The sequence below is a fragment of the Platalea leucorodia genome, assembly GCF_965183815.1.
Source record: "Platalea leucorodia genome assembly, chromosome: 4".
Classification (NCBI taxonomy): domain Eukaryota; kingdom Metazoa; phylum Chordata; class Aves; order Pelecaniformes; family Threskiornithidae; genus Platalea; species Platalea leucorodia.
The window spans coordinates 69,298,791-69,440,392 of record NC_138826.1 but is presented as its reverse complement, the minus strand read 5'-3'; the positions used below and the strand labels follow the sequence as shown (position 1 = coordinate 69,440,392).

General features: G+C 47.7%; 4 protein-coding genes across 11 annotated transcripts; all 4 read right to left on the bottom strand.

Annotated features, from left to right (window-relative positions):
• Window positions 1-31,364: 31,364 nt before the first annotated feature.
• On the bottom strand, window positions 31,365-41,376 carry MCM5 (minichromosome maintenance complex component 5). Its single transcript, XM_082309730.1, has 17 exons — window positions 41,314-41,376; window positions 40,944-41,126; window positions 39,919-40,045; window positions 39,679-39,807; window positions 39,043-39,215; window positions 37,581-37,736; window positions 37,311-37,477; window positions 36,518-36,689; window positions 36,225-36,336; window positions 35,315-35,458; window positions 34,962-35,027; window positions 33,824-34,000; window positions 33,608-33,720; window positions 33,219-33,347; window positions 32,834-32,976; window positions 32,103-32,230; window positions 31,365-31,653 (listed from the first exon to the last, which is right to left on the bottom strand). The coding sequence occupies exons 2-17, from the start codon at window positions 41,108-41,110 to the stop codon at window positions 31,552-31,554; spliced, it is 2,205 nt and encodes a 734-aa protein (XP_082165856.1). The 5' UTR covers window positions 41,111-41,126; window positions 41,314-41,376; the 3' UTR covers window positions 31,365-31,551.
• Window positions 41,377-43,756: 2,380 nt separating this feature from the next.
• Window positions 43,757-50,168, bottom strand: HMOX1 (heme oxygenase 1). 2 transcript variants are annotated; one of them, XM_082310372.1, is made up of 5 exons: window positions 49,946-50,168; window positions 49,512-49,632; window positions 46,639-47,130; window positions 46,009-46,117; window positions 43,757-44,484 (listed from the first exon to the last, which is right to left on the bottom strand). In XM_082310372.1, exons 1-5 carry the CDS (start codon window positions 49,987-49,989, stop codon window positions 44,348-44,350), a joined length of 903 nt encoding a protein of 300 aa, XP_082166498.1. In that variant the 5' UTR covers window positions 49,990-50,168; the 3' UTR covers window positions 43,757-44,347. The 2 variants fall into 2 exon arrangements, with proteins under 2 accessions (XP_082166498.1, XP_082166499.1); XM_082310373.1 differs by having other exon boundaries at window positions 49,512-49,699; window positions 49,946-50,032.
• A 10,957-nt stretch (window positions 50,169-61,125) lies between these two features.
• TOM1 (target of myb1 membrane trafficking protein) lies at window positions 61,126-82,554 on the bottom strand. Its single transcript, XM_082309782.1, has 15 exons — window positions 82,446-82,554; window positions 74,805-74,889; window positions 73,016-73,094; window positions 72,721-72,870; window positions 72,474-72,608; window positions 72,072-72,218; window positions 70,922-71,038; window positions 70,346-70,479; window positions 69,644-69,677; window positions 68,965-69,073; window positions 67,805-67,925; window positions 65,296-65,371; window positions 63,044-63,103; window positions 62,656-62,692; window positions 61,126-62,551 (listed from the first exon to the last, which is right to left on the bottom strand). Exons 1-15 carry the CDS (start codon window positions 82,495-82,497, stop codon window positions 62,403-62,405), a joined length of 1,485 nt encoding a protein of 494 aa, XP_082165908.1. The 5' UTR covers window positions 82,498-82,554; the 3' UTR covers window positions 61,126-62,402.
• Window positions 82,555-82,919: 365 nt separating this feature from the next.
• On the bottom strand, window positions 82,920-98,431 carry HMGXB4 (HMG-box containing 4). 7 transcript variants are annotated; one of them, XM_082309777.1, is made up of 12 exons: window positions 98,230-98,254; window positions 96,527-96,599; window positions 95,918-96,023; window positions 95,207-95,325; window positions 93,758-93,833; window positions 91,653-92,791; window positions 90,333-90,414; window positions 89,757-89,821; window positions 89,358-89,463; window positions 88,629-88,798; window positions 87,196-87,318; window positions 82,920-85,224 (listed from the first exon to the last, which is right to left on the bottom strand). In XM_082309777.1, exons 2-12 carry the CDS (start codon window positions 96,584-96,586, stop codon window positions 85,180-85,182), a joined length of 2,091 nt encoding a protein of 696 aa, XP_082165903.1. In that variant the 5' UTR covers window positions 96,587-96,599; window positions 98,230-98,254; the 3' UTR covers window positions 82,920-85,179. The 7 variants fall into 7 exon arrangements, with proteins under 7 accessions (XP_082165903.1, XP_082165904.1, XP_082165901.1 ...); XM_082309778.1 differs by lacking the exon at window positions 96,527-96,599 and having other exon boundaries at window positions 98,230-98,431; XM_082309775.1 differs by lacking the exon at window positions 98,230-98,254 and having other exon boundaries at window positions 96,527-98,191.
• Window positions 98,432-141,602: the final 43,171 nt, after the last annotated feature.

The window sequence follows — 141,602 nt, the reverse complement described above, 5'->3', positions numbered from 1 at the left end:
ATGGAATAAAGCCTAGCACAGTGTGGCTCAGATTCAGTGACTCCAGTTGCTGCTGTTTTAAATACTAATAATCGCAATTCAACAAAAAAATGTTTTTGAAGTAGGAATTCTCCTCCCATCCCAGCGGCTGATTGCTCTGACGTTATCAGTGCACAATTCTAGTTTAGCTTTACCATTTTAGCCCAAAGCTGAAATACTGCATCATGGGAGCTCAGGGTTTAAGAATAGTATCTTTCCTATTCACATCAGATCATTCAGCATGTAATCTTTTTATCTCCTGCTGCAATTGCTTCTTGTGGTGAGTCCAATCTTCTATTGCAGCATTATTTGAAGTGATTAGTTCTGACAGATTCTTAAATTCTGACTCCCAAAGTTGATTTTTGGAGGTATTGCGCCGCGGTGCTTCACAATATATTTCCCCCCCAGATTATGATCAAAAAATGGAGCGATGATAGTTGTTTGTTTGAAGTTGAATCTTATTTCCCTTTAGGCATCTGAATAAGGCAGTTTCCTGGAGCTTGTTGCCCACAGAGGAAACACAAGATTAAGAGCTTAATCAAACTGAGAAACAACGCCTGGCAGGAGTCAAATACCTCCGAGTCTCCTTCTCAGTAGCAGCTTCTGCTTAGAACTGTCTGTAACCAAATTCCTGGTCAAGAATTTTCCAAAGAAGCTTTGTTTTTTAATGAAACTGAATCCGATCCACTGAAACTGAGGATTTGTTTTAAGAATATGCCTTTGGGATGAAACTGTCCTTGGGGGAGTTTAGTCATTGTTCAGCACCTCGCTGTGTATTTTTTGCCATTGTTGAAACTGAAGAGAGATATCCCCCAGTAGATTTGTATTGGTGCAGGAATAGAAGAACATTTGCAATTGCAAAAACTTTTCAGGATGGAAAAATACATTTACTATCCAAATTTAGTCTGAAATATATCTCCCATTGAAGAGAGCAGGCAGATTCTCATCTTAAATGAATCACAGACTCTTCTACTGGCCTGTAGTGATGTTCCACATCTATGTGGTCTTCTTATCCCAAAGAACTTGCAAATATCTTTACAGCCCATACATATGTGATCCAAAGTCAAGAGCAGGCCTTACTACTTACTTCAAAGGCTTTAGATTAGTCCTTTCTGTATACAGCAGGAATTACTTTAGGAAATTCACATCTGGTATGAAACGTGGCATCTGTTTAACAGCCTGCAGAAAGCTTTAGGGTCAGCAGTGAAAAAGAATATTCCAGCCCAACCTGCAGCTGAAGTTTACCAGGCTGGGATCTGGCCAGAACATGAGCAGTCTGACCACTGCTCTTTGAGAAGGTGCTTTTTGTTTGCAAATGACCATAAATGGTGAGTAGCCTGTCTGATCAGACGTTAGAAGGTCTTTTGATACCTGAATGTCAGTCTCCTATTAAAGAAAGACATTACTACATTTCTGAGAACAGAAAATTGTACAGTTATGCCAAGTAGCAGGAAAAGAAATACTTATTTTGTAAGTAAGAGCTAGTCTAAAACTGGTCACTAACCTGTGCTGTGAGTGGAGGTCCAGGAAAAAGGCAAAACACTCAAATAAAATGCCAGGGGTCATACAAAAAAAAAGGACAAGTTGTTTCTTTAAATGGGAAACAAGAATTGTGATAAATCAATATATATTTCTAATATTTTGAAAGTTATTATGTTCCATCTTTTGGACTGCAAGAGGCGGGAGAAGTCTCTGTTCTCATCCGGAACAGCTGATAGCTCCTTTTGCAAAGGGTAGGACAAAAGGCGGCACTTTATTTTAATCGTCCCTCTGGCTCTAGCTGGTAGTGAAAGCCACCTAATTGGCAGTCCAGAAGAGTGAAATCTTCCACTTATCCACAAAAAAGCTACAGCTGCGATAGCAGTAAGGCAAGCTACTCACCACCAGGAGAGGACCCTGGTGGAAAATACTTAGACCAAGTGAAAAAGGTGCTGTTCATAATCCGTTTGATCCATTCAATTGCATTGAAAACGGTATCGGGGGGCTGTGATGTTGGCATCTGGCCATTGCGTTAAGGATCCTCTCTATTTCACCTCTTTTTATGTAGCTCAATGAAAAATCCAGCAGGCAGGAACCACTTCCAGTTGCTAATGACCACGGCTGGGTTTGAATGAGTGCCTGGCAGAGGAAAGTATTAGCACTCCCTAATTTCAGTCCTTTTTGTAAGGACTCTCTTAAACCTGTAATCTCTTGCATTGTTGAGGGTTTGCTTATTAGTTTTTCCTAAAGACAAAACTTCAGTTTTAATGTGACTATTTTCAGTGAATATCTATAGTGAGGGAAGAAATATTTCAGGGAGACTCAGCAGTTTTAGGCAAAGGGAAGATACTAGTAGTTCAGCATCTAGGCCACCATCAAAGTCCTTGAGAAGTGTTCCCCATCCATTGGACCAGTATGATCTGATGTGTGCAGTTTCAAATCCAGTGGCCACCTGTCTCTGGAAAGGTTGTCCTGCACCCTGTCCCCAGCCAGGTGCTCTTGCTTTTTCCCTTGCCTTGACACTGGTGATCCTCTGTCCCTGGAGTGACCCAGAGCACAGGACTAGATCACAGAAAAAAATAAATCATTTGTTCTCCACTGCTTTTGGTCTCTAAACCACCGTACTGAAGGATCAAATGAGCCCCAGTCCCATCAGGAAGGAGGGAAGGGAAGACAGTAGCTGTTGGTAGAGAGAAAGGTAGAAACATCCCTTACAGCATGGTATCCTCAGGTGGTACTTGAGAAACATCAGACTGTGACCAGGGAAATGACTGCAAACACCCTTCTTTGCTAACCTCCTCCCATTCACCAGTCTCCTGCTGTATGAACTGGAAAATACACACACAGATGGAATAAACAGAACTAATAGATGCATTTCTAATGGATTAATTGTTACTGGACTGTGAATGAAAACCTCCGTGGCGCCACAGCATAAGGTGTCCTTGGAGCCCTTTCAGAAATGAAAGGTGGTCCTTGGATTTTAAAAGCTTGTGAAACTGCTCTAAGGGCATTTCTGTCTGAGAAGTTTAGCTCTAGTGGCTGTACACAATAAGTGGGGGAGAGGCATCTCTCTGTTATTCTAAGGGAAGCGAGACTGTCAAGGAGATGCATGGGCAGGAGGAATGGAAAGCACCAGTCAAGATCTTGAGTCAACAACAAACAGTCAGTCTGGGGCTGACAGAAAAATTGCCCAGTCTGCCATTGAAAAAGGGGCTTAATACTCAGTGATAACAACAGTGGCAGAAATATCCCAGGATGGCAGGGAGGGGACATGACCAAGCCAGGTAGAACAGCTTGAAGCCACGTACTGTAGCCTGAGTGGGGACGGCATGTGTGAAGAAGGACAGCAGAAATCTTCTGTGAGGAGAGGAAGGGGGCCTTGAATATATGTCCTTCATACACATGAAGGTCCTGGATAGAGGTGTTTGGGTGGAATCAAACCCCTGTGCAATGTGCTTTTGCACATTAGACCCCTGATCACTCATCATTCCCCAAAGCGATACATCCCAGAGACCCCCGTGCTCCTTAGCATCCTTGTCCCATCCTCTTCTGAACCAAAACCCAGCCAATCCACCAGCCCTTGGCCTTCCCATGCTAGAGCGCAGTTCAGCTCAGTAGCTTAGCGGTAAACTAACCATTTTTATTTTGTGGTTAAGCTAATTTTCTGCCAATTTAGTAAGTCAAATCAGCAAACCAAGGAGTCCAATGTGTGCCAGAAGTATGCATGACAGGCTACAGGGAGGCATGACTTTACCTCTTCAGCGAAAGGGATTCCCTGGATCCACTGCATCACAGTGCTGGGCTTGTGTGCCTGCAGCTGCTGTCATTACAGAAAGTGCTTTTGTGAATTTAAGATAAGGGATTAGCCCAGGGAATCAGCTAATTTAGTCTGCAGCATTTTTTTTTTTTGGAATTAAAACTTCTCTACCTTTTTCATCAAATCTTTGTTTACAAACACATTGCTCGGATATTTCATTTTAACCTTGACATGTTGTTATCAGCTTTTTTTTTTCTTTTGTGGCATCCCCTGCTTGTAAATACGGACTGCAGTTCTATTTATCCTTCTTCAATTCTACGTTTCCAAGCAATTGCAGCTAAGGTTGGGGTCTACACTGTCTCCTTCTCCTACTGAGGCAATGGTGTTCTGTGATCACCCTAAGCCAAGAAATCTGGCCAAGTGCTGCTTCCTCCTCCTTAAGAGATCAGCATTGTACAACACCAACCTCTGCACAGCCTGGATCCTTATTCCAGCTGGTGCTTGTGAGAGGCTCCTAATAGTACTTTCCCTACCTGCATGTCAGGCACCATGCAAGCAGACAGAACTGCACTTAAATACTTGTAGGATGAGGTGGCAACTGAGTGAAGGTGTTGAGACTCTCCAGAGTACCAGAGCATTGGGTTTTTGTGTTTCCAGCTGCTGTTTTGACAGGAGGTTATTTTCATGGATTAAAAACTAGGGGATTTGCCTGGGGAACCTAGAAGAGATACTTGACCTTGGTGTGGCCATGCTGTGGCCCTCACTGTGGGGTCATTCTTCCTTTCTGAGCATACCTGAGAGCTCTCTGTTTACCTGTTTTGTTGTTTTCACTGGAAAAGCATTCATATAATGAAAAGTGACCTGAAACAGAGAACTAAGGGCAGAGTGTATAGGACATAAGCGAAGCCACAGAGAGCTACTGGAGCAATGGCTCCATCAGGGATTTAAAGATTTTGATGTCATGTTGAACTGAGAAAGACGTTGTGGATTTACTGGCAAAGGAGACTGCATGAGAACAACTTGTCACGCCTGGTGAGGGATGCTCATTTGGCTGTGCAGCAATGCTGATTTACTCTAGCTGAGGATCCACCCTGTTATTACTCTATGCAGAGAAGAAACTAAAGCTTGCAATAGCTCTCTCCAATTAACCCATGAGACATGAGTATCATTTTTCCCCCTCCTTTCCGTAAAAGGCCCTACCTTGCTTGCCCAGAGCTCTCAAACATCCTCCTGTGTAATGCTTGAGGGATCACGTTATGTGATGGGAGACATATCCAGCATATCAGGGAGGACAACGAAGGGGCTGCAGCGGGAAGCAGCAGCCACGGAGGCTGGTGTACTCCCTGTGGCAGTGCGGTACTGCAGAGTCTCTCCCACCCAGGCACCGTGGACCAGAAGACACCTGGGATGTCCAGCTCCATCTGGCACAAGGGGGCTATGGTGAAGAAGACAGACAGAGGGATACCTGGCTGCAGCAAAGCGAGGCAATTACAAGTTTCACATTTTAATCACCGGGTTATGTTTTTCTGACTCCCTCCATCTCTGCTTGCACAAGTTCGAAGCTGCCAGGCTTCCTTTATCCCTAGATATCTTCTGTATCCTTGAGGAATACTTAAAATATGTGGGCTTCCCCCAGCCCTGTGGGCGAGTCCTCTTTCCCATGGATAAGTCTCTTCTGCTTAAATATCACAGAACAACACAGACATGAAGAGAAACAGATCTACAGTCATTTACCATGGAAGCCAGCCCAACATGTAAATAATAGGAGAGAGGACAGGTCCCCACGGGCCTGGAGGTTCCGTTTGGCTCTAACAGCTGCGACATCCCAGGCTGTGTAGCCCCATCAGACTTTCCCATCCTCGGCCAGCATAGAGCGATGGGCGGCCAGAAAAAGGGAAGAGGGGAAAACTGATTGTCAGGTTTTTTAAGATGATGTTTTCTGCAACTCTTTCCTAGGTTTTCTGATCTTTGTGTTTTAGCGTGCTCCTGTCCCGACTTTCCTTTACCACCTGCAGAGGCATCCCCTGTTGTGGCCCTGGGCTCTGGAGAAACCCAGCCGGTGTCTGAACACAGAGGTTTTACCTTGAAGAACACAGCATTAGCCAACGGGGGGCAGATTTGGAGGGTATTGTCAGTGCTTTCAGTGTGTTGTTCACCTGGCACCATACAGAGAGCACAGCACTTCTCATCGCCCGCTCCAGGATGTGTCTGGGGAATAGGGGGCTTGGCTTCTGCAGCCAACATAGGGATAGGGATGCAAACAGAGCCTGGCTTATTGCAAGCGTGGACGAGAGCTCACAGTCTTAAGACTGGCAGGCTAATGGGCAACAAATTTGTCTGCCAGCTTTGCCCCTTCCTGCGAAGCCTCCCTGAGCCTGCAGTTGGGACTTTTCCCTCTCCCCATTCCCATTTGGGCCAGCTCAGACAAAGATGTATTGCTCAGCTCGCTGAGCTTAACCCTCTGTGTGACCATCTTAATAGACTCTGAGTCTGCTTTAAATTAATTTTGTTGCATTCAGTTCCTTACTGAGCTGGGATGAATTAGCGCGGCTTTGCTGTCACCAGCGAATACACTTGTGGTTTATTTTGGTTGTTCCAGTTAACTCTCTCTCTGTTTCCCCTCAGTTCTTCTCCTGGCACCTTCTGTGCTCCAGGTTTTCCTCCCACTTCTTTTCCCCAAGCAGTGCCCTTTGTTGTGACAACCTGTTTGCTGAATTTAAGCATCCCCAGTGAGGACAGTGGCCAGGACCCTTAGCAGCTGTACCCCTGCTCAACCATCCACATCCCTGCCCCTCCGTTCCTTCCCCACACAGCCCTTGTTGCTGAAGCCCATATCTTCTGGTCTCTTACCTCAGCACAACTAGATCTTCTGGAAAATTTTTTGACAAACACTAAATGGAATTACTTGCAAAATTGGGTCAAAATCAGCAAATAATTTTGGCTGGAAAATAAAAAGTGTGAAGAGAAGGAGGAATTTTGAAAATGCCATGCAGTGTCACTTAGACATGTGAAAAATGAGATGTTCCATTTTGGAAAAGCCTAAATTACATCAGAGTTTTTTAGAGTGACTTCAGACTTTCAAACAGCATTCCAACTACTGAATTTCAAAACAGTGGGCTTTGATTGAAGAGATGACTAGCATTTTTGTTTAAAAAAAGAAAAAGAAAAAGTAAGATTTGAAGAAGACTCACAAGAAAACAGTGAAATGTTTTCTCTTGGCCTGAGCAAAAAGGCTTCAGGATGATCTGAAACACCGTTTTTCATGGTTTTATATTTTTTTGTTGACAAAAACATATGTAAAACTTTCTCCTTCAGTTTGACCCAAACAATCCCCTCTACGTCTCCTCCCTAACGCTGTGAAAAGTCAGTATTTACCACACTGAAAGGGCACACAAAGAAGGACCCTCATTCACCCAGTCCCAGTCAGGGCCTTGATTTCTACCATTTTAAACAGAATTTTGGACCAGCCTTTTTCACCTTTGGCTACAGGGTCAGCTCCTCAAGAGACATTGGCTTTTCTAGGCTAACAGTAGCCTTTGCAAATCCACCCAGTAGGCACACTTAGAGTTTAATTATAATGTGAAGGGATTTGAAGTTAACGTAATGCACTTCTTAATACAGCCAAGCCTAGAGATAACAGCTTTCAGCACATGGTGCCTCATTCAGAGAACAAAGCAGCTGACCCACTCCATTGCAGTTTAAAATTAAAATGGAAATGAACTTCCCCATTCATCCATCATGACATTCTCACCTTAAAAAAGCTGAGGCCAGCAAGAAAAAAGAAATATATAATGTATTTTTTAATTCTGTTTCCATTATGCTGTGAGTTAGTTTTCATGGAAATTCTGAGAAAGCGCTTGGGAGAGAGCCCAGAAAAAGGAGGGAAAAAAGGACAAATTTTGTGTGGTTTATAGGAATGTGAAAGAGAAGACTTTGTGATTTGTTTCTGAAACGAGGTGCCATTTTCTTCACCCAGGAGCAGTCCTAGCAACCTCCTGGCATTCCCAGGAGTCAGGTTTCCAAAGGGGACCTGCTGCGCAGAGCATGTGCCTGGCCTGCTTTGCCCAAAGGCATCCTCGCTCAAAACGAGCCCGGCCAAGCCTGGCCAGCATCTCACACAGCCACAGCCACAGCAGCATAGCTGGGTGTCCCACGTCCCCAGCTGGTGCCCCCCTGCCGCAGGGTTTGCAGGCTGTGCTCGGCTCTGCTCTGCTCTGCTGCAGGTATGATTTGTACTAGCCCATCTGCATCCGTTTCTGCTACATCAGAGATTGCAGCATCGGCTCATCTTCAGCACACAAAGATGTCAAAAGAAAATGTGACTTCAAAGGCTAGAAACGTCACCCCACAAAGCCAGGAGACTGACTGCAGGATGTGAGTTTGGCTGAGAGCCGCATTGTCCGATCCTGTGAACGATTTGTGGCACTTTTTCCTCCAGCATCTCTTTGGTGTCTCATCAGCACCGCTTGCTAATTAGCATGCTTATTGTGGGTTGCTTGCTTCTTTTGAAATGTGCTAAGATACACAGTTCTGGAAAAAGCACACTGATAAAATTGCAACACCTGTAATTATCTGCAGTAATAGCTACAGCTTGGGTCCAATGGCAGTGAGCCACGCTATCATATCACATCCTCTGCCTATCAGCAGGCAGACATCCTCTGCCTCCCAAAGCGCCCTATCCACAACCAAGCTGTAGCACCTGGCCCTCTGCAGCAAAGAGTGCTCACCCCAACCAGGCAGCAACGGCATTTCCACCCCACACTCAGAAGCGTGTCTTTTGCTACTGGGCCTATTGAGTACAGCTGCCAAAAATCACCAGGGAATCCATAAACTCCACAGTTAAAATCATTTAACTGCCTTCCTTGTAATTTCCTTTTTATATCTAAATCTGCTGTTCTTGTAGGACTTAGTCAAGACCCACCCCATCTTTCTCACCGGGACACGCTGCTGAAATCAAATGCGAACACTGTGAAACCTGGATCACTGTATGTCTCCTGAAGCACATCGCAAACTTGAGGGCACAGGCAGTGTGAAGAAGAGAAGCCACTGCTGGAGAAACCAAACATTGTGTTTTAATCAGCACCTGCCTCCCTGTCTGCTAAGGAGGACACCAGTTTGCAGGTTCTTCCACTTTCTTCCAACCTACGCATCAGCCCCTGCATCCTCGCTCAGATCACACAGCATCTGCATGATCTGAATCATACAGCCAGGGTTTATTCATTGTCACATGGCTGGAGCAAACCTACGTTTGTCACTTGACATATCTGCAGCTTAACCCAGGACAAAGGAGAGACCGCCACGCTAGGCAGCAGCTGGAAGCTCCTTCTCCTGAGGCTCTCATGGGACATGGGGACCTGAAGAAGCTGATCAGGCCTCCAGGCAACTCTGTACCAAAGAGTGCAGCAGCCACATCAGCACAAAACCAAGTGTCCTCAAAAAAGCTGTATCTCAAGCCCACACAGAAGTGGAGCAGGACAGCTGACCCCAAAGAGCAAAATGCCTTTTTTCCACCTTTGAGATGGGCAGCAATGCTCTCCAATCAGTCTAGAAAAAGGAGCTCCCTCTTTACCTTAAAAGAGTAGCCAGCCTGCCTTCTCACCCCTGGAAGCGTACCCCTTAACCTTCTCTGCTCCTTTAGCTGGATCCCAGCTGCAGTGTTAGCTGGGGTTTAGGCCTTGGGCGAATTCTTGTCATCGTGCCTTGTATCCTCACTGATTTTAAAATATCTATATGCCTCGTTACTCTTTGCTAGGTGCAGCTTTCTGTGACCCCATGGAGCAGTTGTGGCATGGTGATGAATTGCACAGCTCAGGTCACCCGTCATGGTGTGGTGAAAACACAAGATATGGGAGAAGGTGAGCTGGGAGTCTAATACTTGCGATTTGCAGGTGCCCACCCGTGAAACACAATGACCTGGAAAGGGATGGTGAGATTTCTTCATCACCCCTGAGCTAATGTCTGTGCCTATGGGCTCGCCTTGCTCACATCTGAATCACCCTGTGATGATTGCTTGCATTCCCCTTCCTGCTCTGTGCCAGTTTCTCACCTGGTCACAGGAGCAAGTGAGGGTGTTATCCTGAGTGGTTGCACGCCAGTGACCCCGTGCAACACATCTGCTGCTGCAGCATCCTTGCTAAGGTGCAGCCTTCATCTTACAGGCGGACGACCGTGAGGGCTGGAGGCAGAGTGTTTACATCAGAGGATGGCACGGTCTGTCTGCTCACTGGGGCCAGCCACCGTGTCAGAGGGAGGAGAGGTGACGGTGAGGGGCAGAGGCAGGAAGGGAAGCTCCTCGCTGCATGGAGTAGGGCAGAAGGCTCAGAGGGTGATGGACCACACCATACACCTCTCTCTTGGGTTTGAAGCCATGTGGCAGCAGATACTCTGCAGGACCTGGGAGGCCCTGGTCTCGAAGAGGCAAGAGGGGCCAAGGAGGTGGTTGGAGGTCCCTTAGCCCTGCAACCCACGGAGCTGGGGCTGAGCCGGGAATCCAGGCTGGGACCTGCTGCCTGTCTTCAACAACTCCCTGCCACTGCCCTCGGTCCTGCTGGACACCAGTCCAAGCCTCAACACTGGGTCTTTGACCACAGTATAATATTCATCCTTTCAGCCAAAAGTATTTTGGAATACGTATGTTTAAGCACCTGGCTAAAACCAGCTCAAGAAAGGACCACATCATGTCACCTGTCCTCTTAATATAATTATATATGGGCTGTGCATACATGCAATGGCCCAAACTCACTCAGATTCACCAAAATAAACAGAAACAGCAGACATTTGACAGCTGTTTCTGCAGATGGCATAACTAAATTTTATCATTCTTTCATGTTTCACTTCAATAGAGGAATGTTATTTAATTGCACCAGTATTTGCAAGGCAGCTTTAATTCATTTTATAAAATAAGCAGAGTAAAATTCCTTTACCTAAATTATATGTGTACGTTATTTTTGATTTGTCATCTCTATTTCTCCTCAATTGCTTGTTCCCCTCTTTCTTTCTCCCCTCACATTGGCTTCAAATGTATTTTTCCTTTTTTCCCCATATTTCTCCCTGCCTCCCTCCCGCTCTCTCTCCCTCCCTCTTTTTTTGTTTCTTTCTTTCTTTAGTGCCTTGAAATAAAAAAAAAGTAGATTTTTTTTTTTTTTCCCATCTGGCTGTCCTAAGGAAATTAGATATGAGACAATGCTGTCTGGCCATCAGTCTCCCTAGTTTCTACAGTGAAAGTCACAAAGATAACAAATTCTTACAAGTTGCATGAAAATCAATGACCAAGTGAAGATATCCAAGCTAGGAACTTGCTTAGGGAAAGGCCACAGTGTACATTTAACAGTTATTTTTCAAGTTTGGTATGTTGTCAAGCCAAACTGCAAATGGATATCGGCCAGATGATTACGATCTGTGTTGTTTGGGCTCTGAGTGAAAATAGAGACAGGGATAGTGGGTACAAATTTATAGGAACTCCCATTGCATTCTTTCTGCTGTTCATTGGACAACTTGCCTTCTAAATTTCCTAGAAGACATTTTATTAAAGTAAAAATAAACAAACCCCCTACATACATCTGGTTTATGAAAAAAGAAAAAAAGCTAGCGCTGAGAAAGGGAAAATACAGGAATGAAAGAACATAAAGAAAAAGATTTTGGGGACTAAATGCTGGCTCAGAATTGTGAACCAAGAAACTGTTTCCTGCTGTTTCATTCCTGTTTTGTCCAAGGAAAGAGGGTTTCATACACCTTCTTTGTAAATAAAGCAGGGCTGCAGTAAGGAAATACAGGGCTCCGTTATTAGCTTTTTTCTCCTAAATGAAACAGTCCACAGGACGTTTAAAATTGGCTAACCATGCAAGTCAAAAAGGGATAACAGATTTGTGAAGTGAACCAAAATGATCCCGACATTGCGCAGACCTGGTGTATGTGCATTATCTTAACGCTCCACTTCTGCTTATTTTGTACGTGTTTTCGCGTCAGAGCTCTGACAAGGCTGGAGCTGAGTTTCCATTCCCCTGGAAACACTTAACCCTCCCAAGACTGACAGCCTTGTTCAAATGAACAGAGATGAGCCTAAACATCCTCCCATCCTCTTGACCTTTCCCTGTGCCCCCTGTCTCCCCCCACCCTGTGTTACAACTTCTAAGCTCTCCTGTCCTCCAGTGGCTTCTAAACCGCAGTACTGATGGCTCCAGAGCATTAATCTAGGGTCTAAGAAATTCCAAATTGTACTTTGAACTGTGAGAAGTTAATGGATGAGAAACTTTTGGCTCATTGTCTTTCCCTTCTGATTTTGAACTTCCATGGTATGTTGGTCGTCTGTCAGATTTGTCTCTCTTAAGACAAAAAGTCTGCTTTTTTTTTTTTTTTCCCCTTTTTTTTTTCCAGTTGAAGTTAAGATGGTCATCCAGCTCATGGTTTCTGGGGTCTGGGCTTTAGAAAAGCAGCATCCCAGATCACAGATAAAGATTGTGATAAAGATGGAATAGTACTGGCATCTGATTTAGTACACTTGCTCTGAGATTTCTGCTCTTGTCTTGTTGTCTTCCCTAGAATCATAGAATCGTTAAGGTTGGAAAAGACCTTTGAGATCATCGAGTCCAACCGTTAACCTGTCACTGCCAAGTCCACCACTAAACCATGTCCTCAAGCACCACGGCTACCCGTCTTTTAAATACCTCCAGGGATGGAGACTCAACCACTTCCCTGGGCAGCCTGTTCCAACGCCTGACTACCCTTCTGGTGAAGAAGTTTTTCCTAATATCCAAGCTAAACTTACCCTGGCACAGCTTGAGGCCATTTCCTCTCGTCCTATCACTAGTAACTAGGGAGAAGAGACCGACCCCCACCTCGCTACAACCTCCTTTCACGTAGTAGTAGAGAGCAATAAGGTCTCCACTCAGCCCCCCTCTTCTCCAGACTAAACAACCCCAGCTCCCTCAGCCGCTCCTCATAAGACTTGTGCTCTAGACCCTTCACCAACTTCGTTGCCCTTCTTTGGACATGCTCCAGCACCTCAATGTCCTTCTTGTAGTGAGGGGCCCAAAACTGAACACAGGACTCGAGGTGCGGCCTCACCAGTGCCGAGTAGAGGGGCACTGTCACCTCCCTGGTCCTGCTGGCCACACTATTTCCGATACAAGCCAGGATGCCATTGGCCTTCTTGGCCACCTGAGCACACTGCTGGCTCATGTTCAGGCGGCTGTCAGCCAACACCCCCAGGTCCTTTTCAGCCAGGCAGCTCTCCAGCCACTCCTCCCCAAGCCTGTAGCGTTGCATGGGGTTGTTGTGACCGAAGTGCCAAAGAGCTTTCTTGACTCCCAACCTGGGGCTCTTTACCGTCATTGTGATGAAGAGGATTTCTGATGCCAAGAAAGAAACTCACATGGATCGAGAGCATCATGACTCAGTCCAAAAAGGAGTCACAGATTGGTTTGATTTCCAGGTTGTCTCAATAACCTTACCCAAATTTCCAGCTCCAAAATGCTGACATTCTCATTTCTCAGATTTCAGATGTACTTTGCCTGATCAATGCACTGGACACTGTCCGGTGACTTAAGTGTTAAGGAAGTTTACTTTATCGAATTATATTTTCATTCTGTCTCTACCATTCCTCATCCCACACCCCCTCAGGATTTTATAACCTCCATGCTCTATTTTGGCTAGTGATGTCAGAGGCAGAGCAGTTGCCATGGAGAAGAAGGGGACAGACTCCACTGAGATGGACACAAACATAGCCTAAATCTACAGCAAACTTATGATTCATCAGCCAAATTGCATGTTATCATTAATGGTTTGCAAAAGGGGTCATTGATAATTATTCATTTTAATGTATGTGGTGATGGAGAAGTTTATTAGAAACTTCGTGAAAGCCTGGCTAATGTTTACATCAGAAGAAGCCACAACACATGTTATTAATGAATAAGTGGAACAATATCAGGCACCATCTCAAGAACGGTTACAAGAACATGGCTATAGAAACCAAGCTAGGGAGCTGGAGCTTTTCACTGAGAGCAAACACAATTACTCATTGCATACTAGGATCAATGTTGCAATGATGCACAGATAATGCAAGGAGCTCCTTAAATGGTGAGTAGAGAGCAAATCCAATGGCACTAGGTTGTATAAAGGGCATCTCCATGAGGATACACTGATGCATTTCAAAATATTTCTGCTTTTCTTTCTGTTGTTTTGTTAATTTCTAATGTTTGCTTTACCTTTTTAATTTTTCTTGTTATGTGAAACATTTCATTCCTGCATAACCCTCTTTTCTCAACAGCTGTTTAAACTTCTTCCTTTTCCGTCACTCTAGGAACATTTTCATAAGGTGAAAGCTCCACAGTAGCCTTTGCTTGTGTGAAGGGGTAGGCTTAGTAGCAGGCAAGGCTGTAGGAACATCATTTGGCTCCAGAACACTGCGACATCCCATGTATTCACTGGCCAAATAAGTGTTTAAGGTCACTGGAAAGTCCTATGTGCTACCTGGATTTGGGAAAAGCAGTTCAGAAACACCAAGAAACCCTTTTTTGGTCATAGAATTCAGCACTGAGATGCTCTGCAAAAATGTTCTATGAAAATAACTTTGCACGTTATTTCTTAGGAATAGGAAATATTCTCATCTTATAAATAATAATAACAGAGTTCAGAGTTATTTGTTTTCTCTGTTTCCTTTGTGGTTGGGAGGCTTTTTTACTCATCACCAGGCTGCTGGGAGTATTTGTCTCTCTAGCAATAGTCTAAGCTGAAACACCAAATTCAGCTCACAATCCGACACATGCAGAACAGCATCCAGTTCACTCTCCTCTAATTTTACAATGTTTTGAAAACTGTCAAGTATAAAAATGTAGTTAAAATGACAGCAGTAAGAACTCTCTGAATCTTGGCAAAATATGCTCATTATTGCACAGTGGAACTTCTTGCAGAGGTGTTGTGGTAGCTGTAACTGTGTTCTCCAGTGATTATTAAACATAGTCATCAAGAAGCATGTCCCAGCTCAGGAATTCCTGTAACCATTGATTTTAGGAAGGGTTCTCCTGAGGCAAGACCACTCAAGATTTACCCTGCATGCTGTACTCTTCCTTATGTATGCAAGACTGTCTGCTGGAAGAGGCAAAGGAAAGCTGGATCTTGGGTTTGCACCACCATGGCTGTTTTTATCTTACGTTCGCCTTAGCTCCACTGACACAAATCACATGAACCTACTTCAGAAATCGTGACTCTCGTTTCTGTCACCACATTGGATGCGCAGAGGGAGAAGTATGGCTCTGCTAACAGGTGTCCTTTTCACCTTGCAGCTCATTGCTGTGAATGCAACCGCTCTTTAACAGCTTATGTAGTTGCAATTGCTGTCATGCCTTCAGGATCCAGGATCCCAGAGAGCACTCTTCTATGAACATGGCCGTACTGAGACCAGGAGCAGCGCTGTTCCTAGAGCCAGAACAAATGCAACGCACCAGCAAAAAGGGCTGAGGACTGCTGTCTGGAGGCTGCTATAACACCAGCACTAATCTTCAGAATATTTTTTAAACAGTTTGACTCCATTTAATAGTCAAACAATAGTAATAGCATCTTTTTAAATATTTGAGATTTACAGGGTCAGTTGTGATGGTAACCATCCGTCTGCTAAATCCGGGTTTTCTGCAGTACCCTTTTCCCTAAAGGTCCCGACTCCTCTCAACTGGACTTGTTCTCTGCCATGAAACAGGGAGTCCTGCTCAGGCAAGAAAGAGGTGTAGTATCCTTCAGAAACACATCCCACCCTTCTAGGGTAAGGAAAGAAAAAAAAAAAAAAAAGAAATAATGAAAGACTCCCAATTGTGCTGCTGTGCAAAGGAATATCTTGTTCTTTTTGAGATCCATGTGGGAAGCTTAAAATTAATTACTTTAGTTTATGGATTTTTAACTCTGAAGTCAAACAACCCCATGTATAACAGATCTGTGGAATGGGGGATCCTGTCACAGATCTGCAGTTCATAGAGAAGAAGAAATACATCTCTTATTTCCCTATTTATTTCCTTTCCTGACCCCCCATCTCCCAGCTAAGGGAGCACTCCTGCAGAGTGCTTTTCATTAAGCAAAGCCCATTTGTTTGATGGCTGGAACTCGGAGAAGCAGGAGTAAACATTCCCCATGAAGCACCAATGTAAATTTATTTAAGGATAGGAGTTTGTAATGACCAAACCACATCTTGTACTCAAAAGCCACTTATATAACCAGACTGAGAGTGCCCAGAGACTGTCTGGGAGCTGTTTTTATACGAAGAAATGTTTTGTTCTGTTATCATCTGGGCTGTCCCAGGAAGACTCTGCTGAGAGGATGTTGTTACCAAAGGGTGTCCCAAGTGGGTACCCATGGAATGACCCTCTGTGAGAGAACTGGGACACAGCATGGCAAAACACTGTTGTGGAAAGCCACCTGACTTTTCCTTTCATGTGTTTAGAGATGATCTGTTTTCTTCCTTCCAAGACGGATAGCCATCTTCACCAATTTTCATTCCTGGCTTTGGTGAAAAATGTATTACTGAAAATTAAAAAGGGATTTTTTTTCTTCTTAAATCCCAACATTTTTCTTTTCTCTATGACAAAGCAAACATTAGGAATGTGAAGGTTTAAAAAAAACCCCACAAACCTAAATTTTTTATTTCACTGAAATTTTTCATTTGCTGACCAAGTTTGCCTACCAACAATGCAAAGACCCTTGCCTGTGCCCCCCTCCATCCCATTTCTGCTGAAATCAACCCTCCTCAGGGTTAGATGTCACTGGCTGAAGGCTCTCAGGGCAATGGTTCCCAAGACGATAGATTCACGGTTGCCTTAAAACGAATCATCTGAAAGTGGCCACTACTGCGTGTCACAGCCTACGCACTCACCACAAATTGGCTCTGGCAAATCAAGTCTGACTGACCTTTTTCCGAGTCATTTATTTTAGTATACCTGGCATTGCTTGTTCCACTCTGCTGTACTCCAGGTCTGTCCTGATGGCATCAGTACTTAGAGAGAACACTTCCCCCCTCATCCGTTCTGATTTCAGGTTTTCCTGGGTGTTAACTTAATCAACACGCTTGCGTCTCTTTCTGCTGTGTTCTGCACATTCCCCTGGACATGGGGGCTATGCTGCCACCGCTTCTGCACAGGAATAGTGCTTTTGGGCTTGGGGCTGGGTGCAAACCTGTCCCAAGAGGAGATGCTAGCCCTCCTCTCTTTAGGGATGAGAGCTCTGTTGAGGAAACAGTTGCTGGAAAACTGATTTTACCATTGCATCTCTCACTGGCTGTTAGCAAATGGTCACACTTGAAGCCCAGATCAATGCAGGGCCAAACTAGAGGCCCTCAGGGACGCACACAAGAAGCAGAAGTGCATCCCCAGCTCTCCTGGGGCCCAAGAAAGGCTCTGCCCTGGTTGCAAGGAGCTGGGCTGTATCTAGTCCTACTACCTCCGGGATATCTCAGCATGCCTTGCTGGAGGACACATAACTTTTAAGTGTAGAACAAATGTCCAGGAGGAGCCCATATCTCCTGGTTACCAATGTCCTTCTGTTTAAGGACTACAGGTCCCTTTGATGTAGAGGAGGCCAGGAAGAAAGCATGCTGTTCAATGGCAGGGTGTGCTTATCTTGGTGCATGCTGGCACTTTTTCCAACTTGGCCAAGTGTGTGGCTGGCCAACAGCTGGCATCTGTTTACTGTGAGCATGCAGCAACACTTTTTGTAGTGGTTGCAAGCTGTGTTTGGCCCCAACCAAACCCTGCTCACTGCTGCTCTGTCACTGCTCATGTCTCCTGGGTTTTCTTCCCCAGCCAGGGCACCAAGCCCCATCAGCTACCTCCTGCTGTGCCAAGGCTGTCTGTGACCCATAGCTCCAAAGCTGGCTGCTGGCACTGGCCCTGTGTCCTGGTGTCAGTCCTAGGACCTACCAGCATAGGTGTAGGTAGCCCAGCAGCACATGCCAGTGACCCCTGCCTTGGTCTGCTGCACCTGCCTCAGCCCCCATTGAGAACCTGCACTGGCTGTAAAGTCCCCAGTCCCTCCCTAGGCACCTCCTTTCTGACCCCCTGTCTCCAGCCTCACTGGCGTCTCCTCTGCTTCCCCCTACAACAACCCCACTCTTGTCCCCTTAGCTACTGTCTTTTCCTCTGGCATCTCTGCAATGTCCCTTCCCTGATCTTCCTCCTTGATGTGGGTTCCCCATGACCTTTCTCGTATTTCCTTCTGCACAATCTGTGGCAACCACTAGCACCAAACACCTAATCTCTCCTCCCTCATCTGCCCTTCCTCCTTCTTTCTGGCACTGTCAGCAATGCCACCCTCCCCACTGTCCCACAGGTGCCAAAATCCAGTGTGACCTTCAGCTCCCTCTTCCCTCTCCTCCTTCCCTGACTTTATAATTAATTCCTGCAGTTTCAGTTCAGCAGTCCAGGGGTGGCAGGAGCCTGTGGACTGATCCATCCCTGGGACTGGGGCTGGTTCTGCACATCTGTGCACACGCTATAAACAAAAGTTTGTGCCAGCTGCTGAGACCAGAAAGCAGGGATTCATTCAGCCAGGAGCCCCTTTTTAAAAAGAAATAAAGTATGGTGAGAAATTGCAGCCATTTTCCTATTTTGAGACGTGGGAAATTGCAAGTCTCCCTGGTTATTTATGCTGGTAGCGTTTTCAGCTGGCAGTTCTCAGGGGTTTTTGGGAACAAGGAACTACAGTTTCCTTCGGCTGAGAGGCATGGTGATTTACAACTTACAGATGAGCGCACGCATGCACACACACACACAAACTCTTGCACATATCAAAAGCAGCAAAACCCAAGCAATGCACCAAAACTGTGGGTAACCACATTGTCACACAACACTTCCTACCTGCAGAAACCTTACTTACAGGTCCTGTGAGAAACTGTCAGAGGTAATGGCATGTAGCCATCTTTACTGTCCTGGAAAAATGCACGTCACCAGGCTCTGTCCTGCAAGGCAGACTCTGCCACTGCTGATCAGGTCCCGTCCAGACAGAGTGAATCAACTCTGAGTAATAAAGTATTAGCAAAGCAACCACCACGGATCCACTGGGACTTCTCTAGGAAACATTTCTGTTTCATTCCCACTGAACCACCTTTACTTATCCCTACTAATACAAACTACAGCTCCAGGGAAAATACTAACATAACGTGAAACCAGGCTTCACTCCTTATCTGAATGCCCTACACAGATCCCACTCCCTGAAAGCCTCCACCGCTGGGGCAGGGTAACCAGCTCAGGCTGGGGTACACACCATTTGCTTTCAATGCTCTGTCCCTCATACGATGACTGTGATCCCCTTATACCACATATGCAGTCAGAAGACAGACCTGTCCCATGTAAAATAACAAAACACAGTGGGCAGGATCACAGGCAGGGCAATACTTTAATTTTGGTAAATTATGCTTGCCAGGCTTTTCCTCTTTTCTTCTGCAGATTGAGAAGAGGTTTCTGTCCCTCTAAGTCTATAAAGTATGGGTCTCAGAAACATATTTAGCCCTCATGGCAGAAAATAAACCTCCTGAATGGGGATTGCTGTAGGCTTGAGCACAAGCGAGAGCTCTTTCGGTAAACTGGAACAATCCCAAATGTACTGATGATTATGGATTTTATACACTTTTTTTATCTTGTAGTTGTGAAATTAGTCTCCAGGAACACTGCCATGGACATCAAACGAGCTCAGATCAAAGGCTCCATTCAACTAAATATTTGAAGTGACCTCACGTACTTTCCATTTCTTCTTGCACCCTTCCCCAGATTCCATCTTCATCTGCCTGGGAAGTACCATACCTTTCCATCCATTGGCATGGCTCTGTAGAAACAGTAGATAAGAAGCAGAAATTAGGCAGAGTGGCACAGGGCACTCCCATGAGGGATGAAGCTCATAGCCCTGTGGTCCCAAATAGCGTGGGGAGAGCACTGATGCAAAGAGGAACCTGGCACTGGGCACAGGACCTGTCCTCTCCCTCGGGTCTGCTGCAGATGACAAGGCCAAGAGAAGAAAAGGCAGATGTGGGGACCGGAGGCTGGGGAGCTGGGGCTGAGCAGAGTGCGTCCTTATGAAACAGTCGGCATTTCTCTGCTTGCCTCCTTGGAGCCAGCTGCGTGTTTTGTCTGAAGCCAGTCTCTCATTTGAGCTGCTTGAGAACAAGCAATGAGGAGGCCCTATTGTAAACGCCACACAAAAACACAAAGGAAAGAGTCCAGAGTAAAAAATATTTCCATAATAAAACTGTCAAGGGGAAATGAGAGACTAGGAACCTTTGCAACGCCAAGTAATTAAGTTAAGAACAGTGACGCCCTCTCCAAAGCACTGGAGATAAACCATCTCCTTAAACTCTAATTGGAGAGGAGCAGTTTGGGCTGAGATGTACATGCAGACCAGGGGAGTAGGTGACCCAGGGAAGAGAGCCCAGGAGCTGCAGGGGTTGAGTACGTGGCTTGAGCTCCTGCCAAGGAGCACAGAAATCCCCACTCCCCTGCAGGCTTCCCGATGCTCCTTCTACAGTCTCTCCAAATTAGGTCACTCCCACACAGCCTACAAGTAACAGCAGCCAACACTGGACCACCCAGGGCAGGAGGCTAACGAAGATGAAGCAGAACCACAGATGATATGATGCAAGGGTGGATTGGGCAATAGAAACATACACTCCAGTGGACAAGGGAAAACAAAAGGTCTTCACAGATGACAGTGGAACATGATCTCTGAGCTGTGGCCCAGCCTAGGGTGGGAATTCCTCACGGAACAGTGTTCTGTGCATGTACCCAGCCCGGGCTGGCCCATGGGGGTTCATCACTGGCCTCGCTGCACCCGCAGCACGGTGGGTCCTCAGCTGGGATGTTTTCCTGCCAACAGAGGAGGGTTGACTCTGTCAAAAGCATTGGTTGGCTCTGCTGTCCCCACGCTCAGCTATCAGTAAGGGTTCACCAGCAAGGAATGAAATGTGGTGTCAGGGTCCCAGATTATTTCTCAGTTAAATACTGAGAATCCCCCTCCTCCTGTGAACCATTTGGGATTTAATCTTCTCAGGACTGGACCAGTGGCTGTTTTCCTTCTGCATCTCACAGCCCTTTTCCTACCCACACTGCTTTTACCAGAGGGCTGGCTGCCTGAGACAGTGAAGAATAACAGCAACAGATCACTGAAATCCAGTTTTCCTCTCTCCTTCTGCTCTTCCCAGCTTCCCAGTCCACAGGGAGCCCTACCAAGTAGAAGCCAAATGAGAATCGGGCCTTTCTAGGGGAAATGGTGATGAACTCCAGATCTGGATGGTCTTACAGGCTCTCACAGGAGTTCAGTTCACCTTTGGGTTTGCAAAGAGAGTCTATCCAACAGGCACAGGAATACCCTCAGGCTGGTTATTCCTCTTCCTCACTATAATTAGGAGAAGACACCTACCTGACGGAGAAAAATCACGTCTGGTTCAGCTCACAGAGCTGAATGAAGCAGACTGTGGCTCCTGAAAGCCACTCATGCACCTCATGGCTCAGAAGCAATGCATGGATTATTATGGTACTAGGAAGAGGATCCATGTTTTTGAACAAATCACCTGCTGTTTTTAGCCCAGACACTGTGGCATATAAGTGCACCAAATGAAATAACAGATAAAACACAGACGTGGAAACCAAGACAACCAAGAACTGATGGACTTCAAATGACACAAATAACCCCAACAGATCAATACCAGACCAGGCAACCCAGAAAAACCTGCAGCCTCAAATAGTCCTCTGTCAGATTGAGAGCAGAAGCTACTTCCATTTCAGAAGTGATGGAGTCACTCACACGCCAGATATAAAATACAAACACCAGACACTTGGCGTTGTGCAGCTACCTGACAAAGGCATTAAGTTAGTTGGACTCGCTTGAAGCACAGTCTTTTTATATTATCAAAACACCAAGTTCCATGTAAGTATTCAGGCTGCCATGGCAACATGGTACATTCGTTCCCGAGTGTCATTTCCCATCACAATTGCTTTTTTTTTTCAGAAAAAATATTTAACTTACACTTAAACAGAAACCCATTTACCTTCTGCAGAGAAGCACTGCAATCACTTTTTCCCTCGCTAACATATTACAGTCCTCACCTCTGCTATTTGTCAATGTATTTGGCTGAAACACACTGAAGCAGGGACTCCCTTCATTCCAGACAGTGCGGCCCGGATCCACACTCTTCCTCAAATCTTGTTGCAATCAACAAGATCACCACCAACAATCATAACAGCTCTTTAATTGGGGTCATTCCCACCTTCCCCTTGACTGGAAGCACAGAAAGGGCACAGCACCACCATCACTTGGCTGCTCTAGCTGGATCACAAACACAGCAAGTGGCTTCAGGAGGCAGCAGCATGCTGCATCCAGTGGAAAGAGCAGACAGGTTGTGGAGGAGGCCCTGGAGGGGTGGTCGGGCGAGCGTTGAGCAGAAGCTGGTGGCTCTGAGGAAATGCATGGGATGAGGCCACGCATGTGCCACAGGAACGGGCACAGGGTGAGGAGCACAAGACAGGATGAGAACAGGCAAGGGATGGCGAGAGGAGGATAGCATGGAGGTGAGCATGGCACACCGCTGCTGCTAATGCAGGGACTGAAAGTGAAACCTGGGAAATCAGTACTGGGAAGACTATCCTGCCACAAATCAGTATAAATGGCATGAGCAGGAAAATTAGCTTTCATTTCATTAAAGTTGCTGAGGAGACATAATTGAAGCAGCAGCAAATATAGATCAGCCAGGCAAAACTCTTCAGAGGGGATTTATTCACCGTGTCACTGGCCTTTTGTGGAGCAGAGGTGTTCCTCACAGAGGGCTGTGATTCAGCCCATGTGGAAAGGAAGGCTTGAGATGGAAGAAAGGTGGGAAAATAAAAAAGAGCTAACAACAGAAGGAGGGGGACATTATGGAGGTGAAAAGTCATGGCACACGTTTCTCTGCCTCTTAAAGAGCAGGGGAGATTTCAGGAGGATTAAAAAATACTGTGGATGTGGCATGTGTAGGATGAAGGAAATCCCCACGAGCAGAGCCTGGGATTGAAGCAGCTGGATTTCATCCATCCTTCTTTGTGGTTAACTCTTGTGCATCTTGGGCTAAGACATGTTGTTTTCCTGTGCCCCTGCTCCCTCCTCTGCAGGAGGGATGACCAGACTTCTCTACCACCAAAGGGTTTGAATGGATAGATATGTTACCGATTGCTAGGTGCCAAGTCACTGCTGGGACTAGGAACCAGTTTAGGACTGAGGAGTGAGATTGTACAGGCATGCTTTACACAAGATCTCCTCTCCCGCTTCTCAGCAGCCCTCGTTATCCCTGTATTTTCCCTGCCTCCACCAGCACCCATTGGTCTTCTCACATACACTGTCCAGGCAGCGTTCAACTGCACCAACAGCCCTTTGCTCTGCTGTCACCTCACATGAGGGAGCCCACAAAATTGGCCAGAAAAATCAGAGAAGCCGGCTCATTTAGAGCAATTTGGGCTGTACAGATTTCACCTGCCTCTTGCTGCTCCCCGTGAGACCCAGAACAGAACCATTTACATCCTTTCTTATTTAATAAGCAGGTGGTTTACACGCTTAAAACAAATTACCACTTCAATAGGCTATTGCACTGCCTATGAGCCAGCATATTTCCCAGCCTGGAGATGCGCACAGTAGGTGCTGCTGAAAAGCAAAGCTAACGAGTAGATACAGTGTTGGTACCAGCTATTGCTTGACCAGAGAGCAGGACTGATTCATCAGGCTAGCTTGCTATGTCTCTACTTTGCAGCCTGTGTCTCAGTGCCCCAGTTCCAGACTGATGGTGACTCTGATTCCTGTGTACGGTTCACTGGAGATTAGGCTTTGATTTCTTTCCATTTCAGCAATTCATAGCTGACTGCATAAGCAGAGTCAGATACAAACCCACTGCCTGGATCACCACCTGCCTGTTCCAAATCTGGGTCACTGTGGCATTTAAAAACACAAACAGCCAACATAGCCCTGCCAGGCAGAAGCAAAGAAGGAAAGCGAACATCAGAAGTGCTCTTGATGTCAAAAGAGAAACATACAGACACAGGAGGCAGCAGGCTTTGCCTTTCTCCTGCATTTAGTAGTTTTTGATGTTTCCTTCCCAAGGATGTTGAATTTTAACTGCCTCTTCCATGTTGACGGAGGAGACCAAAAATGGCCTATGCTGATTGTATTCCTGGCAGGGAACTCCTGGAGGGCTGCATCCTCGGCATCCTGGACACTTTCTTCTGTCCAAGTGATCACAAAAGCAGCCCAAGGAGTGGCTCCCATGTTGATAATATTTCTCTGGTGATTTCCAGGGATTGCCCACGTCCCCAGAATTCTCTTGCCTGGGCACTAACTACAGGCAGTTTCCCTCACTGGTCCTGGATGTCTCACAGCTTTGGCAACCCCACCTCATGTCTAGCAGCATTTGCTGAGGTTATGAGACTCCAAGGTAGCGCACTACCTGCGCTATCCCATGGGTGATGCAGAATGTCCTTGGGACACAGGTGAACCAGGTGGAGAAGGTGAAGGAGGCCCTATAGCTCCTGATATACTCCAGCACACAGCAGAGGCAGAAGAAGCCCTCAGGATCTCTTTCCTGCCTGCCGATCCCAGTGTGAGGGGAGCGAGTCCTCTCCCATGCTTGAGCATCTGAGAATTGCCTGGGAGTCTCCTACTCCTAAAGGCAGGATGTTCAGCAGCTGCTGGATGGCCCAGAAAACAAACAAGCAACTTCTGCAAAACTTATCTGGACATCAGCCATATTAACCATGAGTGCTGCTCTCCCCTGTGGATACAACAGCTGCCCACTGGAATAAACAGGAAACTATTTTATCCTCTGAGGAGCAAGAAAGGTGAAGGGGTCATGACTAAATTGTGTCTCTGGGCTTGGGGCATACAGCATGAGCCACAAATGAATAGGTCTGTCTTCTGTTTTTTCTCATAGAGCAGGGACTCAAATGCTGGGCTTCTCTTTCTGAGCTGGTTCTCTGACCTAATGTTACCCTTTTCTCCAGTGCAAGAGACAAAGGAGCAGAAGTCCTGGTTTCTCCACTGAGGTTTTAGAAAGCGGTCAAATAGCATGGCATGGGGAGGCACTGCAGCAATACGCCTGCCAGGTCATGTAAAATACACGTGTGGATCTGTCTTGTTTGATTCTGCATGAGCACATGTGGTTGTTTTGTGCAGTCCCAGCCATGAATACATGTGCTTCTGCACTTTGCCTTCCTACCAGTTGGTGATGCTCATCAGGGAAAACTTTGAGCCCCTTTGGCATTAACTTTTATTGGCCATTTTAGAGTCCTTACTTTTTCACCCTCTTGGAAAGCGAACCAATTTTACATCAAATGAAGGCAGCCAGTGAGAATTTGCTTTTGCCCATGGAGTGCTTTGATTGCTGCGTCCCTTGGCTGGACCTCTAGGGCCTGTGTCCCACAGGAGGTCAGGTGAGCTGGGCCAAAGGGAGCCTTCTGACCTCAACACCTCAAGCTGCACTTCAACTCAAGACTGGGGAAGCTTCATGCTCTTTCCACATGATGTATCTATTACTCTAAGTTGCATCTGCACCTGAATAGGGTACAGTAAAGTGACGTTGGTGCAGTGTGGCGGTAGTGATGTTGCTGTGGAAACCATGATATTTTAATTGCCTGACTCAGAAGAGAGAATCCAGATAAATCAGACACTGTAGTTCCCCCATTGCAGCAACTCTGCTGCCAAAAGAACTGGACTGAGCATCAGGTACATAGGGTTCTGCCGCAGACCAGTTTATGAGAGCCATGTGGCACCAGGAGAGCTGTTCCCCTCTTTGTGTCCTTTGGTTGTCCCCAACGCAGGCCCTCACACTTCATCTGCTGGACCGATATGGATGGTGAACGTCCCAGGTTGGTGATAGTCTCTGCACTCCTGCTCAGACCACCAAACACCTCCTCATTACAAAGCACAAATAGAAGATAGCTAATATTGTTGAATGAGCACCTTATTCTGGTGTGAGGGTCTAGGATGGTGATATTACCTGCATGCTAGATGACCTGTCAACCGTCACTCTAAAAACCTTATAAATATTTCAAGCAACGTGCGTTTAACTCCATAGTCCTAGTGATATACTGAACTTCATCTTTATGATCAGTCATGACAGAGTCCACCTGCCCACAGGTGCAGTTTGAGACCTGACAGATTCCATCAAGTGAAGGATTTCCAGAAAGGAAAGATGCCTGCATATCTATTTATAGATGCTTATTTATACCGCAGAGGTGCTGGATGCTGATGAGCACACAGCATGTGGCCAGCTGTGGATAGACTTGCTTTCCACTCAGCAAGCATTTCATGGGTACTTTGATCAAGGCAGGCAGGATAATGCTCCTGCTTTCATTCTGAGGGCACAAAAGTGTGTGGTGCAAAGGACACATAAACCAGTATTGTCTGGCTTTTCTGGCCAGAGGTCTGTGTGCTTTCTGGCTAAATTGCCCACACAGGAGTCTGAGAAAATGAAAAAAAGGTATTAAAACAAAAAGGGGTGGTGAGATGAGGTAAAGATCAAGAACAAGGAGAGGTGGAGCAGCTTGGCCGGATGAAAGCTAGAGGGCAGGGAGGAGAGGAATGGCCAAGAAGTAGCAGATGGTCCAGGGGACATTCTCTGACCCTTGGTGTCCCATTCCTAGCAGGCAGCCCTGAGACCTGATCCAGTATGTTATACCCTGGTGTCCTGCCTGCCTCTGAAGCTGGCAGGCCTGAAAACAGAAGTGGGAGGCTTGTGCTGGGTGCTCTGCAAGGCGGCCAGGGAGTGACCGCGACGGGCAGGAAGGGGAATAGGAGGGGATGACTACGCAGAGGAGAAGAGAGAGCAGGCATGAGGCATGCAGTGGGGTGGAGGAGGAGAAAATGGACTGATTGGCATTGCTGGGACAGACTTGGAGCAGAGGTGCGCAGGAAGGAGCAAAGGATGTTGCAAAGGGATGGGCAAAATGGGACGAAGAGCAGTAGCGGGCATTTGTACATCACAGCTGTGGGAGAATGCATGGTTTGGGATTTTGAAGGAACCTAGCCCAGAGTTAGGGGATACAGGCCATTAGTCAAACCCCTAAAGGACTTGAAACTCAATGTGAGACATGCCCCCAGCAGACCACATCACAGGGACTCAGAGCCATGACACGTGTGCTGTTCCACACGGTGATGTCATGGCAGCACAGCATGGCAGCATGGCATGGCTGCACTGCAGTCTCACTCCCAGATACTTCTCCATTTGTGTCTTGGTCTCTTCTGGCACTGTCCAGAGCAAAGCACAGGGATTTCCCTGCCTCCAGCAGATCAGTTCTCAGGCTGGCAAGGGCTGGAGAGGCCCTAGCTCATGTTAATATTATTTATGTCAGCAGGTAAACTCTGCCACCAAGATCAGGCTACTGTTGTGCCAGGCACTACATAAAATCATGGTAAGAAGTGGTCTGTGCTCCAAAAAGGTTATTATCCAAGACAGACAAGGAGATGAAGTTGCTTGCTCAACTGGCCCAGTAAGTCAGTAGCAGAAAGGGGTAACCAGCCCCGGCTTCCTTTGTCTGAGGTCAGTGCAGTGCCGGGTGGACCAGCTCAGATCATTTCTCACATTGCCCATATCAGCATATTCTGTTTGCCAGTGATTATCTCACATCCTTGAGCAATAGCCCCCAGGACTCTGCAGTTTGTTTTTGTTTTATTTTATGGAGGAAGTGACACTCACAACACGCTCAGAGGTTATGTTGCTGCATTGCAACAGCTCCCATCCTACACGGAGATGGAAGAGATCTGAGCGGTGCAGATGTGATGACTCAGCTTTGCTGGATTTTACAGTAGTGGAGCTCCGCTGACATTTCCACAGAGATATTCTGATGAACTTGGTGTAAGAGGAAAAACAATCAAACCTAGTGAAGCTGTCCCAAAGTTAGCCACCTAAAGCAAGCCTTCACCAAAGCCCTTCTCCTCGGATACAGCAAGTGCAGCACACAGGGAGGAAGGACATGCACATCTCCCCAGTTGGAGATGCCTATGATGCAAAAATACCTACTTGATCTAGTTGCCCTGACCTCCTTTTGTAGTCAACAGAGAGAAAACAAATGCAATTAGGGCACAGCTTCTCTGGTTTCTTTTAAACATTTACGTTGGATAAAACAACTTGCTGTCTGGAAGCGCTCACTCCCCTGCACTGACACAGAGAGCGCCTTGCTCAGACATAGCTATTTGATGCCTGCTCAGATGAATCCCAACCCGTCCCTCCCATGGAGAACCAAAAAGTCTGGCAAGAACCCAGTGCACTGGATCTCTTTGGAGTGAGAAACTCCCTTCCGCTCCTACAGATTAACACATCTCATGCAGAATTACATGTAATCTGCAAGTTCTTCAGGGGCTAATACATTGTGGCAAGAGGTGGGTAGCTCCTACACAAGCCCAAGCTTTGAATCAAAGGCACCTGAGCATCCTTGGTGGCTGCCTGGTTTGGGGTGGTTACACTCACCCAACTGTACTTCCCAAGGAGACAAGCCAAGGGTGGGGAAGAGGCCTCCTGTGTCAGTGGCACAGGAAGGGAAAATGTCAGCTCTGTAGGCTAGGTAAAGGAATGCTGCGGTGCTCAGATGTGAAGTGGCTATGTCTGTATGGTTTTACTCTCCCTGTTGGCCTTGGATTTGAGAACAGTATTTTTGGTCATCTAAGGACACCCAGACAGGGCCTCTATCACAAGTCTCAGCAGGCCAAAACCTCAGGGATGACCAAGAAGAGATACCTTCACCAGGAGGATGACCACTCCTTTATCAAACAGCTATCATTTGAGGAAAAATCTGGTCATCTTCACCAGGAGGACCACCAATCCCTTATCAAGTAGACACCACCAAGCACTACCACTCTACCCAAATAAGAACTGCTTTTCCTCCCAAAATTTCCATCTGCAGTGCAATGATCAAAACAAGCCATTACTAATCAATGATCTCGAGTTCCAAGATAATGCCAGAGTTGCGCACATCCCAGCTCCGCTTCTTGTGATAGATCTGCATACATTAGTTGCTAAACAATGTTGTTTCAAGCCGTACGTACACTTACATAACCTCGTACCATATAATCAACACATTTCATAGCACGAAGAGATCAATCATTCTGATCCCCGTCACAGAAGTATACCTCTGCTCCCTATCATGTCATGAAAACAACAAAAAACCAACAAAAAGGATTTCCAACCTCCGCACCTGCCAAAGCCCAGCATAGCTCAATGTACCTTGAGATGTTGGCTCTTTTAAAACCCATGAGCACTACATGACCACCATTGGCAGTCAGCAGCCGAAATCCAGCCATGCGCTACTGCTCCAGCACAGAGCAAAGATCAGGGGGAAAAGCTGGGGGGAGGTCTGCAGATAGAGGGAGGGAGGAAGAGAGGAAGGGAGGAAGGAAGGAAACAACAAGCGTGATGGAAATGGAGCCCTTTGCACTGTGTTCCCCTCCCTAGTCCCCTTCCCAGGACACTCCTCACCCAGCCCTTCTCCGTCACTGGGTGCACTTTCTAAGCCTGGGAACAGGGCTTTGCAGCCTCCTCCAGAGGCAGCATTAACAGCAGGCTGTAGGCACTGGTCCCATACTCACCTCTCTGCTTTGCTCTTGCTGCACCTCTGGAAGAAGGACCATAGGTAAGACAGGTACTGCCAGCATCTCCAAAGCAAGGACAGAGGTACCGGGGAAAGGTGGCAGGGGCTGAGAGACCTGTAGGACCCATTACTACAGCACTGCATGGGCTATGGCATATGGCAGGGAAACAGCCACGACACCACGCTGCTGCTTTGGGGCCATATTGACCCTGCTTTAATGGGCCGCCGCCTGATGCTAAAATATCAAGTGCTTGACCAGGGGCATGAGAGCTTGTGAGGGGGTGGGATGCTTTCAGACACTGGCAGTTTTAGGAACTTCAGTCTCCAGGTGAAGATCTTGCCCTGTTATTCTCACTTCCATTTATTCTTCCTCCATGAAGCTGATCCTCTCCATGGAGCAGCAGCTCAGGGAAGCTGCCTCCCCAGCCAGGGAACAGTGTAGGGAGAGAAGGCATCTCTTTTCTTTAAAGGGAAAACAAGGGTGCCTGCTTTTGCCCCAGCATTGCTTGCTCCAAGAAGCCCTGTGAGGTGCCTGGCACCTGCAAAAATATGAGGCAATAAAATCACTGGCACGAGCTTTCCGGAGACCAGTCCTTGCAGGGAGCCTTTGGGCCAGCCTCCTCTCCCCTCCAGCCCTCCACAAAGGTCAGGCCCATCTGAAAAACTGGAGGACAAAGAGCAGGGGGCTGTTTCTCCAAAGTGCAACCCGTCTTGCCAGGGCCACCTCATCCCCTGCAGATGGACCCCTGTCCCCATAACCGGCTCCAGCCATGTCCAGAGTGCATCATGCACTTCTCAAAACACCCAAACAGAAGCAAACAGGGATACTGTTCAGCCCCCATGGGTCACAGGGGAGCTCAGACCTTGTGTGACGGCTGCTAGGCTGAGTGCACTCTGCACCCCACCACCCCATCCTAAAGGGATCCCTTGGTTTCCCCTCGGAGGAGGAGGCAGCACTGTGTGCAGCACCACAGCCCAGCATCAAGGCTCTGGTACCCTCTGCTGGCCCTAAACATTTCTTTTGCTAATGAAGCCTCTCCTGGGGTGTATTTTTCAGCCTGAAGGTCACTTGCAGACATGGCAGCAGCCTCTCTGGCACCCGCAGCAGCTTCACGCACCTGCAGTGCCCGATGCTGAACTGTCTTCAGAGTCCCCCACCAGTGCTCTCACATCCAAGCTGGTCCCAAGCTGCTGAGGGCAGTGACCGACCCGCACCTTGAGTCTTCGTGAAGACACTTAAGAGAACCACTACTACTTTGCTAGAAGTGACAAAAACCTGCAGGGTTTGACAAGAGCAAGGTTGCACAGCAAACACAGAAGTGTGAGTGGCTGCCCAAGTCCACCCTGGTGCAGAGAGCCCAGGAGAGGCTCCTGGCAAGTGGGACAACCCTCCCTACTGCCTTCGGCACATGTGGAGGACTGTGGCAGAGGCTACTCGGAGGAGGGCACACAGCTCTTGGGCATCACACCCCATCCCCACTGGGGCAAGCAGGGGGCTCTGCCCATGCCTCCAGCAAGGTTTTCACACAGCCCTTTACGCTGCAGGGTAAACTGTTTGCCTGCTGCAGCCCTTGGAGAGGGGCAGGAGGGATAAGCAAAGAGCAGCTTTGAAGCAGGGAACAGCAGATCATTTTCTTTGCTGCTGCTGGCAGATGGGGATTCAGCTGCAGCCTGCACGCGGTGACCGGGTAAAGTGCCTCCTGCACCTCTGAGCCCAACAGGGCAGCCTGTGCCAACAGGATTTATGCCTTAATAGACAGATCAAACCCTGAGCGAGAAATAAGTTTCTGCCTTCAGGGCTGCTGGTGCTGCCCACAGGGCTGGTGTCCTGCCTCGAGGCAAGGCCTCAGGGTGGGCGCTGGGCAACACAGGGTGAGCAGGAAGGATGCCTTTCCAAGCGAAATCCTGCAACGCCACCAAAGGGGGAAGGGGATACATCCCCTCTGTCCATCCGGGCAGCCAAAGACCCTGGGCTACCAATATCAGTTTTTATTTTAATACAAACTAAAAGGTTTCGGAGTTCAAAGAAATAGCAATGATGTGACACAGTGACAGAGCACCCAAGGGGAACCCTAACCACCCCAAACTCCGGTTCAAGAGGGAGGCCCTGGGCTGTTTGGATCCCCAAGGAAAAGCTTCTTCCAGGAGCAGGCGCCGACCCCACGGGGCACTCTGCCTGCACGCGGGCAGGTGTCAGGCAGCAGTGGTTCCCTCCCCACGCCTGGGAAGGAGAGGTCACTTGATGCGGTAGAGGACTTTGCGTTGCATGCGGTGCTGGATCTCCCCCCGCCGCATCATCAGCTGCAGCACCTTGTAGATGGCGTGTTCTGGGTATTTCTGGAAAAGGGGAGAGCATGGGGAAATGAGCCAGCAGGGAAAAGCTCACTGGAGCCCATCAGGAAGCTGCAACCACCACTAAAGCCTGGCTGTGCCTCTCTGGAGGGAGGGAGCCCAGTGACATGAGGCACTGATGCTTATTTCCCCTTTCACTATTTCAGGTCTGACTACAGCCAGTCTCACAAATTAAACGGTTCTGGTTTCAGGGGTGGGATCTCAACCTACCCGAACAGCCCCAAACCTCAGTGCTTTTGCACAAAAATGAGTTCTCGCCTCAGTCCCCTTAAACTCTGCAATCACATTGCACACCACTCCCTACAAACAACTTCAAAAGCAAATATGACCAAGTGGCTCTCCAGCCACCTCTTGGGGAATGGGTTTCACCCCCAGAGCGGCAGCCTGGGATCCCTAGTTTCACAGCCCAGCCCTCCATGGGGTCCCTGGCCCACCTGCCGCATGAAGTCCTGGACGATGCTGTGCTCTGACACTTGAGAGCCGATGGCGAAGCGGCGTTTGAGCTGCTTCTCAATGCGGGACAGCATCTCTTGGTCCTCCTGTGTCGTGAAGCCTTCCGCCCCTGGAGGGAGAGGCTCTGTGAGCTCTCTGTGCCGCCCAGAAGTCACTCTCAAAGCCGGAGTGCCCATCTCCCACGTCTCCCACCACACCTGCATGTCTCAGAGACTTTAGGGAACCCATGAGCAAATCCACCATCAAAGGTTGTGGAGCTCCAAAGACACAGCTGAACGTGGACCTGACTGCTGGAGCTTCCTTCAAACCCTTTGCGCCACGCTGCCTCACAAGGAAACATTGTCTCCACCACCACAGGGAAGAGGTTAGAGGACAAACAGCTTGAGGAACCACTTCCAGCACTGGACTCTATCCTTGGGACCACAAGGGGCCAGACCATCCCTCCTCGCCCAGCACAGGTGGAGACTCTCGGCATCATTTGTCATTGCCCTCCCTGTGAGCCACAGCCCCACAGCCATGATGGCACCTTACTGCCACAGGCATTGCTTTGCCCTTGCTCAGAAAGCAGGTCCAGCACCTGCCTGGGGGGTGCCTGGTAGCACCCCCTGCCCCTGCCAGCCTGGTCGTGGGAGGGGAGCTCGTCTCTCCTTGCCCTGAGCAGCCAGGCCCAGCATGTCCCTCCTGCCCCCAGCACAGAGCATCTCCCCCTCACCTGACAGGCTGCCCGACATGGCCGCATCAAGCGTGGACACCTGGAAGAGCCGCAAGGCCTCCTCAACATCCGCCTCGGTGGCGAAGGGCTGAAGCTTCATCTTCCCCAGGGACTCAGCAATGCGCACGATGGCCTCCAGCTGCCTGCAGCCAAAGGAGATGTTCCCTGCTTTCTACTGCAACTCTGAGGGGTCTTCTCCTTCCCCCCGACCCCTGACACCCCCACCTACCCCACTCCAGGCACCTCCTGCTCCTCCTCACACCAGCTCCAGTGTTGCCCTGTTCACAGAGGGCTCCCCCAAACTCCAGCACCCCACTAACCCCCTTCCTGGGCTACCCCAGGTGACTCCCAGCGATGCAACCTCAAGGAGGGCGGGATAGCTCACCGGACAGTGATGGGGATGCTGGAGCGGCGGTCACTCTCCTGCTCATGCTGACGAGTGCCGCTCCGCATCAGGATATAGCGGTTCTTCAGCTTCTCCGCCGCTGCTGCTGACAGCCGAGGGCCACATTTCCTGCAAGGGGGGACAGGAGCTGGTGGCAGCACCGCCGGGGAGGGTCCCCTGGGCAGGCGGATCCCCAGGCACCCCTCGCTTCCTTGGGCCACGCGACGGCACCGTTGCGAGCTGCTCTCGCTTCCCTTTCTTCAAGGCAGGGGTTAAAAAAAGGTCACCCAGATAGAGCATTTTCAAATATCGGCTGTGAGGTTCACTTCTCACCATCACCTCCCACTGTGCAGCCTGCGCGCTGCCAGAAAGTCACGCCTCTCACTCACGTCCGACAGAAGGAGATGAGCTTCTTCAGCTTGTTCAGCTCGATCTCGCCCTCCACGGCCTGGGTCTGTGTCAAGGCGCTCACGTGCAAGGACATCACGTGCTTGGCCAGCGTCTAGGAGAGCAGAAGGCAGTCAGGCAGCAGGAACTTCCCTGTCTCCCCCTCCTGAAAAATGGGGCACCACGAGTCCCAGTTGCACCTATGCGCCCTGACCCACCATGTCTCGCTCCTCGTTGTGCTCATCCTTGACGATGAAGATCATGTCAAATCGGGACAGGATGGTGGGCATAAAATCAATGTTCTCCTCGCCCTTGGTCTCGTCCCAGCGCCCGAAGACAGAGTTGGCAGCTGCCAGTACTGAGCAGCGGGAGTTGAGTGTAGTTGTGATTCCTGCCTGCAGGGGGAAGGAGAAATGGATGGGGTCAAGACCACGTCCATGTCACAGCAGGGCTAGAAGGCTATTAACTCGTAGTGAAAGGTCCAAAGCAGTTTGCAACGGCTCATCCTTAATCACTCGCATTTATATAAAACCCCTTAAGTAGCACCCAATTGCTCTGTAATGGTTCCACATTGGAGAGAGGTGGTCAGCACAGGAGCTACATGGGGCTGGACCCACATGTCCTTCTGGAGGAGGACTGGCTTCAGCTGAGATTTGAGCACTGAGTAACTTCATTTAAAACCTCCTGTCAAGGGCAAGGACACACAAGACCATACCACCAAGTTTGCAACCTGGGACAGAAACTGGGTGGCTGGGGCCAAGTCCCTCTGGGCAGCCCCGGGGGCAAAGTACAGGTTTGCAGGTAGTAGGGCAAGAGCGACCAACAAGGAAAAGTTGCGGTGGGCATTCTGTTACCAGGGACTGAACAGCTAAGGTGTGTGCCAGAGTGACCAGGAGGGAGCAGAGGTGTTATAAAAAAAGGCTGAGCAGTGGAAATGAAGAGAAACTCTGATTTGAGAGAAGAGCTGGCACCAGGATGTCAGGCAGTTTCTGTAGATCTTCTGAGGGTGTGGAGAGCAGTGGGAAGGAAGAAAAAGAAAGTGACATCAGGCTGTGACACAGGGATATCAGCAGAACTACTAAATCTAGAGGAGCAGAGGACAGGCAGAGCAGAGGGAGCTTGTTTCAGTCCTGCTGAACTTCAGGCTGCCTGAGAGAAGACAACCCAAAGCCTACAGGCAGGGCTGACTGATCTCAGATCAGAGAAACCAGCAACCATCAAAACCACTGCCTGGATAAGCCACTGTAAAATGGGCAATTCTGGCAAAGGATGTGTGACTGCTGGTTGCTGGGCTCTCGGGGAAACCCCGCAGCAAGTCAGGCTCCCGCCCTGGGGCAACACGCACCCGCATCTCACCTTAGCAATGGAGATGGTCTGCTGCTCCATGGCCTCATGGATGGCCACACGGTCATCCTCCCGCATCTTCTCATCCGAGGTGGGAGAAATGAGGTGGAGTGGAAAAAAAAAAAAAAAGTCATCATCAGTCACTTCCACTGGCCCTCAGCTATACACCCACCGATGCTGACCCCTGAGGTAAAGCTCTGCGAGGACCTCTGCTCAAGAGTGCAGGAGGTAATCAGAATTTCCCTGCAGCCCCATCCCCTGACCTTCCCCAGAAGAAAGAGAGGCGGCCTCAGGAGAGTAGTTCCCTCCCAGGAGCAGCCCAAGGGCTCTCTTCCCCGCTCCCGTGCGGGCAGCCCCGCGGGTACCTTGTCGAACTCATCGATGCACACCACTCCCCCGTCTGCCAGCACCATGGCTCCTCCCTCCATGAAGAAACTCCTGGAGGAAGGGTCGCGGATCACCGAGGCTGTCAAGCCAGCAGCACTGCTGCCTTTCCCCGAGGTGTATACCTGGCGGCGTGCGGGACAACGAAGGGACAGCATGTCAGCCGCTGTGGGACCCAAGAGCCCACCGCTCTGGCTGGAGGACAAAGCACCCCTGGCACTGCAAAATCCAGGGCTGCTAGAGGAAACACAAAGGCCTCCAGGAAAAGCCCTCAACACATGCCAAAAGCAGACATGCTGGGTACAGAGCAAGACTATTGCCTAGTCCCAGGCCTCAGACTAAGCAGCTGCGACACACTGGAGGGCTTGCAGACACACAAATATAGGTATTAAGTACAGAACAGGGAGTGATTCATTGTTTGCTGCATTAGCTTTGTTTTTCCCCCCCGAGGGAACAACGCAGTCAGAGGCTGAGTTTAATAGAGACTACAAGAAAACACAGCTGAAAATATAATTTCATGCCTGGGCTCAGCCTGGAGGTCCGTGCCTGAGGTGCAGTCAACTTCATTTGTCCTGACCAGCCAGCCTCACCGCTGATCAAGTCTCAACAATAAACAACAGCACCAGTCACGGCTTTGGATGCCTGCAAATAGCCCGGCTCATATCATAATGAAAGGCATTACTTGCTTCCCCTTCCCTCCCTCAACCTCTGTGCTGCACTCCATCTCTTCCCGACTAGCACCAGAAATGGTGGTTTGCACCTCTGCCAGCCAGTCTAGCTGTGGATGCACAGGCAGGTATCTGCTGTGACCACGGTCTCATCTTCGGTGCTATGCAGGGACCAGAAGGAAGAAACAAGCTGCACTACAAGCGGGCACCTCAAACCACCTACCCCGATGGGCGAACACTTCTCAACGAATTTCAGCAGCTGGGATTTGGCTGTGCCAGGGTCACCCAGCATCAGTAAGTTGATGTCTCCTCTGCGGGTCAGTCCATCTGGGAGCCTGGAGCGACAGGGTGGGAAGAAGAGAGGGAGGAGAGATGGTGAGCCTTCATTTTGATAGCCAAGCATTGCTGACAAGTGGCAGGTGGTGGGTAGCACTGCCAGAAGACTGTACAAGGGCTTTGTGTCGTGAATGACACCCCTGCCACCACCCTCTCTCCACCAGGCTGACTTTTCCCCACCTCTTGCGAGAGCCGCCAAATAAGAGGCAGGCAATGGCCTTCTTGATGTCAGTGCTGCCATAGATGGAGGGCGCAATGCTCTTGGCGATTGTCTCGTAGATGTTGGGCATGGCAGCAAGGCGACGAAGTTCCTCTTCTTCTTGAGGGGTCACTGAGCCAGCAAAGCTGTGTCCTGTACAAGGATGAGGAGAATGAAGCAACAGTGAACAAATAGATGTTTTAAAATAAATGACACTACTCCCCCCACACCCGCTACCACCAAAATCCCTTCTTGAAAATCACACCAAGTGCCACCAGGTGGGAAGGGTAGAGAGGGCAGGCATTTGCTATGCCAGCAAGGCAGGCTGCGTCCTTAGAGGCTGGCAGGAAAAAGCAAGGATCTTGGGCAAAGCAGTTCTGGAGGAATCAGAGGGAGAATTACAGTCAGGACCATGTTTTAAAAATATAGTTCAATTTTAACTGTCAACTTGAGCCCAGATCATCAGGAATGGCTTAGCATATTCCCACTAAGATCAATAAGATAAAAGAACTTAAATATCCTGGAGGACTCAGGCTGAAGCCTCTTTATTTAATATCCCTGAGGAAAAAGTCAAACAGGACATGTGAGTATAAAGCATCCAGGGCAAGTCAAACCCCTGGGCTGGCTTGAATCTTCTGCTATATAAGCAGCAGAGAAGGACCCAGGCTGTGATTTCATACAGTCCTTGCTAAGGGACTGCGTTGCTCAGGGCGGTGGCTCTCCCAACACCAGGCTACCAACACAGACCAGACAGGCACCAAAAGCAGCCCTCACCTGAGCCCTCCACATCCACCTGGATGCCCACCACGCGGATGTAAGCACTTCGGATGCCCACGCCCACGTTGTCACGGCTTCTGTTCTTGCTCTGGGCAGACTTCTTGATGGAGTAGATGCCCATGATAGTGACTCTGTTCCCTGGGACAACTTTGTCACACAGGTACCTAAGAGGAGGAAGGGGAAAGCAGAGGATGGTAGCGGGGGAAAGGACGGCACCAGCAACACCCGCTAGCCCGGCAGGGTGATGGGGGGAGACCGCGCTGGTACCTGTCGCAGTACAGCTGCAAGTGCCGGGGCATCTCCCCGTGCGGCACAGCGTCTGGGGACTCCTGCAGCTTCAGGACCTGGAAGTCCACGCACTTGCACTTATCTGGCATGATGAAATAGGGGTCCAGCGGGCACTTTGGGCGGCCAGCTTGTTCTCTGTGCAAAGAGATCAATCAGGGAAAGCTGCTGGCACTCAGGAGCCACCTCTGTAGAGCAGACAGCAGTGACAGAGCCCAGAGCAGCCACCCCTCCGAGCACTGCCCAGCAGGCAAGAAGAGCAGTCACACAGGGCTAAACCAAAGGCTCATGAACCCCTCGGTCTTGTCTTCAACAGCTGCCAAAAGCAGGCATGAGAACAAGCCAAAGACAGGGTGATACTTGCCTGAATACTCTCCCTGCCTCCCCCCTCTCCCCCGCTAGCTAAAAGCAGGGAGGAAGGTAATTCATTAATTACGGAGAAGGTAACAGTATAGACTGGGCGACATGGCAGGGCATTTTTCTTTATAACCTTGCGAACAAAGCAAATGTTAAGTGGTTCCCTGTGAGAAAGCAATTAGCGATGTGACAAGGCTGCCATCAACTTCCCAGTCTCTTGAGACGCATCTGCCTTGCTAGACTACAAGCTCTCTGAGACAAGAAGCACCTCCATGTCCTGCTGCCACCTCTGTACATCTCTACTGATGCCTGACTCCATGCAGGCAGGGACAGGGCTTTTGGGGAGGGTAACAGGAGAGTGCAGATGCACTCATGCAGTCAAGGATCAGGAGCAAGGCACTGTACAGACCACATGCAAGAACAATCCTTATCCTAAAGACCTCTCAAGCTGCATTACAAATAAGGTGCGGAAAATAAATACTGCCAGGCATGAGCTCGAAGACACAACCCACCACGATCGGTTGGCACAAGAGCTGCCACAATGGCAGCCTAATGCTCACTGTTCGCATGGGCATCAAGACCTGTAAAGCAGGATTTGAGGGTTAGTAGCAAAGCATCCTTACAGAAGGTAAAGTAAAACAGCCCCCTGAGGAAGGGGAACGTGGAAGCAAGAAGTTTGTTTGAAAAAGATAAGAACTCAATAGGAAGTTAGGACAGCAGCTTAATGCAGCATTATGGAACAGCTGGAAGCAGGAATGAACCTTTAGGTACCACAGGCAAAATGCCCTACAGATAAAAAGAACTCCCTGGACATGGCCGCTCAACACTGCTTGCAGCATTCGTCATGCAGCATCATGACCACTGTGACTGCAGATGGATGGAGCTAAAACCTGGTGGCCACGGGTGCACGCAGGCACAAGGGCAACTCAAAGGGAAGAGGCAGAGAGCAGCACGGATGATTCTGTCTTGTGTGACAGGGAGCTGACTCTATGCAGCACATATGGGATGGAGGGGGAGCAGGAGGAGGGGACGCAGCCTTTTTTTCCCCCCACCAGCCTGCTGTATGCATCCCCATGTCAGTCCTTACGTGTTGCATTTTCTGGGGAGAGCGTAACCCTCCAGGCCTGGGCGCACTGCAATGTTGCTGATGGTGTTGCGGCAGCTGCGGCACTGGATGGCTATTCTGGTGGCTTTGGCTCTCACAGGGGTTGCTGCAATTACGATCCCAGGGATCTTCACAAGGTGGGACATCTGGTCGGACTGAAAGGGAAAAGGTGAAGGGAAGGTGAGAAAGCAGTCACTGGAGGATGGATAGGAAACTAAAGACGTTAAACACATTTCTTTCTTAGCTGCACTTCCCACATTCATGGGACTAAGGTACCAGAACAAAAAAGCCTGCGCTTCTTGACAATGTCACTCTCTTGCTCTAGAGCAGTAGGGGAAGGTTGCAGGACTTAAGCCATGCTGATTTCAAAACAAAAGAGAAAAGGACAAAACACTCCATGCAGAACATCAGTAATAGCAATAGCGTCCACACAGCAGCAATCAGTAATAACAGTCCTTTCCAGTCAGATTTAAGTTGCAGAGTATCCCTGCTTGTAAATTAGTGTACACCCCATGCCCTGAACTACGTGATCAAGCACCGAAAGCTTCCCTGCGATCACACCCCCACGCAAGCAAGCCCTGCCACTCACTGCTCAGCATAGCAGCTGATTCACCTCACCTTCAGGCTGCGGATGTTGGCCGCGTTGGCATCCGATCTCAACATGACCTGGATGTCTTGGAGAGTTTCCTCCCCTGAAGGACGAGGACGGGTGACCTCATCTGCGACTTCTTTTGCTGCTTCTTCCAACTACAAAGGAAACAACTAGGCTATTATGGGTATATTACAGTGTATTGTCAGGGCTGCTCTCACACCATGACAATGTCAGCGCGCCAGGTTGCCAACCTCCTCCATCCTTACCAGCTGCAGGTGCTCCGCTGGTTGCTTGTACAGATAGTCAGCGAGATCTTCATCAAAGCTGGCCAGGTCTTCCATCTCCACCTCCACCCAGTACTGACTCAGGTTATAGTGCCGTTTAAGCTCATCCCTGCAAGGCAGCAAGTGGTAAAGGTTTGCAGGGCAGAAAGCACCAGTCACGCACAGTGACCCTATGACAAGCAGGGAGCAGAGAAGGCAGGTTCTGCAGGAAGTCCTTGGTTTGGAAAGCAAATGGGGAAAATCAGGAGAGTGCCAAAAGAAGCCTAGGGGGACCTGGGCAAATCTTGCACCCAAAATGACTTTGAAATGTGACATAAGACCAGGGACACCAGTGCTTGCAGTGACAATGTAAAGTACACTGCTATGCTTTACCAGTTACACGACCAGAGAAGCAATTAGAAAACTTCTACATAGGATAACCTATTGTACCTACACTATGATTAAAAAAAGAAAGTAATAGCATAGCAGGCAATATTCTCCTTAAAAAAGGCAGGGTGCATGAAATTCAGTGATTAAAGGTGAAAGATTTTCCCAGCCCTTACATGATACGTGCCCATATTCTCTCACAGTTGTGTCTCCAAGCTGCATAGGTAAAGGGACAGCCAAGGGACCTTCATAGCCTCAGAAGGCACACGTGGACTCTGCTGCACTGATTTTAATGGATAGAGACAAAACTCCAGACCAGAAAGCACTACAACTTGAAGACAGACCTTGAATTTCAGAACTAGGCACAAGTTTGGCAGTGCAGATACCTCTATTGCTACCTCTGCCACTAGCTGGCAGCCTAAAAATTTGGGAGAACACCAGACCTCAGTTTTCCTATAAAGTTAAATAGGAACAATAACGTTTTTTATACTAAGAGCTCTTTACGGTTTATGGGAAGAAAAAAGCTGACACATGCTATTGTATTCCTGGGCTGTGCATAGGAGGAGGGAGGTTAACAGCAGATCGGATGGGCAAAGAGGAGTGGGTAAGGCATAGAAAGAGAAGAGGGGTCACAGCAGCACCTGTATTTGAAGGTGAAGCCCGTCCGGTCCGTGCCCACCCGGTACTGCCGCAGAAACTCCTTGAACCGCTTCTGCAGGTGCGACTTCCGAACCTGCCCCTCGTCCACCGACGCATCGCCCCCAAAACTGTCGCTGTAGTAAATGCCGGGGTCGTCGAAGCCGGACATGGCGACTGCTGCTCCCCTGGGGGTGGGGGGCAGAGCGCAGGGTCAGCCCCAGCCGCCACCTCCCCCCCCGCACCCAGCGCCCCACGGGATCCTGCCGCCCCCGGCTGCGCCGCACCCCAGGCACTGCCCCCTCCTCCTCTCCCACCCTCGGTGCCCCACGGGACCCCACGGGACCCCCCTGCGCGCCCCGCTCCGCTCCGCACCTCGCTGCCCGCGGGAAGCCGCCACCAACTCTTTCGCGGCAAAAGCGGCGCGCGGCGGAAACCAAACTGCTGCACGGGGCCCGCCGCCGAGCGCTCCGATTGGCCCGCCCCCAGCGCGCCGCCGCGGATTGGGCCCCGGCCGTCCTCCCGCCCCGCCCCAAGAGGAAGCGCGCGGCACAGCCTCTGCCGCTGATTGGCCGGGACGTTCCGCCCCCTGACGGCCGGGCGCAGTTTGGCGCGAAATCTGGGAGAGAAGGGCGGGGGGAGGCGAAATGGCGGTCGGGCGGGGCCATTGTGGCGGTGCGCGGAGGGGGGAGCGAGTGAAACCATTGCGGGAGGGCGGGGGGGGGGGGGAGTGCGTCCGTTGCCTTCAGGCGGCGGGAAACGTGGCAGCTGCAGGCTGGGGGGAAAGGCAGAGGCGTTAATTACTGAGAATAAAATAAATTACTGCTGTGGGCTCCTTGGGGGCAGCTGGAGTTTGTTGTTGCAGGGTTTGGTGGGGTGGTTGGGCCTGGGCCTGGGCAGCCGTGGTGCAGCAGGCTCATGGCCATGGAGGGCAGGGCAGGGGAGGGCAGGGCAGGCGGTCTGGCCGGGGCCCCACAGGGATGGCAGTGGCTGTGCTGCAAGCCTGATGGCCTGCAAGCAGGCTGCTGCCTCAGGATGTGTGTTCTCCAGGATGCTTTTCTCCTGACCAGTAGTGAATTTTGGGGGAAGGCTGGCAGGTTGTTGAGTTTTGGCCCTTCGAAAATGTGGTAGTGCGCATCTTAAATGAAAACAAAGCTGGGAAGCACGGTGTGTTGCAAGGGAGGTTTTCAGTGCAGCGGGTGGAAAATAAAGACCGTCTTGTTGCTGCAGAGAAACCAGATCTATTCATAAAGATCATAGTTGAGTACAAGCAAAGCTTTAGTCGTCCCCTCCGAAGACTTCCTTAGGCTCCGTCTGGCGTCCTTCAGTGTGGGACAGCACAACGGCTGTGAGATGCTCAAAGCACCGTGCCTTTTCTGCCGTGAGCAGGGAGGGGATGATGTCAGTCTGAATCCAGACTTCCTAACTTTGAGGTCACAGTTACAATCTCTTTGGGCAACGGAGAGGGGCTGAGTGTGGTAGAGTGCATTTCTGAGCTCATGGGCATTTGTTTGCACGTTTGGGATGTTTAGGTATTCAGCATGGTTGAATGAACATAATGATTTAGTTGGGGTGGGTTGGAGGGACTGAATAGGTGGAACTTATAAATTTGAATGAATGAATAAGTTCTTGTATTTGAATAGCTATCAAGCCTCATATCCCTGCTTTTCAAACATCTGACTATCTTTTTTAAGAATTAACTATTTTTTCTACCAGGGGTTGGCAAATGGGTCCAAACAGAGAAGTATTAAAGGGGATTTTGGAAGGGATATGGGGTAGATAAGAGCCTGAGAATAATGACAGTCCCTCTTTTCCACTGTTTATTCTCAGCAGGACCTGCCTTCTGATTTGTGCTCTTTGAGCAGATTCAGTGCTGGTCGTTAAAACAGATCAGTAGGAAAGCATGTCTTTGGGATTAAGGTCACAGCCAGAACAGGCAGCATCATGGAGACAGGTTCATCACAGAGGCTTTCTGTTAGAAAGAGAGGAAGGGACTCTGAGGTGATAGATAGTGGCCTTGTTGGTATCTGCTGTGCCATACCTGAACTGCAGCCTCTCCTGCAGTGGCTCTTGTGTTAGAACACCCTCTGAAGCAGATAGGGCCTATGGCCATAACAGTGGCTGGCCACAAATCCAGACCTCCAGATCTGCTTCAGCAAAAGGTGGGGAGAGAAACTGCGTGCATGGGATGGTCCAGCAGCGCCGTGTGTTTGGACTGCCTTTAGCAATGCCTCGTGAGTACCGAGTCCTGGGAGTAAGTTGGGTTGTGTTGTTACCTAGGTGAGGGCATGCAGTTGCATGCGTGATGTCTCCCAGTTAGCTGCCTCGTAGGATCAAAACCTAGTGTGAGTTTTGTTTCTGGGGGGTGAAAACATACGTGGTTTTCTGATTCATACTGAAGTTCTCGCAAAGGCAGTCTGGTAATGGAACCCTTAGCTGGTAGCGGTCAGGGAGAGCTGTCCTGGTTTAGACCAGCTGAGGGTCCCATCACTTTTTGCTTTTAATAGAATAGCAACCAGCTCTTACGTACGGCTTCCACCCCTTAAAGATACTTTGTATGCTCACAGAATTTCATGCCATTTCTAGAAATAGAGACCAGCGTGTAGGAGCTGAAGAAACCTGCCCCAGCTTGTAATGGGTTATTGTTAACACTGAGTGGGAGCAGAGTCTGGCTCTGATGATAGCTCCCACTTTCGTCTATTGTAATGTCTCTGGAGGAAGCAGCTCCAAAAGACATAAAACTGGGAGGAAGAAAGACACCTCATTTCTCCCCAGGTAAGGCTTTAATAATAGGAAACACCAGGGCTAAAGACTTTACATTGACGTTTATTATGTATATAAATTATACAACCAGACAAGAGAATGACACTGTATCTTCAACAACCGTCTTCTGCTTTTTAAAAAACAAAAATGATTATTGGAAAAAGGATTAACAAAGACCTACTAGTGTCATATAAAACAGTCTATAACCCACAGGAGCCGTGTTGCCCCACAGAAAAAGTGATCACAGTATTATTTAGCAGTATAAAAATTGAGCAAACAGAACTCCAGGGAGCTTCATATTTCTGAGGAGAGACAGATGTCAAAGCTGCATTTCTGATCCTGTAGGATTTTTGCAGGCACTCTGTAAAGCAATGACAATTCTTGGCCATTGTTTTTAGCCTTTTCTACCCTTAGTTTCTGGTGATAAAGTTAGTCTCTGAGAAGAGCTCACACCAAGCATGGGAGAGACTTTGCCTGAGCCCCCTTACAGCACACTGTGATTTCTGAGGAGAAAAGTTTCCTAATATTAGTGGCAGAGCCAAGATCACAGTACCCAGTCAGCAGGAATTTCTCTCACAAGGACTGGGGAAGGTGGATTAGTTCAGGGTTAGGGAAGGCACGAAGAGAAGGTGAAGGTCCTGCTCTTTCACATGGCAAATAAGCCCACAGCAACTGTCGTGGCTAGGAAGCTGAGCGCCAGGAGCCACCGCACCAGGGGAGTGGTGGGTATTATGTCTGTGTGTCTCCTGTTTGTCCTCTCGCTTTCTTTCCCAGTGGCTGGACCTAGATCAAATAGGGAAAAAAGAAAAAAAAAAAAAAAAAAAGGTGGGTGAGAAGAGGCTGAGGCAAGAAGCTGCTGGTATGCCATGCTTGCTCGCCCCAGTGCCGGAGCAGACCCTGCTGGAGTTGTCAAGGGGAGAAGGAGGAAGCCCAGAGCCCAGCTGGGCTGGGGGAAACAGCGGCAGCAGGTTCTGCTCTCCTGGGGTGGGTGAAGAAGGGAAGCAGCAGACTTGACCTGGGAGTCACAAAGGCTCACAACCCCTCTGCCTGTACTTGAGTAGTGGCTTCTTCCCTTGTTTCCTTACAGGCTTATTAAATGCACTGCCCAGGTCCATCAAACCCCTGATGTGTGCAGAAGACAGGCAAATACTTAAGCCAGAATTTTAAAAGTAATTTTATCTCCTATGTCTCATTGATTTAATTGGTTAGGCATCGAATGACCTTAAACAGGTAGTCCTTAGCACTCTAGACAAATAATTTTCCCAGTACAACTTCAGGATGGATTCCTCATCCAACACCAAACTTTTCTGAAAATCCTACTTTTATGAGTGTATTGGGAAAGGAGTGGCAGAGTTTCAGAGACCTTTTACTGCCTTTCCCAAAGAATTTGCTTTAAGCTTCATTGTCTAGAGATGTGCAAGACGAGGTTTGCTTTTCATTCTTTGCTGGGGGTTTGTGATTGAACTGTGGTTCAATCCAGTATGCACCGAAAAATCTCCCTTTTAGTTTCAGAATGGGTAGGTCATAAGGGCTTTTTTTATTTGAATCACACATTATCAGGGAAACCAGCGTCCTCTGTAAACATCTGAGCCCGCTCCTCACTCAATCACAAGCCTGACTCCCTGAAAAGGGCTTGCTTTGCTTGCAGCCGCTGCTGGGGCTTTGCCCAGTTCGGGACCGGGCTTTGCCAGTAGATGGAGCTTTTTCAGTTTTGCAAAACTGATGGGCAGCCTCCACATCCCCACTTCCCAGCTGATTACATTTCACCATCCAGAACAATGCTCACTATAAACCCAGCACACTTTCAAGAATTATTTTCAGTAAATACTTCTGGAAAGCAGGAAAATGACTAGAGGGAGATTTAGTCCAAAAGGACGGCCTGTTGGATAGGGCTGTGTGTCTGGAAGAAACTTCTGTCAGCATCGTGGCATCACAGCTGACCTGGGCCCAAAATTGCAGCCTTTGCTTCTATGAACTCCAGGACGGTTTTCCTTGTTGTCGAAACTCATGTGGCTAATGAACACTTATTAAAACCTAAGAGAAGGACAGGGGAGTCTCTTCTTGTAAAGCTCCCTCATTGACACTGTTTCTGGAGAGCCCACATGTGTCATCCTTGCTCTGTCATGTCTAGAAGAAGCTTTGCACACACCAGTGCCTCTCCTTGCACTACCTACTGATGGCTGGAGAAGAGATTGGGCAAGCCCCTCATGCTCATTTCTCAGTGGTTTTTACAAATAAGAACAGAGGAAGGGAGAAGAAAAAACCACAAGCAGCAATGTTAAACACCTGCCCTTAGAAGTGTCTTACCATGCTCATATGATTTGTCAACATTCCTTTTGCGAAGCTCTGCCTTCGACTGCGTGGGGTGACCATTCTCCTGGCCCTTAGACACCAGCTCCTGCAGTGCCTCAAACACCTGAGAAGAGGGAACACTGTCTTATTATGTGGCCTCCTCTTCTTCTTTCACTTGACCCCTTGCCCCTGCCCCAGGCACTTTAGGAACTAGAGGAAGACATGATCCTTCAGTCCTAAGTCTCCTGGCACTTTTTGCACAGAACATAATCTGCCTGTGGGGTCAAAAGCATGTCTTTCAAACTCCTTGTTCACTTTACTCCGTGTTCTCCCTGAAGCTTCCACCTCAGGAGAAGGCTATTACCCATCTTCTGATGGGAAGGAAAGCAAGGTACCTGTGCGTCTAGTCAGCATTCACAGAGGACCTGTGGAGCTGTACTATGAGAAAAGCTTTTCAAAGACGAGCCTTCTACTAGGCTCTCGGGTTGGACAAGTGTAGCCATCCAACTCTGATTAGCTTGCCCTAATTGACAACTTCCCGTAAGTTCCACAGCAGAAATACTGGCTTTGCCTTTCCCCTGTAGCTATTATCTTGTTTCAGAGGGAGTGTGGGCAGGCAGGGCTGGCTGGTTATTACTCACTCACCTGTATATTTAGCAGGAATGCTTTCTTGGCCTCCTCCAAGACTCTTTTCTTAGTGGCAAGATCCATCTCGAGGGCATTCATGCGGGAGCGATAGAGCTGCTTGAACTTGGTGGCGTTGGAGACTCCATCGAAGGTGAAGAAAGCCAGCCCTTCTCCAGTGCTGGGCAGCTGGAGGGCTTTTTGGGCAATTTTCTTCAGCACCTGCCCCCCAGACAGGTCTCCCAAATACCGAGTGTAGGCATGGGCCACCAGGAGCTCTGGGTGGTTCTTGCCTACGTAGTGGAGCCTATCAACATATTTCTGAGTAGCCTCAGGACATGGGATCTCTTCCCTCCAGTTGCTGCCATAGAAGTACTGCAGGTCTTCCTCCAGGGCAGCTTTCCGGTGCAGCTCCACCGGAAAATACACAGGGGCATAAACTGGGTTGTCCTTATTACGTTCAATCTCTTCCTCCAGCGCAGAGTAGATGAAGTACAAGGATGCCGTAACCAGCTGAAAGAGAAGGAAGAGGGTGAGCTACAGGTGCATCTGTCTGTCTTCTTCAGGTTTTGGGGACAAATCCTGCTAACGAAAAAGTTATTCATGGGAACACCCAGTATGAGTCATGCACATCTGTGATGTTGCAGGTTTCCCATATGGAAAACAGAGTTGCAAGGTGCAGTGAGATACCGTTTAGCCCTTCCCCTTCTGATGAGGCAGCATCAGGTAAGACCTAGGCCCTTTCCACCAGATGCTGGTCTTATCTGCCCTTAAAAGCCTCTGCCTTCACCTTCAAGTTAAAGGTCTTGCAGCTTGATGTAATGGAAACTGGAGCCCTATTAAATCATGCCTGGTCTATTCTCCTCATTCCCTCGGTCAACAGAGAAGGTATTCCCAAAGGTATATTTTCTGGTGCATTGTTCAACTCTGAATACTTCAAGATGTGGCTTCCCTTTGTGGGGCCTTGTGAGACGATGACACACCCTGTTTATTTTTCAACATATTCATCCTGTTGGCATCCCACCATCCTGGGAAGTGAGGCACCACCACTCTCCTCATTCAGCCTTGCAAGTGGGGTTGCCTCCTTGGTTGCCCCGAGGAGACAAGATAAAAAGGGGCTGGAAGCACAGCCTGCCTCTGAAAGATGCCTTTGTGAAAGAGCGCTGCGAGGCTGTGTGTTCTCCTCTCCATTTTGAAACCATTGTTATTGTTGTTTTTCCCAGCTTACGCGATACTTTCTTCTATCTGCCAGCTTTTCCATGTGGCGTAAGACAATCTAGCTGTGTTCCTTCCTTCCCCGGGCATTCTGTCTTCAGAGGCTGTATACATATTTACACCTATACCACCCCTTCCTTACACTGGAATCCCTTAGCAGCAGCAAGGGGTAAAACACGAAGGTATTGCCATACAGGTGAGTCAGGCTTGGGAGAAATCCATTTAATCTTTCCACAAAGCAATCAGTTCTGCAGCAAAAGAGTTGCTGTTTCAACTTTTCCCCACTGTGCCAGCAAATCGGACTTTGATAGCACATGGGCAGTGGCTTCGTTGTGGAAACAAATATTCTGATTCTGGGGAGTCACGTGTCAGGGCAGATATATAGGTTTGCCAAGAGAGTAAACAAAAATAGAGGGTTTTAAACAATAACCTGTTATCCAGCTTACTGGAAAAGAAACAAAATATGGGAACATTGCCTAACAAATTAAGAAAACATAACGTGACTGGTTGGTTTCAGAGGCAGGTAGTGGTTTAACGGGAAATGTGGGTTTTGAAAACTGTTGTTATTTTTTAAAACCCACATCACATCTTACTCTCCCTGACAGCATGTAAATATCTTCTAAGAAATTGAGCTGTATTCCTGAAGGCCTGACTTTTTACGCTATTGCCAGCCTGTCTCAAAGTTCACTGCCTAACCAATGCCACATTTCTAACAGCAGGAAGTCAGGACCTGAGAATAAATTTATGCTTGACTAAGTATCCTGAATGCGACCTGTCAGAAATAAGTAGTCTTTTTCCTACTCTTGTGGATTTATTTGCCAAGAAACAATTCAACAACAAAGTAATTAAACCACAGGTTGGATTGCTAGCTGTTATTTGCAAGCCCATGCGTCACATCCTATAGCCTCCCAGGAATTTCTGGCCCAGGTGCGTGCTTTGTTTTTGCTCATGGCTTTGTTATATGGCTCAGATCCCAGGAATCATGTATCTAGCCAGGTTAGGTGCAGACTAATATTTGCAAATGTTTCTTTTTCATCTTAAGAAAAGTGACAGGCTCCTACCTGTCAGCAGGAGACATGGGTTGCTCAAACTCAGTTTGCCTTTGAGTTATTATTGTTCACAATCTCAGCTCTGGTATTACCCAAGTGACAACTGAAACATTGCAAAGTTCTGTGCCAGAGATGATCCCACATCCCCACTTTCTCACTATTCCATCATTATTTCTAGCTGTAGCTGCTTAAAGTGCTGTAAATTTAGTATTCTCCCTCTTTTTGGCATTTCAGCCACTCAAGTACCAGCACATAGTCGTATCTCCATGAACTATAATTGCCAATAATTAACATGCAGGCATTTATGAAGAAAGAGAAAAGCAATTGCATTAATCCCATCAATTAATCCCATTGTCTTTTTATCCTGTTTCAGCTTGGCTGCCCATCCTGATATGCACAGTCCTGCCCTGCCTTCTGCAAGAGGAGCTGGTAAGATCCTAGGGTGCTGGAGTTTGATGAAGAGCATGTTTTGCACGGGAGGTGCTGATACCAGACAGCTGTAATGCAAAGCACCTCCTTCCTTGTGCCATTCCCAGCCTCCCCCGTTTAGTCCCCGCGCAGCCCCTCTGATCTAACAGTATATTTCCTGGTGAGGAAATCCCATCCCCAAGCAAAGCTGCTACAAAGTACCTTAAACTCGTGGAGTGACACCTGCCCCTTCTGGAAATTACTCATGAACGGTGTGTTCTCCGCCTGCTCGTGCACCTCCTTGGTAGCTTCCTTCATCAGTTCCGACAGGTCCTTGGACAGGCTGGGGAAGAGCAGCAAAACAGATGTCAGTGCTGTTGCTCTCCTCTGGCAAAATGGATCTCAGCTCTCTAGGAAAAAAGGGGGAGACTGGGATGGCAGGGAAAGGAGCAGAGCATTCCTGTGAGCCACGGATGGGAACTGGGGAGCACTAGCATCCCAAATGCTGTCCCGAGGGAGGAAGACTGACAGAGGTGATAGCAGGAGCATGCCATTCCCTGCAGAGCAGAAACAGGAACAGCATGCCTAAAAGCAAGGGGAGGAACACAATACTCTTCTGGCAAAAAAATTCCCTCTCATTCCCGTCCCGCTCTCACCTTTCAGAGCTGTGTGTCTGGGAAGTTTCCATGTTTCTCCACATCGTTTCACTCCTCCACTTCCCTGTTGTTTTCTCTTGCTCGTGCTTTCCTCCTTCCCTTCTGCTCCCAGGACAGTGAAGCTCTGAGCTGGGCAGCCCGACTCTCGCATCCAGCTTTATACTGCCAGGCCACGTGAGCAGCCAAACCGCTGACCTCAGTGTGAGTACAAACTTCTTGCAACACAACTGCACTTCCCGTCCCAGCCTGGCTGTCACCCTCTCGTCGCCTGCAGCCCCAGGGACCAGAAGGAAGTCACCTGACGCCTCTTGATAACTAAGCAGAAACAAGCGGATATCCAGCAACTTCTCCTTCAAGGGTGCCTGGCTCCGTAACCCTTTCAGCGCAGTGCCCGTGGCAGGCAGAGAGAGCCCAGGTGCTGCAAGAGGTGCCTATTGTGCTGGGGCAGCGGGGTTGGACAAAGAGGGGTGGATTTACAGGGCTAGTGTCTGGGGCAGGGTGGGCAGCCTCCTCTCCCTACACCCCAGTCTGTGTCCCAGCTGTACCCTGCCTGGGGAGCTGACAACGCTCATCCTCATCTGCCCTAGCACGACTCAGGTATAAACGTCCTATTTCCCATGACTGTGCACATCTTCAGAGAGTTTTTCAGGTAACACGGTACTTGTGGGCCATGGGATGGGGAGCTCAGCACTACAGGTTAGGAGCTTACGCCCTTCACAGCAGGGAGCACAGCAGGGACACTGGGGGCACCCGGGACTATCCGGCTGCTGTGGCACATGCATGCACCAGCTCTCGTCTGCACAGTGCTGGCCACTGGTGAATAAGCCCTGTCACTTTGCAGAGGGCCAGCACAGGTGTGGCTGCACTTATGCACAGAGAAATCCTTTCCATGCTACCTTGTGCATGGAAAAAATACTGTCTGATTTGTGTGGCAACTGGTCCCTGCTGTTACTACAGCTGTGTGCAGGGCAATTTAGGAGAGTAGCACTCCATGTCCGAGATACCCAAAAGGCTGGGGTAGCTGGTGGACTGACAAGATGTCATACAAGACTTGCGGGAAACTGAGGAAGTCTGCAGAGACTTTCAAAGGCAAATAATTTCTCTTTTTTGGGAAAAGAGAGTTGGACAAGGTGCTTCTGCCAGTAGCTGGCTGCTCTGCTCTTTTCTCCGGTGAAGTGGTCAGCGGGGCAGCCAACAGATGGAGCGGGGGCCCTTCTTTTCTAACTGTAGCTGTGCTGGAAGCAGGGCTAGCCAGGGTGGATGATGCATTGGCCAGCTGTACTTTGGAAAAGCACAAATTTTGCTTTCAACCCAAAGAGCAGGGCACTTAAAGCCAGCATTCCCCTGCTGCTGTGGGGGTGAGAAAGCCCCATGCTGCAGTGTGCAGGGTGGTAGGGAGGCAGAGCCTGGGGAGGAGGGGGAAGGATTGTGGCGTGTTCCGTCTGTCCCATCCAGCAAGCCCACTCCCTGGCTTTGCTGGTGGGTGCTGCTGTCCAAGCCTCATACCTCGTGTGTCTCCCTGTTGCTGCACCCACATCTGGCCACAGCTGGGTTTGGTGCTGTAGGTTAGAAAGCTGTCCAGGAGGAAATATTCTTCCATGCTTGTTTTTTGACTGGGGCAGACATCTGGCCTGCGGTGCAGGCTCAGGAAGGATTACTCAGCGTTTCCACCCTGACTCAGCCAGACTTTTCCTGTCTTGCTTTTGTCTTTTAAAGCAACAGTGCATGCTAGCAGAAGCTGTCACGTTCCACTCATACTCCCATGCCTTTGCAGACAACTTGCTGCTGGCTTGCTTGTTTTTCTGTAAGGTAAAATAAATGTATCTCGGGATGTGTGAATGTGAATCTTTGAAGCAAGCATGATAAAGCCCCAAACGTCCCCTGAGAGTGGGCTGCTGTGCGGAGTCCATGGGAGCACAGGGCTGCGTGGCCAGTCCCTCCTGAAAACATTGATGCCGTTTTGCCACAGGGATGGCCCTGAAATGAGCGTTTCCCTCTGGCATCGCTCCTTAAAGCTCACATTTTCTGTCCTTTTCAGTGAGTCTTATTCTGACATGGGAAGCTGGAGCACAGATTGAACCTGTAGCTCTGGTGGAGGGAAGTAGGAAACATATGAGAATATGAAAATGAATAATATTATTAATTTTATGAAATAATATGAAAAAAAATCCAACCCTCAAGCCCTGCCCCTCCTTTCACCTCTGTTCTGCAGCTCTGGTAATGCATCCAGTTCCTCCCCAAGGACTTTCTGGTTGCTTTCAGGCCAGTGCTTTTGTCCACTGCTGCCTGCCTTCTTCCGAGAGGCTACATGCTTGGAGGCACTATAAAGGATGTATCCAAAATGTCCTCCTCCTTCCTCTTCATCCAGGGTTGAAGCAGATGTGGATGTGAGACTGGGGGGAAGAGAGAGAGGGAGTCTACTCATGTCGCTGCCATTCCAGGTAGGATACTTCTTCCCAGGAGGCTCATAACCACACTGCCCCAGGACATGGAGCCAATACACCTCCTTCTGGATCTCAGGGCTTTACCTTCTCCTGGGCTGTTCACAAGAGATGAAGTTCCTACTGCAGCTCACCTCTGCTGTGAGCTTTTCCATAGGTGCAGGCAAGCAAGCTGTGCCCCATAACTGAGTTATGCTGTCTGATCTCTAGCTGATCAGGGTTACATGGGATGGAGGAGCTGTGAGACCAGGCCCAGCTTTCCGGAAAGGCCCAAATGCCCTGCAGCAAGATGGAAGAACTGAAAGTGGGGTGTCATCATCTTCACAGTTGCTGGGCTGGGGTGTTTCTGGCCCCATCCAGTGCTCTGCAGAGGACTTGTATTGCTTCTGCTGTGCTGTTGCTATGCGGTGTGGGGAAGGTTAATGACACCGAGTGTGACAATGTGCTGGCAGAGATTTGCGAGGGACTGTCTCTTCCTTGGAAAGAACTTGGGAATTCAACATTTGAGAGTGATGCATGGGGAAGGAGGTGTGTGCTTTTAGTGGATGCAACAAACTGCCCCCCGGAGCAACTCACTCTGGGCATAGTGGGTCACAGGAAAGCAGAGGGCAGCCCACATCCAGGTCGCTAGAAGATTTTGCTTGGACCTCATCAAAGTGTCAGACCTGTGGTCTCCACTGTGCCTGCCAGAAGTCCTGTCATCTCCTACTCTTCCAGCGAGCAGTGGCTGGGTGGTGCCAGAGCTACCTGCCTGTGAGGGTGATGTGCATGGGCACCAGTGAAACCGCCCAGGAGATTTCTGACAAAGATGAATCAAGTAGCCTCAGGCAAGATATTTGTAATAGTTCCTGCTGGGCTTAAAGTCCTCCATCTGGACAGAGAAAATGCTTAATCAAGAGATTAAGAACAACAGAAGAGAACAACAACAGAAGGTTACTGAGGGGCTGGTGTTTTCATCAGGGACAGGGAAGTGGAGAATTTTCTCCTCATAGACATAACTGCATGTTCTGCCAATAGATTTATGGTCAGAAATGTCTAGTTACACAGGCAGTCAGAGAGTGCCAAGTCAGCTCTCCTGAACGCGTGTGGGAAGTGCTGTTCCACGCTGGGCTCCGGCAGGCAGCTCCCAGCGGCCCGGCTTGGCTCGGCTAGGCAGGGGAGGCACCACCCGCTGAAAACCAGCCTTCCCTGCTCGGAGGGGTTAATGGGCACCCTTGGACTGTGACACAGCAAAATGCACCGTGACACAGCAGAACGCAGTCACCTGGTTTGCACCCGGAAAGCTGACTCAGTAACCAGGACTTGCTGTGTAACGGCAGGGGAAAAAAAAAAAAAAGAAGTTGCGATAACCGCTTAAAATGACTTGCTGAAGAAGGGAGTCAGTGCTGGAGTATACAGGGATACTCTGTGGGTTAATTTGTGTTTACCGAAGGGAGATTGCCTGGCCCAGCCCAGCCCTGGCAGAACTGACTGTGCTTGCTGCCGTCAGCATCGAACAATCCAAGTCTCGATCAAAGACACAGGTGGAAAAAGGGAGGTCAGGAGTGCAACATGCTTGAAATCCCCATGGGGAGCGCAGGCGCTGCAGCTGTCCTCCAGACTGGCATTGCTGGTACCTCTGGGAGGGTCCTATAGATGGACACGGCTGTGCGGGGCAAACCCGCACACAGGAGCCCCGGAGACTGATGTGGTGGGAGAGGGAGGTGTAGGCAGGTTTCTCGGGCACAAATGAATCAGCATGACAAACATAGGAAGCAGAGATTACAGTACATATTTTTATAGATATACGTGCTGCAGTGCATGGGTGTCTCCAGCACATGGCTACGAACAAGGAGAGAGCTCTGGGCTGGCTGGGAACAGAGCAGGGAGGAGGAGGGAGAAGAGAGCAAGCACCCTGCAAGGCATGCGCCTGCTTTGTGACCGGAGACCCAGGGTCAGGCAGCGACCTGAAGTGCGAAGCAGGTCTCCAGGTTACAGGTACACTGGGCTGAAATTTTGGGGGAGGGTGCACAGAGCCCACCACAGTCCTCAGAGTCTCGGTGCTGGTGGGGATAGACCCTGTGCTCTGCTGGGGATTTGCTTTGGGAGCAAAAGGGAGGTGTGGAAGGGAGCAGGGCAGAGTTAGCAAATAAAAATCCCATTTGTGCAAATGTTTCAGACCGTGCGGCCTCCTTTGTTTCAGTGCTACAATTGTGTAAAATAAAGTGTTCCCTGACTGCGAGATGGGACAATGTGAAAATCTGGATTTGAAAATCAGACGTATGCAACAAGGAGGACCTTGTGCCACAGCTCACACCCCTTTCTCAGGGAGGGGAGGAGATGGAGCTGGAAACCAAGTTCTGCAAAGAGCTGAGACCCAGACACCCCCCCCCGCCAAGATTTCCAAATCACCCCTGCATGGTTCCCTGCCCCTGGGGTACGGGAGATGCGTGTCCTCCTCCTGTGCGGGGCCGCACAGCCGATGGGTCGTGGGCAGCCGGGGCTGTTTCTGGAGAGTTCTCCGATTGTCCCGAGAAGCGGGACCGGGGCCAAGAGCAGCAGCTGCAATCTCAGGGCGGCGCGCAGGAAACCACCCCTTAATAAACAGCCTCAAGTGGATCTTGCTGCACCGTGACTCAGCAAAAGAGCCCCTCCACCACAGCTCGAAACGTTTACTCAGCAATACTGGGCAGCCCAGCATGACCCTGACTCAGCAGGATGCCCACGCTGGGGAAAGGGTGAGTCAGCATTAGCAGGAGGCAGGCTGCAGGGCTTTGGGGCTCACACAAGAGTGGGGAGTCCCGGAGAGACACGTGGCATCACTGGCAGCAGCAAAATGCTCCCCCTCCAGCTGTGCTTCCCGGTGCTCTGCAGCTGCACGGGGCAGGGGGAGCGGGAAAGGTCAGAAAAGCTGGCATCCCACGCCAAGAAGGCTGCCTACCTGGCTAACCCGGGGACATGGAGGATGCTGTGGCCATCCGCTCTGGGACCGGGATGGTCCCCGCTCCATACGGGGGGAATTGAGGCATGGGAACGCTGCTCTCTGGGGTGCTGAATGGGCACCTGGCTTCGCCTGTGCTGGTGGAAAACACCAAACCCAGGAGATATGGGGTGTGGGAAGGAGTTTATTTTAGAAGCTGGCATGCAGGGCGTGCCAAATTTAAGCAACTTACCCAAGGCCATAGAGGGTGGCTGTGGCATAGCCTTTGTCCCCCACTTCCCCCTCACTTTTTCTTCACTCGTTACAAAAGATCGCTGCAGGGCAGGCAGGCAAGTCTGAATTTACCTGACCAAGCTGCTGTTTGGAAGAGCTTTGTTTTGAAAATATGATGCTACATGCTAATGAGAAAGAATAAGAAAAGAGGGGTTATCACGGGCAGATATTTCTTCAAAGCCCTTCATTTAGGGGCAGGGTGGGCGTTGGTGAGCCTGGTGCACCGAGATGCTAGTCTAAAAGAGCAAGAACATCCCCCTTTTTGAGGAGGTCTTCCCTAGCATCCTGGACACTGGGGAGCTGGGACTGTTGGCTCTGTGTGGCCGAGACCCCCTTTCCCTGCACAGTGCCTAGCACAGCAGCACCTCAGGACCATGGCTGCAGCTCTTAAGCTAAATAATCATTAATAAGAGCACCTGAGCAACGTAGGATTTGAATTAAAGTGTTCAGCTGCCAGGTGCGGTCTGGCAAAGGTGAGAGGGACCAAAGGTGCTTGGCACGGAGTGAGCCGCCCCGTTATCGCTCTGCTGGAGCTGGTGCTTGATGGTGTGAATCGCTGCACAAAACACGTCCGTGCCTGGAGGCAGTGGGGACAGGCAGAAGGGCACTGCTGGCAGCAGATCACCCACACCCTGGCTTTTTTTTCTTTTTTTTTTTTCCTATTTGGACTGAAATTGTACAAAGAAGCTCAAAGAAATTGGCACCTATCTCCCCCTGAGACTGGCCTGGTATTTAAGGCCTTTTTTTTTTTTTTTTGGTCAAGGAGCTAAAAATACCACTGAAATGCCTCACAGCAATTTTTCTAAACACATATTTTCCTCCTGCTCTGTGCTGGAGAAAGAGCCTGCCCTAAAGCTGAAGGAAAGCCATGTCCTTGCCTCACCCCGCTGTCAAATTCACCCTGTGCCCGATCTGCCAAGATTGGCCAGGAAAACACAGCACCTGAAGACTGGCACATGCGGCTTTTCAGTGCTGGGAGGGAATTACTGATCCCCCCCCCCCTCCCGAGAAAAGCCCTGCTGCAGAGCCTGTCTCCCCGGAGGTCTCCTCACCAGGGCTGAGCCCCCAGCCTCGCTGTTGCAGAGCAAAACACCCCTGTGCCCCCTGGCCAGGGGCTCCCCTCAAGGACCAAGGTCCAGCCCTGCAGAAACGCTGCTGGAGACAGCACTGCAGTGAACTTCTCCGACCCACGGGGAGTGATCCTGTCCCCCCCTCATCTGTCTCCATCCCTCTGACCGCTGGTGACCCTGCTGGGAGGGGGAAGCGAATCTGCCTGCTTGCGCAGCCCGAACCTGCTGCGAATCCCACGCACCCTCACACGCACAAGATTTTGCAAGGACGATGGCAGATAGGGAAGAAGAAGCTTTTGCTTGTGAGCCCGTGCCCTTGAGTCCCTGTTCCCTCACTCATGTTTCGCCAGTTACTGACACAAAGCAACAGGGACACTTGTTCACCCAACACTTGGCAGAGCTGCCAGGTGCCGTACGGGATGCTCCGGGTGCCCTAAAAGCCAGGGGAGAGCAGGAAAGTCAATGAAAGAGAAATCTCCTCAGGGCTACCAACCACCTTGGCATCACCCTGGTGCAAGGAATCACCTCTGTCTGTGTGGTTTGTGAAATATCTTCAGGAGAAACAGAAAAAAACCCAGACTGGCTGCCAGCACAACTCCTTGTGTTGCACTGGTGACCACTGGCCACCTCCATTTCCTTGCCCCTGAGCATTGGGGCACCTACTTTTCCTCTAAAGTGTTTGCACATCTTCCTATCCTTCTTCCTTTTTTTTGCCTCTTTCCTCTCTTCTTGTGCTTCCATTTGCTTATGCCCCCCCCCCGATAAAAATGAGTTACCTACAGAAATGTTTTCCTTCCTCACAACCCCCCTCTCTGCTGCCCACCGGGTCCCCACTGTACGTCCCTTCCCAGCATCTCCATCTGCCCTAAGCAGCACCACTAACAGTGATCTAAAGGGAAGGGGAAGTGGCTTTATTCTCATTTTGTGAAGGAAGGGGGGATTTTGTTATCCAAAATAAGTTTTGAGGAAGTTTTGACATGGCAGAGCAACATGAAAGTCCTGTGGGATGGAGAACAGCCTTCCCAGTGTACTAGCATGGGACACTTCTGTGGTGATGTGTGAGATGATGTTGGGGGAAATTAGGAGATATTTTTGTTAACCGCTCATTAAAAAAAAATTCATATACTATTTGGAGGTTAGTAGTAGGTAAAAGAGAAGCACGTATTTTTTTGCCTCTATGAATGTGATGCTAGTATGCCAAGACCCACACAACCCAACCATAATGGAAATTCTCATTAACTTTTAGCATATATTTGATTTTTAGAGATGTGGAGCAACTCTGACCCAGTACAAGGAAGTTATGCCTTTCTTCAGCTTACATAGAAACAACTGTTCTGGGTCATGCAAAATAGCTGTCCAGGTCAGGATCCTGTTTCCAGTGTGGTTATTAATGGATGCTTAGACAAAGTGCAAGCGCTCCTTCCTGGCCCCCGTGCAGTTGCAACGCCTGAATGCGTGCTCTGGAGCGGTTGCTGCGTGAGTCCGCACTGGGCTAATGGTTGCAGCGTAATACTTAGAATAAGGGAAAACTTTGGTTTGTTTTGTTTCCAGTGGTTGCATAGCCTGCTAAGCAGCTCACTGCGAAGGGAGAGGTTGTCCTCTGCAGTTCGTGGAGCTCAGGCTGAGTGTGCGAGGGACCACAGCCATCTGGTGGTCAGAAGCAACCAGGCAGCGTTATTTCTTTTTAAAATAGCAACATAAGAAAACACTTTTAAAAAGGGAAAGGCATTTAAAGGTATTCTTTATAGTGGTGTAATTTTATTTTTTCACAATCATAAAGCAGTTTTTGCCAACGCAAAACACCTGGCCTCTACTTAAAATGATCCCTTGCAGACCCGGCAGGGCTTTTTTCCAAGTTCTTCCTCAAAAGAAATCTTGCAAAATTATTCAAGCTATTACTGGTATAATCTATAACAAGTACGACAGTACTAATTTGGGCATGGAAAGATTCCATGCCCTCGTCCCCATTCTTCATATTTTCAGTTGCTTGAGAAAAAGAGACGTCATCCCTGTAGGATAAGTCTCTGCGCTGGGTGGCCTGCAGTGAAGAACACCGTGACTGCGACTGGCTGCACGGTGGGGAGGGGACAAGCTCGCCCGCAGGGCCACGAGCAGCACTCTGAATTTTCACCTGTTGGTCATCGCTTCAAACTGACCCCGCTTGGCAGCCACCAAAAACTCTTCCCACCTCTTCACCCCATAACGAAAAGGCGAGGCAATTCCCCTGTGCTGAAGTCCTCCTTGGGGATGGTCCCCTCTCGGCTTTGCCAGCTCCTGTGCCAGCTCTTCAGGGAGGGAGAAAACAAGGTGAGGGTGGAGAAAGGGTCCTTACCCCAAGGTGGGCTCAGGGCTTCCCGGGGCAGCAAGAAGGAGCTTGAACTCCCCGTGCTTGCGGTATACATTCGGGGATGGCTTCGTTTCTCTTTCAGGGAAAGCCACAGGCAATGCGCCGAGGGAGCTGGAGGCACAGAGAGCTTTAAGCACTCGCTGAAGCATGAACCAGTGTTCAAAACATCACCGGTGTGAACAGGCTGGTGTCCTTCGCAAATGCTGAGTGGGGACCAGAAGACCTCCCTTCCTGGCAGAGCCAGGCAGCCTGAGTCCAGGCACTGGCAAGAGGGTTTAGCCCCTTGCTCCGGAGACCCTTCTGGCCCCACCATGGCAAAATCTGCCGGCCGGAGCTCCATCGTGCTGCTGCTCTTGCTTCCACTCCTGCAGGTGCTCCAGGAGGGGAAGCTCAGCATTTGGCCCTTTTGCCTTTCCTCCTTGTTCTCTTTTTCTGTTGAGACTCACAGGAGGGAAGCTGCAGGGGCTCTCAGACCCTCACATCTCAGCTCAGAGTCCTGTCTTGCAGGAGGGAGCTGCCCTTGCAGGTCTGCAGCACTGGGGGGATGCTGTGCTGGCCTGTAGCTCATGGGCCCTCATGGTCTCTTGACTTCGAGCGTCCTCCTGCGGGCCACGCTCCCCGCACAGAGCCTTTGGTGCAAGCTCTGCGTGCTCTGGCTGGGGTGGGGGGAAGGCTGCTCTCCAGGGAGCTGAGTTCGGCTCTGGGCTTGCTGCAGGGGTGACAGCAGAGGCCAGAGCCAGCGCTGCGTGGATAAATCGAGCCTTTCCACCCAGGTTTCACTTCCAGCATCTGCTGGGACAAGGATGCTTTGGAGATTTAAAAAAAACAAAAAAAAAAAGAGGATATTTCAGGAAGCTGTGAGTGTGGTAAAAATGGACTTGTGATATAGGTCTGCAGCTGTGCCACTCCCCAGCATTTACCCGTGTTTGCCGCATGAAACCCTCACGCAGCTGGTAAGGCAGAAACCCGTGGCTCTTAAGCTGCGCTCTTCAGAGACAAAAAGTGCTTTGCACGCTTTGTTCAATCTGAGCCCTTCTTAGGTGAGGAGCATGGGGTCCTGTGGCACAATGAATTCCTGCTGCAGGACGGGCTCAGAGATGAAGCCACAACCCTTTAGCTTCAGGCAACCTCCAGCAGAGCCACTCGTGGACTCATCAGCAAGATGGGGCAGGACGAGTGGCTTTTAGGCTCACTAGGCTGGGCTTTCCCCTCCCCACCACCTCCAAAAGATAGCATGCACATCCTGGTTTGAGGACTGCTGCTCAAGGAGGGTTATATTAAATATATACTACTACCTGGTTCAGAAAGGAGGGGGGTCTCCGCTGGTTCCTCCCAGAGGCATTGGGAATGCAATGGAATTGGAAATGGTGATTCATTTTTTCCAAGGGACAAACTGTCCAAGGATAGTATATGCTGTCTGTCTTGGCAAGCTGAAGAAGACACAAAGCCTCCTCCCACCCCACAAGTGCTTACAGAGGAGGAAACCCAGCACCCTGCTTTTGCAGCCCCGCTGCCACCAGCTGCAGACCAGCTTTGCTCACAGCTCTTACCCTCAAGCCTCTGCCTGAGCTTGGTATGGCTGAGACCGCGGTGCAGGCATGGGGAGAGGGAGGTACTGAGGTTTGGACAACTTCAGCTAAGTTAACTCCTTACTACAAGTGTGGGGCTCAGAAGACACTTTTTTCTGTTCAACCTCCTTTTAAGAATCCTTCCCCCAGCTCCCACTCAGCTGGATGCCAGGGGATGGCATGGAGACAAATGAGGACGCCCTGTGGATACCAGAAAGCCCTTTCGTAGCAACTGTATTTCTTGCATGTCTTTAAGTGATTTATGGGCTGCAAGGTGGGTATTCAGATCTGGTCACAAGGCAGAGAGGGAAGGGAGAGGAGGTAGCTTGCCCTCTTGCTATTTTGAGATGGGCTGTAGTCACCTCCCCAGGAGACTGTGCTAAAAAGCAGTGAGCACCTGCCTTGGCTTGGAGCACCCTCAGCCCCTGTGCCATGCCTCATCTCAGCACCACGCTGCCCTTGCCTTTTTGCAGAGAGCAAATGTGGCTGCATGGTTGCACCCCTCTTCTCCCCCACAGGGTCCTCCCCTACCCGCGCCAGGACTGACAGCGCACGCATATCTTCACGGGAGGCTCGAGACTTTGCTCCTTTAATGTGCAATACAAAAGGCAATTCTCCCACGCTCAACAAGAAATCCCACGAGCGGGAGCCCCGGGCTTGGCACCCTCCTCCCTGGCTGCCTTTTAAAATTGGGCAGCGTGTGCGGTTTGCTCAGAAAGGTTTTTCTCCCCATGTGCAAAGTTGCTCCTGGCTGCCACAGGGCTGCTTTGCTGGCGTGAGATGACTGATGTCTCGCTTCACCTCTGTGCTCACCAGCTGAACAAACTACCCCAGCAACAGCATGTTCTCGCTGGTATAGCCATGCCTACGTAAGGGCCTCCTGCTTTAGGGAACACAGCTCTTGGCCCCCAGCATGCACAGCTACCCTGAGGGAGTCTATAGCGTTGGCCTGATCAGAGGCCCAGAGAGACTCCCCACGCCACGGCACGATGTGGTGGAAGGCATCAGTGGAAATGAGAGAGGGAGGAGGGATCACATCAGGAAAAGAGGGCAGAAAAGTATAATAATGGGAGAATTAAATTAACTGCAAAGAGTTTGCTGAAGGCACATCCTACTCCATAGCAGACAGCCCCTTCAGCCTGGGGTACCGCTTGCAGCTTCAGCCCTGCATGCAGCCAAGGGCTTTGGTAACTGGCTGTCATGCAACAGAAACATTCGGGTAGGGTTCTGGATAAACTGATGGGGAGGGGGAGGAAAGGAAGAGGAAGAGAAGGGGTTGTGAGTGGGAAGGTGTTGCATACCACAAACACTTGTGCAAGAGAGACTAGAGCAACAGGGCCCCTCTACCATTAGTGTTCCTCCTCTGCCACCTGTAACGCTTTGCATCCCCCTGCTTTCCAGTCTAACAGTAGCAGGCAGAGGGCTGGAGATCCATTTTAGGGATGGGGCAAGGAACGAGGCAGGCAGGAATGATTTCAGCAGCAGACTGCAGCCTCTCCTGTTTCTTGGGCAAGATCTCTGACTGCCTCACTGGAGAGGAGGATGGGGGAGCTTCTTCTACTTTGCCCATGCTGTACCAAAAAAAAAAAAAGCCCACTGAACTCCCACGTTCTCTAGCAGCTTTGAAAACCCCCTTCACAAGTCTATTGTGTGACATCCCTAAACACAACAAAGATTATCTGAAATCTGAAAGCAGCTTAAAAATAAAAACAACTCAAAGGGAAAACAGGAAGAGAGTGGAGGAAGGGGACAGAGTCCTTCCCCTCCTGGCCCCTGGTCAGAGGCAAGCAAAACAGCACGCACAGCCTCTTGCTCCACAGCACACCAGTCCATAGCATTCACAAGGCAAACATAGCATCATCTTCCTTTGCTTGCTTCCGATGATGGCTGGCAGCAGGAGGGGAGACGGATGTCCCTGCTGAGGAGCTGGACAAAGTGGGTAGCCGGTCTGCAACTTTTGCTCGCTCTTCCAGAAACTTGTCAAACTCTGGGGCAAGAGAAGAGCAGAGCATTAGCAAAGAGGGAGGTTTGTGGAAGAGCCAAGGTGCTGCCAGGAAAAGCTGGAGAAAGGGGTTGGCTGGCAAGTCTTACCTTCGCTGGTGACACCTTTTGCATCCTCTGACTCTCCCTAGGGAAGGAGGAGAAGGACACGGTTGGAAGCGAGGTAGATAAAGGCACCTCCACAGATGTGATTCTTTGTCTGCACGGAGGGAAGCAGGATAGTGCTCCCGCCACTTCTGCAGTACAGACATGTTAGAGCGGCCCTGAGCCTCAGCTCATTAGCTATGCCTCCCAGACGGCTAATTATACTTGTGTGGTATCACAAACCCTGTGTCCTTGGCTTTTTCTCCCCTGCTCACTCTGAGCAGCCTGTGCCACACATTCAGCAGTGCCAGCACTATTGTACACTGCCTAAAATCCAGCCCCACAGATAACTCTGGCAGGACTTCTGGCTCCAGGAAAGCAGCCCCTCACTTACCACATCAGTGGAGAGCCACTTTTCTATGTCTTCCATGAAATTGGCTTGGGGGACCGGCACCTGGAATAGAAGGAAAGAGAGCGATGAGGCCAAGAAAAGAGAGGATGTTCCAGGAAACTGACTCTGCAAAAAGAAAGCCCAGCCCAAAAGCTAAGCCACTTGCTCCACCGTTCAGTCAGCTCAGGCCCTTCCAAATCCAGCCAGTGCCACTGCAAAGCTCTCTCAATGCCACCGCTCACCTGCTTTCTCTGCCCCATCCACACCCAGACACGCATAGTTTCCAGCATACATGACATTAAAAGCATCTGGGGTTTGGTGGTTGGCTTTGGGGTATTAGGACTGGACCAGGCTTTCCGTTTTGGTGAGGACTCACTAGGTGGAAGTTGGCTGCTTGTGTTAGGCAGCCAGAGAACGAGAAACGTACTTTTCTCCCCACCTCCTCCCTTCTACAAACCAGTGATGGTCTGATGACAAAGTCTGCGATGCTGAAGATATCGGACATGCCAAGTTTGGCACCACATTAAGGGGGAAAGACATCGCCAAGAAGTGATCCCCTGGTAGGATCATGGAGCACAGCAGGATCTGACATCACACCAAACTACAGAAACAGACCCATCAAAGAGAAAGTCCTCTACAATTAAAGTAAATTTTACTTCCATTAGGGACGAGGCTAGCTCAGAAGACTTCATGTTCCTGGCCAATTTAAGCAGCAAAGAGACACTTTCCTAGTGGACAGAGATAACCTTGATGGAAATCAAGTCCAATTCAAAACCCCAGATGCTTTTCTCCAGACACAAGCTCCTGAACAAAGCTGAGCAAGGAGCAGCCCTTGCTAGAGGCTCCACAAGCACAAGTGCGAGAGAATATTTGTGGGAACTTATTTATTAGCCTCCTAATATGTATAGCTCCCTTGCTCTCAGGAAAACAGCGAGAACAAGAAAAAGAGCAATGCCTTCTTACCAAGGACAGGCAGATTTCCCCAAACTAAGGGGGCAAGTGGAGATAGTTACCACGGCTGGCAGATGGATGAATGAGGATGGAAGAGGGTGTGTGAGATTAGGGAAGTTTCGAAGCAAACTGGCTTTGTCTACCCAGAGAGGAACTCTTTGGGGTAGAATTGCATACAAGCCAACTGGACAGCATGTGGGGAAACATCCTAGAGCAGACATCAGTCTGGGCAGTGCCTGTTTCAGGAAGACAGGCTAACAACCTTCAGACCTGGGAGTGTGTCAAAGCCTCAATGTGCCTGAGGGGATGTAATTGCAGGAATTCCTGCTCCCAAAAGACCAAATTCAACAGCCTGCAGGCTCAAACACTTTAGCTAGAGGAGGAGACCTTGAACAGGGTAAAAGCTGGAATGTGTTTTCCTCTAAATGGGGCAGCTCATGCTAAGTAGGAGAGGCTGCAGGGGGAATGAATGGTGGCAGCCTTCCTCATGATGCCACCGGCTAGTGCCTCTGCCCCAGACACCCACCCCAAAACGGGCCATCCTCTAGCTCAAAGAGTGGCACATGCTCTCTTGGTCTCAGAGCTCCTAGGATTTTTTTCTACAGACATGTTTACTTGAGGAAGGACTGACACTCTGCCTGCTTCCTTCCCAACCCTGGTCTCCACTACTGGCCCAGATCAGGGTTGGTCCATTTCAGTTTGCAGTCTCTGCTGATGTCTGCTGTGCATCCTCACGTGCTGTGCCAGCACCACCTCTAGTTCAGCAGCCCCAGCCTCCTTCCTCCCTGCTGGTGCTACACGATCTCACCATTCCTTGGCGCATCATCCACTTAGTCAGTTGGGCTCCATCACTAGAGGTACCAGACTCCCCCTGGTTGAGAGAGAGTCTGCACTGAAAGCTGCTATCGCAGAGGGTGAGGCAGAGGGGAGGCAGTGGGTTTAGGGTGGGGGAAAGAACACACTAGTACTGGTGGCCTACTTCTCTGATTGCAGAGAGAAGGCAACTGGACTTGCAAACCTGCTGAAGAGGAATAAAACATACATTTCCAGGTGGAAACTTCCCTGCAGATATAAGGAGGCCATCCTGTTACTGACTGAGTCAACCCCGGACTTTCCATAGTTCCCCACCTCCGGGGTTTAAAGAATGAGGTATATAGCCCAGGTAGGAAATGCAGGTTGGGAGTTATCATCAGTCACGTTAAACACTTGATTTTTTTCCAAACAGACAGCACATTTATTGCGTTGGTGAGCAAGGAGGACACTCTCATTCCTGGTGATGCACTAAAAGCTCTGTGGCCACTTACCGTTCCTGTGTTCTGCTGCCGGGCATCCAGGGCACCAGCGAGTCCTTTGGAGGCTTGGGGATCTTCGTACTTTACCCTGAAAGTATGAAGTTAGATAACACACAGGCTGATGATATGCCTGAGAGCGAAGAGCAGGAACTTCTAAACATATATTCAGTGCTTCCGACTGCACAACTTTTCACCTCTTGTCATTCTGCTCCCAAGAGCTTTTAGAAAGGTGTGCAAAACCCCTACTAAAGCTGTAGGCCACCACAAAACAGACTAATCTACTCACTGCAACATCACTGTGGGATACCACAGGACAGCCCGGGCACATGACAGGAGGATGATAAGGCATCATATGAAAACAACCATACAACAGACTAAAACACAGACTTACAGAGCTAGGTGCATCAACCATGACACTCATCTTCTCTGGGGTTGACTACAGAAGAGAGATAACTAACACACACTGACCAGAAGATTACAGCTACTTTAGAAAGGATTTGAGCAACAAAGCCCTACATATTCACCTACTTTCACAGACACAAACACAGCTCAAAAACATCTCTTTAACAGATACCACTCAAGAACTGATGGTGGCAGAGACTCACTGGTCTATGCTACATAGGAGGTGAGACTGGATGATCAGAAGAGCCTAGTGTTGCTTCAAGGTCTCCAAATGCACCATTAGAGCAACCTCTTTCCACACACAGACACGTTTCACCCATAATCTCCCTCATCCCATTTCTGTGTCCCCTCTAGGCTGCTACCACACATGCTAATGCCACACGTCACCATTTGATCCATGCAGAGTGGGGAAAACAGTCCATCCATGCTGGAAGAATTAAGCCTCTCACAGAAATTCTCTGCAAGTCTCCTCTCCAGCTGCTCCCAGTCCCCTTTTCGCAGATCCAGCAGACCATCAAGCGGAGCTGTTTTTGTTGGGGGCCAGGGGCTTGGGCCACCGGCGCTCAAACTTCTCGAAGAAGTGCTCATCAGTGAAGGGGCCGCTGTGGACAATGGCATCAAGGATGAAATACAACGCTGCTATCATGCCACTGATGAGGAAGAATGGTAGGAAAGGCTTGAGGTGTTTCAAGCACTGCTTCGCCGAGACACACATGAAGCATGGGGGGGTCAAGAACAAACCCCAGCGGCCCTGCCTGTGTCTCCTGCCAGCACGTCCCGTCCGGGAACAACAGGGCAATGGGTCTGTTCAGACGGAGGGAGATACTGAGAGCAGAGGCTGATGAGTGAAATGTGAAGCCTGAGCCAGTGAGAGTAGAGGCTACCTGGCAGGAGTGCAAGTGCAGGCAGATGGAGGGCAGTGAGGAATAAATAGAAGATGTCTCGTTACTTGTGCAGAGATCACAAGCCTCAGTCTGTTAAGGACTGCGCCACAGCGAAGAGGATACGTTTCCACCCCTGCCTAGATCTCCCCCAGCTTCCAGCACTGAGCACATGCCAGTGGCTCGGATTTCAGCCCTAGATTGGGTGCTGTCAGCAGGACTGTTTTTGTCCTGGACTGCCTCTGGTGTCAGGCATCACACTCCACAGTAAAAGTGGTGGGGAAACCCAGGGGCAAAACACATTGAGTTGTGTGTAGGCCATGGGTTTCCCCACCACTTTTACCAGAAGCAGTCTGAGTCAGAGGAATGAAAGGAGATATCTGTAAGAGACCTTGCTACTGCCCAGCTGCAGAACAAGGCACTCCAGTGGATAGAGATCAGGAGCCAGGTCTTTGAGGGCTGGGGGCAGCCATTTGCCTGTGGGCACTACTGCTTGGTAACTGGAGAGCAGTGGATGACTCTGACAGGCAAAACAGCGTGAGATCAGCCGCATCTCTCAAGCCAAAGGGATCTGGTCAGCACAGTTCTTGTTGGCTCCTCCCAGAAAAAGGATTCAGGAATCCACTCTTTGCAGTAGAGAAGAGACCTCTTCAGTTCAGCCGGTACTATGGAGACCCTACTCTTAGTGCTTTACACCAGGAGGCCTCAAACACACTATGGAGGAAGAAACATCAGTCCCACTTACCAACAGGGAAGCTGAGGCACAGAGCAGTGCCCTGCCTTGCAAGCCACAACTGACTGCATACTTCCTGCACTCCAGTTCAATACTCTGTCCACTAGGCTGCATCGATGCTCAGCAGTTCCCAAATTCAACATCACCCTAGTCAGGGCACATGAGTTCAGAGACAGACAAGAAAACTCAGCCAGTCCCACTCCACACATTCATCTCCAGACACCGAGTCCCTCCAGCACATGCAGCACTGTGGTCCCCACGCACAGAGACCACCTCCTTCTCCCCATGCCCAGGAGGACACTGTGAAGGTGAGACGATGGCAGCAAGAAGAAGGACTGGGAACACAGAAGTCATCCTACAAACGCTGTGCGTCAGAACAGTGCATTTGTATTGCATCCTACTGTCTCGCTGGAACTGCTACTGGTTGGGGTCACAGCCCCAGTTGCCCTGAGCCCTCCCCCCTTGTAAGAAGGCAGGACAAGACAGCGTGGGCTGCTACACTCACTCTCTGCGCTGCTCAGCCAGCGAGCTGCCACGGGTCAGGGCAAACATGTCAAACTCTTCTTCCAGCTTGCCAGAGGTATCAAGGGAGTGCAGCCCCGCACTCACACTGCTCGAGCCCAGGTCTGTGGGAGAGAGAGCAGGGTGAGCAGGCAGCACAGAGAAGTAAACAGAGGCTCATGGGCTTGGAGGTGCTAGCTGGAAAGATAGCATCAGAACAGACTAAACTGCTCTAGGCCCACTCATCTATCCTGCCCCTCAGCTGCAGCACAGTCTATGTGTGTGTGCAGTGTTGTGGGTGAAGTAACACAAGCGGTTTATTCGCCTGCTCAGCAGATATTTTTAGCTCAGTCTTGGGCAGCAGCAGCAGCATCAATTTACTGCACTGATGCTGTAGGCTAGATGTTCCTGACCATTTAAGACAAAGCAGAGGGAATTGCTCCATAACCTGTGGAAAAGGATAACCTGTGCTTCTGGGCAAGCACCTCTGAGACAGATGAGTGAATTATCATGACTCAGGTGTCATCTGAAAAACCCTGACTTGAAAAATATCTCCACTGGATTGTCTGTAAAAACAGTCTTGCCAATTTTCTGTAGCTGCACCCAAGCTGTACTGAATGTGCTCACAGCCAGCAAGAGCTTCAGGCAGTGCTATGTAGGCTGTTGGTACATCCTGAACACCCCTCAGGACCTCTCAAGCTTTCTGAGTAGGCAACCTGTCAAATCCTGGGTCCTGAGCCCAAGATGCTCATGCCTGCCTTTGCAGCACAGATCAGCTGCTTTTCTTCTCCCAGACCTCAGTGGGCAGCCTGACACTACACAGCAAGAGAGGCAACTGCACTGCTGCTAGGCATTGGAGAGGGAGCAACTTTCTCCCCTGCCCTGCTGGAAGGCCCAGTTCTTAGCCACAGCCTACTGCTGAGGTCCTTCTTAAGTCACATCCACCTCCTGCACAACGTGAGGTATGGACGCTGAGACATATGCTTGTGTGCCTTGGGGCGTATACAAGTTTCTTCATGAGTTTATTAGTTGACAATACACCCTATTTCTCTAGATTACTTTATGAATGTGACTAAATAATTTTAGGAGGTGTTTCAAGGGCATGAAAGGATTCCCAGAGCAGCACAGGAGAAGGACTGAGGTGAAAACTGCATGGCAACATACTCATTCCAGCCAGCTGAGAGGAAAGGTTGTTGGTGACTTCAGGCTGTCTCACTGCGGAAGGAGTACTGGGTCCCAGGTCAATCAAGCTGTTCTCTGCCTCATTTGGTGCCTTTGGAGAAAAAAAAAGGAAGATGGTGGAGAGTTTCTGAAGCCTGGACGCCCTGACCCTTCAGCCCTAGCTCATTAACACTGGAGAGGGAAGCCCTTCTGTACCCATCGAAAGATATCAGTTGTGAAGCCTCTCCTTGTGAGAAGGGGGACAGTGATCAGAGAACTGGCTGGGAATAGCGTCCCAGGGCAGAATACGTCTTGGCAGCCAGCCTCCCAGCTCTGCTGGATGCCATAAGTATGGTAGGTGCTAGTTCAGAGGACAGGGCAATGCTCAGAGGACAAAGGGAGGCTCATATGTGAATTGGTCCTCTCAATGTTCAGTACTGGCAAACTGTAACTGCTGCTGGTCTGCTCTTGCTTTTTGGGTGAGAAGGCAGCAGGGAGGGAGAGGCTAGCAGGGGAACTGGAGTGTCCTGCACACCAGTGTGGCCTGGTGCAGCTGGGCTGGGAGAGCAAAGTCTACAGCTTGTAACTGGAGCTGGCTGAACCTCTCTCCAACTCAGCAGGACACAGCAGGGCCTGCAGGATGCAAACCAAGCTGCACAGAGCGGGAGTTGCTCCAAGTTACCTTAACGGGCTGTCCTGTCCGAAGACGCTCAAACCTGCAAGAATGATGACAGGATGCATTTCAGTAGTATGTGCTTATTCACCCACAACCCATGAGATTTTTTATAAGGCTTGCCACAGTCTGCCCTTTCCTACATACTAGAAAAGGAGGACGATGCCTCAGGGTCCAATTCCCCCTCAAGACCAAAGACACCATAACAAGGCCCACAGAGTTGATGTCTCTTGAGAGGTGGTGTGAGGAAGCTTCTTGTGATCCTCCAGAGCTACTTCTAACCAAAATGGTTCAAACCCAGCTCTCCATACAGACACAGGGACTAAATTCTCCAGACTTTATCCTAGCTCGAGAGATTGGTTTGATGAAACAGAATAAAGAAAATAGGGGTGCTGACCCCATGTGGGCAAGTCCTTTCTGTCCCTGTCTGCCTCAGAGCTAGAAAACCATCTCTTTCCAGTTTCCTCCTTCTTCTGGGTTATGCCACAGAGACATCTTGATATTCCATCAGTAACTTACGCAGCAGCTTTGAAGGGACAGGAATAAATCAGCAAAAGCTGAGAACTGTTTTTGTTCTCAAAGATGGATGATACAGGCTGATACATCTTGAGCATTATACTCATGGGCAGATCAAAACGGTGGGAGAGAAGGCCTTCAAGGAGAAGTAAACTCTTGTGGAAGAGGAGGGCAGAGAAGGGAGGAGAGAGGTACCTTTCATGGCGCAGAAACACATTGTTGAGATTGTCGTTGATGAGGAGTAGCTCCTCGGTGAGTTGCTCATGGAGGACACGGGGAATCAGCTCCAGCACGCGCTGCTGCATGGCTCTGCATGTCCGATTCAGCTCCTGCTCACAGCAAGGGGAGGTTACCACAAAGGTCAGGCTAATGCTGAGCACTCATAGATTTGGAAAACAGACCCCAGAGGCTACTGGGGTCTATTAGCAAGTGTTGATGGGCAACAGACACTGGTGTGAGAGGTAAACTGAGTTTGAGCTTTACAGACAATAATTGTATGCCTCTTGTGTAACACATCATCCAGAAAGAAAGGCCCTCAGGGTCTACCAGTCCCTGTGTGAGATGATTCCACCTCAATAGTGCAGCTTCCCTTGGCTGTTGAAACTCCACCTTCCCTGTGTCTCCCTTACCCCATCACTCCCTGATAAGCCTGACACTAAGCCGTCCAGTGCAATTGTTCCCCATGCCTGGCATGCATAATATCTCAGTCCATCAAGTCATCGCTAAATTGAGCTGTGTGTGCCAGCCCCCTGCCCTGCCACTGTTCCTTACTTGCAGCAGCTCCAGGTCAGAAGGCTCAGCCTGGGACGGCACCAGCTCCGTCAACATCTCCGACATGACCTTCATGTTCCCATTTACCACTTCCAGCTCACTGCGCAGCTTCCCGATCTGCAAAAGGGAGGGAAAGTGACTGCTTGGCCTGGGAAGACTGGGGAGACAGCTGAGGTAGCTCTGAATGACAGTGCACCGCATGTGTGTGCATGTTCACAGAGGCAAAGGGAACGACCACTGAGGAGTTCATTTGTCACTGCTCAGTTTGGCTCTTGGGACCTTCCAGCAGAAAGAAGCTCCATTACTTACCATCAAGTTCATTTGCTGGGAACAGATGCCAGGCCCTCACCTGGGATCTTTGGCCACTAGCCTAGCCTTGGTTTTTAATAGCCAGCACAGGCTGCTGTTATGATTCAAATCTCTCCCCTGCTAGCAGCTCCTGTGTCGCAGCCACTCAAATCTTACATTTCCAAAGCAGTATAAGAGGGGAAAAAAGTGAATTCCCATTCAAAAGGCAAGCCTGAGCTAAGTGTACAGTTGAAGCTTTATCCCTCTGGTTTCATAAGCTGCTAATGAGCCTCTTGAGAACAGTTTCTAGCTTCTGTTCTGCAAGGGGATGCAACCTACTGACAGCTGGAGGTTTGGTGCTGAACATGGTGTCATATGAAGTCAGGGTGAGGAAGGAGAAAAAAGGATGAGGAAACAAGAGAGAAAGCCCTGGCCTTTGGAAACCACATAGCCAGACAGGGTTGGTTCATATAAAATCAGCAGTGAGGCAAGATAAACAAAGATGATAAGGAGGCATCTACTGACGAAGCTTTTGCTGTACTGCACTACAAAGACCTCGCTCAAACTGAGCGAGACCTCTGTGTCTCAGTTCGCCACTTCCCTATAACCAGGAGATCTTCCCTCTACCTGAAAGCTGCTCTGCCTTAGGAAAACATAACCACTCCATGTTTGTGGTATCCCAGTTCATCACTGTGACCACAATGGAGCTCTGGGGAGCTCTCGAGGGACTGTGCTTTGGAGGAACAGCTCCTTGAGGACAGAAACTGGGGAAGGAGGAGGACAGCAGTCCCAGAAGTGTTTGTGAAACATCCCCCACATGCAGGGAGAGTCAGCAGCACCACAGGGCTCATGTCCAGCTTACCTGCTCTGGTGTGGGTGTGATGGGCGCATCGCTGGATATGCCTCTCCCGGTGGGCAGGGTGACAGGGTGGAGAATGGATTCTATCTGCTGAGGGGAGTTGACCGCAGGTGGGTTCTGTCCGGACTGGGAGTCGGAGCCATACACAGTCTACAGACAGAGGTGGGAAAAGTGACAGAGAGAAGGAGATGTTAGATACTCACAGTTGACAGGGCAGTGCAATTACAAGAGGAATGTTGATGGCAACTCCCCATCTACTTTCAATAGCTCTTTCAGCAATGAGGCTGTCCCGGAGCTTCTGAGTCCCCAAAAGCCCTCTAAATGCAAGCCAGAGTTCCTGAAGTCCCCTCATAGCTCCAGAATGGCAGCTGCCCAACACCCTTCTCTTCAGCAATGTTCCTATACCCTCTGTGGTGTGTGGATGGGTGACAGCATGTCCAGATCAGTCATGGGGAACTCCAGGCCCTTCCGTCTCAGGTCTTCATAGACAGCGACGACACCAGTCAAGTCTGGTGAGCTGCGGAAGGCATCCGCCCAGGACTGGGAAGAAGGAGACAGCACAGCACATCATCATTTACAGTAGCCTTCTGTACAAACACCTAAAGACAAACACTCTCTGAACTGGCACAGATGCTCACATTTCTTGGCTCACCTGGATGAGGGTCAGCACCTTGTCATGCACTATGGCAGGTGGATTGTTCTTCGGCAGGATTGTTCTCACCAGGACACCTTCTACAAAGTCCTGGCTGGACACAAGGACATGGAAGCGATGTCCGCAGTTTTTGACACATGTCTCCAGGACCTTCAAAGGCAAGGAAGCATTAACTATAGCCTTCTCTGCTTACGTGTGTTTGCCTTGTTGGCTTTAGGTACCTGTGTCTTTTCAGCCAGGGACTCAGATTTACAGCAGGATATTACAAAACTGAGAAAGAGCCCTGACCACTCACCGTCAAAGCCAGCATAACTTCATGGAAGTTCTTATTCCCTACAATTCTCTTCTTAATGGCTCGGAAGGCATCTTTAGGCCTGCAGGAGAAATCAGATGAAGATGATCATCAGAAGGTTGAGACCCACCTACAGAGAGGCAAAGCAAAACAGCCACTGGCTCTGGATGCCTCATACTCAGCAGCTGACCTTCCCCACCATGTTTTCAGGGCCTCTTGAAGCAATGACTGGTAAAGCAGCTTCTGCCTGTGGTTCTGCAAGAGGAGCAGGGTCCTGATAATGAGTGCTGTTACTGAAATTGGAGGCCTCTGTGCTGATGTCTGCAACAACTCAAGGTGTACAGGACACAACAGAGAGCAGAGTAAAAGCAATGCTAGAAATGCACTACTTGGGGGTAGAGCAAAATCCCATGGCAGAGAGACTGAAGAGGAGGAGATCACAAAAAAGCTTGGCACGGGTTAGAAACAGGAAGGAGAGAGTGAGCTGCAGCAATCCCTGTGTTGCTCAGAGAGAAGCTGTTTAACATTTCCTTGGAGGAAAGGAGGCTAAAAAGCAGCAGGGGAGATGCAGTGGCAAAATCTTGCTGATATTGCAGGTGGGCAAGAGAGCAGCAGCGTTAACAGGGTCTCCTTAACCATTCTCAGAGGGGAGAAACACTGTGGTCTCAGCCCACTGTGGTCTTGTGAGAGGGCACAAATGAACCAACATGCTCTGGCAGAGCATAGGAAGAGAGGCTGGGCTGGGAGAGCAGCAGTGCTGGAGGAGAAGAGTGGGGTGGAGACACTGAGGCAATGAGGAGGGCAGGAGTGTATTGGCCCATGGGGCAGCATGGCTGCAATGGATGGGCATTAGCAGGACAATGGGAGAGCCCGCCATGCCAGGAGGGTACAGCTGTGTTATCAGGCACCCAGAACTGAAACACCAAGTGGCCACAGCTCCCGACTGAGAACTGTGGGCAGACAGGCATATTTGCGTGGTGGGGATAACATGGAAAAGAAATGGTGACAGATCTGTGAGCAGAGATGTTTGACTTCTTTGTTTTCCTACAACTGTGAAGCTGAAACCTGGGCTTGCTAATCCTCTGTCAGCATCACTGTGGGGTAGGACAGCAGGAGTGAAACCTACATTTTTTGTTCCATGTAGCACCTTCTTTTTTACATGCTGCTCTTGACATCTCCACTGTGAGAAGGAGCAGTCCCCCTTGAATTCACTGGCAAATCCCCAGGTCCAGAGTTAACAAGTCTGGCAGATTTCTGAACGTCTCCCTTCAGGGAGAGGGAGACACGGGCTCTGCCACCTGCTTTGTGCATGTCTGAGTGCCTGTACATGAAAATACCTGAGAAATGAACCCCAGCAGGACTTGCACAGTTGGAGGACTGAATAGCAGCCTGAGATTTTCCTCTCTCCTCAGTCACCAGCCTGCAGATTTTTACATTCCCAGAGGAGAGAAAGAGAGGGGTAGGAAGGAGGAATAAACCAAAGTTGAAGAATTGCAAATATGCCTTTGGGAGATGGGAGGCAGCCTGGCTTGAATCGAGGTTTCTCTGGGGACCCTGAAGGCCTGTTTGAATGGCTCCCAGCACACATGAAGATTACGGGGAAGCATCTAACAGATGCTCTAACAGCTTTGCTGTGTCTCTAGGTCTCCTAGCAGAGTCTTGTCTAAGGGACTGTTGGGAAGCCTCGCTTATTACCTCCACCAGTGCATGCTACCACTGCAAGCTAGGGATGTAGTGTTACAGGGTGTGCTGGGACCTGCTGCTGGATGTGTACCCTTGCCAGCTCGCTTACCCTTCTTCAGTCTCGTTAATGATGTCGCAGATCTCCATGTTGAGAGCCCAGTCCTCGCTCCGCAGGGACCCATCGGTAGCTCTCTCTGGAAAACACAAACCAAGACACGGCAAGGCTAAGAGCAGCCCTGGCACTCTCATGGGCTGCTGTACAGCTGTCAGGACACCCCAGAGTCCAGCCATCTTCTCCCTGGCTTCCACCACAACACACAAGGAGGTGGATCCAGCTGCAAAGTACAGGCCATCAAGTGCTCCCCGCTAGGTGTCACCACCGCAAAGCACATGGCTGGCCGGCGCTGGGACAGGTGGCTGCTCAACTGTGCCCATGCCACCCATCCTACCAACACACAGACACATACTGTGTGATCTCTGGTGTCCTGCACGTGAAGGGAGGGGACTCAGCATGACTTCAGCTCCACAGCTGGAGAAAAAGGGGCTTATTTGCTTTGTTGCTGCAGGGCCAGAAACTGTGAGTTTGGTCTGCTCACACTGACACAGATCTAATGTCAATGACACCATTCTCAGTTTGCACCAAATTAAGGAGGCAAAAGAATCACCCCCCCTTCTTTTTACATGGACAGTACAAAAACAAACAAGCAAATATAAACAGCCAAAGCAGGGCTCTCTCTTGTTTAACATTTACATCTCTCCCCTGAACTTCTGGCTCTGGGGAGTATGGACAGAAGTGGACTGCAGGCTGAAGTCGAAGCAATATTGTTTCAGCTTTGACTGTGTTCCCTTTAATTAGGAATTCCTCAGTCAGCCTTGATGTTATTCAAGGAAGAGATTTGGGAAACGAGCAGCTATTACTGAGAGCACCAGTGTCTCCACCCTATAATCAGCCACATCTCAGTCCTAGCTGTGTGGACTGACTGATGCCTTCAGGGACACCACCAGCAGCGGCTGGGGGAAAGAGAACTGCCAGCGGGGCAGGCAGGACCCAGGCACTCTCCAGACCATGGGGAAACACAGAGATGCAGCAAATGGCAAGCAGAGGACAAGAACCATCCTTCCCAGCTCTCCCATCCTATAAAACACCTGACTTAGCACTGGGGCAAGAGAATTAAAACTAGCCAGACTGGTTTAGCACCTACCAGGTGCTCTTCACGGGATCTCAGACCCAACAAGGTTACTTAGAGGAGTGCCTGCATTTTCAAAACTGATGTCCCTGAAAAATCTCGAGTTGGTCCTTGCTCCTGTGGGTCCTCTACCCCTTTGGAGAGGCCCTGCCTCTGCAGAGCTGCCTTTTTCTGCTTTTGACCCAGCAGCTAATGATCCCTCTGTGGGAATGAAATGAAATGCCTATTCATGCAGTAATGGGATAGGGCCATAACACAGGAAAAAGAAGATTTTTTAACTCCTGCCTGGGTAAGCACATCCATCATGTTTTGGGCTGTCCCGTTTTTAAGGGTCAGGCAGACAGCTATTCACAGCACTGTGCAATGCAGCCACTTATACACGTGTCCCTCCCACAGATTACACAACATAGGGTGAAGCCACCTATCTGCATCTTATTGCAATCCAGCCACCACCTTTTCTGTTGACTGCAGAATGTTCTGATTACACCGTGATTATGCTGATTACTTTGTGGCCACAGCCAGATGGAAGAGGGCAAACAAGGGAAGGAGAGTGGCAGAACGTTCTTGAAGCTCTTCTACGTTTCTAGAAGGTCTGGCTACTCCTGTAATATCCTGAACGCCCCTTGATTCAGGTGAACTTCTCTCACTTTAAGTATTAACCTTATACAGGAGTCCTGGTCTCCTGCAGATCTAAGCTTCCTCAGTGAGGCACAGGAGGTAGCATTGCATTGGGTGACATGGTGGAGAATATATCCAGGGCAGTGGGCTACAGGGGAGCACATCTGGTGCACCAGGGCATATACCAACGGATGGGTGAAGCTGTGGTAATACACGGGGGGGAAATGTTTTCCGTCAGGGCTCGTTTTGGATCAGGACTCAGAAGCATAGCAGAGCTCCAGGTTCCCTCCTGCTCTGGGACACCACATGGCCAGCCTTGCCAGCAGGCAGACTGCAGCTCAGGTTGGTCTGATGGATTTGGCACATGCGGTCACAAAGCCACCCTTCACTTGCGCTCTCCTCCGTCATGCTGAGGAGCAGCTCCTGCTCATGACACACCTTGGTTTGAACCCCAGCCTAGCCAGAAGTTTCTCCGTACTGTTTGCTGCCTCTGACAATGAAGCACACAAATCAATCACACAGGGGTTGCTCTGCTGAAAGGAAGTCCGCATCCATCCTTCTCACCCCTGAAGAAAAACACTGCACACAGAAGGAAAAAAACACAACTCGGGAACAGGGCTGAGCCTGCTGGGAAGCTCTGAGCTACAGAAGAAACCAAGGATGAAATGAAAACTGCCTTTAACCATCAAGTCTTTGCTGTTCAAAAGTGTTCCCAAACCTCCTCATCCTCATTGCCACTGTATGCAAACATGAACTGAGTCTGCAAACACCCTTCCCTTGCTTCCCTGTGCTTGGTGGCATGCTATAATCTGCTCCTCACCACCACCCCTTTTCCTCCAAATGCACCAAACCTGCCAAGGTCGGGCAGCAGGTTTGCTTTCCAGAAAGGAATGCAAACAAACCATGCGTGCTCCTTCACCTGGCTGGGACTTCCTCAGAAGTGACACACACCGCCCCGCTGTTACCCCACAACGCTGTGGTCATCCTGCTACTGTCACCCCTGTTCACACGCTGGTCAACAAAGAGCTGCAGGAAAGCAGCAAACCTGCCATAAATGCAACATAGGCTCAAAAAATACAAAGCTGGAAGAGCAGCATTAAGGCATATGGAAAACAGGAACATGACCATGAGGCATTTCCAAGGACAAAGCGCTTGAATTTACCGAGTACAGATTAAGGTCTGGCCTAGTTGGCCTTGGGAGAGCTGGAGCTAATGCCCTTTTAATCCTCCTTGCTTGCTTCCAAGCACTAAGGGACTGTCCAAGGCTAGTAAGTTATGTTGGAGTTTTCTCTGAAATCCTGAACTTTACCCTTTTACTAAAGCCTGCAGGAGGGAAAAAAACAAAGTCTATTCATTAGTCACATGAAGGATCAGGGTGGCTGGCCCCGTTTCATGAGCCATAATTAGCACGAGCTGTCTGCCCCTCATGAAATCTGAGCCCAGGATGGCTGGGGACAGCGACAAGTCCCTAAAAACAGCGAGCACAGGAGGCAGGGCACGGCCGCCTGCCCAGCGCCCTGCCTGGCAGGGCTCATCAGGCAGCTTCTACTTCTGCGTGCTAATGAGCTGAGCCTGACCTGCCATGGAGAATTCCCCCCGGCGGAGGTTATCAACAAGTGTATGAATGCCATCTCCCTCCAAGCCCCAAACCAACTGGCTGTTGAACATACAGGAGGCCCTTCATGGGGCTGCTTCAAAGCCACGCTGTTTTGGCAGCCAGTCCGGCTTCCTGGGAGTGTCAGCACTGGAGTTTGCCTGATTCTAGTCTGCTGCCTCACAAATTGCTTGGATCGACCCAGAACCGCTGAGGACTGTGGTACGGGTTGAACCAGAGCATTGACTCTTTTTCTGCCTGGCGTTTGATGTGCTCCTGATGACTGCAGCTAGGTTATCAAAGTTATCTGGAACTGTCAGATAAGAAAGAACTCTGAGCTCGGCATAACTGACACAACGGAGCTGTACATTGCTTTGTGCCATGAGTAAATTCACAGCTTTGCTTCTTTTCAAGTTTATTGTCTCTGCCCTCGTGGCTGGGGAGAGCCCACTGCGGGGCTGGCGATGCCACCCAGCCGTCCCCGCAGCAGCACACTGGCAGTACAGTCAATCGCGCGGGGAAGAACGGGAGCCGGGGAAAGAAGATACTGCGCAGGCTCCTGTCGCCTTTGCTCCCCGTCACAGACCTGAAGCACCCATAACCAGCCAGGCGCCGTTCAGAAACCCTTTGCCCGTGACATGCTCTGCCATAGCTCTCCAGAGACTGTGCGCCCCTCCTCCAGGTCAGTCCCTTAACCAGCGTTCCCTACAGTGCTCAGTCTTGCTGGCTTTAAGTTCCTCAGCAAAGCCATCAAGCACCTTCTCACCCATTTCAATAGGTGTTTGAGGGCACGAGCATTTCGTTGCACGGGACAGCGTAGGTTCAGCAGAAAGCAACGCAACAGTCCTTTCTCCCAACCTCCCTTCAATTCATAAACCCCCTGGCCCAAATCAGCATCCTGTACAAAGTCTCCTTGCTAAGCTTCATGCTTTCGCTTCCCTTGAGGAAACTTCAGCACCAGCGCAGTCAGGACTCCACCATTCAGCAGTATCGCTCCTCTGAAGATGGAAGGGACAACGCGCCTTCTAGAGAGAACAGAGATATGGCTCCAAACCTAATTCAAGGATGGCGATGGACACAGATGTGTGCTGACATAGTGCTGTGGGTATTTGGGTCTCTGAACTTCTCCTGCTCCTTTTCTGTGAATCAGCTCAAATGCTTAGGGATCGAACGACTCTTCAACTGCTGCCTTTGCCCCTTCTCCTCCAGCCAGAGCAGGCACAGAAGACAAGGCAATGCCTTTTTGAGAAGCACTGCCTCGCAGGCACCCATCTGGCTCCGACAGAAGAGTGTTACTGACAACATCTGATAACCGCTGCCCACCAGCTCCCAACTCACAGAGAGGTGCAGGGACACCTGCAAGGTTGGATCCAAGTGGCTGTGGGGATTTTTCTGGCATATTATGTTGTATCTGCCCCTCTTCCTCACCCATGAACCTCTCCTACCTGTTCCCTCTTTACAGTCTCAACTTTTCCTGGTTCTCACACTTAAACCAACCCCCAACCATAAAAAATCCTCTTCATCTGTGTGCTACACCGTTACTTTTCCCTCGCCTGCCCTCACTCACTGAAATAACCCATCCCTGCCTCTTTCAGTATTGCTATAATTACTAGTTATTCCGGACTTCCAGGGTCAGGAGAGAGCACTGGTGGTTTCCTCTCCATTCTCTCACTCAGAGCACCTCCCTGAACTTAGATTTTCCATTTTGAAGGTTCTCTTAGCTCCTAGATGGAGGCACAGTGGATTTCCCTTTTGAGGGGGGAATCCAAACCACGATGCTTCAGCACTCTTTGGAAATTTTCCCACTGGTCAGAAGTACTGTGTTCAAAAAAAAAACAAACCCCAAAACAAATACCAAAAAAACCAACCAAACAAATCTATATTCATCTTACTTGGAAAGAGACATCATGGTCCAAAACCAGGACTGAGGCAACTTTCATGACTAAATCTCAGGACTGGGAGTAAGAAGCTCAAAAACCTACTCCTCTGCAACTGACTCATTCTGTGACAGATCACTGAGATTATCTGAGCATTGGTTTCCTTGTCAGCAAAATAAATGGGACTTACTAGATGAACGTTAATGAAGGAATTTGAGAACGTCGCTGCAGTGTGCCACAGAGGATTTTTTTTTTCATTCCATGGCCTTCATCTAAAGCTATTTTAGACTTCATAAGCTGTATCAGGCGTACAAAACTTTGCCCAAGTAATTTACAAGGATACAGTATTAGCTTTCTGCAGACAGCCCAAAGCAGCAGTGCTATGCAGGTTTGGTGATCAGGCTCATGGGTTCAACATGCAGCTGCCACGGACCTACCAAACAAGTTTGGGTAAAAGTCGTGTTCGCGTCTCAAATTAAACAGGGAAGATAGCATTTATCCATGTCCCCAGGATGTTGATAGACAAGTTCAAAAGGAGAAAACATTCATATTTTCAGCCACTAGCCCTTTCAAGTCCTCCACACTGAGTTCCTTTCTCATATGCTGCAATTCCTCCACCCCTTTGGACTCCCATAACCCCAATCAACCCTAGTCATTAAGATCTCTCTCTACCGTCACACCTCTCGTACTAAGGACTCTAAACTCCTGTTTGACAACACTCTTGAAATATTTCATCCTCTTCTTTGCTGTCGGTTTGTTGCTTGAAAATCTCTTCTTTAACCCAAGCAAAGCCCAGAGGGAACCCACTTACAATCGGGCTACTATACTGATCAGAAGATCCGGAGGGCAAGAAGTGATCTGTGACATCTAAAGATAACTTCAGGTTGCCTCTACCCAAACACAGAAACTTATCTGATGCACTCACTGAGGGAATCAAAGAGCATTCATTCTGGAAAGGGCAGGAGACGGCTTCTCCTGGAAGGTGTGACGAAACATGTGACATTGATCTGGGGAGACGTCAAAGATCGTCTGGAGGTTTTTGTTACAGAAAACCTTCCCTGGTGATCCTTCCCCCACCGTGCTGTAGTGCCTCTCACCTGTCTCGCCCAACACTAGAGACTGGCACATTGCGGTGCCCCCCACCCACATCATTTGGACACTGCTTTGGGCAGCCCCTAAAATAAGTGTCGCTTATAAAAGCATTACCTAAAGCAGCTGCTTGCTCCTTTCCCAGCCACAGCGGCCTATTCACCTGTGCAAGCACACCGAAAACTACTGAATCAGGGACCAGATGTTCACAGAACAAAGGTCTGCACAAGTGGCAAAAAGCAAGACTGAGCAAGTGTGTAAACTTACAAACGGCTGTTGCACATGCTGGAGAGTTTAAACAGGCAACATCAACCTTCAAGCGCACCTTGAAGGCACTTAGATAATACAAAATAGGGTGAAAAAAAATCTTTATTCTAAGTATTTTAAGAACTGCATCTCTATTTTGAGACCAGTGTAGCTTTGACGGTCTTGTTCTAACTGTAGCATCTCTTTGCTCCACTTTCTCAGACTACGTCCTTCTCCTTTGTTTGTCTAGTTGACCTGAGCACAGGGACTAAGACTGCGTGTCTGCAGGCCTGCAAGGTCACAGTGTGGACGCTACGCTCCCGCTGTTGATTTCACTGCCGGAGCTGGTACTCAGCCCTGTGAGAAGGCCCGTGGCGCAGGGGAGGTGCTCTCCACAGAGCCAGGGCCTGGCCCTGCCAGCCCCTGCTTGTCCCAGACCTCTGTGCTGGGAAGTTCAGGGTGGGCAGCCACCCGCAGGGTGCCCAGGGTGCTCGTCCTTCAGGTGGGGAACGGCGATCCGCCTAGGTGAGCCGCGACGCCCCAGGGCCAGGCCAGCCTGCAGCCCCCGTCCCCCGGCAGCCTCCAGCTCAGCGACGGCCGCACCCGTCACGGCGGGGAGAGCGCGGCCCCTTCCCGCCCAGCATGGGATAGGCCGCTGCCGCTGGAGCCCAGCCAATCGGCAACTCCCGCTGTGCCCCCCGCCAGGACCCCGCCCCTCCCGCGAAGCCCCCAGAGCGGCGCGGGCGGGAATGGCCCCGAGCCAATCGCGGACCTCGGCTCTCCCGGGGGGCGTGGCTCGGACCAGCGGCCTGCGGCCCCTTTAAGTGGGGAAACTTCGCCTCCCCACCTCAAGACCCCCTCGCTCCCGGATTGGCTGGCGAGGTCGCCGACGGAGCCGCCTCGGGCTGCCCGTCCGCTATTGGTCGGTAAGGCCCGTCAGTCAGAGCGGATCTCTCTCCTGATTGGTCGACGCCCTCTCCGTCCCGCCGCGAAGGCGGGGGCCGCCGCTTCCCGGAGGAAGGGGTCCGGCGGGCGGGCGGGCGAGCGCCCCCGGGGGTGCGGGGGAGGGCGAGCGAGCGGGCGAGCGAGCGGGCGGGCGGGCGGGGAGGGGCGCGGGGGCGCGCGGCCGCGGGGCTCACCGATGCGCTGCCCCACGGGGGAGCTGAAGGGGTTCCCCAGGAGAAAGTCCATCGCCGCCGCGCCGCGATCAGCTGACGCCGCCGCTCACGTGACCCGCGCGCCAGGCCGGGGCGGGCCCCCGCCCGGGTCCCGCTGTGACGCCAGCGGCCGCCGCCCGGGCGGGGCAACCGGCGCGGCCCGGCCCGGCCCCGCGGTGGGGCCGAGGCACGGGGGGGGCCTGGCCGGGGCGGCTCCCTGCAGAAAGGGCCCCGCACGGCCAGCGGCCTTCCTGCGACGCTTTGGCTGAACGGCGCTACCGGGAACGGCGTAGGCGGCCTGCGGCCTGCCCGCCCCCAGCGAGTTTGGAATTGGACGCGTTTTGCTGAGGAACAGCGAATGCTGGTAGTAACGGAGAACGCGGTGCATGCCAGAAATGAACGACGATACACCACATGTTAAAAAAAAAATTGTATTGTAAGTACAGTATAAAAAAGTTTCTTTGTATAATTGCAATGTAATCGGGATCAAACAGCAAGGAGATAACAAAAATATAAAAACTGCTAAGTCTTGCCAAAGTTTTCCCTCTAGTACCAAATAACCACAAGATACAGATTATACAAAGTGTACAAATTTTAAATAAAAATACAATACACCAGGGCTGTGTGTGTTTTTCAAACTCTCCAAGAGTTTTCCGTTGCACAGACGACAAAGCTACAGCTGATCCCCTCCTGTTCCTCCCTTCACCACCATGCTCCCAGTTGCAAGGGGCTGGAAAGAGCCAGTGATTCTGTGCCAACAGCAAACGCTTTAGCGTGGGCCAGGATCCGAAGCAGATCGGGCTGTTTCCCTCCTGGGCCCTTCCCAATTCCAGGCTCGCTGGGATTAGTCATGTACTGTTAAAACATGTCTGGTCTGAGGCTTGGGTTGAGAACTCGTATGGTGGTCTGAGAGCCTTCTGCCTCCTCCACTGACTGACTGAGAAAACCTCACGCTGCACTGAGAAAAGCTGCGTAAGAGACAGACTACCTTGTACAGGCACAGCTGGGGAAGGCATAGTGAAGAGGAATGGGGAGAAAAACCCTCCTGCACACCAGCGGATTTAATTTAAATAAGATTTGGGGCCACAATGAGGGACAGCTCACTTTCAACTGCCCTGAAAAACAGATGCTGGACTTCCGATTGGAAGCAAAAAAGTGCTCGTTACAAGGCTGGAAAGGCTAGAGCCAAATTATACTTCAGTTGTTCTACCTGCCTTCACAAGATAGCCTGTTTCTACAAACACTTAAAATCTTCCTGGCGTTTCCCCATACAATGCCAATGCTTACTACTGCACGTAGAGCTGATACCTGCAGGAAACAGGGTGAGGCAAACCCGATTTGTATTTTCCACAGATTGTTGGTGGAGGGAGGGGATTTTGCTTTTAAATTATGTATATATATATATATACACACACACAGAGAAATGTACAGGATAAATTAAAATCTGTTACAGATATTGGTAAAAGTTAAATACATATGATATGAACACCACATACACATACATACAGACACACAAAAGCCTATATGAGAATCAAGTGCTCTCCTGCGGCTCCTCTTCTAGAGGAGCGGAAAACCAAACACCAAGTATGTGGCCGGAAGGAAGGGGAATTGGTTCCATCAACCCACATGTGCCTTACTCAGTCGCATCTGCTTCAAACTGGTCATTAGTCACTGCCTCACAGCAGCACCATGGCTCTTTCAATACTGCTGGTGAAAGGGATGGGGGATCAGCGACCTCAGAAACCAAAGCTGTCTGTTCACAAAACAGTTGCAAGATGGGCAGAAGCAATCCAAGTTTTTCCCATCTGCTTTGATGCTCCTCTCCATCAAAGCAGGCTGACCAGGCCCTGGAAAAATCAGCAAGAGGTTCATTCCTTCAAGCCAATGCAGTTGGTTGATATATCGTGCTAGTGACGATTTGGGTGCAAGTCCACAAGAAAAGATTAATTCATTGTCATCTTCCACTTTACTTCAAGTGCCAGCTACCAGACCAGCCCGCTGATGCTGACAACTTTCAGTTATTACTGACTGAACAGGGGGGGTTGGAAGAAGTGACCAAGAGGCAAAGACCTCTGTATCTTTGATCAGCTATCAAGCTTTCCCCTCAAGCAGTAGATTTTAAACTGAAAAACAGTTAGAAATAGGGCTGGTGAAGAGTTCAGTTCTCTTCCTTGGTCCAAAATATATTATCATCTCTACCTGCCCATAGAATATCAGAATACTTTAGGTTGGAAAGGATATCAGGAGGCCATCTGGGCCATCTCCCTGCTTAAAGGAAGTCCAACTAGAGCAGGCTGCTCATTCAGTTTTTGAATATCATCAAGGATGGAGAGTCAACAACCTCTCTGGGCCAGCTGTTTCAATGACCCCTCTCAGGGTGACGTTTTTCTCTTTATATCGAGAAGTCCATTGTCTGGCTGCCTCCCCCACTAAAGGATCTGAATTTAAGGCGAGTATCTCAAAAGCTTTCTGAATTCTTCATACAAAATATTTTTAGATTGGAGGACATTTCACCCACCAACACAGAAGTGTTTTCTCAGCTTAACTTCACAACTTTTCATAAAATAAAAGTCAAATAGTTACAATCCTATGTATATACTATACAGATATAAAACTTTAAAACCCTACACACGGAGCCCTTTGGGAGTGCCCGCGTAGTGCATATGTACACAAGTCAGTTACGCAGAGGTTGAGTACATCCCAGGATCCTTTCCCGTCAAAGTCCAGGCATGATGTAGGCGATGTTGTCTAGTGTGTTTGACTGGGAAAAGAAATTCAATATTTTTTAGTGTCAGGTAATGACTCGAAATCCTTAAAAAATTACACGGACAAGGGTACTAAGCATGTTCACTTGTCTTACAAGTTACCACATGATGAGACAACCAAATCTGCCTAGTCGTCACCACCACCGCTAGGCTTATTTTCATATTTTTGGAAATGTAAGTTAACTAAACATAAAGGTAGCCTCAGTATTTGTAAGCATCTGGAAAAAATGAAAATGCTTCAGGCTTTCCTCAAGTGACCTCCTCCTTACAAACCCCATACTCTATCTCTGAATTTGAAACAAACCACATCGACCATATCACATCAAGCACAGGGAAGACTACAGATGAAGGACCTGAGCAAAGAGATCAAAGTTGTAGCATATAAAAAAAAATTACTTGACTTTACACTCAACAAGTCCTTTATGAAATTCTGTAGTGTTAAACTAAAGAGAAAAACCCTCAAACACACCCACTAATAGAGCGTCAGATGGGAAAAAGAAGTGCCCTCCAGTTTTCCTTGCAAATCGTAATAGAATTCTGAGAATAAGAGTCCTTCTTGTGCACATCAGAAAGCAAGACCCAGCAGTATATTATCTGCATGTTCTTCGAATGCAGTATTTCAGTAAGCTCAAGCCTATGCCTGGGTGGCTGAAGAAGGCCTTAGGAATACCACCTTTTAATCGCCGAATACAGAGGGGCTGGATCTGCACCAGTTGTGATTCTAGAATTTAACAATGCCACCTACTGACTGAAAAGTTAAATTGCATTCTACATGCAACACGACCACTGACAATTTTATCCATGTCTTAAAACACCACTGTCATTATGTATCTGATGGTAAAAATCAGAATAAATTATTTATTTTCAAGCATGAATACCAGTTTTCAGAAGTGAAGGGTAAGTACCTTAATCCTCCATTGCTCCTTATAACAATAAGTTGATCAAGTTTCCAATATATGCACCATTAGTCATGTGGTGTCATTGCTCTGAATGCACTTGGCAAGCAAGAAGGAAAAAAAGCATAGGATGTTTTTCCATGGCTTAGGATGGGAACACCCCACTGACTCAGCTTTTGTGCAGACAGCCAGTTTGTGGGAGCTCTCAGCCTAAGCTGTCAACTTTGTTGTTGTTGTTAATAGTCCTTTCTCAGAATGAATCAATGTTTGGGCTGCCCTGTTGTAACATTCCAATTCATATCCCATTTTTGTTGTTCTCTCTACCAGATTTGTTTTTAATCTCTTAATTTTTGCGGACTATGTATTTATTTTTCGTTTCTGCTCCTCTCCTTCTCTGCTTTATTCATGTCTCCTGTTGTAGGCATGACTCCTGATTCATTTTATGCTGCTGCCACCTTAATCTATGTCCACACCAAGCTACATATATGACACAAGCTGTTGCTAAATCAGGGCTCAATGTTAAGTGTAGTTTAAAGTGGAAAAGAACCTGTAGTTATGCAGTTCCTTAAAACACAGACTATTTTTCTTTCCTTGGAGAAGGTTACAGCCACATGTAAAAGGCCCTACTCAATCACATTAGGAATCCTGTGATCACAAGTTATTTCTTATGCTACTAAAGTTAAAACAGACTGTGTGATACAGAGAAGCTAGAATGTGCTTTTTATTTTTATGGAAAATTAGAACTTTCAAAAATACTGGTATGTGTACAGGTGCTTTTATTGGATTCAGATGGATTGATTCAGTCACTAAAACAGGATCTATGCACACTGCAGTCAATGCTACAAATATTACGTCAGTTGCCACTGGGAGAAAAAAAGTTGCACAGTACTGTACAACAGTAACATCCTAAAGAATTTCAAGAAATATTCCTCTATAAAAGTGTATGACCAAGACAATTTTCTTATTGCACTGGAATTATAATCACATCATAAGACTGATTCATCAAAAAACTCTAGCTGGACTCTACTGAAATTAACAGTGCTAGAATGGAAATAACGACAAGGAACTCACCAAAACGTGCTTAGGGCATCCGTTCAACTCAGGCAGTTGTGTGGTCAGACATGCTAACGGGCCCAAAGCACAGATGATTGAATCCAGAAGTACTGACAAACTTCCTGAAACAGCCACCATTCCCTGGAAGTAAGGAAACAAAAAAACGGATAGGGATGAGTAGTGGAAATTACGGTTCTTTCACAACTGTACTGATTCTCATGCAGATACAGTATCTTCACTCTTGAGCTCCTCTAGTCCACTGTCATTATTTACACAGTAACAGAACTATGCTGTGCGCTTCACAGAGAGACTGTTGGCTCAAAAAAATTAAGAATTCGATAGGCAACATACTGGTGTAGGAAAAAAGTAAGGAACAACAGAAAAGTCAGAAAGTTGTCAGCTGCATAAAACAATTCCATGATTTTTTGTAATGTAATTTCTTTGCCATTTCATACCATCTATTTTGTAAGTACATGAGTCCTAAAGACAACAGTTGTTTTATTATTGAAGTCTAAAGAAATGCCAAGTCTAACAAATGCTTTAGTCATTGATATACTTTCAGGAATGGGAATTTGTTTGTCTGCCTTTCTGTAAAGGAGGAGATTTCACTCTGGTTGTTCCTCTGAAGAACAACCTCAATCGGCCACACCAGAAACAAAACGCAAGAACATTTATTTTGCTGCTTATAAAACAAGCAAACATAGAGGGATGAGATGATCATCACATTAGCCATAAAATTCAATCATACTATTTGAGCCAAATGTGTTCTCCTTACAGGCTGGGCTGAGTTCTGAATGTGCGTGTGTGTGTGCGTGTGCATTCATAGAATCACTATCATTTAACAGTAGGAAACCATTAAAATGGTTTAAATGATAGATGTAGTGCTTAGGGACATGGTTTAGTAGTGCACTTCGCAGTGTCAGGTTAACAGTTGGACTCGATGATCTTAAAGGTCCTTTCCAACCTAAATAATTCTATGATTCTAAAATACAACATCTTCTACATTACCAGGTAAGCTGAAACAATAGTAGCCCCTATCCAAAGCACTGGCAACATGATACTGCCAGAAAACAACAGGACGTGCAAAAAACATCTTGGTAAAGGCCTTCTCTGCAGAGACTGGCAAAGATAGCAAGGAAGTACCAGATCCAAGGTGAACATATAGTGAGAAGAGACTGAAGAGTTTTTTGAACTAAGAATTGCCTTCAAGGACCTAGAGCTGCAAAGGACCTGTCTTTCTTTGATGCCTACTGTTTACTGAGAAACAAGGTTTTTTATTTCACTGAAAACAAACAGCAATGCATCAAAGAAACATGACACGCCATCTCTAATTTCTCTTCCTAACAGAAAACCATTGGCTAAACTTTTAAGTAAAAAAAAAAAAAAAATCCCCCCCAATCCTGTGTGTAGATCACATGACATCACTGTGACATCGCTGGTTACAGACTCACCTCTGTTTCCTGCAGTCTGTGTCCAATGAGGCTCAGAGATTCACCCAGCAACTGTAAGTGTGCAGCTACATCAATAGGCTCTGTCTCGGGGACTTTGGCTGGTGAGGAAGATACCACCACAGTGCTGGTGGGGGATTTTTTATGAGGGGAAATCACTCCTGTTGGAGAAGCTGGAAACACACAAATTAAAATTCCATATCCTCTTCTTTCATTCTTCTACTTACAAGCCTATTTACGTAGTAAAGTTCAAATCTCAAAGGCATGAGATGTTTAAAGAGTTCTGTGGACCTTGCCCTGTGGTCTATGGAGTCAAAACTTTCCTTCTACATATACAAAGTATCTACCTCAGCTGAATGCAATTTGGGAGATTTTGTTTGGGAGATTTGATAAAGAAAGATGCCAAGCCAAGAACAACCCTTTTTCCTCTAGCAGCAAACTAATCTCACTACAACTTCCCTGCTGCCTCTTATTTTACATTTCAATCCCTAAACTGCTAGAAACAATACCATTCTGCAAATTAGACAAGGAAATCTTTGTTAAAAGTGCTGACATCATTCTCACTCTCACAGAAACATTGTTTTTGAGTAATATGATGAGTTAACTGTCATGACTTGTGAGAAAGCAGGTAGGGGTGTGAAGCAGGAAAGGACCTCTGCTCCTTATTCCACAGGCAACACTATCTTCCCTGTCCAAGAAAGAAGACCAGAGCAAATAAAGTGCAACAATTACCTTTTATTTTTGGTGCACCATCTGAAGATGATGCCTTTCTCTTCACAGTGGTGGCCTCTGCTTTATTCTGCTTGTGTTGGAGATACTGAGCTTTCTGTTTCCAGATCTGCAGTTACCATGGTATGAAAAGAGAGATTCATAACATTAGGTAATTCTGTTACCTGATGACAGGACCTGGAGGCAGAATGATGTTATGTAGCTAACTGGTGAAGCAATATCATGAGAAGAAAATGGATGCTTTTATGATTGCAAGGGCAAGGTTTCCATACTTTCCATCTTTACATACTTTGGGGACATAGGTAGCATTTTCAACGTATGGTGGCAATGCTGCCAGCATGTTCTGACCTAAGCACCTAGTCTACAGAAACCATTTTACAAAATCATCTCACACACACTCACCAGTTTATCCTTCTCAGGTAGCTGCTTCCACACTTCTGCCAGTTTTTTACTTAGCTCTCCAAAATCTGGCAGAAGGAAAGAAGAAAAATGTTTAAAACAAATCTTTAAAACAAACGAAATCATAAAATCATACAGAGAACATATGAAATTTACTGGTCCATGCATACACATTTAGGAAGCAACCCATTCCACAACTGGAACTCTCCACACTGTCCTGAAAATGATTGCCAGTGTGCATTCCCATTACTGTTCAAAATGAAAAAAGAAGCTGATACCAAGAATATGAAGTTGCACGTGTATATACAGGAAAGTGACACAATGAAGATAACTTTTTAAGTAAAGAAAGAGCGAGCTACCAATTTCTTTATCCAGATTCACAGTTTGATTAAACTGCAACAAAATCAAATCATGAAATCCACTCCTGTCCCCTTTGCCACCTCCTATCGAAAGAAAATTGCCAGATTCTTTGCATTCTGTCAAAATTCAGAGGTCGGTATGAAACAGAGATGACATGTTCTGCTAATTAATCCGACCGATGTATAAGCAAGAGAAGAGAAGGCTAGATTATTCTCTCACCTATTCCAGGGTGCTCAGACACAATAGTTGTACGATATTCCTTACAGAACACTTGATAGGCAGACATGTTTTTCTTCTTTGGCTAGTCAGAAGAAGAAAAGAAAACAAAGATTTTTAATTATAATGAGACCTACTCAAATTTCATAATAATTTGGCATTTACTGAAGACTTAAAGAAAGATGCGGTGCTTAGATCAGGAACCTGATCACACCTTAGATCAGTGGTTTGCATGGTCTGGCTGAATTTAGTGTTTATGAAAGCATAGGAATCAGCCAGAAGCAGTCTTAGTATGAGGCTCATCTTGCAACAACTCTATCAATGCATTTAATTCATAAGTTACAACAACCTGCTATTCTAAATCCAGGATCAACATACAGCTCTGTTAATCTCAGTTTTAAAACTTGAAATAATTAAAAAAATATCTCTGTCATACTAGTCACAGTACCTATCATAGATCTGTCAAAACAATTCAGTCTTCATCATAATGTTTTGTTCCATTCCTTGCATCCTTACAAAACACTTCAAATTGGCAGGAAAATAGACAAGGTAAGTACATTGACAGCAGTGGCATAAGCAGTTGCCAAGCTATGACCAGAGAAAGCTTACCAAATAGAACAGAATAATGGCTGAACAAATCTGGGCTATGGCTGCCCATTTCCTGACACAAAGCAACTCTTGTCTTATCTGAACATATAGAAACTGTTTTTTGCCATTTATATACTTACACTGCTACAGTTGTATCACCTGTAAACTCATTCGTATGCTAGCTACCATTTCTCCTGCTCATATTTTTATACACTAACCATGGAAAACTGAACTTATGAGTACAAGACAAAACTAAGAATGTGGTAGTCTGTAAGAATTAGAATTTCATTTGACAGGATTTCATTTCATACAGGAGTAAATGGGTAAACATTTTCACTTATCAGGTTAGAGCTCAACTCATTTTACAGGCACTGTGATGATGGACTAGATCACTAGTCTAAAAGTCTGCCTGGCAATAGCTAGAACCGGTTACCTTAGAAAACGATGCAGTTGTGCTTAGTACATAACCTGTACCAAGCAAATTAAGTACAACCTTTTCAAAGAACCTCTATTGGCTAAAGACTGCCTGTGCCACAAAACCAGAATGATATATATTCCTTTTGCTACACACAGAAATCACAGTGGCTGACACATTTTTCCAAACATGCTTCAGTGAAACCATCGATCCTGATATTAGTTATCCTTCTGTTTCAATTTAACATGCCTTTGTAATGGAGTGCCTAATTCACCATTACCCATCACCCAATTTCTATTTTTCCTCCAATTTTTCCTTACTTTTTCTCTTTCTCTTTCTCTTTCCTTTTCTTTTTCTCTTTCTCTTTCCTTTTCCTTTTCTCTTTCCTTTTCTTTTTCTCTTTCTCTTTCTTTTTCCTTTTCTCTTTCCTTTTCTTTTTCTCTTTCTCTTTCTTTTTCCTTTTCTCTTTCCTTTTCTTTTTCTCTTTCTCTTTCCTTTTCTCTTTCCTTTTCCTTTTCCCATTTCTCAGCTTTGTCTTTCTCCTTGTCTTCCTTTTTCCTCCTCTTCTCACCTTGACCATCTGAGTGAAAAACAGCAGGAGGAGGTGGAGGAAGAACATAGGGGGTACTGGGAGGAGGTGGTGGTGACACTGTTACTTCTGCTACTGCCACAGGAGCATGCCCAGAACTCTTTTTAGACTTAGAGTGCTTCTTCTCTCTGTGTTTCTCCTTGTCTTTTTTTTTCTTACTTTTTTTTGACTTCTTCTTCTTCTTGATTTCCCGGTAGGAGTCATCTATCACTAGCTCTCCAGCCTCCAACTCCCCACCAGAAGAGGAACCAGATTCTGGCGGTGCCTCCATACCTGAAATCTCATACTCGCTCCCATGGCCCTCTGAAAAATGGGAGGTGTCAGCACCAAAACTCTCAGAAGCTGGATGTGGGTCTGGAGGTGGTTTGTGCTTCTTCCGGGATGACTTCAGGAAGCTCTGCAGTTCATGACCCAGCAGGAATGAGCCTTGCTCATCTCGAGCTGATTTCTTTGAAGATTTCTTTGCAGCTGCTGGTGCTGAAGAGTAGGAGACAGAATCATCATCTGCTGCACTACTTTTCTCTTTTGGTGAAAGGATGAGCTTCATCTTCAAGCCATCAGGTTCACGAAGAGTAAGTGTCTCTGTGTTCACATAGAGAGGTTTCATTTTTTTAGATTTGTGGAAGCTGCCATCGTCCACTGAGTGCTCTCCACTGCTCCCACTCAGCTTCTTCTTGTGGTGCTCCTTTTTGCTTTCAGAATGGCCAGAGGAAGAATAAGATGATTTTTCAGAGGTCTTCTTTGAGGACTTTGAGCTTGTGGCCAAAGGTGAGGTGATAGCCTTGAGCAAATCCATGGTTGTATCAGCTGAGGATGGGCTAGAAACTGCTTTTTTCTTCTTCTTTGATGGTAGATCCAAAGGCGAAACACCTGAAAAAGATCAAGAGAAATGTACGTCAAGATGATTCCCTTAAAGACAGCATTACAGTAGCCCAAAGAAGTGAAGTGGGAATCCTGCAAGACTTGTGATTACAGCTAACAGATTTGCATCCTGGCTTAAACAGAAGATCTCTGAAGCTCATAGCCAGATCAGCGCAGCCTTACTGATGCAATTCAGGAGCTGTAATACCTGAGCTGGTCAAATAATTTAAGGCAGGAAGACAAAGTAGGAAAGTTCTTGAAGTTTCGTCAAACTGTATTCTATTGTGAAATAACATATTTTGATGAAAATGTATCTTATTGAGCCTGAAATTACATCTCAAGTGCAAGGGTTTTGTGCCATTTTTAGCCAAGGTGAGACCAATGAATTGAAAATACAAGCTTTTTCATTCTGAAAACAGATTTTGACAAAATTTCAGCTTGGCTTTCTTTTTTCATTGGGCCAAAAATAATTCTTAAACCTGTTAAGCTTTTATGAACAGAATTGTCATTTCCTGGCCAGCTTATTAATTGTGAGAATAATGTTTCCGTATTTAAACTGAACCCAAAAGCATTTCTTTTTCACCCTGATGCATTCTATTTTTATAAATTCAGATAAAGTAATACTATCTACAAGTAAAATTACAGACTGTAATGCAACAGGGAAAAAAGAAACGAAAATGCCAAAAGGGAAGGCATGGGTTAGAAAACTACAACTTGTCAATGAAAAGGGGGGTGGAAGATCTCTACCCCCAACAATGGCAACTTGTTAAGCTAGACTCTGAAAATATCATTCCCTAATCTTTTGCTGTCTGGTGCTGATCAGTGTCAGGTTTCTGATTACTTCTCCTAAGACAGGTTGATATACCTTCCCCCCATAAAGTGCTAACCACAAAGCTTGATGACATTGGTTTAACAGTATCCTTTCCTCAAAGTCATGATCTGTTAGCCTCTTCTCCTGCCTGATTACTATCTTACCTCTGTAGCAGAACTCATCCGAGGAGTGCTTTCTCTTCTTTTTATGAGGTTCTGTCCCCGGAAAAATCTCACTGTCCTAGAATAAGAAGAAAAAATTTGCTGACAAAAAAGAGGGAACCAATATGATATTCACATGGACTACTGACATAGGTAATAATTTGTAGGACATATCAAGAGTTATTTGTACTACTGTAACATCAAGGAACCCTAGGTATGAACCAGGATCATTATTCTAGGTGCTAAAACAAGCAAAGGAAACATACTCTGTCCCCAAGAGCCCCCAGTGTAGGTTTAAGGTAAGAGACAAAAAGCATGGTACGGATAGGTGGAAGAATACAAAAAATGGTATTAGTCAGGATTGGTTTCAGCACATCAGCCACCTAACTGGCATCAAACTTTCTGTAGGCATTGCAGCACAACAGGGCTATAAGGAAACTGAAAGACAGATCTCTCTAGGGAGCTCCCCCCAAGTGAGAGGAGCAATACACAAGAAAACTTGAAAAAGCACATTTTGAAGTTTTAAGAAATGAGCAATGAAAGCCAGCACTTGGAGATCAGCTGATGAGTTGATAAAAGACAGACATCTACCTCTTAATAAAGCTAAGAAATAACTAAGCATGCATAGGCTGTCAAGCCTTGAAAATGAAGGTGAGCAGTTCACGTTTAATATGCTGAAAAAGACAAAAGAAGTGAAAAGAGGTACAGAGAGTTGACAATTAAAATAACAGGCCAAAAAAATTGACCTTAATATGTCATGTCACCCAATTATTATTTGTCTCTTGACCAAGTTATGGTCTGATAATGAAGCTCCTCTACAGAATTCCATCTGCATGGCAGAAGAACATTTTCATTTTAAAGTAGAACTTCTTTTCCAGATTAAAAAAAATTAAAAATAATCATAAGATAGTCACCTTTGAGCTAACAGCAGAAATTTTAGCTCAAAGAAGAAAGTTTTGAAGAAACTTAAGTCATCACTATATGATTTCAGAATTAAGGCCCCAAAGAGGTGAATAGGGCAAGTTCATACCTCTCAAGAGCTATCGTTTCAGGCTGTCTGCAGAATCAGGAAGACAACAGTGCATCAGTTAACATTATATTCAACCTCTGCTGACTATTTATACAAGCATGAATTCTAAAAACCTTTTTTTTTTTCATGTAAAAAGTTATTCGTGCTATCTTATGACTTGCAAGGTTCTACATCAAGACTAGGACAGCATCCTACTACTCTATTTTCTGAGGCTAGAAAAATCAGAATCAGTTGTAATTGGGATTGACCCCCTCCTTTTCCCCAGGAAAGTTACTGAACAATACAGGACACAATTAGCTGCTCTCGCTGTCTTCTACATGCATTTCTATATAAAAAAGAACAAGAAACCCATCCATTCCATTCCATCACTAGTTTTACACATATCCTTACACCTTCAGCCTTTTCTCTGAGGGCTTCCTGACCTGAGTTGCTACCTCGTCTTCCTCTTGCAGCAGATCCTTGTAAGAGCGCTTTTTCTCTCGCTGTATCCTGCCAGTTGCCAGCCCCACGTCATCAACACTTCGGTCACTCTCTAGGAACTCTAAGATTTACGTGAAATGGGAAAAAGGAAGAAATGAAATACCCCATTAAGGAATGATAGACATGCAGACTATGCACAAATTAAGATAACAGCGGACATTGGCACAGAGTGATACACAAAACCCAAAAAGCACAGGGGTCTAAAAGATAACAATCTGTACTCTCTGACCACAGGGATGGGGCTCAGCGCTCTAATGCTATAACACAATCACTCAAGATTTCATTTCTAACCCTCGTCTATTTCCTCCTAAAGACAACTGGACCTAGAAATGTTACCATGACTAAACATATCCCTATCCCTGGTCTCCCATTCCATTGACCTGCCAGGGAGAAGAAAGGCTGCAGTGGCAGAGTTTCCCATCAAGGTGTTTGCATTAGGAAATACCACCCATTTCTCTCAAGTTCTAATCCCAGTACTTTACACCTGGAAGTCAAGGGTGTGGGATCCTCCAGCAACTCGGCCAGGTTAAATTTAAGGGCTCCACAGCACATTAGCTTCCTTTCCCACTCTGACTGCATGGCCTGGCAAGGGCTGCAGAGGGTACCCTTTTTTTTTTTTGGCAACTCCCTCTGAGATTATGAAGCAGTCATACCTTCTTTCTTCTTGGAGTCATCATAAGCCATGGTGGTCCTGCAGGAGCCTGAGAATGTGTTGCCACGTCTGGGCTCCTTCCCCCGTTCCCATCTACAGGAAAAGGTCTGAGAAACAGAGAATGAAAATAACCCTCCCATAAAGAAGAATCATGATGTAAAATGGGGAACTTCCTCTGAACCAACTGAAGATTCTCTGGAAGACAGTGGGAAAGGAAAGGAGTCTGCCTTCCGTTTGGTTCATGCTGACCCTTCAGGCTTGACAGATTTTTTTTTTTTTTTAAATTAAATTGGAGGTTGTTCTATTATTTTAAAGATATAAAAGACCACCTCTTCCTTGTAAAATCTCCAAATCACTGAAGTAATTTATTTACAAAAATAGAAAGAGGGTGAGAAGACAGCCTAGTGTGATTTTCATGACACACAGAACTGCACTCAAACTTATGTCAAAGCCATTTTTTGTCAGGAGCCACTGTAGCGAAGAGTGGGATGTTTAAAGAGAGATTCCAAACCCTTGAATCTCAGACGAAGTGAAGGAAAAGAAGGAACCACGCAGGAATCGTTGTAATACGAAAGAATTACTTCAAATCTTTTTAACTAAAGGATCGTACATTTTGTAGTGAAGGTGTGCATCCTTCTGATGTGTTTCCCAACACTACCACTGCAGCCATTCTGAATGCCAGCCTGGGAGAGGGAACGGAAGAAAGCACTCCTTTTTGCTCGGGCTTCCGCAGCACCCCAACCCCTGTCAGCCCCCAGGTTTCAGGCCTCCTCTGAGTCATTCTGTTCCACAGTTGCTGGCATATAGCAGGACAGTGCCCTTATGGAACAGCTGTGCTCTGGTTCTCTCAGAGTAAACAGCTTTTGTTCTTCAGTCAGCGACCAGCTTAACATGAAAAGATTGACCTTCTGCTCATAAGCGATTAAACCAATGGCACCTAACTGATTTTGTGTGTTTGTGTGTATGCGCACGTGAAAGGATCCAACCACAAAGACCATGCAGCTTGTTCATTCTAGCTGTCACGGTAAACTTGCCACACTGAAGCTACATTTTAATACCTTGAGTGCAGGGAACTTATGCTTGTACATCCCTGCACATACCTCAATTTTATAAATAACTGGCTGAGGCTGAGAATGTACAACATATTCATTCTATAGTGGTGACTTAAGTGAAACAACAAAGTCCCAACTAAATCAAGCTTGCAGGTACACAGGAGATGTTTCTGTTTAAATTCACAAAAATACATGTTATTTCTTCAGGTTTTGGGAAACCATATGCCACAAAATGTTTTAAGTCAGTATTCTGACCACTATACATTGTTGGTAGCAAGCACAGCAATTTGTAGGCAGAATTTATGTCTACACACAAGAGTACTGCATATATACACACACTACAGCACTGCACTTTGCAATAAAAAAAGAGTATCTTGCCACTTGTGGGCTCACAATCTTGACCCAGATCTTGTCTACGTTTCAAGATGTTCAGGTGTCATATGGACTGCAGTGGGAACACACATGAGAGTAAAGCATTGTGCTCAAGAGGACAACGGCCTAATCTAGATACTCTTCAGCAAAACAAAATTGAAGACAGTCATTCATGAATGGATGACTTGGAGAAACAAAGATTTGTTTATAACTACATGCGTACCTTTTACTCTCTTCTTAAATCTTACCTGCTTGGCAGGTATAGAGGTTGGCAGATAATGCCTAAAGGGGCTTAAAACCCAGACCTCTAACCCTGCAAACACAAAACGTATCCTTAAGTTGTCTCGTCCTATAAATCCTAATTAGGTTCCCCTGCTTCAAGTTCTTCGGTTTCAGCAGTAATCGCACAGGTTCAGTGGAGACGCTCTCTCTTCACGCCTCCCGTTCCTTCACGCACACGCTTGCGGGACCGAGGCCACGCGTTGCTCCTCTGCAGCGCCCCGGTCTCCGCAGGGACCTCCGCGCTTCGCGCCCTCGCGGGACCCTGCGCGCCCCACCGGCGACAGGCCGCCGCGGGTGGAACCGCAGGGGCGGCGGCGGCTCGGGCCGGGCTCCCTCGCCCCATTTCCCGCCGGCGCCCCAGCGGCCTGGGGGAGCGCGGGGGCAGGCGGGCCCCGCCGGGAATCCCCAGCGCGGCGGAGGGGGCAAGCGTCGGCACCGGCCCCTCCGCAGAGACGGGGCCGGGCCCGTCCCGGGGCACCCCGCGGCCCAGCCCCGCGCATGCGCCCCGCGCCGTCAGGACCCGGGCCCCGCCGCCGCCCGCGCCCCTCCCGCCACCTCCGTTTGAAGCGGGCTCGGCCGCCCCGCTCCCGCCCGCGCGCCCTCTCACCCGAGCGGGCTCCGGCCTCACTCCAGACCGCGGCTCCACCCCTGCAGCGGGCCGGAGCGTGCCCCGGCAGCGGGGCCGCCCAGCGCCGACGGGGGCTGCCGGCCCGCCGGTGCCGAGCCGCAGGGTGGGGAGGCGCCGCGGCCGCCTCACTCCGCGCCGCCGCTTCCCGCCGCGCCGCCGCCGCCCGCGGCCGCCATCTTGGAGAGGGAGACAAGGGACACCCGCCCGGCGCCGGGGCCAGGGGCAGCCAGCCGAGCGCCGAGCACCTCCAGCATGGCACCCGCGGGGCGGGGGAGAGGGCGGGGTGCGGAATGCCGAGCGCATCGATGGCCCGGGCGGGGAGCGCCGTTCCCCGGGCTCTGAGAGCGGCCGGGGTTGCCGCCGCCCCGCACCGGGCGGCGCGGCCTTGGGGCGGCAGCCGCCACGCGTTTGGCCTTCCTCGCCGCTCCTGCCGCGGGCGGGGTTCGGTATACCGTGCGCCGGGGCCTGCCCAACGGCTTGGCCCCAGGGCCTGGCCCTGGGGCCTCCTCCCCCTCGCCCGCCCGGTGCCCGGCTGGTGGAAGCGCACGGGCCCAGGGCTGGGGCCGGAGTGGGGGGCTCGCACGGGGGGCTGGGCCACCCGCCGTGCCCCCAGACTCCCCAGTGCGGTTCCCCGGGTGCCATGTGCCCCCTCAGAGGTAGCGCCTGGCGCGGGAGCCACAAGCAGGCCGCACGCAGGGCGCCTGCGCTCTGCCCCGGCTCCGTCCCCGAGCACCCCGCGTGCAACGCGCGCCCACCTTCCCCTGTCTTCGGCGCAATGTCCTCTTTGTGAGAGCGTGTGTTGTGCTGTCGTGGCCCAGCTTGCCCTCTCCGATCATCCCTTTCAGAAGTCTCTGAGCTGACTGGGCTTGCAGCGTGGGGTAGTTGTTGGCTGCTAGTGCCTGCCACGGCGGGTCAATGGGAGAGGGTGAATTCCCGTTATTAAGCAGTTACGGAGCTAGCGCTTTCATGAGGTGAATCATGCATGCACATGAACAGGCATATCTCCTGTAAGCCTATCTGATTGCTTGGGGAATTGCATGGATGTGCTGCACAGTTGGAGGGTCAGGACCAGCTGGAGCCAAGATAAGCATGTCTGAAGAGCACACTCAGGCTACTGCCCGAGAAGGCATCATGCAACCCTCACACCCTTCCAATCAACTATCCAAAGGTGGCAGGCAAGAGAAAGGCAAATTACCCCTAGCATCTTCTAAAGGGCTCATTCATTACTACAAAGGATTCAAGATAGAGGTAAAAAACTCAAGAAACGGCCTGGTCAGAAAAGACAGGTCTTTTTCCCACCAGGTTAGCCTTTCTTCACTCTGACTGCTCAGGAGGTCCCTGTTCAACAAACCTAATGTAACTCTTACCTTAAATCCCATCATCTCCACTGATGCAGGAGTCTTCTTTTTATTTAGATGCCGGCAGCCACTCACATGACTCTTTGTCAGAGGCTGCTCACAGTCACATGCTGTCTGCAGACTACAATTCCCAGCCATGCCTGAGGTTAAACCTGACCCATCACAGACATGCTGGTTCCCCAGCACTTGCAGATTCACCTTCTGGTTCTGATGATGCTTTTGTGTCCCAACAAGTACATAATGATGACAATAATTATGTGCGGTACAGTAGGGCCTAGAGGAATTAGAAGAGGATAGAGGCCCATGCCTGTTATGCTGTGTGAAAGTATAGTTTGATCCAAAGTGAGGGCTACAGCCTCTATGCACAGATCAATGTCTGCAAGGGCAGCAGCTGTAATGCATAAGACTCAAACCCACCAGCCCTTAGGCTGAGCACAAGGCCTGCGCAGATGTTCTCACACATGTACACATGTGTGCCTGCTGCTGGTGAAACTCCCTAAAATCAGTCCTTGCCCTCCAACCCGTAACACAGGGAGGAGTTACCCAGGTGGACAAGCACCTCTGCAAATTTATGACCAGGACCTTGCCAGAGTTGAACTCACCGAGACCTGCTCTTTACCTCCGATTATTGATGATGTTTCTAGGGGTCCCAGTGATGGATCCGTACCCCACTTGGCAATGCACCGTACAACAAAAACACGGCTCCTATCACCAGGATTTTACAGTCTTCAGCTTTCTTGCTCATGTTACGGACTGTACAGAAACACCAGTTAACTCCTGGGAACACCTGACCTATGGGTCAAGTGGAGGCAGAATGGGAGCAAGTCAGAATAAGCCATTAGCATGGTTGGGAGAGGCTAGATGCAGCCTAAAGGAACAGGGATACAGATTGCTTTGAAAATTGAAAGCCTAAATTAGCCTGGTATTTGATGATGGCAGGCATTTGATAATGATAGGTAGTAAATGCGTAGGGATGGTATGCTTAATATTCTGCACCCTAGAATGAGAAAGGATTCTAGCTCCCCTGCAGTTTAATGTTTTTAGTGCTGGATGGTTCATAGGTATTCGATTGTGTCAGTGATTGTGTGTGGAGGAGAGAGAATGAATTTGCAGGTGAATTTGCAAAAATGAGCATATAGCAGGATACTTGCACATAAAGCCACTGAAGCACCAATCATTCAGACTTCCCCTGGTGAGATCTATCCATGCTCCTTTCCTCCCACAGAACAATCACAATAATAATAATAATAGTAACAGTAAAAACAACAACATGTAGTCCCTCCTACTGCACTTTTCATCAGTGCAGAAATGCTCAGAAAAACTCATTTCAATCATTCCCATTCTTCAGAGCTAATAAAGGGAACCAGCCAGCACAATCCACTGGCATTTATTGGGTGCTTTCAAACAGCTTGGCCTTTCCCTTCTAGAAGATCCAGGGATCCCTTTAGAATGTACACCTAGATTATACAGGTCGGGTGGGGAAAATGTCAGGATGCTGATAGCAAATTTAAGAGAGTCACAACCCCTTCAAATCCTTAACACCTGACAGAATTGTTTCTTTGTACTCTTCAACACAAGAGGTTGCAGTGAGGGAATCAGAAAATCAAACAGTCCCTGTAGTTTTTAAGACCTGAAGTGCAGCTTCAGTCAGTCTCAGACTATTGTGAGAATTATTCCTTTTTTTCAGAGCATCTTGCATTCTTTTGCCTACATGCCAGGGAGACAAACTGCAAAAAGGTACATGGTAGGTTCCCTCAAGTGTCTTCTTAGCAGTGAGATACATATTGTATGAAATGCTCTTGCCAGTGCTGAACGTTTTGGCACATGTGTATCCTTTCTTATGCTTAATGCAAGATTAGTTGTGTACTAAGAGTTACTGCCCATGATGCCACCCAATATGGTCTTGCTTTCCCCAGATTATATCCACCATCTATCCTTGTCTGCTGTCTTCCCCTGCCTGCACTAAGGTGCAAGTTTCTAGATTCAGTAGCCCTCTTTTTGTTTCGTTGTTTTTTGTGCTTAGTTTAGTGGGCTCTCAAGTGCAATGAGTGTAAGGGGAATGAATAGTAACATGAGCACAAGCCCACAGCCAAGTTATGTATAGAATTAAATACAGCACTCAGAGCTGTATGAACAATTATCAGTTCTCCCTGTCGTAGTTTGCAACTCACAAGTCTTTCTTCACTCCTGCCCCATTTTTCCGTATTTTTTTCCTAGATTATCATAGAATAGTTTGGGCTGGAAGGGACATTTACAAGATGATTTGGCATTAACTGGAATGGGACCTTGTTTAAAACCTCTGGTCCCCACCTATCCATGAAAAGCCTGCTTTGTTTTGCATAGGCAGTGCTACTCTTCTCTGTGCACACTACAACACTTCTATGCTACTAGCTACCAAACTGCCCTTAAAAAGGAAGTGTGGCTTGTTACATTTGGATAGGTTCTATGAAAGATAAAAACATTTTAAGAAGCTTATGGATATGAATATGGAGGAAGTGACTACAATGTTACAGCGGACTTTAGGTGAGATGGACCTTGCATGCCAATTACCTCAGCCGTGTAATTTCCTTAGTCTTATTTATAAACGAGGCTAGTGAGTTCTGTTTGAATACAAGGACGTGCTTCCTTAGAGAAGCAAAACTTCAGAAGATTTGTTATGTGCATTGTTTTGGTGTTGGGGATTTACTTAAATTACTTCACATTTGTGTTCGTTTTTCTTCAGGATGCATTCATTTTATTGCCTCTTCATCTGGGAATATAGTCATTAACAAAGCCACAAGGGTGCGTGCGTTCATTTGTAGCATCAATAGAACAGCCTGAATGCTCCCCAGAGCCACAGCATCTGTCACGGTTGGGACACACCTTTTCCCCCTGCTCCTAGCACTGCACCGTCTGTATCTGCATGCTGAGAGAGGTAAGGCGAGGTGGGAGGACAGCGTCTTCGTCCATCTGGTTGGGAAATAATACCGTGTGTTACAGCAGGATTAGTGGGGTCTGGAAAGGAAGAGCGTGCTCCTGGCTGTGGTTAGGCAAAGGGAAAGGGATGGTACCGGGGTGGTATGCATAGAGGAAAGGCTAAATGCAGAGAATCAGTCAGCCTCGGATTTACCTCTTTTCACTGCTTTTGATCTCCTCCTCCTCACCACCTGCCAGGGAGGTAGAAGTGGTTTAATCTGAGTTTCACAGAACCATACAAGGCCTATGCTCAGCTCTCCCTCCATGCCTGTTCCGTGGGGACCTTGCTGGTCTCTGCTGACTATAATTTCTCACAACCCTGGTTCCATAAAACATCAGTCATTCATAGAATCGTAGAATCATGGAATGTCCTGAGTTGGAAGGGACCCACAAGGATCATCCAGTCCAACTCCTGACCCTGCACAGGACATCCCCAAAATTCACACCATATGTCTGAGGGCATTGTCCAAATGCTTCCTGAATATTGTCAGGCTTGGCGCCATGACTACCTCCCTGGGGAGCCTGTTCCAGTGCTCCACTACCCTCTGAGTGAAAAACCTTTTCCTAATGTCCAACCTGTACCTCCCCAGGCACGTCTTCCTGCCGTTCCCTTGGGTCCTATCATTGGTCGTCAGGGAGAAGAGATCAGCGCCTGCCCCTCCTCCTTCCCTTGTGAGGAAGCTGTAAACCGCAATGAGGTCTCCCCTCAGTCTCCTCTTCTCCAGGCTGAACAGACCAAGTGACTTCAGCTGCTCCTCATACGGCTTCCCCTCTAAACCCTTCACCGTCTTTGTGGCTCTCCTCTGGACACTCTCTAGTGGCTTCGTATCCTTTCTGTACTGTGGCACCCAAAACTGCACACAGTACTCAAGATGAGGCCACACCAGCGCAGAGTAGAGTGGGACAATCACCTCCCTCGACCGGCTGGCAATACAGTGCTTGATGCACCCCAGGACATGGTTGGCCCTCCTGGCTGCCAGGGCACACTGTTGGCTCATGGTCAACTTGCCGTTGACCAGAACCCTCAGATCCCTCTCCGCGAGGCTGCTCTCCAGCCTCTCATTCCCCAGTCTGTATGTACATCCAGGGTTGCCAATGTCCCAGGTGCAAAATCTGGCACATTCAGCCCTATCTGTATTCTTGTTTTATGTTTTCCTTTTTTTCCTTGGATCTGGTGATTTATTTAATTTCCTTCTCTCACACCTTGACTCTTGCTATTACAGCCCTCTTCTGTACAGGTCAGACTGACCTGCTCCTCTCTTTTTAGACAAAGTGGCATGATCCTTCATCTGTACGAAAAACCCTGTAACTCTGGGCTGCTTCATTCCTGTGGTTTTATGTTTATGACAGAACCACAGCTTCAGCATCTGTCCTGCACTGGGTAGCAGAAATTACTATATTGCTAAAATTTCTATTCAGATAATGTAGATGGGTCATGGCTGTTTCTGTGGACCAAGCCTGTATATTGCTTCTGCTTCTGGCTACAGGTGTTGTAGATGGAGAGCAGAACTTTTGGGAAGAGCAGAAGACTTCACTGTTCCCTGAACAGCTGCAAAGTGGCAGTGGAGTTTGCAGAGGCTGGGAACAAGACAGTGCTGTCTGCAAAACTCTTGAGATGCCAGCTGGGCTAATGCCAACATCATGACTGTGGTGTGCTGTGATCTATAGAGCTGCTGCAAAAATATGGGCAAGAGGTGACATGTGGAAAGGGCTCCAGGCTCCCAAAGTTTGGAGGCATGGCAAAAGCAATAAAAAGATGGACTGCTGTTGGGACCGGGTGAGGAATAACAAAAGGTGCCTTGTACACCTGCATGCATTGCAGAGTCGTATGCATTGGGGGAAACTGGTGGTGTTGCAGGACATTTTATATGTTGCAGCCATTTAGACAGCAGGTAATTTGCAATGCTTTCAGGGTCACTGGGTCATCAAGTGCTGTTCCCTGCTATCGCAGGCCCACTGTCATTCAATCTCTATTGTAAAGTGATCGATCTTTATCTTAAAAGCGATCAAGTCTCATCCCCCCACAATGCTCACTGTGAGGCTGTTCCAGAATCCCCTTCATCTGATGGTTAGAAACCGTCTCCTGATTACCAGCCGAAATGTATTCATGGTTAGCTTGCATCCATTTGTTCCTGTGCCAACGTTTTCTTTTAGCTAATATAATTATTGTCTCCTGTTGCTGTTTTTGCTCTGATGTATTTATAGAGAGCCGTCATACCTCCTCTCAGTTCTCATTTTGCTGGGCTAAACAAGGCATGGTCTCCTAATTCCCTCCTAGCTGTTGGCCTCCTCCTTCCTCCTCCCATGCTGGCAGCTTCGCTCTGCGCTTGCTCACACTGAATTCTTCCCTGAAGCTGGGTGACTGGTCATGGACACAGTTTGCTCAGAGGTCTCGCCAAGGTCTTATACAGTGACTCTAATACTACACTCTCTCTAGAGGAAATACTTATACTTTTTTTTGTGGGGATAGAAGAGTTGAGTACTTTCTTAAAACCTTTGGATACAACTTTCTGATAGGATGTTAAAAAAACAGCAAGAGTCAGTCTGCATTATAATTTCACCTGTAGTCACAGTGGGAGATGGCAAACAAAGAACATATACAGGTTATTCCTAGCCTTTTGGGGACCAGGACAGAGCCTGCTCAGCTCTAGGTTTACTCTGTGACTGTAGCACATGTAATGTGGAGGAGGGACTGTTGTCCCAGATAGGTAGCACTCTGTGATATCGCCTTGCAGGGTGGGCCACCACCATCACGCTGGAGGCTTTGGGGTGCTGATCATATGAGGCCTGGAACTGACCTTCCTTTTGCTTCATTTCTCCAACATACCCTAGCTACTGCAGAGCTGTACAATCTTTCTTCTCTTCTTTCTCTCTTTACCTCCCTACACCACTTTTTCTCCTGATAGTCAAGGTGCCAGTGGATGCTCAACATGCAGTTATGACTGTTTTGCTGCTTAAACACAGATACTCCTTTTACCACTCTCCACGAACTGGTCAGCTGCGTGCTTGACCGACGTCTGTCTGAGATGATACGGGATTTATATTTAGGTGGGTACCAGTTTTAACTGTCTAAAGTAAAAATGAACTGTTTGCTATATTGTGCCAGGCAGATCGCAAGTGTTGTAGCATTTGCAAATGGATTACAAGATTAAATTACAGAAGGAGGAACATGGAGATGGTTATAACATTTATGAGAGAGAGGATATTTATTCTGGTCATTTGGCTTATGTGTGCAGGGACACACATCATGGTGGAAAGACCTTGGAGTGCTGAGGATTTCTGGGAATCTGGGAATTTTCTGCAATGCTACAGGCTTGGGGAAGAGTGGCTGGAGAGCTGCTTGGTGGAAAAGGTCCTGGGGGTGCTGGTTGACAGCTGGCTGAACATGAGCCAGCAGTGTGCTCAGGTGGCCAAGAAGGCCAATGGCATCCTGGCTTGTATCAGGAATAGTGTGGCCAGCAGGACCAGGGAGGTGATAGTGCCCCTGTACTTGGCACTGGTGAGGCCACACCTCGAGTCCTGTGTTCAGTTTTGGGCCCCTCACTGCAAGAAGGACATTGAAGTGCTGGAGTGTGTCCAAAGAAGTGCAACGAAGTTGGTGAAGGGTCTAGAGCACAAGTCTGATGAGGAGCAGCTGAGGAAGCTGGGGTTGTTTAGTCTGGAGAAGAGGAGGCTGAGGGGAGACCTTATCGCTCTCTACAACTACCTGAAAGGAGGGTGTAGTGAGGTGGGGGTTGGTCTCTTCTCCCAGGTAGCAAGCAATAGGATGAGAGGAAATGGCCTCAAGTTGTGCCTGGGGAGGTTTAGATTGAATATTAGGAAAAATTTCTTCACAGAGAGAGTGGTTAGGCATTGGAATAGACTGCCCAGGGAAGTAGTACAATCACAGTTCCTGGAAGTGTTCAAAAAACGTGTGGATGTGGTGCTCAGGGACATGTTTTAGTGGTGGACCTGGCAGTTAGGTTAACGGTTGGACTCGATGATCTCAGAGGTCTTTTCCAACCTTAATGATTCTATGATTCTATGATTCTATGAATTGTCACTCAAAGGAAAGAGAAACTGTTCTACATGGAGCCATCAACCCACCTTTCCCCAGCTATCTAAAAGCAACTGGTCCTTGGCCTTGGGGTAAATATAGCTGGTCAGGGATACAGTGACTTTTTTGTGTGGTTGCACTAGTGTTTGTTAACAAACTTGCTTAAAGAAGCCTCACTTCTTACTGTGCCACAAGCTGAAATAAATATTAACTCAAACTCACTTTTCTGGGTCAGGAGAACCTAAAAATAAGGACCTGTGGCATTGCGACATGGTACAAGAGAACTATCTAACTGGGAAGTCTGCAGTCTGGGCCATGACTGAGCTAATGCTGGGAAAGGTGTAGGAGTGGAAGGCCTCTATAAAATGAATTTTAACTATACTTTGCACCAAGCAGACAAAGGAGTCATAAAGCTGAGCTTACATTCTTTGTGTGAAGACAGTATTGGTTTGAAGTGTAAGTAAAAACATGGGGTAGACTTGCAATGAGAACATTTTCTGTGTAATCCGCATCAGAAACCTACAGAAGTTGAGGTGCTCTGAGATGAATCAGCATGGAAGCTCCTTCAGCTCATAGCTCACTGCAACCATGCAACAATATTTTGAAATTTCTTCTTTTCTTCCTTTAATTGCTGTCCAGATGGAAGTTGAGGGTTTTCAACATTGTCTGGGGGTGCTGAAGCTGTGACAGCCTGAGAAGCAGAAGCTGTGACAGCCTGAGAAGCAGTTTTGACCAGCCTCGCAGTGATCCCCCAGTCCTTGCCATGGCTGTGTACTGATCAGTTGTACACTGTACAAGGGAGGATAAATTGTTATCCCAAGAAGTGATGGTCCCACATTTATTTTGTGCCCCACATTTATTTTGGTGAGAAACCTGGGGAAGAATTTGATGTTTTGTAATTAAGGTTTCAGACTGGGGGAGTCCCAAACAAGAAAAAAAGCCATTGTTCATTTCTATAAAGGATATTACACTTACTTAGTGTACTTACGTAGAGAGAAGCAGAGAGATTGTATCAGTGTACATCCCAGTCATAACTCATTTCTCTTTTTAAGAGTACCAGCCTGGTAAGGCTATTGAGTATTGGTGCTGCACTTGGAGCACTGAAAGAATGGGATGTTTTATGGTCCTAAATTCAATTCACGGTTAAATGTCTCAGGTAATGGAAGTGTTTACCACATCACTTGAGAGACCATTGTATTGTCTGCTAGATTTCATAAGCAAGGAGTTTTCTTTTTTATTTAGTTGAGCTGCTTGCTTTTTCTGAAGAAATAAATGACCAAATAAAAAGCAAATCTGAAAACCTTCCCCACTGAGTCTATTTCAGTTGTTGCTGTTTTCTTCACATTTTCCTCCTTGAAATGCATTAGTTTCCAGTTGAAGGAACCTGAAGAAAAGATGATTATTACCAAGAAATTTGCAAATTAGCACAGCTCAAAACACCCCCACAGCAGTGTTCTAGTAAAATAAGTGAGGCTGGGCTAAAACCTCTATATATTTATTTGGATCATTCTATATTTGGATTTAGCAATCCTATTACCAAGCTGAAATTTAGGACTCTTTAGATACATTTGTCCTGGAAATAGCACTGGTAAATTATAAGCTCTGATAGGTGGGAGGATGAGGATAGTGTCTAAGATCAAACAAGGAGAAAAGCAACAGACATTCTTCCTTTTCTATTAAGTGCATTTGCATATTTTCAGCACATTCAGCAAATGAATAGTTTCTGTGGATGGACGAAATTAGTGGTTAAAGAGAAGCAAAATGCACCAAGTATGGGATGTGGGATATTGCAGGGCTATTACACAAATCGATGCTATGCCTTCAGCAGGAGTTTTCAGTTCAATTTAGATCACCTCCAGAGGAGGAGGAGAGGGCAGTTGAGTCAGACCATGAGGATGAGTCTATGCATGGAAAAACTCCCATATAAAGAAAGATTGAAACATTAGTGAAGAGATGAAGAAGAGAAGGGGTGGGAAATGTACACCATATAAGGTACAGTGCAGACAAAGATGTAACCGCTAATCACTGTTTTTTGTGAAACAAGAAGAAAGGGGAGTTTAGTGGAGAGGAAAAAGACCGGTAAAAGGAAGTTTTCTTCCATCTGACAAAAGGAGGCAGTGGAAATCCCTGCTTTTGTGTTTCTTGGAGTCCAGGAGCACAGCTCTAAACAAGGGTGGAAATTTCTGTGTTAACTTTAGTGTAATTACTGTAGTTGCAAATGCATTTTTATTTAAACATTGCCATTCTGGAAAGCAGAGCCCTGCCATGTTCCAGAACAGAAGTCAAATTTGGATTCTGAGAACTTGTCAAGAAATGCTCCTGGGAGACAAATGATCACATAAATGTCAACTGCAGCATTTCTTAAATGTTCCTGCTCCAGTCATTGCCAGCAATAATGTCTCAGCGATATCTTTTGGGCTGAACATGGATCTACACAACATTATGTTCATTATGTTCTGAAGACATCCAGCACTGAGTTTTTCACCGTATTCCTCTCTTTACCACAGCTAAGTTCACAGTTTATGTACGTATTATCCTGCACTGCTAAGCTAGTGCTACCTGCCAAGATTTACAGCATCTTTCCTTAAGCTCAAATGGCTACAAAAATCACCAGATGGCAGCAGAGTCATTTCTGGTCTCCTCTTGCCCTGAACTCTTGGTCACAGCTGCATGCTCTGGTGTGCTCCTTGTAGCCACAGTTCCCAGCTTTATAGTGTATGCGAAGGCAGCTATACCTACTGGGAAAGTACTTGCCTCTTCCTCAGTAAGAGATTTATGTTCTCCATTTGGTGCCTCCACGAAGGCTGGGTTTTAAGGGATGATTCTCTATTTTTTCTCCAGATTCCTTGTTTTTCTCCAGAATTGCCCCAATTTGTAGCTTGCAGACACTGGTGTACACATATGCTAATGGCTGTGTTCTTATACCAAGTTATATGCTGCCAAGGTAATGCAAGGTAACTAACTTGGCTTTGGCTAAGAGCAGGGACTGTCTCTGGAATCAGCCGAGGTTGACTCCATGGCTCAGGGATGAAACTGGCTAATAGGAATCTTGTTAATGGCGCTATTGGCTGTTGTTCCACTGTTGCGGTTGGTTTTGCTCAATAAAATGCTAAAAGCAAAATGCTAAGAGGAGAGAAGTACCCCAAAGGATTACAGAATTCAGAATAATTTTGGTCTGGAACAGTCCTCAAGTTTCCCAATTCTGGAATTTCCCATAAAAAGGAATAATTCCCAGGCAGTTTCCCAGCTACAACCATTAGACACTGAGGCTCCGTAGCAGCCTGACGGATGGGTGTACAGGCAGGAAAGCAGCCTGGCCAATGGTGTCAGTGTTGTTTTGCCTGTTTTCCCAAGAAACCTCACCGAAATTGAGCAGTCTCCAGGAACCGTTCAGATGTTAGTGCCAAAACCAGGAGAAAGTTTTCTCTGGTAGTCAGAATCTGGTCTATGTGGGTCCAATAGTTCCTTCCCTGCCTCCTTCAATGACAAGCTGAGCTCTAGGGCAGGGAGAAGAGGGAAAGGTTATTATGATTCTTCTGGTTGCTTCTTTTAACAGAAAAAAAAAAGCAACCTACCCCAAAACAACCCACACATTTATTCCTCCCAAAAGAGTTCCTTTCAATTGAGTTTTAGGTCTGGGAATGGATCAAGGCAACTTTGTTCAAACCTACTGGAAAAGACATGGCTCTTGTCATCAATTTCAAAACCACCTCTACCAAACTATTGCAAAATCAAAAAATGCTGCTGTGCTCAGCAGAAGGCACATGGAGGCTTCTAAACTCAGGGTTGTCAAACACGTTCCTGGACAGAGAATGTTCCAAGGTCACCTCCTATGCAACCTGTGAAATTACTGATTTTTATTTTTTTTTTATTGATACTGGGGGTTGGTGCATCTGGAAAATTTCACAAGATTAAAGGGTTAATTCTTATTCCCGCAAGTGTCCCTATTACAATTTGGTGGTGGAACGAATCCCCCAAATTGGTGCTATTCCACCCATTTTTAAAGCCCTCTTTACATGGCCAGAGTTGCGGAAAGGTAGTAAGTGGAAAAGAAAAGGAGACCATTTTATGTATTTGCACACCCAGATGCTCACACATTTGGGGCTCCAAAGTTTCCCTTCCTCATTCTCCCTCCTACTTAACTTTCTCTATGCTGTCCTCTAGCACGGGTTGGAAGTTTGAAATGGACTTAAAGCAAAAAGACATGCTCTCTTTTATTATGAGCATATTTCAAGGGGAAAATGGATTATACTTTTATTGGACTGATTGCATTCAATTGCAGCAACTTTTATTATTTTGAAACAAAGTTTTGGTATTCAAACAAAAGGGTAAGTGTTACCCACTATGCCAACTCTAAGCATTTTCCTATAGCTCATTTTTAAAATAGCCTTTAGGATTTACTTGACTAAATCAAACCTCAGGAAGAAGAAGCTTGCAGGGGGAAAAATCACTGCATTAGAGGTGATAAAATGAGAAATGAGAGAGACGAACATCAGTGCAAACTCATCAGCATCAGAATAAACTCAGAAATAGACATTCTACATTTCCATAATGCTGTCAGCTGCCACTACAGAGACAGGGATCTATTATCTCTGTTTATACTGCTGCTAACTTAATTTATAGCAATTTATTCTATAAAAGTAGACAGTAACTTGACTGGCTGGGAAAAAAAAATCCCCTTTGTGCTGAAAATAAAAATGATAATGCACATAATAGATTTCTGAAAGTAATTTGAATAGCCAGTTAAAACGCAGGGTGAGTTAGACATATTTTTAGTAAATCTCAGCACGAATTACCTACTTTCTTATGCACATTTGTAGATGGATCGATAAAGGGCAGACATCGGACATTTGCTTAGTATGCTTGGATGGGCCCGGGTTAGCTCACCACTTGCAGGCTTCTTTATTTTGCTGGGATTGCATGGGAGGAGGAAGTGAGAGCAGAAGTGGGCACAATGCCCTCAAGGCTGAAATCAGGTGCCTTGTCATGACCAGCATTGTGAGAAAAGAATCTGGTACAGCTTTGTCCCAGCAAAAATGAGCAGCTCCTGTCATTTCTGTCCAGATGGTGGGGAAGATGAGAAACGCCAGGCTTTCCACAGCTTTCTGTGTAAGGAGGTGTCCGGATGGCACTTTGCAGGCAGACATCAGTGTGCTATGCTTTTGCTCTGATCCAGCTGACACAAGCCCCAAGCTGGAGGCTTGTGCTAATGCCCATCCCTCAGCATGGTGTCATAGCTCAGACTCAGCCCTGTGCTCACCACGACTGCTCCATGTTCAGTCTGGAGCTGACTGTTACCTGTCAGATTGGCTCCAGAACGGGTTAGCATCAGTTTGCAAGATACCACGAAGACATACCTAGAGATGTTGGGATCTCAGCCCTTTGGGTGAGATTGCGTCACAGCTTGTTAAAGCCCATGGTCTGGCTAAGTCAGACCTGTTCTGCTCTCAGGCAGCGATCCTCAGTCTCTTCACTCCCTGAGCATGAGTCTGGACCTTCTCTGTAGCAAACAAGCCTCTTGGTGAGAAGCTTGCTCTTCTTAAGTACCTTTCAGGCACCCTTAGAAGTAGTTCATGAGCCTCTAGGGGTCCATAAACCAGAGGCAGAGAAGTATGGCTCTGGAAAGTCTAAGGGATATAATCATCAGCCTACACGTAAATGTGTGCTTAAATGCTTTGCTGATCAGAGACAGACTGATGAACCGGGGCCGTGGGAGCTGCCTTGTGACCACAGTTATTCCCTTTATGACAAGAAGTTGAGTTTCAAATTGAGGTGGAATGTTTTCCTGTTGCAACATAACCTGTTTTTGCAGGGGAAAGGAAAGGGAGGGAAGGACTGGCCATAGTTTGTGGCAATCTCTGCTCAGGATAAAAATAGCTGGGAGCAGAGCAAAATTAGGAGTACTGTCACTGCTGTGCAGATACCGCCAGGTTTGAATAAAATGGAATGAGGTAGCTGAGAACTGAGCTGCATGGACCAAGCCACGGAAGGAGAAGTGTTACGCAGAAACAGCAATGTCTGGCATATCTGATAGTGACTCTGGGTGGAGAGAAGCATGAGAAGTTTGCATGATACCTGTCTGCCAGCTTTCTGACTCCAGGGAGTGCTGGTCCAGAAGAATCTCATATCTCATGACAATGCCATGAATAGAAAGAAGCCCCTATTGCATTTTACATGACATCATTGATCCCACTGGCTCAGTGGCATCCCCAGTGTTTCTGGGGTTAACAGGTGAGGTTGCCCTGATGCAGACCACCACTTCAGAACTGTGAGGACTCCCATGACAGCCCGTGTTTCTTACCGCAGCTTTGCCCATGCCTCCCGCCACTTGGAGGCCTCCAACATGCTTTCCCCTGAGCAGCTGCAGGTTGGCACCACATCCCCACCTCCCATGGCTGTATAAACTGCTGAGGTCTATGCTGCTGTGCAGCAGCAGCTTGAGGGAGGACTGGCAGCACCCTCAGCCCCACAAACAGGCTCTGCATGTTCCCCTCTGCATGGTAACTCACCTGGTGTACACAGAGCATCCATGTGAGTCCCATCTGAAGGCTTACAATGTGGATGGTGCGAAAGGCCAGTCCTGAGGGTAAACTCTCAGGCTGTTATCTCCAAGATGCATCAGAAGTTTTGCCTGTGTCAGTTCCTCAGAATCAAACCAGTGGTTGAACTACTTTGTTGATGCCTGCACTGCTTCAGATGTGAGCTTAGTAAAAATCATTGTTGATAAAACAAAGCTGGAACATGTTCAAAAGCCAAACTAATTCTCTCTGCTTCAGGCCCTGGACCTCTTCATTTGCCATTACTGGAGGCTTATCCAGCTGCTAGCCACAAATTTTTCCTGCTGTGGGACTATGCTGTATTATGTTCCTGCTCCACCCAAAGGGAAAATAGGAGACAAGAGAAGCATTGACTTTAGAAGGACTTTTGATTTAATATTTCAAAGCTTTACAAAAGACACAGGCAGGGGTCTGTGTAGACTACTCATTCTAACTGACAGCTCAGATTAAGAAAAACAAGCTGTTGATTCATTGGCACAGGTCTTTGGTTGTGCAAACCAGCAAGGCATTGATTTATAATAGGTGAGAGTCTAGGACTGAGTCTAGTAGCCCACATCACGAGTAAGCATACAAAAGGCTTTATAAGAGTGCAAAAGGATAGTGTTTCTGGTCCTTATTGGTCTTTAGCTGCTTAAATACCACCCATTTTAGTGGGTGTCAGAGGATTAATAACTTTGAGGATCTGCCATCTTGCACCTCAGTTAAAATGTCCTAATGGGGTAAGAGAGCACAGACAAATTTTCTCAAGTTCTGTGTACCTCAGGTCCTGTGACAGCCTTTCCAAATTCACACAGTCAAGCAGACAACACTGGTATGTGTAACAGTGTTGCAGGAAGAAAGGGAAATCTCATTGTGCGTGGTAAGAGATGACAGGTCTAAGCCACAGTGCCTTATGAAACAGGACGCCAGGCTGGCTGTGGGAAACAAAAAGCAAGACTAGACAGTGGGTGGGGAGTGACGCTGGAGTAGTGAGCGTTGAAATGCGAAGGAACAACATGCATGGCAAGTTGAAGACTTCTCAGTGTACAATATGTACCACAAAGAAAAAAAAATTATCTATGATTTCAAGCCTAATTGCTGCTCCTTGAGGGCCTCAGCATAACAGTTTATTATTGATGTGAAAGCAAGAGCTTGCTAGGAAACATGGTTAAATAAAGTTTTGAACTCTAAAAGCTTTGATCATAGGGCTGATTTGTGTCCACTTCAACCCAGCTTACTTAATGTATGGCACAATAGCTCATGACAGCATTTTTGATAATAATAATATATAAAGATGGATTTTACTTTGTTTGACCACCCATCAGAGAGCTAGAAATTAAGATTCAATTACCAGTGCAGTGCAATGCATTCAAACATACCGCACCAGTCAGCCACGCTGCAGGTTACAGATAACATTGCAGATTGCATTCAAATAGCTGCATTGTCAGGTCTGTGGAACTCCACGAGGTTTGCCTTCAAGTGCCGTTCTGCTCTGAGAAGCAGGCTCTGAAAAGCAAACTGTGTGGCTCCGTGTTTATTGCATTGCTCTAGTCCTTACCAGATCACGCTGCTTAAAAGAAGATGCTTTCTTCCTTCTATTTGCCAGCTCAGGGTGGGATCAGAAAAGAAAGATGGATTGTTCTTCCATGTCAACTCAAAGAGGATAAGTGACACATGAATGATTTCAACCCATTATGTTTTCCACTATGCTTGGGCAGCCCTCGTTGTCTCACCCTGTAACACTGCTGCTGGAGCATTCACCACAGTATTTGCTTTTTACAGAAGCCAGCTTTGCCTTCCCTGCTTGGTGTCATTTAGGTTAAGACAATTAGTCCTGGAATGGCTGCAGTGTTGTAAGCTGCGTTTCAAGGTAAGGCAGCTCACAGATCAGTTGGTCAGCTAAGAAGCTGTGGTATGGCCTCCTCCTTTTGATGTCTGTTCTCAAAGGTCTGTCCAGCCCCAGGCTCCTGGGGTTGGGTGAAAAACCATCAGACACCAAAGGGTGCGCATCTGCTTGTGCTTGCATGAATCGGAATCCCTTGCTAACAGATGAGAGGGGAGCCAAATAAAGTGAGACACGGGGTATTGAACACATCTGTCAGAAACATCTGTGAGAAAAGCTCAGTACAGTTTCACTGCGGTGTGATGCGCTGCTTGTTCCTTTTCAGTAGCTGCTGACTGGGCCTTCTGGGTTTCATCTAGTTTTCCTAAGTAGCTGCCTCCTACCCTTCCTCTTCTCCTTTCTTTCTCATTGTTTTATGCAGTTTTTCCTCTTGGTTCAGCAGGGTGGCACGGATGGACACGTGCTGAGACTTGGCCCTGTGCTCAAAACAGGGTTCTCCAGGAGGCAGGGGACAGAAGGGACTGGGCAGGAGGAAAGGCACCAGGAGGTGCGAGCACCAACGCAGCACGGTGTCCTTGGGGTTTGTGCTTTTGTGGGGTAATAAGTTCCACGTCAAGGTTGTATGGTTGGGGTGTCCTCAGGTGTCTCTTCCTTATGGATCCTCTCATCTCTGTGAGAGCTGAGCTCACTCTTGAAAGATGTTTTTCTGCTGTGCTACTCAAGAGTCTCTCTCTACCACTCAGACAGCTTTTGTTCACTGACTTGTTGGGACATAACAATCTCTGATCCTCTTTGTCCAACCTGGCTGGTATCACAATCAGCCTGTTCAGAAGTCACTTGTGTGAAGGCAGGGGGACTGGAACTTGATGGTTTTATTAGCCTTTTTTATTAGCCTTGTTTCCATGGGAAAGCAAGGTAACAAGTGCAGATCCAATGAATTTTCCACCAACTAAGGAGACAGCTTATAATACTGGTGCATCTGGTTTATTCTGACGTGCCTGTGGGTCTCTTGATCTACTCTGTAGACAGTCTGCTAGGAAATGCTGCTAGTGAGCAATCTGTGCTTTTCCCAAGTGGTCTTCAAAACGTGTTTGTTTGTTTTTTTCCTAATCCACCTTGCAGCCAGGCCATGATCTTATGTGGGGTCCTATCTACGCCATCTTAACAGAAACGATCACACTTCCTGCTTTAATTAACAGTGAGCTCAGTCCTCCCTTCCAAAACTGGAGGATTAATTTCCCTCAGCTGCACAGCTCTCGCTGACTTAAAGATCAGACAGGTACATGATAAGAAGCACCCAGCCTCCTTCAGGGTTCCCACATGTATCACCAGGGGAGAGAATCCTCCTCACTTTCTTCTCAGAATGAAGTGCTCAAATCCCTCCATAACCTCTAAGGGAGAGGAATTAACTCAGAAATAAACACTGCCTTCAGATACAAGCTGCTTATCTGAGTGCTGAGCAGAGGCTTTGTACAGGAACCCCTTAGGAGGCACTCCATCGCATGCTTCCCCTCCAAAGCAAGCAGTCAAGTGGTGAACCCTCCAGCAACAGACAGTGATACAGCTTAAACTAACCTACTTAGCCACACCAGCAGCCTTAAGCAGGTTGCCCTGGCTGTTGGCACTGCTCTGACACAGGGAGTCCCTGCCTTTGCTGTGTTGCCTCACATCTACAACCTTGATGGTCAGGCGGGGTTCGAGGACTGCTGCCTTTGCCAGCATCCCCAGCTGTGTGTGCTACAGTTTTGGTGGTGATGCTCCCCTGCCCCTGTGCTGGCTCTGCAGTCCATAAATGGCCCTTGATGATCTCCATCGCTGTCCTTGGGCCTTGACAAGGTCTCGTCCTTGTAAGTGACAGTGGATTAGCAGATTAGTAGTAACCTAGTAAGAGGGAAGTCACCTGTGAGGTAGTAGTCGCAAAGAAAATAATTATCCTCTCCCTTAAGGGCAGTTTAGAGGAAGGTGGGAGCAAAGGATAGTTTCCTCCTTTTATATAATTACAAGAGAAACAGGGAAAGCAGAGCCTCTGCTCTGCCTAAGCAGCCAGAGGGGCAAGTGGACGTGTTGGGGGCAGAAGTGGCAATTCTCTCCTTCCCCATCCCCATTCCCTGTTAAGGATAGAAAAGAGGGAGGGCAGTCAGTGCCCAGAGAGGACATTGCTGATGGCCCAAGAGGTGGTGAAAACCTGCTGGGACTCTGTAAGAGACACAGGAGGAAAGAAGTGAATAGTCAGTGACAAGTGGAACTAATGAGGCCTTGTTTCAATACATTTTTGTCTCACGGTCGATTGTCAGTCCAATTGAAACTTTTCCTGTGGTTGGGGCATTTATAAGGCCTCTCATCCATGTGGGCTGTCTTGAGTCTAATAAGCTGTGAGTTCAGCCTGCAGACTTTCCATCATTTGGGACACAGGGACTCTGTCTTCTACCCAGACGTCCTCATTTTTTTGATGAAAAGCTTCCATTTATGCCTGTTATGCCAGTGAAATGCAGATAAAATTGTACAGTGAGCTCAAGGGAGCGAGGGAAGGAAAGACAGACGACTGAATGGACAGACACACATGCATTAACACCTCTGCACAAAGAGCATAGTTGTGTGAATCCCCTTTCCTTAGAAAATCTGGATCAAAATGTCTGATTTTTCAGCGAGTGGAAGATGGACAAAAACTTCTTGAGAGCCTTGAAGAAGTGAAGGACCATGCAAATGGGATGCTCAGTTTTTACTGTCCACCTTCCATCATTGTTGTAGAGAAGGAGGAATGCCATACATGATGCCTGAAATCTCCTGCCAGCATCTACCTCCAGCTTCTCCCCTGCAATTATCTTTTAAATGGAAGAAAAGTGTTTTCTGCTCTCAGTCTCTCACTGGTGCTTTCTTTTTCTTCTTCTCCTTTTTTTTCATAAACATCATGAAATCATCACTTGAAAAGAGGGAGAGATTAATTAAGAAGCTTGTATTCCAGTTTGAGGCTTTCACTGATAATCAGAAACTGCTTGAGTTGCACTTTCAGGGGTTTGTAATATGAACAGAATCTCTGGATAGGGAGACAGGCTGTAATTAATTTCTCTCTCCAGGACGATTACAGATATAAATAGTAAAACAAAGACAGGCAAATATCAGCAGAGGTGCTCAGATTGCATGTACTCCATCACAATGTTGCTCAATAGCAGATTATTTTCTGCTTATGGTCAGTGGTTCACAGAATGAAAAGGATATGTACTGGATTTTCAGGAGGTCACTGTTCCTGGCCTTTGCCAGCACAACACCTGATAATCACAGCTTTCAGCCACTCTTCCGAGTGTCAGGCAGAGCAAGGAAACTTTCTCTTCTCATTCCATACCTGCACTATCAGAGACCTGTCCTGTGGAGGGCTGGCAGCAGAAACTAGTTAGGTGCAGTAGTGTTAGTGCAGTAGTATTGTGGGAAACAGGAAGCCTTAGCAAGGACATGAAAGGGAAGGATTGGCAGAAGCCTCTAGCTGCTTTTCAGCATCTCAGGTTTCATGGAAAAAAAATAAGTGCCTTGCTGCCAGGGCTCTGCAGCAAATTTCGAAAGAAAGAGCAAGTCTAGTGTTGCGGCACTGAGCAAGTTTGCAGACAGCCTGCAAAAGCAGCTGTGGTATATGAATGACGCCAATTTGTTTCAGGAGGTGCCATCTCCACAGCCAGCACTGACACTTTCAGTGTCTTCAACATGAAATATTTTGTTGCTGAACGAAGCCTGGGGAGAAGAGGAAGAAGGCTGGGCTTACAAAGGTTCATGTGTTCTTCTCAGACAGACCAGTGGCCTGGTCAATTTTGGTCTACATGCAGTATGACAGCAGTAGGTAGGGCTGAGGGGAGAACATGTCCTTGCTTTCATGTCCCATGAGGATGGGGAGATGTAATGTTCTGGAGATGTGACTCTTCCATATGCCCCTTGGTCCAAAGCTAAGGGAAAGCCAGTGAGATAACAGCCAGCTCTTTCCTAGAGCTCTTCATTAGCAGCCATCAATGCTTTTTCAAAGCAGGTCAACAGCGTCATTGACTATTTTATAGAGGGGGACAATGAGGCATGAGAATACACAGAGCAATGCGCTCGCAATCTCTGCTAGCAACAGATAATGTGTTTTCTATGACCCATATTGTGCCCAACCCAAAAACTACAGCTTCCTTTAAGGGCAAATAAGCTCAAAAGAGCTAAACTACGAGCAGCTTCCAAAGCAAGTTGATGCAATAGCAATGAAAACTGCTCCCGTTGTTCTCTCCAGGCTTGTCAACAGCAATATCAGGTTCCAGCTCTGCATGTATGTTAGTAGTAGGAACGAGGGGATAACTCACTTTGAAAGCTTTCTTCTGGGGTTTATGTAGAGATTTTATCAACTTGTTCTCGCACTGACAATCTGCCTAAAATAAAGGACTTTTTGCTTTGAAAACAGGGACTCCAGTGTCTACTTTTAAATAAGCAGAAAGGAAGCAATAGTCAGGGACTGGCTGAATAATGCAGCAGGCTCCCTTCCAGAGGAGGACAGGAAGGATCGACCCGATGGTGGGTCAGAAATTGTTGTTTGTCAGGCGAAGAAAAATGTAGGAGATATTGAAAGGTCCAGAGAAGGTCAATGAAGATAGAAGTGTCATTGAATTTATATGATGAGAGATTGCAGGGACTCTTTAGCCAGAAATGATGACTAGTTAGAGGGGGACTTGTCTGAGACATTCACAATGATTAAAGATGGAAAGTGAAATTGATTGCTCCTTCCTTTCTTTCTTTTTTTTTTTTAAAAAATCTGTCCCGCAACATGGGAACAAGGGGTCACTCACTGAAATTAAAGGGCAGCAGCTTTAGAGCTGATGAAAAGAAATCTTTTTTCTTTTAAAAATGCTGCATGTAGTTTATCCATGGAATTTACTGTCCCTCTGCCCAAGGTTGTGGAGGCAAAGACTGTGGCTGGATTTTAAAGAGGCCAGACTAGTTTCACAACCCTTTACAACATTTGTGGCTACCTGAGGCAAGGCAAAAAGGGCAGATATTGAATCACATGCTTTGTGGCAAAATCTCAAAAATCCTGCTCCTGAGGTGGGATGGACATCTTGTCAGAGCACGGTAGGCAGCTGGGGGGAGTTTTAACATGCTGACCCCTGTACACCACTCTTTTGTGAGGGGGTTCTGCCTCACTGTGGAGGCATTTGAAGGGAACATGAACCTCAGCTCATCTTCTCTTATTCCTGGGATGGGATCTTAACAAAGACTCACCTTCATGTCTGCCCTAAGCCATGAATTGGTCTACCCTGTGCCTCAGGATTGTCAGCTCCAGCAGGGAGGTGAGGGGGGGTGGCAAGGGACAGCCCTTTTTTAACCTGATACAACTCCACTAGGCAGATCTTATTTGTCAGAGTCAACAGTTATCTTGGGCACTATTATTTATCCAGTGACTCTTCTCTTGCCTTTCCTCTGATGCAGCAGAGACCGGGTGTTGCAACCACACGAGGGACACCAGCGCTCATTCCACCACTGCCAACCTCACACCGCAGTATGCTGCCAGAGCAGAAGATGGCTGCTGAGGCAGTGGAGTGGCGTTTCTGCAGCCAAGGAGTCAGTCAGAGTGGAATGGTGAGCACAGGATGGGAAATAACAAAAGGCATGGATGGGAGGGATGTTAATGATGTACATGCTGGTTTGTGAAGCACTTGTGGGTATCAAACATTATTGTCAGACTGACAAGATGAGACCTCTGTCAAAGAAATAAATACATGCCAAGCCCAGCACATGGCTCTTGAGTGCTCTCCAGAGTAACTGGGATCTGGGTTCAGAGCTGAAACATGGATTCAGCTCTCACATTTATCTTGGCCTTGTCTTTTCTTAAGCAAGGTAGAAACCATCATGTTTTGTTCTTTGGAAAGAGCTGGTTTCATTATTCATTGGCCATGAAACTCCATCTGCTTGGGAAAATAGCAAACAACGGACAGGTAAAACTACAAATCTGCTGTGACGTGAGTCCCAGGGCCCTTCTGCCAAGGATGAAGAACTCGCCATTTCAACAGCTGGGCCCTAAAGATAAAATTACAGCTTTTTAATGTGCCATAGATACCTCACACAGAGTAAAACGTGGGCTGGGCTTTCACTTTTGGGGGCTGGGATTCAGTTTTGTTTGCAATTCTTTCTTCAAAGGAAGATGGCGATGGAACATGTATGGTTGTTTGAAAGAGAGTTTGTCCTCTGGCAAAACACAGATTAGAGAAGTTTATTAGCACTGCAGTCTTCACTGGAAACATCAGTGGTCACATCCCTGTGTCCTGGAGAGCCATCAGCCATCTCCAGTGTTAAGGGAAACACAGGACTCTTACTGCTCTTTCCCAGTATTCTCTGAAGTAGGGATTACGTGTCAGTGCCCCTAACAATTCTTTTCATGCCAGTGGTCTTCTGGCTAGTCTTTTTTTTTCCAACAGCAGCCATAACTAATAGCTGAGGTTCTTTATTGCTCTGCTCTGCCACCAGACATAAGTTTTCCCACCTCACCAGTCATGGGATAATGTCATCCTATTGACAATGCTGTCAGCTTACTAAAATGTTGCATGATGTCTTCCCAGTGACCACTTTGGCCAGGCAAAGCTGTTATCTGTCTGGTTTCCTGCAGAGTTTTGGGGTAAAATCCCCATTCAGCTGCACACTCTTCACATACTGATCTCATCAGGGTAGCTTCATGATAAGTGCCATTTAAATGTGTAAACCCTTATTCTCTTCCCTGTCACCTCATCCTTCACCTGTATTGTGCATGGCCAGCTGGAGAGGATGCTTTAACTAGCGGTGGACTGTTCCTCAAACTGACATAGCAGGGCAGACTTCTTGTGAATTTTTCCCAAATCCCCAGACTGTGCCCTCCACTGAGATTGCTGTTGATCAGGTGGAGCTCTTTTCCATCTGGGCTACAAACATACACATACACACAGAGGAAAGATTATTAATAATGCAACAGTGACTGTGATGAACCATGATAGGTGGTGACAGAAAGTGGGAGATGAATACATTCAAATCAGTGTGCTTGGCAGGTATATGAAATATTATTGTGTTAGAGATGGGACCTTTAGCACTATAACGCCAATACCCCAGGCAAGAGATCCAGCACTGATGCTGTCAGTCAAAGTTGATTTTCTCTAGGTTCCTCTCACCCATCGCTATGGTGTAGGAGCACCTTTTATCAAGCCATATCACTGGTGTCTGTCACAGGTTGTTCTTTCCTCTTTCTTCCTTTTCTGGCTCCAGGAGAAAGAGAGCAAAATTAAAACAGGCAAGTAGAGAGGAGGAGAGTGGGTGCATCTGTGGGAGCTGTGTTACAAAGGGGACTGCACGACACTACAGGCCATTTAATAGCTCTAGATAGACCCCCAGTGCTAAAGCAATTAGTAGATGTGAAAGGCAGGGAGAAAGAGATATTCGACTGCAAAGAGGATCACCCTCATGTATGCAAGTGTGATTGCTTTTTGAGACCATGAGGAGAAAATGGGAGACAGAGTTTTCCAAACAGCCCATCAATCAGGCTTATGCTTTTCTTGATCCTTTAGTCAGGAAGGGATGAAAGTATTTCTGAATTTGAACCCTGCCTTCACAGTCTGAGGGCATACTTTGTCTCATGGAAAAGCAAAATGTCCCGTGATCTTTTACGCTTGTCTTCTCCTCTGATCCTTCTTCCCAGGAACAGTTCCCCTTTTTCAGCCTGAAGAAATCAAGGCTGAAAAGAGTGGTGTGGTTGACAGGTCCCTTGGCAGTCTGTGAATGTTGAACTCTTGAATGAAGGTCACACCAAATGATTTGTGGATGATCCACGTGCAGTTAAACATGTTTGCACAAAACGCTCATCAAATAATTCTGAATAATGAGTGCAGGTGCTAAAATCTTGATCTGTTTGCAGGCATTTCATGATCAGAAGTAAGAGCTTAAAATCTGCCTGCTTAAGTTGTTCCTGACAGAATAATCAGCATGCTCTGCCGTGCCCTGTGGTTGTGCCTGAATTACAGATACAGGAGATGCTCAGTGCAGTTAGCCCTGCCCGTGTGGATGTTTTAACAAGCCAGTTTTCTCATTCTGCCAAGCAAGAAATCTCAAAAGCAGATTCACTACAAGATAGGTTGGGTTTGGGGAATTAAGAATGTAAACCAAAACACTCTCATGGCTCAGATTCAGAGGAGACTGGAGGTGACCAAGTGCCAGTCACACTCATCGGTAAGTTTTTATGAAATGAGACTATTGCATCAGTAGTCACGCTGGTCAGCCCTTGGGTCCTTATTTCCTGATCTTTCTCACAGTGTTCATGCTACACCTAACTCTGTTCTGAGAAGAGATGACTTGGCCCACGCTGCTTTGTGTGAACCAGTGAGCTGTGCTGGTTCAAATCCCCAAAGGCTGCATCCGAATGTGTGTGAAGGAGAGAAACCAGTGACCTGGGTGAGGTCGGTACTGCTGCTCATCACAGGCTGGGCTACATGAAGACAGCCACAGCCAAAACCCCTGCAATCCATGAGCCTCTGTGTTTGGGATCTGTGCTTTGTGGACTCTTTAGTCATGGAAAGAAACACTAGCATCATATGGTACTGTGGCCAAGAGCTAGGCAGGACTGGTGACTGGGCAGCTCTCTTGCCTCCAAGGGACCTTCTTCTTTAGGAATACTTCTGACAGCTTAATACTACCTATGGTATAGATGTGTCCAGTTTTCCTGACCCTACAAAATCATGTCAACATCCTTCTCCGGCCAAGAGTCAGCAGACGACACATACTTCCTAGAGCCAAGCCTGAGAGAAATGCTAGGAGAGGTTTACAGGCAGGGACTGACATAGCCTGGCCAGGAGTCCTATTTCTCCACGGTGAGAGGGGACTGGTCTAACTCAGACATGGAGATGGGGCTATGGTGGTTTAATCCATTTCCCATCACAGCTGGGGATATGGATTACCTGCAGCTCCTGCACGGGCATGCCTCTGTTGTGGGATAGATCCTACATTTGGGCTGCACTTGAATTGCTTGCGAGTCTTGGCTCAAGAACCGCAGGCTGGTTGCTCCTGATTGAAGGCCAGAAGTGGTAAAATACAGACATGGGGATAAATGTCTTTGCTCGAACTACTCTAGTACCTGTACCAGTGCTGGTCAGTAACTATACAACAATCTAGAGTAGCTGCATCTCTGATGGACAGGATGAGACTCCCTGAGAGGGCAGCATCTGTTCCCTGGATTGAATTTATTTTGTTTAAAAACAGAGGACTGTGGTCTTTAGGGCTGTTGGCTTGGCATATTATGGGGGTCCTATATGCAAATGTAATTATATATATGAAAAACCCCTGAGAAAAATCCAAATAATACTTAAATTGGCACAAAGACTATACTGCTGTTGAGTTTGAGGTGGTCAGCCTGCTGGCCATTGCATTTCAATTACCTTTACATTCATTTGGTGCCACTGAAGTGAAGTCATTTTCACTGATTAATGCCAAGAACCAACAGATATGTTCTTCCCTTTTGTTTTCCCCTTTTCAAAATTGAATTTAGTGCTGGTGAGCAGTGCCAAAATGACAGCTCTGCAGCCTGCAGTGTTTTATTCAGCCAGGGAACCAGTCCTAGCACAGTATGAACAAGGGATGCTTTGCTCAGGAATGGATGCACTGAGGAAGCAGGAATCAGTCAACTGCACCTCCTCCTTTAGTGGTGTGGTGCATAGTCCCAGTGTTGGGGAGGGAGTGGCAATTCTGTGAATTTTCACAGCCCTATCTCAGCTACATGAGGCACATTTTGACTTTCCTGGTTGAAAGGCATAATTTTTGGACTAGAGGGGAGTAGGTGGAAGGGGATCCTACACTTGTGCAGTGCTCAGACACTGTTGTCTTGTGCCTGACAGTAGCAATGGGGTGTGCATACAGTGTGCAGTGGAGTGAAAAGAGTCTTTTCTTCTCTCAGAGCCAGCATTTATTTGAGCTCCCTACATCCATGTGGCACAAAGTGTCTTCAGTGGGTTAGGTCATGGAAGCAGTGCAACCCAGCTAGCAAGGGTCTGTGCCTGCCTGCATAAGGGCTGCTCCTTGTGCCTCGGGCTGTATTATGGAATCATAGAATTATTTAGGTTGGAAAAGACCCTTAAGATCATTGAGTCCAGCCGCTAACCTAACACTACCAAGTTCACCACTAAACCATGTCCCTATTGCTTGGATGGGAATTGTTTGTGCCAGTGTCTCCTTGGTGCACTCTCATGGACCGTGTAGATAAGTCCTCCCGTGTCTCCTGGCAATGGGACTGGCAGAAATCCAGCTGCATGAACCACAAAGCAACTGGTGGGGTAACAGTGGTCTCCAGCCACCTGTAATGGATTTGGGCACATTGATGCACAGGACTAGGCTGTAGTCCCTGCTGTACTCTTGAAGGCAGGGGAAAACAGTGACTTCAAGTCTGGACTGGGCTTCTTGGCCCACTTAAAGAAAAACCAAACAATGATGTACTGGATGCAGAGTCTCCAGGACAGGCCAAATGGTCCCACAGGGAAAAAGGAATGAACTCCCAATGCTTTTGTACAACAGCACTTCCCATGGCCGTGAAGCTGCTCAACACATACTAATGAATGACAACGGCCAGTTACCCAAGTCCCCAGGGATGTCACAAACAGCCTTGCTGCCAGCATCTCACTCCCTTCTCCCCACCCTGCCACCTTTCTTCCTGGAGCCCTAGGAAGGAAGAGGAGGAAGGTGGATATTTATGAGCGCATCAGGGAGATAAAAGAGAAACAAGTAGCAGGTGTGCTAGAAAGCCATTAGAAGGCATGCTTTTCTTGTGACATTTTGTTATCATAATTATTATTTCAGATGCCTTTGGACTATAATCAACAGTTTTCTCCCCATGAATGTGCTTAGTAAAAATGTCTCAAATGCACGAGAGAATCCATTTATTGCTTCTGAGTTGCAGGAAGCTGAAATTACTGCTTAAATAACCTCTCAGTTCAAGTGAGGGTAAATCAATGCTGACCGCGGAGAACAAACAGTGCAGATTTTACTCTTGTGACCCAAAGCTGCACACCATCACAATTCATCTGATCTTCTGATCTTGTAAAATGAAAATGGAGGTGAATTATCTGTCTTTTTCCAGCTGGTATTCCTATGATGTGGACAGGAGCTGCATTATTACAATAGTTTAAGGATTTTTTTTTCTCTTTGGTTGCTTGCTTGTACATTAAAAAGGGAGTAGGAAAAACAATGATGCTGTCCTGTTTAATGTGCTTGTGTGTATTGTCTCTTGCTTAACGTTTCCTCCAATGAGTCATTTAAAATCTTACTAAGCATCTGCTTTGTCAGTTAAATATCTCACATGATTATGGACTGAATATTGCTTTCAGCTTTGCTTGAGCCATCTTCCTAAGTCTGAAGGGTTATGCGGTGGTAAACGAGGTCAAGCCCTTGTCTTCTCAGTTTTCATTGTGGTATATTCAACATGTGTGTGAGGAGCTGGATTTCCCACCTACTGCTTTGGCTTGCTCTAACCCTGACAGAAACAGTGCAAATATATCATTGCTTCTATTACAGCTTTATGGCCAACAGAGTGCCGGTGTCTATTCAGATTCGTTTTGACTAAAAGTGGCAGAAATTGGTCTGGGATGTTGCATTTTCTGGGTACCACTTTTCTACAGTCATGTTGATCTCAGATTTACCATCTCACGCTCTTTGAGGTCCCTGAATTTTACTTACTTCTTGAACCACTTGTCCAGCCATGCAGCTTGGCAAATATTTAGCCATGAATTTTACTGTTAAGGCTGGAACTGTCAAGAAAGATTTTTCCCCTTTTCTGAAAATATCATGAGTAAAGGTAGGTTATAGCATTCTTGTGTGTTGGACTTTCACCTTGGTTATTTTGCCAGTTTGACTCCTACAGCAGGTCCAGAAGGACAGTGAAGAGCAGAGTGTAGAGGTCAAGACTTGTGTAGACAAGATGCCTACGCGTTCCAGCACCCCGGCATTGTCTGTGAATAAATCTAACTTCCAGCTGTTTACTCTAGCTTCATAAGGTTTCCAGACCTTCATAAGATTCTTCAAAATGCTAAGGAGTACTTGAAGTTGTTAATGGGATGATGAGCTGAGGAAGCTCATCATCTTCCATACAAGGACCTTTTCTAGAAGAGGCATTTTAATCCTACTGCATATAGGTGCAAGAAGTGGAGGGTGAAATTTGTGGTCTGTCATGTGCATGAGTGAGATTAGTGGATCTTAATAGTCTCTTCTCTGGCTTTAAATTAAATTTTCCTTTTATTTTTCATGAAAGTTGGGTTGGAATGATTTTAGTACTCACCTAAGCAAGGGGTTGAAAATGTGGGTTATGATCAGGTGGAGAGGGTCTTGGGAAAAGCCCTGGAAAAGCTGTTAAATCACCAAAAAGTTCCTTAATGTGATCTAGACACTTGGAGCTTACTTGTTTGTGACCAAAGAAGGGGTCACAGAGAGGGTTCCCACCACTTGTCTTCTGGAATGTAGCGGTTTTGGTCACCACTGCTCTGACAGCAGAGCTACAGGCAGAGGAAAATTTACAGGACAGAGAGAGCTTTCAACCACCTCCAATTTAATTTAAAGAAAAAAATCAGTCTCCGTGGTTACCATCTACATACTTAGACCCCGCCATGAATCTTGAATTAGTAAAACCTGTCTCCAGGCTGTTGGATGATCTTAATTAAACTAAATTAATTATTTATTCAAATAAAATAAGACATGCCAAGACTCTCCAGGGAGCCTGGAAGGATAATGCCTCTTATTAGAAAAAAGTGTCAATACCTCAAACTGGAGCCATTTTACTTGTATGGGATCCTATTTTCTTAAACTCTTCAAGATTCAAAATAAGGAATTTTCACTGGCGTATGGTAGGAGCCCTCCAGCCCTCTCTTACCATCACCCTCTTGCTGTTTTGTGTTGTGGAACTGCAAATACTAGGCAGACATCTCTTTTCCTAAGAAGCTTCTGGCAGTCTTCACCTGAACTTTTAAGATCATTTATACAGACTGGAAACTAGAAATGCCAAGAAGATATTTCTTTTTCATGACACATTGTGAGTGATTCTTGCATAAAATTGCCAAGCACTTGACAAAGTCATAATCACTAACTAATGATCCATAATGCAATTGCTGTAATTAGTAGCATTATTGATATTACCTCACTAGAGTAATTGGATTCACTTAACCTTTGTTTGTAGCAAGAGAAATTGGGATATTGATGCTGACAAGGACTGGCATCAAGTGGACAATAAACAGTCTGTACAGCAGTTATTTGATAACATGCCCGCAGCTTGGTCTCTGCTACTTACCACAGCTATGTGGTTGGTTTGGAGCTGCAAGAATTTGGAGCAGTGTAGAGTCCTTCTTCCACTCGAGTCTGCTCAGACCTGTCAAGGCTATGCCTTGACTGAAAGGTTAAGTGTGCTCCAAGTCCCATGACCTGTGGGTTAAGCCCAATGTGTCCATATTCTTCTTAGGAAGAGTCAGCTGGAGGTATCTGCTGGTGGGCAGAGCTGGAGTGTGTTTGGCCCTCTCCAGAGAGGTGAGTGCGGCAATGCATCCCTGCAGTGGCTTGGACCTAGAGGTACATCTTCAGGGGATGATGGGGTGCTCCCCACGCTGTCCCATCCTGGGGACTCAGCCAAAAACTGGGGAGCCCTGTGGTTAGGTGTGCTTGTTTTTTCCCCCAGCGAGGAACTGTACTGAGACCAACTACCCATCAGATGGCAACAGCTCTAGCTGCTAAGAGGCTGGGTTGGATTCAGCATGTTGTCATGGAGGAAAAGGATGGCTCAGATTTCATTGTGAAACCAGCAGCCAGAAAGAGGGGTTTGGTCAGACAGGTCTCCTCCAGTGAGGGTGAAATGACAGATGACAGATGATGGCCATGTGGCATAAGGTGCAAGATACTTTGGGCTGAAGTCATGTAGTAAAGCCTTAGGGGAAATCAACATCTTTCTCTTTTTAATGACTGTGACATATTATATTGTCCTCTCCCTATTTGTTTTAATAGGAAATATCCACCAAACATTCATCTGCACACAGGCTCTGTGCCTGAGGGCAGCATCTCTCCTGTCCTCTCTGAAGGCTGGTGAAGAGTATGAACACCACCTCTGTTCCCATTGCCTGTCGCAGGCAGGCTGGATAATCATGATGTTCTTCTTGGGTTCGTACACTTCATGGCTTTAATAATAATAATAATAATAATAATAATAATAATAATAATATCTGGAGAAAGAAACCATGTCTGTATGGAGCTCTTACCCTCCTGCTAGAGCCCCATTTTGAAGGGTGCAGTGGGGAGAAAGGGCAGGAACGTTGAGAGGGGTTGCTGTGGAGAGCTGCCTTTCACCTTAGCAAAGCCATCCCTCCCACCAGCTCACCCCAGGGCATGCGAAGGAGCCTCCCCGGCTGCATGGCGGAGCCTCGGCTGGGCTGGGTTAGGGCCAGCCTGACAGCTCTGTCTTCCTTGTCGGGCCAGCCACCTCGGTGCCATTCCAAAGCTATCTCCTAATTAACCTTGACGCAAGCCTTAGCTTTCCAAAAGCCTGCTGGACCTCTGAAAAATTCAATTTTTTCTCTGATGAGGTGCATTCAGATGAGTTTCAGCTTATCAGGGCCAACAAACAATCTCAGTCCCTTAAGTGTACAGGTGGATGGTTAACCAGACTTGTCCTCTTCATCACAGGGAAAACCTGCTACATGCTAAAAAAATTAATTTGCTGATCTTTATAAAATCTATTTATGACAACATCTACAAAGGGGAAATTAGATTGAAAACTGACTCCAGACACCACTTAGTAAGAATTATTTCTTGCCAGTATGTGTTAAATTCAATATCTATTCCATTCATGCAGTGTAGTTTATTAAAATGAACAGCATCTCAAATATGCATTTCTGAATTCAGTTACCTCAGCCTGTTCTTGATGGATCTATTACTGCTGAAGGATACAAATTTCTGCCAACTGCGAGAGAGTTCATGGCCATTTGATGGTGGAAAAAAAAAGAAAAAGGGGAAAGTTGAAGGCATAAAGTGCCTCAGCCTAAAAATAGCAGTGAGAACTAACCAGCAGGAGACCCACATCAGAGCAATATATAGGCTGTCTGTGGCCTTTCTTGTGACAGAGCCTGACTGCTGCATCACTGCTAACAGATGGTTTATTGTGAGCATTTTCCACTGATAGGGAGGCATTTTTCCGGGGCTATCTTGGGAGGTGCTGGAGCTGGGATGCTCTCACCAGCCTTCAAAAACATCCCAAACCATGAGGGTTTGGTTTTGTTTGAGCCAAAAGATGAGCTTCCTCCCCAAACCCAACCACATCTTTATGCCACCGGCCCCATACCAGGTCTGCCCCTGGGACCCCTCCATCAGCAGGTGCCTCTCCATCCCCATCCCTGACAGCATCTGGCCAGGTCTGCTCCCTCCCCTCCCAAAACGAAGCTACCCCCACTTTGTGCTCCTGCAGCCTGACCTCCAGGCGCCCGTCCAGCACTAGGCAGCTGTGCACCTGGCTTCTTGTTTCTCACACCATCCGGCTGCTTAAAATGTCTCTGTCCCAGGGACTAAATCGAGTGTGTAACGGACTCCCAAGGGGAAGCTGTCGTAAAAGCTGCAGCAGTAAACATAGTCCAAAGAGTCTGAGAAAGCAAACGAAGAATAACTAGGCGTGTTGGCTGATTTAAATGGGCCATCTTGGCTTCTCTGTCTGCACACATTTTCACTTTTCTAAATTTCTTGCCTCCACCTCTGATGTTTTGCTATATTTATCTTGATAACTAACTGCTTTTCCAGTAACCTTGCAAAGCATTATGAACTAAATGAATATGGAAGATCCTACCAGAAATAGTATGATGTTATTTTGTGTTACATGTAGGCTTATTTTTCTGCCATTTTCCCTACTGGGGTGAAAAAGCTTAAAACATGTATGTGCCCGGTGGTTTTAGAGTGCTGTCCAAGTGCTAACTACTTGTGTGAGGTAAGTACTTCTGTTAGCTTTAAAAAGAGGGGAAAGAAGAGGCTGATGGAAGAAGAGACTTGCTAAAAAAGTCATAAGAGAGTCCATGGCTGAGCAGAGGTTGAAACCACGGATGCTGATGTGTGTTAAGTCTGGTAAATCAAAGCTCTCTTTAGTACTATATACCTGCACTGACTTACATGATTAGAGATCTTGCATCCCTCCCTTTCTGGTGCACACTGAACCCCTGACTTCAGAAAATCAAGTGCTTCTCCATGGGTAATAAAAACAAGCATACTCCAAACCATTAGCCGTCATTGGAAAAGTAGGGCAGGGACTGTGCTGGGGTGTGCTGTTTACAGCTGGGTTGCAATACCTGACATCTGTTACGCCGGTCAGCAACAGCCAGAGATGCGCTGTGTGCTGGAGCGCACCTTTGCAGATTGACTCACTGAGACAGCTGAAGTTTTAGCCCCGTAAATTAGGGCTTCCACAAAATGCTGGGTAAGGATATAAATCAGTGGGTCAGTCCAGTACCAGAGATGTCTTTAAAAGGGATCAATTTTTGCCAGGGTTAAATCTTCCCAATCAGAGGCCTCTCTTTGGAGCCTGGCTTTGTCATACAAGACTAATTGACAAATGTCTGCACTATAATATTATCCCTGTCATCCCACTGAAACGCAATAGTAATGCTGGTTTCTATAAATCAACCTGATCTTAAAAAGGAGAGTTAAATGAGCATAGCATTATAAACCACAAAGCACATTCATCACTCTGCTACAAACCATAAATATGACAAGTACATCCATCAATTCAGCACCTTTCTTTCAGGTCTGTGTACATGGATGTTAGTAACTTAATGGCTCCAGAAAGCTTTCCCTTCTTAAATACATGGTGGAGTCTGGTCTTTCATTTACTGCAGTTACCAGAAGTGGAGCTCAGCCATCTATAGCCATGCTCCTGTGCCGAGAGCTCCTGCAAGGGAAAAATCCACTTCTTCGGAGGGTGCACCTAGAGTTAGCCCCTTGGAAAGGGTTACTCTCACGCTGCTCCACTGCTAGTGCTTTGACTGTACAAACTGTGGCAACAGTAGGACGCCTGTCTACTATAGCCATCGAGCTACGCAAACCAGAAAATAGTCTAGCTGAGAAGGGATAAACAGATCTAAAGATAAGTTTTCAATGATTTGCTGTCAGACTGTAAAGATTTATTGAGTGGGTACTCTGCATCTCCTATAATACCATATTTTCATTACCAGCTTGGTGGATAGGCTAGGGAATTACTAAGTCTACAGATGAGGGTGAGGTGGAAGGGGCTCTACACACATCTGGAAGGCGGGATTTGAAATGGCTAATGGGAAAAGTGGCCCTGGAAAATAGTATATGGTTCAAGAAGGACAACCACCAGTTGGAAGACTGCTGGGTCCTCTTTTGGACATGATATCACCACACTTGAAGAGAGGTCTGAGCCAACTGGTGACAGTCAGATAGAGAGCAGAGAGGGTGGAAAACATGACAGGTGAGGAAAGAGCAAAAGAACTGGGCTTAACCAAGAGAAGAGGCGACTGAAGGCAGACATGACAATGATCTCTAAACACACAAAAAGCCACAGCAAGGAGAACAGGAATACACTTTTTTTTCCCCTGCCTGCTCTGGTGAGGGAAAGAAATAATGGTCTTAAGTTGTAGAAAGAGAGATTTAGGTTTGGCATTAGGACAGAACTTCCTGATAGTAATGGCAGATAAACCAGTGGAGTAGGTTGCCTGGGAAGGCAGTGGCGTCTCCATCGTGGAAGGCTTTGAAGAGCTGACTAAGCAAACAGTAGATGGTGCCTTGTGGAAATGGGGTGGACAAGATGTTGTTTGAGCCCTTTTGGCCCTGTTTTCTGTAATTCTGTGTCTGTCTAGCACCAGGGCTGTTAGTCCTGTTAGTCCTACAGGACATAACAATCCATGATCTGCCTGCCCATTTTCCCATGCGTGGTTAGATTTTGGAGGAAGCATACCTAGTAGTTTTCCACTTGCAACTTTCCTACCTCCTCCTGAAGAACAGATCCAGACAAGTCATTGCATCTTCCCTCACTTCTCTTGATCCTTTGGGGTGAACAGCCGTGGAGCCGCGCCCAGCCCAGTCCTGCTACGCTGAGGGGAACAGATGGACTTCAGAAGCAGCACATGTGCAAACCTTCATGGAGACATTGCCACCAGAGCACTGTGCGCCCCCAGAAACAGCTTTTAAAGTCAAATCCCAGGCACCGCTTTTAGATAGAGCAGCTGACAACATAAAGACTGGTTGTAAAATATCTAACCCTCCAAAGACAGTTACAATAAAGCTAATAAATGCTATGATAAGACCAGTGGACAAGGATCCTGCCATGGCTAGCACTATGGGGAAGGCAGTGGTGGTTTGGGATGGGTGAAAGGACCGCTAGAAGAGGTTTGGGGAGAAAATGTCAAGATTTCATATCTCGTACTTGCTGCCTGTGGTTGTGAGGGTCTGCGTCTGATGCTGTGGGGCTGATGATGTTCCTCCAGATCATCAGAGCTGAGAGCCTATGACACTGGTGCTGACCCCCAGCTCCCCTCCTCCTGTCTGGAGGAGATATTGCTGCCTTTCCATCCCAGCAGCCCCCTCCCACTTGCACCCAGCCACTGTGCCACAGAGCACCAGTGCAGCTGTATCTCCCCATGCCATGGTGTCAACCATCCTGTGCCCTGGCATGGCCAGCAGCAAGACAGCACCTTCACGGGCCTGGCTGGGGTCAATCCTGCCTGCCTAGGTGCCACACCCTGCCAGCCAGCCCTGCAGTCAATGGGACATTTTTGTGGGTCTTTTTCCACCTCACCCATAAGATGTCTTTTGTAGTCATCAGGAAATGTGTCAGCCTGAAAAAAAAACCCAAACAAAAAGCAGCAGCTTTTCCTCAGCCCCTCCCCCCTCATCAAACTGTGGCCATAAGCAGATGCCTGGGGAAGAATAAGAACAGCGCAAGCATATGTGCTGCTTCTTCTAATAAACTTCCCTTGTTAAATAATTTAGGTCAAGTCAATACACAGAAATCACAGCAACTGAATTAAGTGGGGGCTGAGAAAGCTGGAGGCTTATTCTGTTTCATTCAATGTTGCACCTGAAGCCCAGGTAAATTCTTTGGGGCAAATCACAGCCAGTGGTGCCTATCCAGGTGGTGGGCAGTGCTGCAGATAAGGAGCTGGCCATCACCTGAAGTGGAGCTGACTCCAGAGATAGACAGGACCTCACCGCTGACCTGTTATGTCCTTTAGGTCACAGGGTGGATTTGAGTGGGTCTGGAACCTGTGAAAATGGTGCTATTAGTATGTTTCTTGACCTGGTGTCCTTGCTCATATGCTGTCCCTTTAGCCTCCCCTAAGACGACTAGCTATGAAAATACTTCTGGTGCATGTGTTTCACTTGCATGTGTGCAGCTTTAAAGCAGGTCAGCTCATGCGTGGACTCTAGACTACCAAGAGCTTCAGGTCTAATAAGATCTCTGTCCCTCTATAAAACAAACCATGCCAAAGATACACTCAGCATGTTAAGCCAAACACCCCGAATGCGGAAAATACAAGAATTAAAGATCTCCCTCCAGGCTTAATCCTGACCATTCATGCCAGTTCATTGTTGTGCACTCATTAATTATGTGATCACATGCTATTTTTTCCAGATGTCCCCATGCATCTTTTCTCATGACTAAGTTTAGTAACCAGCTGCCAGCAAGTTCTACAGAGAAAAACACAGATGGGAAAAGTTGGTATTCACCTGGTTTTAATAGGCCAAATTTGAGCAGATGCAACAGGGCATAACAAATGCTGCTGCTTGAACTCCCTTCCTGCAACATTTCCAGTCTGTGATGTACAGCCCAGAGATGCAAAAGCTCCTACAAGCCCCACAAAGGCTTTTTAACAATGGAGAGAGATGGGAATTTTAAATAAGGAGGTTGTGGGGAGACGTACATAAAATGGCTACATGGATTTGGGGAAAGAAAAGGGAGTGTTGTGCAGCTGCTGTTCTTTCCTGTGACCAGTAGAGTGTTGCATCAGGCAGTACCTAAAGAGGAAGAAAGAGACTAAATTCTTCCCAGAGGTGTAACACTTTGCATTAGGCTCAAGCTGAAAACCTTGGCTCAAAACAAATCTGAACACAAGAGAATTTAACCACTAGAGCCAAACTTTATGGCTAGCACACAGCTCTTGGGTAAATAATGATACCGAAGCATATTCTTTTCCTTTTAAATAGGATCCAAACAATTATGGAAGTCTGTCTTTGAGAAAAATTGACCAAGCTTAGCATATCTTAATTAGCTTCCATCTTCCCAAAGGAAAAAATTGAATGAGGTGGTATACTCCTTAATTCACCTTGCCAGAAAGGACCACCCTTGAATGCCTGACCTGTTACAGATGTGTCACTTTTTAACATAACTCAGCCTGGCTTAATGTGTCTTGACAGGATATAATAACCTGGTGCGGCATGTTAAGAAGAAATAGTCATCCTTTTGGACTGGGCTTTAGATCCAATAATATTGATATAGAAAAAACACTGAGAAAAAAAAAAAGAAACCCTTACAAGTGGATTGTAGGAATGAGATGTATTAGATCAGCTATTTGTCAGCTGATGTAATCTGATGGTCCCAATGGTCAATGATGTTGTGTTTTTCAGTAGTGGTGAAACTCCTGTCAGTCTTCAGTCATTGCTGTTTCTGAAGTGTGAGAGGTTAGGATGCTTGAAACTAGACAAAATCTAGCAACTTTCAAAATTCAACACAACTTACTGCTTTTTGTTGGTGCAGTAGGTATTTCATGGTGATTATAAAATGATCAGGTTTTTGGATGGCCACAAAGTTGTGGAATTAACAGTCATGCCAGAGGTCTCACCTGGCTTCAGCCATCTAAAGGTTGTGCATTTGGTGAGTGTTTGGTGGTTGATGTGGATCAGGTTGGCAGTCTCAGTACAAGCCACAGTGGTGGCCAAGTGTCCACAGCAGAGAAATGAAGGCTTGGAGGAGCACTGAATCTGGGGTGTCCTGTGTCAAGGTTTTGGCTGCAGATCTTCCTGAGCTGGCAGTGAGCAAGCTTGGAAGTTACCTGTGCTGCTTTCACTGCCTGCAGAGCCCTGCATCACTCCTGCACTTCTCATAGTGGACTGAGACCAGATGGGGATGAAAAGACCTGGTCTCACCACTAGAAATATCCACAGGAGGTGCTTGGGAGGCAGGGGCAGGTATGGTGGGAGGATTCCCTCGGACACTGCTTTCCCTGGCTGTCTTTTTAGGACTCAGCAGAGGGATTCAGTTCTCCAAGTGATGTCAACTAGGCACGGTCCTCCAGCCTCAGCTGGGCTAGAAATATTTTTAGAATTTTCATTGTACCCTTGAAGAAAATGACAACATGAGTTCTTTGGCCTTCTATGGCCCAAATCTTAGAGCTACTCAGAGGCCTTCATAATTTCACCTTCATCATGATGCTGTGAAATAGGCTGTCCCCAGTTTATAACTGGGGGATCTCAGGCAGAGGGCAAGTCAGGTGGCATGGCCAAGGATCCCCAGAAAGCCGGTGATGGGATTTGGAGGCGAGGAGGCCATCCTCACATCCCATGCGAAGCAGATAAAAGGCCTGTTAGTCATTAACTGGAGCTTATCGCAGCTGATGGCACTGCTCCATCTTCTTCACCAGGAGCCTGCTGCAAAGCCTAGTGGTGCTGTTGGAAAGGCTTCTACTCACACGATGGGGTTTTGGCCAGTTCTCTGTGCTCTGCCACCAAACGTTAGTTTGCAAATGCTGTTTAGGATTTCCTCTCTCTTCACTTACCCCCATCAAGGGCTTGGCTGAATACAGCAATAAGGAAGTAAGGAGGGTCAAGTTTATAAATGACTGTGGGAAGTTTGGTTTCCATGGCTGCCAGCAATTACTGTGCAGACTCAGATGAGTGGAGATTACAGCCCAGGGCTGCTATTTTGCGCACTGGCAAGACACAATAACAAATGACAAACTTAATTCACTGCTGCAGCAGGGAGGAGGCATCTCACTCCGTGAACCTGGGGCTTATCTTACAGAAGAAGCAGCTCTAAGTGGATTTCTCCTTTTTCTGGCTGTGCTGATGCTAGCTAATGCATATTCTTCAGGCACTAGCATCATTTCACCTCAGAGATCTTAAGTCTACTAGTCACCCACCCTTTCTATTTCTGGACCAGGGAAATGTTAAGTGAATAAGAAAATCCAGCTTCCAGAGTGGGCTTAGAGGTCAGCCTTATTTTTATTTTTTTTGCCCAAAGGATCTGATGAGCTCTTTGCTAATTGACATATAAAATAAACAGTTGCTCAGCTAAGATGCAGGGATATCAACGATACTTTTGCTATTGGTGCCTTCCTCTCTGTTGGATGCCAAAAGATGGTGGTCAGATCACCCCTGCAGCCATCACTCTGGTAAACGGAGCAGTTTGACTCTTCAAGTCATGCCTTGGAAGGCAGGTTTGCAAATCCTGGGACCATCGTCCTGGATCTTCTCTGGAGCATCTCCAAGTCATCAAACTGTTTTTTGAGCTGAGCAGTCTGGGTTCCTGGTGTGGTTCCACCAGTTTCAAAGAAAAGGTGAAATTATCTCCTTACTGCCCTCAGAGGTGGCCCCAATCAGGTCTTTTATCAGAAGTTTTCGTGACAGTATCACACTGGATATTTCTGCTTGACTTATTGGGGTCCATAACTCATTTTAGAAGACATTCCCGCCTGTTCCCTGTCCTGTAGGTACCACCTGTATTTTCTGTTTCTAGATATGTTTATTTCACATATGACTGAACTGAAACACATATAGTTCTGTCATACTTGTTTCTGCCAAGTTCACTTAAGAAATTACAAAGTTGTTTGTATCAGTGACTTCTCCTTACAATTTTCCACCCTTCCAATCTTAGTATGACAGATTTTAGTAACAGATTTCAGTAGATCACAGGTATGAATGTAAAATACCATCATACCACCCACCTAACCTTGTGGGACCCAACCTATAAGACAACTGCGGGATGATAGCTTTCTGTGTTCAATCATATTTTCAGAGTCATTAGTCACTTTATTCCATTTACTACATAGTCTGTTGGTTTTGTGTTGTTCTAGGATTTAAATCCAGCTGGTGTGTGGTACCAAGTTGAATGCTTTGGAAAATCCTAGTGGTTTTTTCATCAACACCATTGACTTCATCAACTAAACTTGTAATCAAGGCAAAGAAAGATATTAAGTTCATTTGACAGGGTCTGTTTTCCATAAACCCCTGCTGATGGGCATGAATTATATTCCCCCTATTAGCTGCTCCATTATTTTACCTGGGATCGATGTCAGCCTGACAAGCCTATAATTACCTGGGTCGTCTCCTTTACCCTTTTAAAATATTAGCTCAACACAAGCTTTCTGTCAGTCTTGTGGAAATTCCGTGCTACTCCATGAGTTATGGAAAATTAACCTTCATAGTAGAGAGATCTGTACCGAAAGCAGCACAGGGCAAGACAAGGCTGTCTTCTCTTGCTCGCTGTCACCTGCCATACTCGGAAGGTGTCCCCCAGCATCCCTGGTATTGTCCCACACAGTCAGGAAAGTTGGACTTTGGCTACCTGCCCTGTCTCCATGAGCGCAGGTCCCTCTTCCTCCTAGCACCACGATGCCTTTTTTCTGCTCCATACCATGGTCCTGGCTTCCACAGTGTGGGCTTTTGGGACCAGAGCTGGGGTCTCTGGCAGAGCCATGACCCCTGGGGAGCACATCCCAGCTGGGGGTGGCAGAAGCTAAGGGCTTCCCCATCACAGTGGCTGGGCTGCTGGAGCACAGGGCTGCTGGGACCCAAGAGGTGATGGTGTGTCTGGCAGCTCTGCCTCCTGCCTGGGGACCAACCCTGAACAAGTGGTTCCCCTTTTGATGCTGAGTCTCGTGGCGGGCAAAATGGCAGTGACTGTTTCTTGGCAGGAAAATTTGTGAATTGTAAAAGAGAGAAAGTAAATGTCAGTATATTCTTTGTCTTATTTTTAATCCCCCCCCTGCTTTTCCTCCACCTTCTCCACAATCTTTTCTCTGCTTCTGCCTGCTTCTTAACCCTTGTCTTTGTCTGGACTTAATGCTGCTGTTATGATACTCAGGCAGGGTCTGACTGAAACAAATGCATATGCACGTAGGCACAAGAATCCACAGCACATTGGACCACAAGATGAGCGCTATGGCTTTCATGATCTGGAGCTGCTCTCGTATGTGTAGGCTGCGATTTTAACTGATATCAAGGTCCCCTGGGTGAGAAACACACATCTTTTAATATATAACTAAAAATTGGCATGAATAGCTATAACTTCTGTAAGGAGGGAGGCAGACTTATGTACAGGAAAGAGTTCTTAATCAATAATATCAATAACAACATAGAGCAAATACGCAAGCTCCTGCTCTCCTCATTCATGTAAGCACAACCAAGAGTCAGCACATACACAGAGAGCATGAAGGTACTGAAAGGGAGTGCCCATGTCAAGCCAGGTTAGATGTAACCCATAGATTAATAGCAGATTCTTTCCTAGGTACGTATTTCAGCATCTTCTTTTGATCTACACCTTTAAGTGCACTGCACCACCTCATCCCAAAGCCAAGATATTTTTATTGCAAGGTTCTCCATGTACCTCTTGTGCTGACCTCCTTCGACTTTTTCTTTGGCCTTCTGAGAAAAAAGAGATCTTGTGTTTGGAGAAAAAACCTCGAGGGTCACTGGTCTTTGCTTCCATAAGTGGTCTGAGTTAGGCAGTGAGAAAGGGTAAAAAAAGTTATAGACCAAGAAATTAGGAAGGAAATATGTCAATGTAGAATTTTTCCTCATGGGCTATTGACAAGGGACACAGCCAGTGCAGTAGCAGGGAGTGATCATCCTGTCAGGTCAATGAGATGGAAGAGACACAGAGAACTCGCTCGAATTTATGAGGGCCTGTGCAAGATGTTAAGCACGGCTTGCATTTGGATATTAGTTTGCAGGCAAGTGGTGTTTCTCTTCCCAACACAGGCCCCATAGAATAGCAATAAGGGAATGTTAAGGACTGGAACCAACTCAGGGTTATTTTATTAGTGTATGTGGTTATCAGGCAAAGCCTAGCGCTGGGGATCCTGTTACACACCACTGCTTCCGAGTCATTACTCCAAGCTTATGAGAGGAGCACATTTCCCTCCTGGGGGACTCAAGATAATTGTTGATTTGGAGAGTGAAGATGAATGGCAATGCTGAACCGTGTGCGTACACACACGCGCACACACACACAAAATGTCAGACTTCACTCCCCGTGTTTTAATGTAGATGCTTCAAGAAGAAGCTGAGTCATTGATTTCCCTCTCTGGTATGAACCCTAAAGAATAGGTAGGCACTGACACACAATTTGTTTCTCTGTCTTTCTGATAGCAAATAAATGAAGCGTTACTGACAGTAACACTGAAGCCACTCATCGACCATAAAGCACCCACCCTTGCATATAGTGCAGAGCATTGGGATAATGACACAGTGCACCCCCGGGAAGGTAATATTGTAGCATTAACTCTTGCTCGCCCACAGGAAAACAAGCCTGAGCTGAAACTGGAGTCGCTTAGTAACTTAACTCCCAGCCTGAACTGAGGGCGCTGCTACCTGCTGGAGACACTGGAAGGCAGCAAAATCCTAAGACCTGACACACCTGTCCTTACTAGCATCACTTAGAGAGGAAGGAGCATTTAAAGCTCAACCAAAAACTTGTCAAGCTTATTTGTAGCTCAGACAAAGACAGACTCCAGGAAAATTTTCCATAGATGCAGAGCTGGTATGAAACGGGTAAAATCCTTTATCCATGCAGACTCCAAGGGCACAGGCAAGTGAGTTCATGTAGCTCAGTGGCTTTATGGAGGTCACCTGAGACAAGAAATTTTATTTCCCTTCTGGACTGATCCAGGAACACCTGAGCCCAGTCAGTTACAGCAGCTCAGCCGATGAGTGGTAATTCTGTTTCCAGTGGCCACTCTGCTGCAGACGTACTGCAGATATACTGCTCATCCCAGCACTGCTTCAAAGGAGAGGGAATCAGGACTTGTCAAAGAAAGAAGGGAAGAAGCAGTGTGTGTTGGTGCCCACGATCCCTGCGGGTGGTGGTGTGCTGGCTCATTGGTGGTTTTTCGCTGGGAGAGGGAGCAGCTTCTGCCTTCTCATATTAGATGAGTACTGCCAGACCTAGCTCAGTCCAAAGAAAATTATCTGATTTTAAGAAATTTGGAGAACTGTTTCCTCATATGACATTGCTCCATTCACTATATTTAACATCCACTTATGGGCATCAAAGCAGCAATGGCCTTCTTCTGTCACTAGCACATCCCAGCATGTCCAGGGACTACTTTGGCCCTCAATGAAAGTGAAGTCAGCTCTAAGTACATTCCAGGCAGGCCCTGGGAAACTCACGTCTTGCCAAGGCTACACAGCTACTCGTGTCCAAAATAGCCAAAGTTTGTCTGCTAGGCAGTGATGCCTGCAGCACAGACATCTCCAGAAGGACAGGGTCCGTATTGCCCACAGCAATTTTATGGCAGGGACTCCTTAAGGTAAGGGTTAACTCCTGTTGGAGCAATATTCACATATGCTGCAGTATCTGCATGCATGACTCTGTGTCACCCTAATTGTACAAGTGGTTCTTGTAAAATGCACAGACAAGGGCCAGACCT

Coding starts and splice junctions, on each gene's coding strand:
- MCM5 (XM_082309730.1), bottom strand. CDS start 41,110: ATGTCCGGCTTCGACGACCCCGGCATTTACTACAGCGACAGTTTTGGG. Junction 35,459..36,224: donor AGAAGTGTTCGCCCATCGGG/GTAGGTGGTTTG, acceptor GCACGCCGCCAG/GTATACACCTCGGGGAAAGG. Junction 32,977..33,218: donor AGCATCCCCATCACTGTCCG/GTGAGCTATCCC, acceptor CTTTGGCTGCAG/GCAGCTGGAGGCCATCGTGC.
- HMOX1 (XM_082310372.1), bottom strand. CDS start 49,989: ATGTGGAGAAACATGGAAACTTCCCAGACACACAGCTCTGAAAG. Junction 49,633..49,945: donor CAGACACACAGCTCTGAAAG/GTGAGAGCGGGA, acceptor GCTCTTCCCCAG/CCTGTCCAAGGACCTGTCGG. Junction 47,131..49,511: donor TGTCACTCCACGAGTTTAAG/GTACTTTGTAGC, acceptor CTTCTCTTTCAG/CTGGTTACGGCATCCTTGTA.
- TOM1 (XM_082309782.1), bottom strand. CDS start 82,497: ATGGACTTTCTCCTGGGGAACCCCTTCAGCTCCCCCGTGGGGCAGCGC. Junction 72,871..73,015: donor AAGTTATGCTGGCTTTGACG/GTGAGTGGTCAG, acceptor TTGCCTTTGAAG/GTCCTGGAGACATGTGTCAA. Junction 70,480..70,921: donor CTGACCTGGAGCTGCTGCAA/GTAAGGAACAGT, acceptor TGCTGTGAGCAG/GAGCTGAATCGGACATGCAG.
- HMGXB4 (XM_082309775.1), bottom strand. CDS start 96,697: ATGACTCAGAGGAGGCCTGAAACCTGGGGGCTGACAGGGGTTGGGGTG. Junction 95,326..95,917: donor TGACTCCAAGAAGAAAGAAG/GTATGACTGCTT, acceptor CGTAAATCTTAG/AGTTCCTAGAGAGTGACCGA. Junction 92,792..93,757: donor GGATGAGTTCTGCTACAGAG/GTAAGATAGTAA, acceptor GATCTTTTTCAG/GTGTTTCGCCTTTGGATCTA.